The sequence below is a fragment of the Orbicella faveolata genome, unplaced genomic scaffold (assembly GCF_042242905.1).
Source record: "Orbicella faveolata isolate gen_17 unplaced genomic scaffold, um_ofav_v1 contig_12, whole genome shotgun sequence".
NCBI classification, from domain to species: domain Eukaryota; kingdom Metazoa; phylum Cnidaria; class Anthozoa; order Scleractinia; family Merulinidae; genus Orbicella; species Orbicella faveolata.
The window spans coordinates 30,595,778-30,739,956 of record NW_028301539.1 but is presented as its reverse complement, the minus strand read 5'-3'; the positions used below and the strand labels follow the sequence as shown (position 1 = coordinate 30,739,956).

Sequence of the window (144,179 nt, the reverse complement as noted above, 5' to 3'; positions counted from 1 at the left end):
TATGATTTTCTCCTGCCATCGCACGCGCCAAACTGGACGAGCCCGAGCAGTCAAAGTTGTTTTCTCGCCGTAATTTAATCCAGACTTGTTTTAAAAAATAAGACAGTCAAATGGTTAAAAAGACAAAATTGTTTGCTTTGCCAAAATTTGGAAGCCTCCGAGGCAGCACTTCGGCTTCTTTGAAGATTGGCGAAATTTTGGCAATCCGCAAAAACTTGGCAAGTTTTTGAAACTGGGGGTCGCACTTATTTTGCCCTACTTATTGACAAAATTGGTTCTAGTACGACCCGGACCTAAGACTGAAAAAAAATTCTGGAGCCGGTCACTTCGGCAAGTGCTTTATATATATATTACAGTGGATTTCCCTTCTCTTTGCTATGACGTGACACAGAATTAAATATGTTATGACTATTATTTGTTTGTTAATTATATTTTTTAATATAACTATCCCGGAGTAAGCAGTCCTTATTAACAGAAATGGTCATAAGACAGTTATCATGAGCTATTTGTTCACAATGCTTGCGGAGGAACTTGTGCCAGTTATTCAATATTCTTCAGCTAAGTTCAGGAAGCCTAATGCTGAAGAAACAGTAGCACTTTGGAAGTTCCCCTTAAATTTGGTCGACGATCCAGAAAAATGCAGTTTTTGCAACAGTAACGTGATGCTTTTGCGACAAAACTGAAAGTAGGTTACTGATTTTCTGACTAGCCAATATATATAATGACAATAACGTTACACTGAAGCGAATTTTTAAACTAATCTTGTGTCTGCTTCCCCATTAAAATGCTGCAACTTTAAACTCCATTTTCCCGCTAAAATGCTCCGTCTACTCCACCCCACCCCCCACCCCGGCGAAAAAAAAATAATAATAACAATAACAACAACAATAATAATAATAATAATAATAATAATAATAATAATAATAATAATAATGACTAATTATCAACCTTCCGCAGTCATGTGCTATTGCGTTCAACCTGTCTCAATCGCAACCGTTTTTGGCTGATTTTCTTGAAAGGATTTTGAACATTCAATAAATGATTGTGCCTATAATATTCGCCTGAAGTTTTTAACTAATTTCAACAAGGCTAAAATTGTTTTAAAAAGTTAACAAAAAAAAAAAGAAAAGAAACGTTTTCGACGTTATGTCATCGTCAGGACAAGAGTGTCTAGCGACGCCGTAGTTCACCTGCCTTTAAAATCAATTTACCTTCACTGAAAATGACTTGACGTGAACGTAACATAATATTGGTCAGCTCTTCAGCCGGAAGGGAAACTGAGTTCAAAGGTCGGTGAACTATAGCGTCACCAGGCACTAATTTTTTCCTGTGTAAACATTTTCAGGTGGTATCTGATGCAAGAGTTCCTATCATCAAACTCAAAGACAAGGAAAAGTCGTTTGAAACCGATATCAGTGTGGAGAACTGGGCCAACGTGCGTAACGCCTTCCTTTTAAAATGCTACTCCGAGTGTGACCCGAGAGTGAAACCGCTGGTTATAACCATCAAACTGTGGGCTCAAAAGGCTGAGATCACTGACGCAAAATTACATCGGCTTTCTGGTACAGTAATGCTTAAGGGTTTTTTTTTAATTGCATCGAACGGCAAGCATTATTTAGTTTTCTTGAGCAAGAAAATGATTCAATAAGCTACATGTTAGTGACAACTTTGAAAGAGAATGTTCTCAACACTTCAGGGTTCACACATGTAGCTAAGCGTTGGGGTTAGCAAATGAAAATGACGTAAGATTATGAGATTTCGTGAAATCTGTGGGACCTCTTCACAAGTCCACTCTTATTCCGGGGGTTCCCTTTTTTCTTGCAAGGAAGAAACCATGTTCACTTCGCTCCCTCCCCCCACACCTATTTGAGTTTCTCTACTACTGATCACGGGTTAAACGCTCTGAAAGCGGTGTTTTGAACTTCATGCTTGCATAGTTCTTGGCCGTAAACGTCTATGAAAGTAAATTTCTTGTCGCAATCTCACAGATTTGTGATAAAGCGTTCCATTGACCACAAGCATTTAGCAGGGTACTCGTCTGACAACCATAACTAATAAGCCAGCAAAATATCTTAATAAACTTTTTTGGTAGATTTTTAATTTTTGCATCCCTTGCGCCCCACTCCACTTTCTTGTTCTTGAAGTTTGACAATAATTAAGTTTGCTAAGTATGAATGTTTTACCTTTTCATTTTTTTCGAAAGGTTTTGCCTTAGTTTTACTTGTCATTCATTACCTCCAAGCCGGATGTTCCCCAGCGGTTCTGCCCGCGCTACAAAAAAACTTCCCAGAGCTGTTCCGCTCCCCAAAAACCACTGTTGTGACAGAACTCACCGACGACCTACCTCCCCAAGTTCAATCATACAAGTCTAACAACACGCAAAGTCTTGGCGAGCTGTTGATGGGGTTTTTCAAGTACTATACTACTTTCGGCTGGGACAGAACTATTTCTGTTCGCATGGGCGGTACTCAACCAACACGACGCGGAAGGATTTGGAGTGGACCTTACATCAGACTGGCTGACCCGACAGACGAAGGCAATGTAACCAGAGCAGTTTATAGCTTGAACGAGTTTACACGCATAAAGAATGCGTTCAAATCTGCATCAGATCAATTAAGCCAGAGCGCATCTTTGCATAATGTACTTTAGAGAAACTGAAATTCTGAGGAAGTCATACATGAGTTTATAAACTGTTAACTACACTTAGTGAAAGAAATCAGTTAAATCGACGTTTTTCTAGCAGTGCCTTGTCAGGGCGACCCCTAATTGTATCTCCAATTTGGTAGACTGAAGAAACTAAGAGTATTGGTACTACCTGTCAATAGAAATTCACTCCCTGTTCTGACACACTTTACAATAAAATAAGCTAAGGAAGACCATCGGACCTTGTAATAATTACTGTACTTATTGCCTCCTAAACTGAAGAGGAAGGCACTTAGAGAACAAGGACGTGAATTTATCCTTCTTCATGTTCCAGGTCTTGGAGGAAAGAAGATTTCTTTGTAACCGAAGATAAGATAGGATAAGATAAGGTAATCTTTATTTAAACACGGTTAAAAATTCGTCAGCTAACGAAAGCTTCTAATAACTAATAGTAAAAAACAACTGAGGCAATTGGTGTCAGTGGTGGCTCCTAGCATTGGAAGTTGACCTATTTTGTTTTGTTTTGCTTTGTCTCGTGTATCAAAACAATACAAAATGACGAGGCGAGCGGAAGGCTGTGTTGTCAGATTCAGCTAGTTTTCGAACGAGACGTGAAGACCTGTGTGAAGATAAAGCGATCCAACGATAGAAAACGCGCAGAACTTCGACTGATATCAGGTTAGCACACGCGTACTTCCATAGAAGTTATTAGAATCGTTTACAGGGCCTTCGCCATTACAAGTCTTCGCCATTACCATCAACAAAAAGATAAATCCAATAAGTGACGAATGCTATTTAATACGGGACCACTTGGTATAAAACATAGAGTGTGCTACAATCATTAATTTAGAAAAATTTGCAGCTGAAATTCTCTCATCCCTTATCTCCAACGATAAAACTTTTGCGCTTGATTGTGAGAGACTTGTCGTGTCTTCCTCGCAGTGCCATCCTGTTTAGAACTTTCGAGTTTCACTAGCTATTCAGGAGTCCTCACCGGAGCCGATACGCAAAATATCCGCTCCGTAGGGCATAGTGTGCTGGCTGGTATTCTATTGCACTGGCATGAAACTTGCTGGAAAGCTCGCTTCAAAACAATTGCTTGCTTACTGTTTCTTCAATCAGAAGCTTGTCCTAGCTGGAAAATGCTCATTTTCGGGATGAACCTAGCGGGTAAATTTTAATGTGAGGTTGTCCCTGGTAGACCCGGTTACCAGCCGCCGCTCTGGAAAATTAACACCCGGAAACTAGCTTGTACTCGTCAAAGATGGAATTTCTGGCTGCAAATTACAGATGCGAAAGCCAAACTGGCTTGTAGTGTTGAGATGCGGACTTTCTAGATTACAGATATATCATTCGCTGAACTAATTAAAGGTCATAAATATGTCGCGAACGCTGTTATCGTTGGTATTGACACTTGCTTTTGTAATTGTTTCTCGCGCCTTTGGCGCAGGAGATGATTGTTATAGGCTGAGTCGAATTTTATACTCGTTTTACCGTTACTTCTCGTATTGTTAGGCATTGTGAGTGAATTATTTAACATAGAAATCGCATCCAAACAAAATCGACACAAGTTGTTTATGTCTTAGTTATGGTAGCATTACGCTGTTATTGTTGTAGATCGAACTGGTTGAAAAATGGTATTTCTGTTTATGCATGAGTCAATTCCAGCAGTGCCCATCCCCCCCCCCCCCCCGCGGGCTAACCCCCGGGCATTAGCATTTGTTTAAAAAATATGGACAAATTCCCTGGCGTGGGGACACGTTAGCTGTCTAAATGCCCTGGGGTGGGGACGAAGAAAGAGAGCAAATGCCTCGCCCCCGGGATCGTCGCATTCCAACACTTTTGCAGGTTTTTAATTAATCAGTGAATAAAACAGTCAACTGTTCAGTATTTTGTGAAGTATATATGAAATAATTCATATTTGAACTGCGATTGTAGATGAAAGTGAAGAATGATCATCGCAGTAAATTTTCCAATTTAAGCAATTGGAAAGAAGAAGCCTGAAAAAATCAGGGCTTCAACGGGATTCGAACCCGTTAATTACTACGATGATCATTCTTCACTTTCATCAAAACCGCAGTTCAAATATAAGTTATTTCATATACACTTCACGTCATTTCACTCCTCACGGGAAGAGTATGAACTCAATTAATTGACCTCGCTCCCAATGTGTGGCTTCATAGCTCGGTTGGTAGAGCAACGCACCGGTATCGCGGAGGTCACGGGTTCGAATCCCGTTGAAGCCCTGATTTTTTCAGGCTTCTTCTTTATAGTCCGAGCACGCCTTCCGTGCCTATCTTGGTAAACACCTTACACCTTCAGTTTTCAGGGATTGGCTCTGTAAAATGCCAACACGACTGAGAGTAAGACATGTTGCGCATTTAAAACGCGGCGATGAATTTCAAGCTCCCGAAGACACATGTTCAGTCTTTCCTTGGTATTTTTAGTGATATCACAAAGGACTTCAAGAGTCAACTTCTTGAAAATTATTCAACGAATTTCATTTGAAATACCTGTACTTGTTTAGACGAAAATAACTGGCGACTGAGTGCGTGCTTTATTCGATACTTTTTTATTCATATCATTGTATGCACTATTGTTTGACGCACAGAAATCTCAATGAAATATTCTGATGCAGCAAACACTTTTCTAGTAGGTGGAATGAATTTTAATCCTGTATGTAAGGAAGTCTCAAGGGACATCCCGTTCATTTTAGTGTCAGAAACCGTCGTGTGATGTGAAGGTGAACCAGCATCTTCGTCGATGTACGAACTCCCCTTCGCAGATAAGTATACGCTTTCGTTTTCTCTTTTCATGTCCTTGTTAACTCTTCGCTTCGTTTCGCTACGCCTGTGCTTTCTCGCAGTTTAGTGGTTTAGTACAACCGTTTCGTTGAGCACTTTTTTACGTCCACACAGTGAAGAAATTGTTGAATACTAGGAGGGTGTGAAACTTTCGGAATAAAGAATTACTAAGTTCGTTTAGACCAGCACATCGGAATAGCAGGTTTGAAAGTTTCTTACTGAATACCCCATTTCAGAAATAAGTTAATTTACTAGCCCTCTCGTTCGCCGTTTTTGTACCTGTTTTATGTTGTCCACGGCGGGTCTGAACTACAGGTCACATTCCACAGGTCAGAGCACAGGTCACTGTGCTACAGATAAATAAACAGCACCAAGATTCAGTCTCTTAGCCCTAATTAAACCTAGCACTCTGCGAAAATGTTGTTTTAGATCGAGGGGAAACTTTTGGCATAGTTATTCATCAGTAGAGTAGGGATTTCTACTCTTGACCTGTGGAATGTGACCTGTGTTTTAGACCCGGCTTGTTGTCCATTGCTCTGATGCTCTGAGTTGCTAAGGGTATGAAGATCTGACTGACTTAATATCAACAGTGTTAAAGTTACTTCAATAATATTTCCTGAGCATTTGAATTCTTTTCTCATGTAGGAACGGTTTGTTTCAATACAATCACTGAACTAACTGCTCGTGAAGGTTTTAATTGGGGTTAATTTAGTCGGTTGTACCTCGGGAGCGATTTTTTTGAGTTGTTATACAGCCATCCTTGTCCTTTACTTCAGGAGTGATTTCTGATACATTTTCGGGTAAGTCATATCAAAATATTGCGTTAGAATTTCAGACATAAAAGCAGATTTGTGTTATAATTGTCTTTGTGGTTATTGTTCATTTATCTTCATGCTTTCATAATTGTTTACATTTTCGTGAAATCAGAAATTACTTGACGAATAGCACCAATTTTGAACAAACTTGTTTTGAATTCTGGCGAGAACATTAAAACTACCTCACTTCAAATAAAGTAATTCTAGGAGAACATTAAGAAATTTTTTGATGCAGGCGATATTGACCGATGTTACGTTATATGGCCGGTTTCTAACTACCGAACTGATTGACCTACTGAATATATTTTTTGACATTTTTCTCTCTCCTTCTGGCACTAGACGAACAAAGGGGTATCCAAAGGAAATGTAACCATTACGAGCAGCAGTGTTCAATTTTGGAGCTTCGTTCTCTCCATATCAGCCTCTTCATGTTGTGATCAACTCCAATTTCAGGTAAATTCTAGGTTTTGTTGTTTTATCTTGTTGTATCATCTGACCTTGTTGCAAAGTCTGATTTAAAAATTGTGACTAAGATAGCTATCACGATAAATGCATTGTTATGGTTCAGTTTGACCCTTGCTACAATTTTGTAACTTTTTTGTTCTAGTGTATGGTAATTTAAATTAAAATGTAACAGAAATCTTTTTCGATCGATTGCAGGTTGTAGTTCTTGGGCTCTAGCGCAACCTGGAAGTTGACTATAGGAACTGACTGATTTCAGATAAGTACATCGTATTTTTGTTATTTGTTCGTCGTTTTCCTGGTAAACGATTTAATTCAGAGCAAGATTAATCGAAAGAAAATATACCACAAGAATCCCAGATCTGACACGTTTGTACGCAGTAAATTTTCTAAGCGAAAAGAAAGCCAGTCACCACTATAAAGTGCATTTCTCTAGTCTCTTGCAATTGATTTCAGGCTAGCGAACACAATGTAATATGCCTGAAAATAGCAACATTGTACAACTACAAGACTGTTCTATTGAATAAAAGGAGATTTACTTCATTTAATGACATTTCCTCTCTTTTTTCCAAGGTTGAACACAGAGTGCACGTGCATTGAAAGAAAACCAGCCATTTTGGATTGTAGTGTTTTACTATTCGCGTCGATGCAAGCAGACGACATCTGAAAGATCTTATAGTCAGATAAGCTCGTCGTCATTTAATTATAACTTGGCTTCACACTAGAAGCTAAGTTAGTTTCAAGAAAGCAGTTGGCTCAAGTGCACTTGAAAATCTCAAGTCGCACTTTAGAAAACTTGGCTTCACACCTGATGACAAAGTATATTACTTGAGCATTTTCGCAGAAAAATAACTCATATATATTACAAATGCGATTGTCTCGCAGTAAAATCGTGAAGAAATGCATATGGTTGCTTTGTTGCTAAAGAGCAACACAGCAATAGCAGCAAAACAAAGGAACAAACGACATCTTCTGTATTTCTCTAGAGTGGCTCAACAACGCGGTTTTCGGCAGAGATTGCTGTAGGGCTTTAGCTAACCTAGGAAATGTGTTTCCGTGTGACTCGTCCAATGTTCAACAGAGTTGTGCGATTGCAAAGAAATGACCTGGTTGAAACTTGAGACAGCAGCTGGTTTGTATTTTGCAGAAGAGCATTTGCTGTGTCGGATGATATGAAAACCTATGGTTAAGGCTGTCAATGAAAATGAAATTCAAGAAAGTTGTTTACTAGTATCGGTTCGTTCGTCAGAACTGTAGCAACGCTGCACACCGCCCTCAGTTGGCTTCCATTTCCCATTGGTCAAGTGTGCTCTCAAGTGTGGTGTAGACCATACTTGACGGCGTACTTCGGCTTCTTTGAACTACGAACGTTTCCATGGTCACTAAGTTAAGTTCAAGAAAGCACATTTTACCCCTTCACACTCAAAGTAGGTTCCAAGTGCACTTAGATTATACTTACAAGCTCTAGTGTGAAGCCAAGTATTTTCTTAACTATTCTGTCTTATACCATTTACAGTATCAGTCCAAGAAAGAAAATAATTAATTTCTTTTATCATGTTGATTACATCCTGAGGGAAATAACCAAATGAACTGTCTTCATGTAGCAAAAAAATATTAATTTTACACTGCTTTGTGCGCGTTCAAACGCTGTCTGAAAAGCATTTATGCTTTACATGTCTCTGTAAACCGCTGGCTCTGCATTGTCTTTGACCAAATTCCTAAACCTAACGCAATTTAAGTCAGTATATCAAAGCTTCCTCTTTTCTTTTTCATGCAGGTTTTAAAATAGACATGCTGAGAGAAAACAAGTCCATTTTGTACGACAGTGCGTGGCTCTAATGTTCTTTGGTACAAAGTTAGTATTGCAAACATCTTGGTTCAGATAGACCAGATATTATCTTCGCAGTTTTCTATTCATTAACTGAGAAACGTAGTCTAGATGTACCACCAAAAGCTCAGCAGTAATGTTCATAAAATATTTTTTGCCGGTGTTAGAAAAACTTGCCTCACTTGGGTTCTTGCAAATTTATGAAACGAAGGACTGAAAATTTGCCAATGCAAGAAAAGCAACTTCGTTAGCTCTTGAACTCAGTGGTTTCAATCAATAGTTCACTGCTTACTAATGGCTGGAAACGCTTTTTCTCTACAATAAGTCCAGCATCTCCAAATTTCCGTTTTTTTCGCTTTCAGTCCCAAGTTAGTAAAATCTCCTTCCATGTCAATACATTTCAAAGTATCTTGCAGAGAAATTCTTTAACTATTTTAATGTCCTTGGCAGAACCAGGAAGTTTGTTTGAGATTTGCCAGCCAACAAAAATTTAGTGGTTTCTTTAATTATTATACCATACAGTATTGATGCCTGCTTTAAGAAGTCACTGCAGAATTGTCTGTTTTTAAATTTATAAACACGTCTCCAATTTGTTGATGAAAAAATAGTTCGTTTTATGTTTAATCTCCTTTTTTGCCAGGTGAACTCGGATATTGGAGAGAAAGTGTGGCCATTTTGGATTGCAGTGCTGGTGCACTATGATATATTGGAAAAATCTTAATTCAGATAAGTTCACCCTTTCCTCATTTTACTTGAATTTGTCGTCGACCACTGTAATAACTGTGTCATTCCAAGTATTCTGTAGATAAATCTAATCGGGAGTAGTGAAAGATGAAATTTTGATCCTGTGGTGAGCGTGGGACAAAGAATTGTACATCACAGTCCGTGACGGGATTCGAACCCATAAACTCTTAGATACCGGTTGGGCAATGAGGAATTGTTCTGATGTCCGAAAGAATTCTTGAAAGTAACACGATTGCGAGAGATTTGTTCATCAATTTCAATAAAGTAATGCTTTAGAAAAGCACTGTAAATGTGTATTTAGGGGCAAATATTCGAAATTAACACAACTGGAGATCCGATAATCATTGAAAAGTAATTTAATTTGTTGTTTTCTGCTCTTTTTATCACCAGGTTGAATGCAAACATCGTTTCAATAGAAAGTGTAGCCATGCTAGATCAAAGTGTGTAAGCTCTCGAAGCCTGGCTCGAGTTGACAGCCATTGAAAACACCTTTTTCAGGTAAGTCGTTTTCTTCTCTGTTTACCATTGAACGATTTCAGTCCAAAGAGTGATCAAAATATATATCATCGTACCTCGCTGCGTTGTCAAGTATGTTACAAAGGCAATGTTACCAAATTCATAAACTAAGAACAAAAGAAATGTATGACGATCAATTGGGAAAATTGATATTTTGAGTTTGAGACTGAAGTGAAAGGTTGAACATCGCAATTTATTATTTTAAAGGACATCTTGAAACGGCCGAATATTCTCCGCAATGCAAAATTGAAGCGCTTTTTCCTGACATTTTGAATTCAAATTTAACAGAATACAAACCTGCTGGTGGTACTAGTAATTGTTACAAATTTATTTTGATATAAACATTGTGAAAAACAAAGATTCTAAAGTAGCATTTCAGCTTACTCTCGGCTTGGCTTTGCGAACGAAGATTTAAGGAAGTGATCCACTTATGCTGCAGACAGAGAACCATGTACGACAATTTACGAGAACAATTCCAGTTTAATAGCACAATGATAATTTGCAGTGCGAACAATGCTTTCCTTATACGAGGCCGCAAATGAACTTTAAAGGCGATTCATTTAGAGAAGGAATTGTTCAGAATCAAATGTGTTTAAAATAGTATTGTCAGGCATTCAAGAACGAACAGCAACTTAATTTATAACGACTGATAGAGCTCATTACTTTATCGGCATGACAATTCTAATTGCGCTATGGTAAACACGATCAGTTTTTGGTCATCAATGTTCGAAGCTTGACCAAAATCTATATAAACATGCACTACTTTTTCGTCTGTATAACTGATAAAAGTACAAAACATGGAGGTAGTGAATGAAAAAATATCATCACCTAGGGCAAATTAGTGTCTTGCTACACCATTTAATATGGAAATTAACGTTTAGAACAGAGAAAACAGAATTAATTTTTACGAACGTTGTTTGGCTTCAATACGTACTTGCATGTGTCCGGGTACAAGTGCGCTCAAGCCTTGACAGAAATTTCATGTTTTCGATGTAGCGATGTTTCACTGACATGGATTTCAAAGTGTAGTTTGAGTATTTTCTTTTTCTCAAGAAAACAACAGTTTGTTGCATGTGAATAAAGTTTTTGTGTCAGTATTCAAACAAACAACAAACAAATAACATTCCAGCTAGAATAAATATGTGACGCTAGTCTCGCAGGGTAGCTGAAATGATAAATTGAAGTAATGGTCGATACATTTTAAAACAAAGAGCAAAAATAAAAATGGACCCTGAGAAAAATAGATAAATAAAACAAGTACACAGGTCAAAAGGTGTCAAAACTACTGTTTACACATATGGAATGTAACAATGAAATGGAAAATAGATAAAATAGAATCGAAAACTTTAGAAAGCTTTGAATTTACATAGTATGTTAATTGCTGCACGCGCAGTTTCCCGCTTCCTTGGAATGTCGTTTTCCGTAAAAAATAAACAATCTTCAATCTAAGCAGGAGCCATAACCGGGGACAGAGACCGTAAGTCTCGGGATCTGCACGCACCTAATGATATGGGGCACTTTTGCTATTTTTAGAACAACCCTGACGACATACATCCGCGCGGATCCACGCACATGTCGTGGGTTCTCGCGTGGATGTTGTCAAAGAATAAAGTTTATATAAGAGATCTCTCTACTCTGGTATCGAGGTAATTTGTGAATTTCTCAAACAGTGCTTAATGATAAACAAAACCTGTTTTCGATAGTTTCTTATTATTTCTGCTCGTTTGGCAAGTTTGCAAAAGATTTTGGAAGGAAAGTCTGACGCGTACAAGTAGCTCCAGTCCGAGTCGTTGTTTTCAATTGTAGCTAATTGTCAACAAATCTTGACAAAGATTTCTTTCGTTATCTTTTGTGCTGAGATTCTGCAACAATTTTCACCAACGCCAGAAGGCTACTATCATGTGCGTTTGTTCAAAGTAGTGAAATTTTACACAGCTGCGAAAATAAAATAGACAAGGAGTTTTGATAACTCAGCCAACAAAATCGAAATCGTAATTCGAGTTGATTAAAGAAGGCGTCATCGTAACTTTGCTGATTATTCCTGCTGTATTCACATATTTTCAGCTAAGCAGTTTAATATGTTCTCAAACATTTATCAACCTTGAACATATTTAAAAACTAGAGATATTATTGCGGAAGTCCAATTTGTCATGTTTACTGACTGTACAAAACACGCATCGGCGGGTGCTCTTATTCATCGACAACAGACAATTTATTGAATTTTTACACAAACAGAGTCTAGCCGTGTCTACAGACGTAAACTTATTGGGCCTTGATGAGATATCAAGCGTTGCTTACAATTCAGGCGAAGTGCAAACTTGCAATTTTTTACTTCTTTTCGGTGGCCATAGACTCTGGCGAAATCCCCGCAAGCGTTTGGCAAGAGGAGGGAAACTTTGAAGTCCTTAAACGCTGCAATATCCAAATTTTTCCAATCGATTTTTTGCTGTGTTACGGAAAAGCTGTTTATCTTCAGCATATGTGAAATTTAAAGTGGAGTAATGTGGAACTCTTGTAAAAGAAGCAGCGGAACACAACTTGGTCTGAGTGATATAAAACGGGACATACCTAAATTCGACACTGCCTTACTTCAGTCGAATTGGAGCAGCTTACGACGAAAATACTTAAGCAAAACTCCAACAGACATAAACGTATTGAGTTGTGGGCCAAAAGCATGAGACATGTCGGGAATTTCGGATGCCATTTCCCCCGCGCTACAACCGCAAAAATCCTCGCAGCATGTACGCGCGCTTTCCACACACGATGACGCAATTTGTTCTAAAATAGAAAAATTGTCCCATATCATAGGGACAGCCCCACTACTAGAAATGGCGCGTGCTTACGGTCTCCGTCTCCAATTGTGGCTCCTGATCTAAGCTCATTTTAGCAACTCAGTGTACAATTTTCACATCGATTCGACATAGGGAAGATTAGTACAAAGTTATTGCATTGGAAAACGTTATTATCAGAAGTTAGAAACTAGTCTCACTTAGTGCAGGAACCGTGATTTTACAAGAAGTATTTACAAGCAGTATTACTGAGGAAAGGTTTCAAGACATAATTATCATTATGATTTAATTTTTGCTTTGGAACTTTTGAACAAACCTTTTGAATTTTAATCATATTCGTCATCCTTTTCATCTTTTATATGGAGGTCTTAAAAATGAAACAAATTTTAGAACATGCAAAGGGTGAAGGTTAACTGAGAGTGCCTCTTTCCATGTTCATCAAATTATAAATGCAGCATGGATTTCAAAATTTTGCAAATATGTCAAAAAGTTTGAAAATACTAAAAAATATAGCGATTCAAATTTATTTTTTTAATTAAGACTTTGTAAAAACCAAAAAATTCTCTAAAACATAGACTTGAGCTTAGAAAAGTACACCAAAATTCATAAAACACCTTTGAGTGTGCTTATTTGCCACAGGAACGTCAAGAAAAGCAATGAACTAATTGACACAACAAAACGTTCCCTGATTGTTTTAACAAGGAGTTACCAAGTTCAGTTATTTATATTGACCTGCGTCAGTTTCCATTGTTTTCACTTTATCAAGATACTGGAAAGAGCATTGACCTAAATCCTGTTTCGAGACGCATTGGCAATAATTAAAGTGAGATAAGAAAGTACTTAAACACAGTACATTTGAACATAGTTAAAAGAGGGAAATGGTTATGAATCACGGCAAATTTCTTTGTTATATGTTTTTGTTGGCTATTTGTGGGGGGGGGGGGGGGGGGAGGTTGACCCTGCACAAAATCTGGAAAAATACAAAAAGTGGTTATGTGTGCTTATACAACTAACCAATAGAAACATTGCGATTACGTAATTCATGCACAGTATAGGGGCATAAAACAAAAAGATGGACAGGGCCAAAGACCTTCCAGCATAACTCTTAGCCTGTTTGTTTCCTTTTTGATGTTTGTTGGGATTCTTAACCATTCCCTCTATTAACTATGATTTGAACAAATACAACTGTCTTGAGGATATGTTTGAAATTGTATCGATGACCTATAAGAAACTGGAACCGAGAATCAAACACGTAACCGTCAGGAAATTTAGTCGTGGACATGTTAACAGGTCGTTAATAATTTGCAGCAGCAAATTATTTCACATCATTGCTGATAAAGGCTGTATTTTTAGCCCGCATTTGTAAGTCTATTTCTTAGCTGGTCGGTAATAGCAGATCGAGTTTTCATGTTGTTTCCGAAGCAATATTTGTTTTTCAACTCCTTGGCAGGCAAGTGTGCTATGGTTTCTGATAGTTAAATAAGCGACGCTTTGGTAAGCAGTGAAAACACAAGGTCAATTTGCAAGGACCGATGAAACCAAAAAAAAAAAAGAAGTACCGGATCCTGTCCCTGTAAAGGATGTAATTGGACTTGGTGATGTCGGACTACTGACAAAAACGCTAGGCTGATAAAAAGGTTTGAGAACGACATAATCAATTCAGATATTTCGAAAAGCTTAAAAAAAACGCCCAGTGCCTTGAAAAGATTGCAGAAGCATTGTTTTTGATTTTTCGGTTTTACGTTCTTTTATCAATAATATCAATACTTTTGAAGCATGAATCAGTGGTACCCTATTAAAAGTTAAAGGGACACAGTCAGCTGGAGCACATGCCCATTAGATACTATTTGATTTCATAGTTAATTTGCATATCACAGAGACACGATCCATAGTGTTTTTAACCAAATATGATACAAAAACTATCATAGGATGAGCAAAAGCCCACTCAAAAACAGGTTTTTCAGTAAACGATTGAAAATCAAACAAAACACTGCGAAGATTGAAGCGGATTTCTAGATGTACTCGACGAGTATCTTTGATTTCAGGTTGTGGTGAACTTTTTCAAAGTGAGAAAACTAGTGTCCAGGTCAGCGCGGTCCCAGAGCCGACTGTGTCCCTTTAAGGGCCCATTAACCGATCTTTTCGAGCCCTTGCTAAGGAAAATTTATTCTCATATAGCCTCATCATTTTTAGTTAGTTCAGAGATATTTCATGCGTTTTAACTTTTTCATGATCAGTAACACTAGTGATGACGTCAACACGCCACGCCCATAGTCATGTGACTAATACAGAAAAATGCAAAGGCTCCCAGGCAAATTACTTTATCGGGATTTTTTTCATTGATTTAATATTTTAATTTAAATCCTCATTACGATATGCATCGATTTTGTTTCATTTCTAAAAGGTCGGATTTTGAAAGCATTTCAAAATATTGAAAAATTCGTAATTCTCTGAAAAAAGCATGATTTCGAAAAAGGAATGCATAGCTATGTTTCCAACATTGGCTTTAATCGAAATTCGTCGAAAAAGGCTGGATTTAATGAAAAACCGCGTTTCCTTTAGCATTTAAAGAAACCGGAAGTGCGCCCGAAAGATATTGGAAGTTACCCTATCAGCGCGTGCGCAATTTACACTGCCAGCGCACTTCGGTAAGATCAAACAAAGCCACACGGAGTTAGTTTTTCGCTTTCTATTGCTCTTGTTTATCTGTCTTTCTCTTATTTTGTCTTTGCTTGTACTTTCTCTGCTTTGTGTTTTGCGAAACACAAAGAAAAACTTCTAAAATGTAAGAGAATTTGCAAGTTTTTGAGTTGTTATTATTTTCCGCGCTCAGGCTGACGTACGTAACCGGAAGTGAAATTTCACCTCCTTAACAAGAGGTGCTGTTTTCTGTGAGCGATAATCCAACCATGTATTAACACAGCGGAGCAGGGCTTAAGTTTTGTATCACTCGACTTCAGTTTGCAGAGAAATATTGAGCCACGGCCCATCCAAGGATGCGAATAAGACAAGTGGAAATGAATAAGTCAGTTTCTTTCGTGAGATTTGTTAAGTGCAGTTCAGAAAACTACTGGTTCAGATCGAGGCAGAGCGTGTTGTTGATCATAAGTAAGGAAACAAGGTCGTGTCAACATACCAGCAGAAGTAAATAGTTGCTGCAAAGTTAAAGTTTTAACTTTGAAAATTAAATTTACGATTTTAACTATGAAATGTCTAGGTCCAAAAATGTTTTCTAACAAAAGAATTTACAAAATCAATCAGTCTTCATAATGATTCATGAAAACGCTTTATTGTGATCACTCTTGATCATTATGTAAGAATTAATAACCAACAGTTATTGTGCTTGACAACGCTACAGTAATCTGGTTACCATTAGTACAAATCTACCGGATTATACTAATGCAATACTGCATTCTGATTGGCTAAGGTATATCTTGTACGATCACCATTACTATTCAGTGGTTGAAGATTGTCTGCAAAATAGGGACATTTTTTTCGCGTCTCACCGAAGTTTCGGAAAAGGATTTAGAAATATTGAATGGATAATCAAATTCTCCAGAAGGCTGAAACAAGGCCATTTGCTGTCACAGCACTCGAAATTTTAGAAAAAAACTGATAATCGCTCGGACAAAGCTAAAAAAAAGGACTCAAAAGACTTCATTCTGCGCTCGATAACACTATGGTGACGTTTTAAAGTGTAGAGATTTAGTTGCCAATCATTTAGTAGGAGTTCTATATCTAAACAACTAGTTTATTTTGCTTAGTATTTGTTTATTTTATTCTGAAGCCAAAAGCTAGCGTTACCTTGTGAACATTTTATTATATATTTAAGCACCGTAAGTTTTATTTGGAAAGAAAATATAGAACAAGTAGGAGAGTATCGCAGCAGCACCCTCACTCCGACAGTTCATCGCATCACAATACATGTTGATTCTGCGTGACACATTCTGATGAACTGTTAATATTTGATTCGATCAACAGGTAGCCTGAGGAATAGTAAAGAAAGTGAACAATGATGCACCACAGCGAACAACTGGCTAAAAGACAAATACAGAAACACTTTCAAATAAACTCTCTTTGAGCTTGGAAATAAACTTTAAGAAAAGAACCTGTACTCCGTTTATCGTAAATCTGTCGATCCTCATAGTAAGTTGCGATGGAATAGTTGATTAACAAATGAAGCGGACGTGAATATATATAATATCAAGTCTGTGTGGGGGAAGAATAAAAAGATAGAGATTTTCGCAAATAACAAAGTAAACTTAGCTGATGTAAGGAAGGTGCAAAGAGCAAATTAAAGACTAGACTCCAATAAGCTCTTACACCTTCCTGTGATAAAATATTATTTAGGAAATAACTGCAGAAAAAAATATGCCGCAGAACCAGAAAGGTGAATGCGGTTAAACCTGTGTCGTTGTCCTTTACTTTGCATTTAAATTAGTTTAATCCAATGAACATTGCTCATTCCCAAAGCAGAGGGCAATGCCAGAGAAAAATCGTCAGATAATCAAAAAATCGTCAGATACCCCTACACGAGCCACTGTGCACAGTAGTTTATCTTCGACCAAAAATCTCCCACCATCTTACAGGGGAAGATTGTTCGAAGAGTCTTAATTCCTGTAACCCAAAACCCGCACTCCCCTGAATGAAACGAAGGAGGATTAAATCTCGTCCATAATCCGTTACTTTCCTAGAGAGAATAATTGGAGAGAAAGTTTAACTCTCGTCTACAATCCTCCACGCGTCCTTTAAAGTTCAAAAAGGCGTTGTAATATGAGTTAGATTTCCTCCCAAAGTACTTTTCTCTGACAGGGTCAAAGGTTAAGAAGTAGCGGTAAGACTAAACTACACTGTGTCGACACTATGGGCATAAATAAGCAGTCTAGTCTTTCAGCCATTTCCTAAACCTTGACCACCTTAAAGAAACTTACTTTGCGAGGACGTTTTACTCAATGTAACCACTTTTGACTTTTAAGGAAAGATCATGAGATTATGGTTAAAACTTGCACTTCCCTCCAAATCTCCTTCCTAGGAAAGTAGAGGATTATGGAAGAAATTTATTCCTCACGCGCGATTGTTTCATTCGGGGGAGTGGAGGTTTGAGGAGCAGAAATTAATGCTCTTAAAACAACATTTCCCGAGAAGATCGTGAGGAATTTTGACCAAAAGATAAACCGCCGTGCCCAAAACATCGTGTACGGGTATCTCTTACTGACGATTTTCTTGAGGCATTGTACTCCGCTTTGGGAATAGAAAATGTACCTTGGATTCAACTAAATTGAAATGCAAAGTAATTCTCCTTCCAAACAAGGTAGACGATAATCACTGTTAATATTAAAAACATTTGCACATTGTTTATTCCAATTTCTGGAGTCTTTATCTAAATTGAATATATGAATAAATTAACCATGGAAAGAGTCATCTTGCTCCCTACTACCTCCTCTGGGGAGGAGGAAGGAGGGAAAAAAGAGTCATCTTGCTCCCTACTACCTCCTCTGGGGAGGAGGAAGGAGGGAAAAAAGAGTCATCTTGCTCCCTACTACCTCCTCTGGGGAGGAGGAAGGAGGGAAAAAAGAGTCATCTTGCTCCCTACTACCTCCTCTGGGGAGGAGGAAGGAGGGAAAAAAGAGTCATCTTGCTCCCTACTACCTCCTCTGGGGAGGAGGAAGGAGGGAAAAAAGAGTCATCTTGCTCCCTACTACCTCCAACATTTTGTGTGCGTTTGGTCACCCTTCTGCGACATGTTTGGTATGTGAAGAGCTCGGCCAAGCGCATGCAACATGCTTCGCACAACAATGTTGTGATATGTTGGGTTGGCATATTGCGATTATTTGTTGGGGGGGTTTAGATCTTTAGTTATTAACACACTTTGTTTAAGTTTTAAAATAATGGACAAGGACGCAAGATTTGGCCGCAAACTTAGTTTGCGGCTTGTTTATATATCATTTTTGCGTTATTTAATGATCTAATGTTGTAGAAGGTTTCAGAGCTCTTTGTTGTGAGTCTTTTAATTAGCCCTTACACCTTCTTAACACTAGGAAAGGCTTTGCGAAATTTCATTTAAGTATTGTACTTTGATTCACATTGTTTCAGAGAAGAAAATGCTGATGAAAGCTACTTTGCAAGTCTTGTTTATTGATTAAATAGCTTTCAAAAATTCAGTGATGTTTTTTCAAAAAGTCACTTAACTCTTTTCGGAGACTTGCTCAACTCCTTTTTTTAACACTTTATTTTAAGGTGGTTGAATTTAATATTGATAAGTGCTGCAGCCCATTTTCTTAACGGATCCGTCTAATCTCTGTTATCCTGTTGACAACAATCATCATTACTGATCAGTTAGAAGGCAAGTGTAAGTGCTATCTAGACAATTGAAAATACGTGCACTGAGACGTTATATGCTCAGATTCACCAACTGTACTGGTTTAACAAGAATGAGCGCAAAAATTTCAAATCTCGATGTCAAGTTTTTTCTTTCTTTAATTTCTTTTCATATACACAAGCTATTCGTATCTTTTGGGTTTGAAAGGTTGCCATCAATATTTGGGTGCTACTTCAATACAAAATCCGTTAACCAGGATTCTATTATCATTCTATGGAAAGTCAAGTTAACAACGTATTATGCTAAAATGAACAAGAACTGTAGATCTACTTCAGCTACCTTAAAAACAGCAAGGAACACACATGGTATCCATGGATACACTGACTAGATTTATACTAGAAAATTCGGCAATGTTGTCAGATTTGATATTAAGACAATATCCTATACAGTTTCTTTATTTCTCTATTCTCATCACTTGACGTTTTGAGAATGTTTTAAGACAGCTAGGAGAAATTGTATGTTGTTTTCTAGTTCTTGAGAATTGAAAAGTTCATTCAGTTCCACCTCGCCGCTATTTTCTACGTGACGAACACATTGCTCTTCCACTGTCAATTTTAAACCTTTATTATCCGTAAGACAAAGCATTTAACTTGACTCATTTACTATTTTATAAAGTGCCCATGAAATGATCTTTCGAGCTAAATCAAGCCAATCTTTAAGTAAACCTCAAATTACTGTTTATTTGTGTAACTGAAGTGTGAAGAAACATATTTTAAACTAAAAATTGGTAGACGAAAAGCTCTATTTCGTTTTGGAGACTGATGGCAAAATCAAATTTGTACACTATCTCGCTTGTCAGTTTCCCACTGTCAGACATATTAAACAGAGTGCGTTTATTTTCTCACTGAACTTGTCGTGTATAGTAAGTCATTTTATACAGAGAACGGGTTTGTTGGGGAATTTGATGCCTCGCCGACACCTCTCTCAAAACCGTAGCTAGAAACGCTCCAAACATGTATGGAGTTACCACTTTTTATCGGTACTAACTGGAAAATTTAATATCCGTTCATGACAAACAGAAATATTTTATTATTCTAGGCTATATTCCTTCCAGGAATCTTAAAGGTACTGAATAATTTTAAAATGCCTTAAGCTATCCCTCCGCATTTCTTACACAGTGTTGCCAAATTTTTTGTGGTTACAATAAAATAATGGAAAATCGAAAACTAATCATCATTATGGAATAATATAGCTTTACTTTTTGTTTACTTTTGCAACAAAGTGGGCAGCACTATTGAACGTTGGAAATGGATAATTATAACTTAACTGACCTGTCTGCGTATTGAACATCTTACTTTTTAATTGTCATCGTACACAAAGAAATTAGAAAAAAATCAGAAATCGAGAGTGAAATTTGCCTTCCATCGCAAAAGTGGTTTTGCACGAGAACTCGTTTTTAAACAGGAGGAAAAGGTAAACTCGGAAATGGCCTTTTCACTGTTCCATCAAGACAATGATCCAAAGTTGATGACTTCCTTTTTTCTCATCATCTTGTTGAAATTAATATTATTGTAGTTAACTGAAATTCTCATCATCTGCAGAAAGGAGAAATGAGCTGTCGATCACTATTTCTTGGAAATAATAGAGTTCATGTCTATAATCGACATAACACGTTTCAGTGATGAACAACTTTTTAACTTGAATTTGTTATCGCTTTCTAGGAACAATACGTGAAAACTGGAGCGGAACGAATGCTGGAAAATCACATCTTCGTTTGCACCAAATTCGCAAAGATATCTTTCTCTTGAATTTATAAACTGTCCACCTCTGAATTACAGTTCAACATTTCTCACTTTTTCTTCTACAAATCATCAATTAAGAACTTCACAACCTTAACTTTTTTTGTACAGGACGCTTAAAACAAACTACTGTTTTTCCTTATCATCTTTCATGCGACTGTACCATGTAAGGAATTAAATTCGCACTCCTGGTATTACTTTGGAATTTTTTTCCTATTTTGTCTTTAAACATCTTAGTCGTCATTTAGTTTTTTAAAAAAACATGCTAAGTCGAGCTGCCACAAATTGCAGCCGCTTCATTTAATGCTCTAAAAAAACGACTGTATCGAGATGAAATCTACACAATATGCCACAAGAGCAGTTCTTACAACCTGACTGTGGGTAATTTATAAAGCCAGAATTCCTAAATCAAACATAATGGTTATTTTGGGAGCATTGATTTCCCTTCTTGAACATGTAATGCAATTTTGGTATCAAGATTGAACTTAAACAAAGTTTTCAAACACGTAAATCCAATTCTTTTCTCTGACCTTTTCCAATGAGAACGCCGCAAAGAGCTTGTAAATTGTACATTTCTTCTACCTAGCCTCCTCTTTAACTATGCATAGAGTCAGCTTTCGTCACGACACACGACTGAAAACAATCTGCTGCTGGTGTTTTGTGGCGGTATTTCAGCCCACAATGCGAGCGATTTGACAAAATAAATCTTACGTTTGATATTTTTTCCACTTAAAAGTATGAAACATTCAATACTTAGTTGTTACATTCTTTCTCGTATATTTTTCTATGCGAAAAATGCAAATTTGGCAAGAAATATTGTAAATTTTGACATCAAGACAATATCTCATAGTTGATGTATTATTTATTCTTATCACCTGACTCTGGCTATGTCTTAATTCAGTCAAGAGATTTAATTGCTGATCCACTATTATTATCCGTTGGCTCATTTGCAATTTTTAAAGCGGTGCTCTTGAAATGAGCTTTCAAGCTGAGTCAAGTCACTTTTCTGTGCAAGTGATGTACGAAGAGTCAGTTTTTAACTCGAAATTGGCAAGAAAGCCGTCTATTTATTTCCCTTTGGGCTGGTATATACGTAGCCAAACAGTTTTGTAAACTCTCTCGCCTGTCACAATTTCCCTTTGTCAAACATAGCCATAATACATTTATTTTTTAGTCATGTGATGCAGTGAACAACCGGGTTTGGTTTAGAATTGATCTCTTGCTAACATCTGTCTTCAGACCTTGTTAACGCCCAAACATTGAATTCACCACTCATGGGCGGAACACTTATTTTTCGTGTCAGTTCTAGCTGGAAATTATCCACTCACGAAAATCAGAAACACTTATTGTCTGATGTCACCAAAGAAAAAAAAATAATGCAGGAAAATTGCGCTAACTACTCTCGGAATAACGCTAAAAGAGGCGGGGAAACAAATCATTTGCAAGCAGTTATCCCACAAAGGTAATATGATTATAAATTTAAATTTACGGAAATGTCTTACGAAACACCGCCCTACGTTCCCAGTTACCCGTCTGTTCTAACTTTCCGGACATTAGGGAGCTCAAGCAAACCACGACAGCAACGGCAACGAAAACGTTTGGACGGAAGGGCAGTCTTAGTCACGTAGAAATTTATTAATCTAAATATTGTGTTTATAATGATTGCTTTTTTTTTTTTTCCAATCTTCTTAGATAGCGTAGCACAGTAAAGGCAAGCGCTAATGTGACTTTGACTATTGTTTTCCTATAACACAAAAATTGGAAAAGCCAAGTAAATGGGTCAAGCTAAAGAAAGAATTTAGCCTTGATGACAAGCAAGTTTCAGAGGCATTTCTTCTGCTAGTGAGGGCTGCTAATGAACCGTATCTACGCTCCTTTCGGTACAAAGTGTTGAAATTCTGTTCTGTATACTAATGACCGCCTGTGTAAAATAGGATACGTTTTTAATCCCAACTGCACCTGTCATCAGCTAACGGAAACAATATCCTATATTTTGTTCGGTTGCTTTTTTTCATTTTCTTTTTGGCATGAGGTTAATGGAAAAAATTTTGAGTAAAATCAAGAGTTGCAGAAGCCTCTCACTTACATATTGCGATGTTATTGTTGAGTCTTTTGAGGAGGAGATGGATCTACTTAATTATATAGTAATTTTAGGAAAATCGTTCTTGTTGACTTGTCGATGTAGAGAAACATTACCTTCCTTGAGCCACTTCATAAGTATTTAGGCAATTAAATATGAAACTGAAAAACACATATTTCAAATGTGTAAAGAATAATAGAAGATCTTTGAGGAAACAATTTCAACTAATAATTAAAGTAGACAACGCTATTATTAAGGAAAATCGTTAAGTTAAATAGTATGAAGATAAGAAGTGACAAAATCTTTTTTCTTAATTAATTCAATATGGTGTCATTGGTAAGCTCTGTAAACCAAACTTTATTCGTTCTTCTGTAACTTAATTGTTGAAAAAAGAATTGTAATTGATGTAATTGCGGAAATAAAAAAAAATCCCAGATGAAGAAAAAAGAACATAAAACGGCAACGAAAACGTCACCAAACAAAAGATTTATGGAGTAGACTGAATGGCTGTGCACGTGCGTTTTAAATCTTTGTGCATTTTGTAGCCGTGACGTGAAATGAACAGGTTCTGTGCAATTTGAAGAACGTGGGTCGGGATGGCAAATCTTTTGTATTGCTTTTTGGAATTGATCGCTGGCATTACAGATTTAGTTTGAGCAAGTTTTAAGTACTGATTGGCGTACGGAGCAGATATCCAGATTGTTACGAGATTAGAAATACCATTTTTCTTTCCAGGAGTCGTTCCTGGCGTAGGTATCGTCGTTGTTTAAGTTAACTATTTAATTTCTTATCCACAACTCAAAATTCATTCTTTCATGTATGAAAAACACAGGTTTTCGCATGCAGTTTCCAATGAAATTGAAAACAAAGTAATGAGTTTAAAACCAGTTAAGAAGTATGAACTTTTAAGTCGATTTCAATAAACGACAGAAATTCCATTTATTAATTGTATAAACTGCCTTTTTTTTTTCAAGGATTTCCAGTTCCACGTCTAACTGAGCTTTTATCATGTCTTTAATATCGATGTGTTAACACAGTTTTAATTTTCGTTCTATGATCAGTTATAATAATTCATGATGTATTCTTTAAAATTAATATTTTCTGAATATTTTAGCACAAAGTTCCGTGGGATAGGTAATACGGGCTGTCAACAATGCCCGTTTCCCCATTGGAATGTCATTCAAAACGTTTTTTCCCAAGTAAGTACAATTTTGTTTTGTTAAATTTTTAAATGAACTTCAGTTTTTGGTTAACATTGTATCACAGAAATTTGATGGGAGAAACTTTTTTTCTTAGAAAGAGAACTCATCGCCGCAAATTGCGAAAAAACGTTTTCTCCGCGAAATTTAACCTGTAGACGTAAATTAAGTCATGGCAATGTTTTTTTTTTTAAACTTTTCGCTCTTTCTGATCTACCTACGAATCTGTGAAAGATTTAATCCTCCAAAGAAGGCATTGTACAGATTTTGAAGGGCCAATGTCCAAATATATTCTGAAATCCACTATCGACGGTCACTATTTTGGCTGTTTTTCATTCTTTTTGGGGGGTAGAGTGGCGGGAGAGGGTAAGTTGCAGTATTCAAAAAAGTATCCTTACGTGCTTTCATAAGTATGACGTTACGGATAAAAAAATATTTACTCAAGGCTCCATAGATGTAAACATTATGCAAGTAAAAAAACAAGTTGGGAACTAATTTCAAAGGCACTTCAATAAGCTTGTATAATGTGGTATTGGTAGAAGTCATATTGCCAAATCCTGTGTTAAAAAAGTCCAGTGACGGTATGAAAGTTGTCTCATGGTATCCTCTTACAATTGCTCACCAAGTTCATTCAATAATCTCCCTCCAAGTAATTCAGAAGGAATCCACAAGACGTTCGAGTAACAAGTGGAAAAAAACTTTGTACCGAGATTATTCACATCGTATAGCAGACTTCTGTGCGACTGTTTCAAATATCTTCTCGAAGGAAATTATTTCTAACAACACCAAATGTCCAGAACAGATTTTGAAGTTCATATGAAACACTTGAAATTACTGGTGAAATGAAACTGTTGATGACATGTTACCTTTGTTTGCACAACTTCTCTGAACTTTGAAATTTATTTTCTCACGTTTCCATGGGAAATTGTTTCCGGTGTTATTTCAGGCAACTATTTATAGCTCAAGCTTTTAGAAAATGCAAAAAGGAGTATAGGAGTATACTCACAAATATTCTGGAAGAAGGTTTTTGTCCAAGAAAAACTGAAATTGGTCAATTTCCTCTCGGATTTTGTCTCAATTCTTATTGTAGAACTAATTACTGATTAGATCTGAATAAGGAGACTTATTCAGAGACTCAATTCAATGGAACATTTTCATGTGACGTCATCAAGTTTTAAAATCCAAACCTAAAGAGCCACCAGAGTTTCTATCCTCATCAGGCAAAAGAGGTGCGAAAAGTATATATCTTCACAACATTTCAGCGGAACAACGTCTTTCGTTTGGAAACAAATGTATTTTGAATTTTAGAGTTATGGCAGTGCGGGACATAAAGCTACGATCGCGTTTGTCGATATACTTGTCTCATGATTGTTAGCCCTTCGTGAAATAAAAAAAGTAGTAGTAAAGTGTTAATTTATAGGTTTGTGCAATGCAGGCAAACAGTGGCCTAGATAACCTAGTAAGCTTCAGATTATCACACTATTTTCCGGCCGCCATATTGAATTGGCGAATCTTTGCTGACTTTTTTGCTGACATTTTTCCTCATTAACATACCACTTTGCAAGGAGAAGGTATCACGCTAGACAAGAATTGACTACAACAATTTAACTTAGTAACTGGTGAAGCTTTTGGCTCTTTGGGTGTAATATTCGAGAAGAAACTGGCTTTCAAAAACTGCAAAATTTCTCAGTGGCAGAAGCGCAAATGAGCTTCTACATTTTTTGTAAAATTTTGTGTTTTTAAACCCGCGTCGCTCAAAAAGTATTCAATACATCGAGTGACAAAGTTGATCATGCTATGCCCTTTCAATATTCAGAGCTAATGTTTTGGTAGATCCATCAGAAACTGTATCACTTATGGAGCAAATATATACACAAAGATTCGCTTATTGGTGTACCACGGAGGTACACCAATATGGCGGCACCATACTGGGCTCTATAAATTTGTGCAAAACATTTAGGCGAATATCTGAAGTTTGGGATAGCGCGTAGACCTAAAACCTGCAGAGGTGCCTTCTTTATTTATCTTCTATAAGATCGCATTTTCTTGTTTGTTTGTTTGTTTTTTCATTGCAGACAGTAAAAACGATCTATTGTAGTCCGGATATCTGACTGGCTGTGCCCAAGATTTTTTCAAGATTCAAAACCTTCTTTACTCGACAAAAACAAAACAAAACAAAACAGCCTTTCCAAAATTTTTTCAAGATTCAAAATCCTTCTTTACTCGACAGAAACATAAATAAAACAGAAGAAGCCCTTTTTAGAGCAATCTTACTTTAAATTTTAAAAGTAATTTTGATACGGTTGTACTCAAACAGCACTTTTACAAGTAGTTTGCGATGTATGAGAAGGGACGAACTGGAAGATTAAAATCTTTCAATCAAGATACTTCACTTTATATTCTCGAGAATACTGCTCAAATGTAAAGGATGTATACATACAAAACAACAATGCGATGTATCATTCATCTCAGGCTTAATGGGAAAACTAGTGAGCTTTCACGAGTTGATTTTATTGACAAGCCGCGGTCATGTCTTAATTACTACCCCTTCCTCTTCATTTAAGTTTTTCTCGAAAAGAAACCACCATTGTTTTCAATTAAGCAAAATATTGTTTTCTCTTATCTACATTTCCGCAACGTTTGGTTATGGTCTTCATCAACACCTTGAAAAAAATATGAATTACAAGAAATGATATTCGAGAGTTTCAGGTTGACCTTCAGCATCACGAACTGAGTGGTAACTTTTAACACATCCCGTGCTCAAAATGTATATTCTCATTACTGGTTTTCTCATATTGTTTTAAATGTTAACTCTGAGAATTTCGTTTTTCAAAGTGGTAACTCTTAAGTACGTCCCATGCTCAAAATGTGTATTCTCGTTACTAATTTTCTCATATATATTGTTGTTAATATTAATTCTAAGAATTTGATTTTTCATCAAGACAATATCCTCTAGTTAATCAGTTTCTGAGATTTTCATAATCTTACACTGAAACTGTTAAAAGTTAACGAGAGTAGAAATTATGTACTAATCTGAGATTTGATGTTTCCAATAGTCAACTTGTGCCAGAGTCCAACAGTACATTGCGATCCAAGATGGCTGCCCTTTCTGTCAACAATGATATATCAGCCGCCTGGAGCGAGAGAGACAGAGAAAAAAGAATATTGAATCAACACTACCTTGTCAACTAATAAATTTACAGCGGTGTAGGTACAGTTGATAACTATGTAAATTTTCATAAAACAGTATTGTTTTCATGTGTTTTCGAATTTTAGCATTTTCTTCAAAAATGAAATAGAATTCCCATGGAATCCAAGATGGGTTGTATTGTTCGCGCTGCTAAGAATCAGGGATAATGCTTTCTAACTTGGTTATAATATAAGCTAGCTATTAAAATTGGATTTAATGATTATTAAAGAATCTTTTTTTATGACTATTTACGTCGTGGTATTCTCCTCTTCACCTAAACGTTTTCAGACGCTTAATTCCAAGAACGTAAAATGAAAAGTGCAAGATGTTCCTTCACATAATAACTCCAACCCCCACGCGAAAATGATCTGAGCCAACAAAAGTTCGACCCAAAGTCCTTCCAAACAAACGGTAGTCTCATTATAATAATTATTATCGAACATAATACAGTGCACGTGTATTGTACTGTCATAAACTATGGCATTTTGTGGACAACAAGACAGCCGTACGCTTATATGCAGCAATGGTACGAAACTTGAAAATCTATCAATTTTACAATCAGAATCACGATTTTTAACACTCTTGGATTGTAAAGATAGGAAAACCATTGTCTACTTATCTGAGCTGAGATGTTTTTCCAATAGTCATCGATCGTACGCCAGAAGTGAAGCTCTGCACACTGCCATCCAAAATTCAGTTAACGTTGATGAAACTCAAAACTCCAGAAACTCGGGAACTGTCCTTTAACACATCTTTGGTCATCCTGGAGATAGCGGAGCAAACGGCAGCAACTTTAGTTATTTAATCACCTAGGTTTACTTAAGATTATTTCATGGACAGATAACTTGCTCACCTCAAAAGCTTGTTCGCATGTTTTGGTCAGAAAGTTGAACCATAATAAATGGCCGTTACAAATTAAAACAATCGATTTGGAACAACTCTTCATCTTTCATGTATTTCTATTCAACTTGGTAGCGTAAGAATGAGTTGATAATGAAGGAAAGCCGCCATTTAAGATAAAAGACTTGCTGTAAGGTTAATAACGCGATTTACTTACTTTTTTAATTAATCCTCTTCGTTCTCTGTGGGACACAAGGCAGCCAAAATCCATCTACATTTATCTCTATTTTGTACGATATGTTGCTGCTCATTGAGCTCATGGCAGGCGTCAGGTGGTTTTTGGCCAACCAGGTTTGCTGTTGCCAGTTGGTGTCCATCTCTAGGCAACCTTGGGAAGTGGGTGGTCAATCCATCGGATTCATCTGCGTTTAATTTCCATGACAACATTTTGGCAATAAGTTTTTCTGTCAACGGATCAGAGATAAAGAGCAATATTCACTGCTTGCAGACATTGACGTCAATTGTTTTGAATTTAATTTTTGTACAACCAAACAACTCTTTGTTTCAAAAGCCAATTGCTCTCATGTTGGCGAACAGTTAACAATATAGCTAGCCTAACGAGCTTGCAAATCTTTTCCTGCGCTGAGAAGTTTGCTATTTTTTGCTCATTTTCCTCATTGAACTACGCCTATAGGCTCCTCAGTTAGCTTCACCTCAGATAAATTTTTTTTTTTTTAGAATTAATAAACGAATTTGCCAGTGTAGTCAATAAGTTAGAAGTTCTTAGATTCTTGCTATGGATTTCAAAAAAGTTTTTTTTAAACAGAAAAACACGATCGCAGGACGATAAACTGAAGCATTCTACGAATGGATTATGTTAAAAAAAAAAAAAAAAAAAAAAAAAAGACAGTAAAACTTAAGTGCCACCAAATCGTAAGATCTTTGACTCGGTACTCGATTTCCTGTATTTGTAAGATAAATGAAAAATGTTTTAACTTAATAGTACGAAATAAATAATACGGGTCTGTGGGTTAATTTTAAGCAAAAATACATCCAAATACGAGACTCGTCCATTAAAATTACGAAACATTCAGCACCAAGGTACACAAAATTACCAGCGACATGTACTCATTTTGAAATCTCTCACATTCTTTATTAAGTTGCAAACCGGTTCTAATGTTACGTCTAAATGCCTCTAAACTGGATTTAGCTGCAAAACTTCAAAGGATTATATTAAATGAAATCTAGCGACAGCTGTGATTCACTTATCTGAACTTCAACGGAGTTGTCGTCAACATGAAACTTGCCAGGAGTCCATAGCTGGTCGTGCTACACTTCATTTGAATTGGTGAATGACGCCTGTCACTCCAATTCAATTCCTTTGGATACAACTTTGCTGCCTCTGGTCAATTCTTGTGAAAAAAAAAAAACAGGAAAGTCATGGTTAAGTTTTTCGCGTGTTAACTCAAGCAAAACTGACTTGATTGAGTATAAGTATCAGTTAACGGACGCCTATCGGCCTTGCACTTAACAAAACTCCCTCAAAATTAATGTGGAATAACACTTTTAAACGACTACCAACAAAGTGGTGCACTGCAGTGGGAACGAACTGAAGATTAGTTATAGGTTTTGATATAACTACATAACTGTTCTCGTCGTATCAGAGCAAAGGCAAAGGCGGTTGGAATTTTCTGTTTTTACAACAGTTAAAAAGAGTGTACATGGTAGCGCTCCGAGGTGACGAAACAAATTGCAAATGACAAAGTCAAACGGCAAACCAAGCAGATTATCAAGCTGTAAACAAACATTTTATCAAAAATAATCATTCAGTTACTCACAAGAGAAATGCCGTTTGCTATTCGGTTTTTCAACTTCGCCTAAATACAGTCTTCGGTGTCAGGGAAAACCACATGCACCTCGAAGCTTTCACAGCATTGAGGAAAGTTTTATTATACCATTAAATGATCAAACTGAAAGACGAGGGAAACAGCTAGGACACGTAACTAGCTAGAGAAAATGTGGACTTACCTGAAGGAAGCACATCGGCTAAGATGTCTTCGCCCTTGCCTTCAATTCAACGGCGATAAATAAAGAAAATATGGACTTGCCTGAAGTGAGCACAGCGACTAAGATGTCTTCGCCCTTGCCTTCAATGCAACGGCGACTGACGCTAAAATGGGTGTGTCATTCTACACTTCTTTATATATACCCACATTAAAATTCATTACAGCCACGAGAATATGCTTTGAACAAAGGAAATGCATCCCACGTTAAGATTGTGTGCTTTGAATTGTGAAAAATGAGCAACTTGGGAGAAAAACACGCACCTGAAAGGAATTTTGATCCGAATATGCTATGTTTGTAGTTAATAGGCCAATTTTGATATATTAAAATTCTAACTTGGCCCTGCGAGGCTTAACGGAATAATAAAAAAAGAAGTTAATTATTCATCCCTTAGACCCGAGGCGGTCTCTTTTGTTTTAGTCCCCTAAACCTCGGAGCCAAGTAAGACATTTAATAAATCGAAATTGGCCTCTAACTGTCGAAAATCTCACAGACAAGAACACCGCGGTGAAGCGTCGTAAAACGTACTTTTGGTCCAGCTAAGTAATTACAGTTGCATCATAATTCAACTTTAATAATGACGACATTTATGCGCGCGAAAATTATGACGCATACTCAGTTTTCTTACCTCTTTTTCACGTCTTTGGAAAATATCTTTGGTAGAAAAACTTTTCTCTGACAATGAATAAGCTTACGCAATCGCATGAAGATCTAACCGTCGATACAACCAACATTTTAAATTTTGACCGTAAAAATTCCTGCGGACGAAGTTCGCTGAAAAGAACGTGCTGCCCTGCGGTATTTTAATTTAGCGCTTCTATATCTAGAATTCAGTTTCTTTGTAGAATTTAAATCTTGCCATTTGTTCGAACATTTTCTTTAGTTCTCATAATTTCTCGTGATTTTTGTTACGGCCTATAGCCAAATTTAAGCTTATTTAAAGGAGCTCAGTCACGGTTTGCGCATATTGAAAAGTTTAGCCTCAATTTTTCAAATTCGTCCTTTGCAATCCGTGTTAATCTTCTCCATCCTTAACCATCCTTGTTCCTTTATGGTTTATCATTATGTCTTTGGTGTTTTTCTATCTTATTAAACTGTTATTTTTCAGGTTTCCTGTACCCTCCGTATCTGAAGGTTTATCCTGTCCATTTGACGCAGTGAACTAGCTTTTTCACTGCAAAAGTACACAAAGGAAAGGTTAACAAAGTTTGCCAGAGATAAAGTTCGATAGACTGTAAACAAGCACGCGCGGATCCATACCGGTTTCAACCGTTTTACGGAAATCGGTCAGAATTTTCATAATAAAAAAAAATCAATAGATATGTATATATTTTTAATAAAAGTAAACTGCAAGTCGAATCTCGAAAATAGTTTTGACATTTATTTTTTATTTATTCTTTTTTTGCCAATTACCGGAAATAGACAAGCGTCATAGACACGTTCTAGTGGCAAAATTTTACAGCCGGGAAATCACTAGTCTCCCGACGGCGGTCACGCCATCACATCATCGCCGCGGGCGTCTAGACCAAAATTAGATTTCCCCGGGCGATTTGTGCAATTCTGCTACTCGGTTAGCCTGTATGATCATTCAACTTCTTTGGACAACGACTTCAACAAGAGTGTGGAATAGATAACAACGTCAAGATGTCACAAATTACTGACTACTTCAGGAAAAAAGGTTAGTTCGGGTCTTTGTTAATAATGGTTGAGAGTGGGCAAATTAATTTTACTGAAAAGTTATTTTCGTTCGGTATGCACACGCCTTGCTGACGTGATACCCAGACGTGTTTGTCTGGGCTGAAATTTGTCCTCTTGGTAATGCTTGAACAAATGATTTATCTTTGCAGTGGAAACTCGTTCTAGCAATGGCTTTGAGGCGACTGAAAACATATTTACGAAGCACGATCAGTTACAGACGAGATTGACAGGACTTGCCTTGCTGCACATTCATTACAACATGGACATTGACTTTCACGAAATAATTCGCAGATTTGCAAGGCTTCATCCAAGGAGAATGGAACTGGCAAATATATTGTCTGACTGACTCAAAAAGCCAGGAAAGGGTACTTTAGGTAGTTAAAATTGAAAAAATTTCCCGGGGGAACATGCCCCCGGACCCCTCTAGGAGCTTGCGCCTTCGGCGCTCGTTTTGCAGTAAATCGGTCAACATTTTTCTTAGATCCGCGCCTGCTCAATGAAACGTTACGTAAGGTAAATCAAATCCGAGCTTATCTTGGATTAGCTTAATCGTGCTTAAATAGTTTGAGTAACTCTGTCCATGTCTATAAGTTAGCTCAAACAGGGTGTTTTGCATGCTTTCGATACTCCCTTTAAACCTGTTTACCTTTCAAAACAAGAGATGTGAGATTACATTCCGGGCGATGAAAGCAAGTTTTCTTTTCAACTGTAATTATACGTTGGTCATAATAGTAAAGATCGCACATTTTCTGCACAGCAGTGGTCATGAATACAATACGCACCACACTGCAGAGTCGTCATATGTTGGTGCTGAAGACAAACACGACACTAACTACATTATTAAACAGTGTTGAAGTCCATCTTTGAATTAATTTCCAGCTCAGCTTCTACGTGATGAAGAGTGACTTCTGGAAAAAAAAGTGACTTATGAATACGAATAAGAAGCGATTTTTCTAAACATTTAACTATAAAAAATTGCGATAAAATATTTCTAAGCATATTGAGAAATTTAAAAATTTTGTTAAAAAACGAAGACGTTTCGACATTGAGCTAACGTCATTATCAAGTCAAAATGATAGTTGATAAAAAATGTATAAATAGTCAGTAAAACAATAGTTCAATGGATGTGTTAAAATGTTTAAAGCAAGCAAGTGATTATATATCATAGTAATCGTAATGATTGGTTGAAAGTGATGAAAAACGGATTATGCTGAGAGATGATGGTAAATTTCCGGCTCTAAATTGGAATGCAAATACAATGAAAAAGCACAGTCTTTGTCTTCGATCTGCCGGTTTTGCTCACTAAAACGAAGAAAGACCTCTCAACCAAAATACTTTAACATCGTACTGAACGTAGAAGCATGCAGAAAATCTCATTTTCATCCTATACTTTGAAAGCACATTCAACTACAAAGCAATCGCTTTGAACAAGCCGTAACCAAAACTTGACAGAGATAACTAATGAAACGAAATTTGTTTTTAAGACCCGGACGTGTCTTTTAGCAGCTTTTAACAGTTAGTGTTTTTTATCATTGCTATTAAAGCCTTTTTTGAATTTCATTTCCTTGAGGGTGTTGATTCCTAATTTCAAGAGTTCTAAAACAATTGCGACAATTAACGCACAGAAGAAAGGGAATGTAACTGTATGTCTTCTGTGAAATTCTAATCGGTTCGCTTTGGAAGTCTTTTGTAAAATCGAAGCAGCGATCAAAAGACAAATAAAATGAGAAAAGGCTGCGATGCTAAGAAACCTATCTACTGCGCGCCACTAGAACCTGGTAAACATGCTTTCGTGCATAATATGTTACGCTGTGACAGCTGTTTAGTTTCGTTTAAGGTTTCGAAATACTGTTTCAGGAACATGTCATTTGCTCACGAAACGTGAAACATGTTAAAATGTGGCTGTCTTACCAATAAGGTAAATTGACCTTTTATATTTTGATGATGAGAAATAGAAGTTCTCCGGGAACAACAACATTTTTAATGGGTTAAAAAAAAAAACACTTTCCTTTCTTTTACTGTAAAAGACCTGCTTCGTAGTTTTAAGCGTTATCACTAATAGTGATAACAGGGAATCTCATTTACAGCCAGAAAGGGTTTTAATCCCATCTCCGACATGTTTTTATGTAATTGACGTAAATTGCAACGATCCTTTCAGCCTGGATTACTGCAAGATGGTAGGATCATGGGAATAGTCTCAGTGGATGTCCACGTGTTCATCAACGTGAACATCTCTTTACAGTAGCCGTGCAATTTTCGATGTGTGATTATAGTACAATTTTCTAGCACGTTTTCTGGCAGGTCTTCGAAATAACGGAAAGAAGAGCAGTTCTGGCGAATTTCACCGTATATCTCATTAGTTTGTTTCTTCAGAGCGATGTTCTGCTATGATTTGTGACGTAGTTCTTTCCATTCGACTATTTAATTTTTTTTCAGCAGCCTCAGTGTGAAACAAAAAGAGAGAAAGCAGTTTCAAAAGAAACCATTTCTTCTGGTCTGCTGGCCAAATCACAAGCAAATATCATGAAAATACCTAGCTGCTAAAGCATAAAATCAGCAAAATCTACAAACAACAAAACTTACTGCACTAGAGTTTTCCTTTAGAAATCGTCCTTTGTAGTCAGTTTTTCGCGATAAGCGAAACCGTCCTAACAGGCTAGCTCTCTGTTGAGAACTGAATGTTATCTGTAGGAAGTCTTAAACATGAAACAGAAAAATTTGACATTGAAGCCTGTAAATTGTTCATGTCGCAACTTCTAGGACTTGTTTGCACCTGTTAAGCTTGGAAAGAGCGCATGCCCAACTGCATTTGTCTAAGGTGGGCCTCTAAACATTATCTTAATGCCAGCCAACGTACATGTTAATCTGTGCAAGAGAAACTGGTAATTCAATTCAATTTTAAGAGACCTAAGATCTGCCAGAAGGAGTGTCCCAACTAGCAAACGTTCTTGCATTCCCAAAGACACGTTTAAGGTAAACTGTTTATCACGACAATTACAATCAAAAACCACGATTTGAACCAAAAGAAGACAAAAGGCTACGATAGGAAGACGGGTAGACAAGGCAAGTTTGTCATGGGTTTCTAGGGAAATTATCCTTCAGTTTAGAAATTCTCTTCATAAATTTGGGGCGTAAAATGTTACCGAAATTGCGCTAAACTGTCGTCCAGTGTTCAATTAACAATGGACTGATTCCTTGAATAAATTGAAAACGGGCACGAACTGATTGACATGTGAAATCAATGAATCTTGCAATGGTGACAATATACGTCCCGTTTCGAAAGAGCGTACCTTTCACAAAGGTATTTAACTATTATTATTTGCACATGGGATTCTGAGGTACAAAGGACTTAAAATTGAGCTGTGACTTAGTGTGGTCGTTTACTGTCAAGTCATTATTTTCTGCGCGCATATAGCAATAAGGTATCACCAGTGGTTATGTAGGTAACAATGAGGTGTCACTGCTATTTTCCAAATATCAGCGACTTGATTCTTGCCATAACACTAAAACTTGCAGGAAATTGGCCTTTGGAAACAACTACTAGACCTGCAATGTTGACAATAAGTTTTGTGAAGTAACTATTGTTTCCGAAATAACGACTTATCGTCCACCTAGGAAATTAATTATTTTTATTTACAGATTCTGAAGCAAGAAAGACATCAAATTGAGCTGGCTTATCCAGTACTTAGTCATTCCATGTTACGTGTATATAACAATACAATATCACTATTGGTTACCTACATAACTACTTTCCAACTAACAATAGATTGGTTCTTTTGCTATAAAAAACTGGCAAGAAATTGGCCTTTGGAAACACTGAACCACTCTTCGTGTTATGGTGGCAATGAGTCCTGGGAAATAACTATTATTTCGTGAGTAACTACATATCGTCTACCTAGGAATTTGATAGTTATTTTTGTTTACAGATTCTGAAGTTAGAACGACATCAAAATGAGTTTTCGGCTTGCTCTTTGTCATTCCATGAGTGTTAGTGCATGTATCAATACGTTCTCGCCATTGGTTTAATACCTAAAATAAATTTCAAGAAAATTGGAACCGACAAGAAATTGCAATTGGCCGGATTTAGAAATACTACTTTCCTTCCAGTTAAGGCAATTAGCTGTGTAAAATTTTGGGACTGACAACGTGTCGTTTAGCAAAGAATTAAATTATTTTTGTTTGAACAATTGAAAAAGGTGAGCAGTGACTTTTACACTCTGAGACTGGCCTAAATTTGCAACCGTCAAAAATGAGATTGACAGCTGTAAATTGAAAAAAAATTCCATTAAAGCTCAAAAGCAAAATTGCGAGACATTTTTGGTTACAGTGCATGTGCAAACAAGTATTTTAATACCCTTAAGAACAAGAAGTACTTTTTCAGACGTTATCTTAAAAACTGTAACTGCAGTAGCTGCGATGACCCGCATTCATTTCTTTAAATCTTCCTCCGCGGTAGTTCAAATTTAACATGTTTCATATAAGGACTTGCATTCTCCACCATCTACGGGTATATCAAGAACTCATTTGTACGAACTCACAATGTGACCAACTCCCAGCTGGCTTGAGAGCTCACTTGGTGAACACTGCACCGGTATCGCAGTGGTACCGTTCAAGCCGAAATTTTTTCAGGCGTTATTTTCACAACTGACTAAGCCGTTGACCACATAACGTCGGTGATCACTCTTTCCTCGCAGTTCAGATTTAACATATTTCATATAATCATTTGCAAAAGTAATTATCTCAAAATTCGTTTATGTATCGCCATTTTAAACCATCCCCAAGAACTGAATCGATTTGTATTTAAATACTTATGGAAAGGCGTAACGTGTAGACAAAGTCACTCGATTGTCAGCTGTAAACGATTATCAAAAAAGTGGTTTGCAACTGACTGGTCTGGAAACAATGGTTAAACAATTATGACTAGCCTTGCGAAAATGACGGCACATCGAAAATTTCTTTCATCGCCCACTGAAATGTTTTGGTGGCCATTTCTTATTTAGACCCTGGGAACTAGGTTGAGACGTCTGTTAAAAATAGCTTTTTTTTCAGGCCGTTTCACGTACCGTTGGTTTCAGCCGCGAATTCAAAAAAAGCGATCACGTGATGACAAACATCAGTTTGCATCAGGCGTAGTCAATCGATAAAAATCGATATCAGAAATCACTCGATATGATCGCCGATTGCTATGGATTTATATTTGAAATCGATAACAATCGAACTCACAAAAAAATTTCTTTATCGATTGCTATCAAGAGTAAAGATCGATTGGCAAAAATCGATAACCATGGATAATTCTTGTTTTCAGCCTCTAAATCCCTCCCCCTTCCCCTTTCATCGAAGCCAAGGGACACTGCTGCCAAGGATGAATACATAACTGGACATGTAAAAACTTTATTCCATGCCGTCAAAAAGTCTACAAAGGTAAGTAGTAAATAAAAAAGGATCTTAGGACACGGTTTAAGGATGAAATCTTGCAGCATGCCAGGCCGTGATAAATATGAATGAAACAATAAAGATACAGTGCTCAAAACGTCACGAGCGTGAGACAATGAAAATAGCCGAGTCTCCGACAGGATTCGAACCCATGACCTCAAAAACAACAGGCGGGCTTTTTATCGACAAAGCCACAAAAAGACAATGAGCAAGCACATTTACCAAGTAAATATGGCCTTGTTTTGAGTGTCTCCTTAGTTAAGTGGTTGGAGCGTTCGTCCGGTATCTGGGAGGTCATGTTTTCTATTCCATTCCAAGGCTCACAATTTTTTCGTTTTTCCACAATCGTGACGTGTTATCATACTGTTTTTTTTTTTTCCACTTCACTATCGAGCTTAAAATTTGCCATTTTATTTACCATCAAAATGAAATTTGAAATTTTTCTATCAAAGACATCAAAACGAACTGGCAAGTTCGCCATTTCGATAGCGTGGCCAAAGAGTGGAACTTGGGACTACTGAGAACAAATTCATCTCGTGGCAGGATGGAAGATTTGATGACTCCGCGATCCTCAGACGACGAGACCAGCGTCCTAACCACTCGACCACGCCTCCTTCTATTATATTGCTAAAAGATTTCCTCCAAGGAAGCATTCCCCCTTAACTTGGAAGAAGCGGAGCTGAAGGCACTTTTGATGCGCGAGAACTCGTAAGAATCATACACGGATCTCGTGACATTTCCTCCATCGGAGGGATCCTCTAGTCGGATGTAAGGTCCCCGCCATATCTTGTCGTAGGTCGCAGTGGCGCGAGTACTTCCTGTACGTATGGACATGGTTCTGCCCCAGTCGAACGAGGAAAAGTACTGGAAAAAGCCGACTAACAGCTCACCGAGACTTTGTGTGTTGGAAGACTTGAACGAACGAATTTGATCAGGAACGTCAGCGGTGAGCTTCTCCATGACAACACTGTTTGAGGCTTGGAAGATACTGCGAAAGGATTCTTGTAGAGCAGGTGCTACAGGCGGGGAACATCCGGCTTGAAGATAATGAATTACGAGGAGAACTACAGCGAAACCTATAAAATAAAAATAATCAATCAGTTACTCAGAAAAAACCCAGGTTACCAGGAAGTTTTTTAAGATCAAATTTTAAAACACGTTATAATTACCTGTCAGCAAATCAATTCAATTCATTTTGAGTCCATAACCTTAAATATTATTTGGACGCTTATTTTCTTTCTGGACAGTAGTCAGTAGCTTTTTGACGTCGAAAATGGAGACTGTCAAATAGAAATCTAAGGTCGAAAATGTCCGAAATCGGCCGTTTCATCGTTTCTTTCAACAATCGAAGCTTAATCGAGTCAATGGAATGAGAATCTTTTCCACCTCAGTTATAACACAGTTCTGGAGATGTCGGTGGGTTGAACATTTGTCAAGAGGAACCGGTTGAGATGACCTTTAAACAAATGGTAAGAGTTTTTCCGAAATAAAAAAAATCCAGTCGAAAGAAATTATGACTGAGGCAACGTCCATGGTTGAATTCTCTTCCAAGGTATCTAGCAGCTTTTTTCAGTACTTTCCCCTTTAAAAATTAACTTAAGAACTGAGAAACTGAAAAACTACATGACTAAGGCAAGATATTGTTTTCTCTTGATGGGAGACTGAAAACTGGAGAGATCAGCAAATGGTAAGGAATATATCCGATGTTCGTTCAGAACGGAAAAAAACAGGAGTACTTCTGAAGGTAGTACCCAATTTTTAAACGGACGTCCCGGAAACTGTCTGATCCAATTGCCTTTCCACCGAAATTTCCGGTATGTGTTTGGCTTGCATGAACAACTAATTTCTGTTGCTAGGCAACGTGACGTAGCCCTAATGACGTCTTTCTGACGTGGCAACTGTGCAAAGATTGGCCAAACATGTACTCCACTGACCAGACCGAACACCACAGTGTTCATAACTTGTTTAGTTTATTCCCCTAACGTACCTGCGAGCCTCTTGACTCTCGCGTCAGTAATCCCTGCTCTTTGAGCCCACAGTTTGATTACCATGACCAGTGGTTTCACTCTCGGGTCACACTCGGAGAAGCATTTTAAAAGGAAGGCGTTCCGCACACTGGTCCAGTTCTCCACGCTGATGTCGGTTTCAAACGACTTCTCCCTGTCTTTGAGTTTGATGATAGGCACTCTCGCGTTCGGTACCACCTATACAACAGAGGACAGCTTTGAAAAACCTTGCAATTGTCGCTCCATGAACCCGGGTCTACGTAGCCTACGTGAAAAACGGCGAGCGAAAAATTCGGGAATGAGCGCGGAGAGGGAAAGCTTTCTCTCGCCGCACTTCTCCCCTATTTTATCGCACGCCGTTTCTCGCGCTGCGCCTAAACTAACGGAACGCCTGAAAGACGCTAGGGTCCATGAACCAGTTGGTCCTTGAATAGAAACTTGACTAATTTACGTTAGGAGCATAGAGATATTAATGTAATTCTTAAGAATTATTCTAGAGTCCATAGTGCTCTATGGGTGGCTGAGTTTCCGTAAGCAATGTCCAGGCCTTTCCATAGAAATCACGTAAAATCGCCCAAATACCTTTGCGGAAATTCTAAATATCACCAAAAATGTCTAAATACCTCGAAAAACCCTCTAAATATCCGGTATTTTTGTTCTAAAAAATGAACCGATAAAAGGAGGAGAAGAAGAAGTTTCAGGCGCCTCGATGTTGCCAGTATCCACCATTTTCAAAAACTGCGGCCTTAGTACTGCTTGTGGTGATATGAATTTTTTACATTATTTACATTTATCACATTCAGTTTGTCAAGTGGAAAATCGCTGAACTCCGTTGTTTCTGGCATAGAACTGAGTATTTGTTTCAAGAATATAGCGAGGAAAACAGAGGGCTCAGCCAAAAAACTATGAATATTTCAAAATATGCTCTAAATATCTCAGAAACTTCTAAAAAATTTCCGGATATTTGTGGAATCGAAAATGAATCTGGAGTGAGGGTTCTCGCAGTTGTTTGGATCGCTTCGAAGCCAGACGGATCTCAACTAGCCTCAAAGCTTACGCCTAACAGCTTCCCTAAACTACAGATCGATTGAAAAACGCGTTTCTCAGAAATTTCGTATTTAATCAGAAAACAAGAGTTGCATGACAAAGTGACCTAATGAGGTAATGTATCAGAATACCGATTGGCTGTTAGGGGTACTTAACATTTACATCATACTCATTTTCTAGGAAACTCGACAACGTTCCCGGAAAATTTGTGCAGGATGTAAACACTGAATTCCTAGAAAAATGAGGTCATCTTTCGAGAATGTGAAAACTATTAAATCTAAACACGTTTCGCTTAATTAATTTTTAAAAGCACTTCTACTTGATGGAGTGAAAATAAAACGGATTGTAATTTACTGAAATTAATTTCCTTATCTCTTGGTCTCGGAAGGCCTTTGCAATTTCAATTTGTTTCGCTATAAAAGATATAAAATGAAATATAATCTTGGTCCATTTTTGTCATCCGTAAAACGTACACATCCTTGTGACCTGTGTGAATCCACGCAAAGCGTTCATTCCGCGGGCGACCAGAGTATCTCGTGGGCAGTCTCGCGTAAAAGCTCGCATCCCGCGTGTAGATTAGAAGCTCCCATCTTTGCTTGAATTTAGTTTCATTTAACATTTTACTCTAGTCTCTATAACGTTTAATCTATAATTCATAAAACTCTGGCAAATGGATAAAAAGGATCCTCTTCCTCGACGCTCCATCGCGTCAATGACAACTCGTCAATTTCTTGCACTTGTTCCAGGGTGACCTCACTTTCAACGAGTTTCACAATGGAGGAACTGTTGAGCAAATAAAGACACTCACGTCATGTCATGTGGTAATTAGGGAGTTTAAGAAACCCATAACGACAACCACAACAGAGCCAAAGCAATAGCTGTGCACGTGCGTTATAATTCTTGGTACATTTCTTTGCAGTCCTCTGCAAAACGACAACACGAAATGACCAAATTCTGCGTTGTCTGGAGAACGTGAACGACGGATAATTTTTGAAACTATATTTCGAATTTTACGCTGTGTTCCATGTTCAGGTTCGAGATAGTTTTGACAAGGAGAAACAAACAAAATTAGTTTAGAGTATCGCGAGATTCGTAAGTAAAAAATAAAGTCACTTTTAATCAACGTTGTTCCTGAGTGTCAAATCAGAACACCTTGTTGGATCGCAAATTGCCTGAGCCCGCGTTTTTTTGTGCTCACTGTTGTCAAGTAGCATGACGTATCTTGATGACGTCAGGCTGACATGTGCTATTTTTAATTGAACAACAACAATCGGTGAATCTTCAGGTACTTACACGAGAATTTGCGAAAACCGAGGCATAAACCAACCTAAACTAAGTATATGGTGGTTCTTCAAAAGAACTTTTATCAATCTAAACATTTGAAACAAAAGGGGCATTGGTCAAAGCCTTTTCATGTGAGACTCTACATGTGAACTATGAGAAAGAAACTTGTATAAACACGGTCCAAAGTCTGTCGCATTAAGATATCTCCGTTCACGTACTCCTTTTAGGCAGATGTAGGTGCTTCATGTGATTTCTCTTCCCCAGTGCCAGTCGGTTCCTTCGACCGGCAAGGCTTAGGCGTTAGTATCTAGGCCCCGCCGACCAAATGAATCGGTAGGAATGCGAACGAGAATGTGTTCACACGTCTCATCAGCTCACCTCAAAGCTTTCTTAATGGAACCCAGGTCTCCTTTATGTTGATGAAGCTGAATGCCTCTGAATCTCAGCCAGTTAAGCGTTGCTTCTTTGTTTTGATCCAAATTGAAGAGCAGCTTAGTGTGCTTGTAAACTGTTTCAGGATTATCTAGAGAAAACATAAACAAAACGAGCACTAATTAATCGATAGTTTTGTCTCAACACAATCGCAGCAGAAAAAGAGACAAGCGTGTTCTGACAAATAACACCATGACGCATGGATTAGTAAAAGTTGTGATTAACACGACATTAAAAATATATGGAATGGAAATAGCCGGTACATTTATAGATTTGCCTTATTGGGTCTAGCGAAAACGTAAAGCTAATTTAAACTAGACGAAATATAAAATTTCAAAAGTTACGTTTGTACAAAGAAATGTCTAGCGCCACGACAGTGTAGCCATCGGCCATAGATTATTACGAATCTAGAAAACTTCGCTTCGTAAATAAATGTGATATGGCAATTGTATTGTGTAGGAGCTTCTAAATTAAAAGACAGAAAAAAAACTACCATTTGTGAGCCTGCATGGTTTTTCATTCAGTGCAATATTAGCTAATGTTAAAGAATAACACCCTTAACGCAAATTGTGCTATTTCATTCCCAGCTAAAGATCCGTGTTCAGCTTCAAGTCTAGTTTGTGTCAATATCAGAGGCTGTTTCCGTAAACTGTTATAAACACGATATCAGTATATATGATCACACGTTATATCGAGTTGTCTTTTTAGAATCCCATTGTTTGGGTACAGAGCCAAAACTGACGACTTCACGTGACATTTTTTGTAGTTTACATAAGGCACTACCTTGTAAATATTCCAGACTGAGATGCAACTGGTGCAAAGCATCGTGGGTCTGACCCAGGCCTTCTAGGATCGACGCTTTCTGATTATACGCCTGGACCTGCAAGCAATGAAAATACAGAGGAGAAAACTCTAAAACTACATTCGAGCCACAAAAGACCACAGGTTCGACATATCTTTTTCTTTGCCCCATGCTCGTGATCACAGCATTTAAATCTTTCTCAACAATCTCTTATCTATTTAGCTGCAAACGTGGCAAAATATTAAACAAGATGACCTTGCTGAGAATATGACAGCTGCCCTCACCTTAACTTTCACAAGCTTATTTGGTTCACAACTTTGCCTCCGTTCCTCTGTCAAATCGTTGTCTCCTTCTAAAGCAAAACGTAAAATACTTGTAGCAAAATTAAGAGCCATGTTAAAGTTACAAAGACAACACGTTGTAAACAACAAAGTATAGCGGATTTCAAACAGATAGGATTCAAGTTGTTTGTCCATTGCCTTAGACATTCAACACAACAAAGTTTCAGTGCAAATTTCACCTACACTGACTCACCTTTAACTTCTAATAATTCTATCTGGTAAAAATAGAGTCCAACAAATGCGTTTTTTTAGAGAAAATTATCTAGTTGAACACAAGATTTAGAAACTTGCGGTTATTTGTATCAATGAACTTTTTCATGAATATTTTTATTGCACACTGCTTACTGGATTAGCGAGGGGACAGCCGTCAACACAAGCCAACTACTTGTCATTATATTTAGGGATTTTTAGGATATCTTTGCACACCCTCATCACCCAGGTATGTTTCAATCTTAAACGCAGTTCATTTACCAAATCATGAATATGTTACAACTCACCACAATCCACCTTTCTTCTTTTTTTCTGCTGCCCCTCGGTGCCGTGTTCATTTTCTTGGCGTCTTGAACAATAACCTGATGGCTGAACACCTTCGAGCGCTTTCAGCACCCTGCGATGATTTTAAAATTATACGAAGTTTTAGTCTTTACGAGGCTGGTGGCCCACAACTTGTAAAGCTTATTCCGGTTACCACCCAACAACTAGGAATATTGCTACTCCCCCCGCCACCCTGATAAGGATGCTAGTCCATCGCAAGCTTACCCCCCAGTATCCATTTAATAATAATAAAATAATTTATCCTTCTTTGTGGAAAGAGACACCTTTGTGAGAAATGTGTGTTGCCCAAGAACACAGCAAAATGGTCGCGGCCAGGGCTCGAGCCCGGGCCACTCGATCTTAAGTGCAACGCGCTAATCATTCGCCAGCAAATTGAACACGAACTCCAGCTTTAACGAATTCCAGGTTTAATGTCACAATACTGAACAAAACAAAAGCCACGACTTAGCGCCGAATAATATAATAACAGCTGAAGCATGTGTAGAAGAGGGAAACCGCGGAAGGCTACGGGCGCAGCTTAAGAACAATGGGGCGACAGCTATGGTGATTAGCCCACAGCGAATCCCTTGAAATCATAAGAAGCAAGCATGTAACTTTATGTTTATATCATTGCGCAAGAAACAGGGGCCAGCAGCTTTTTCCAACTACGTTACTATGCAACACAACGAAACTGAATGGCGACAGGTTCACGTGATTAGTATTTTCGACAATTAGGCGTTAATTAAACCTTGCAGCTCGCTAAGCTCGCTGAGCTATGCTACCCTGAAACTGATGAAGTCGACTTGCGGTAAGTCTAGACTTTCTTATGATAAAGGTTGGATTATATAATTTACTACATACTCTGTACCTGTTGAGAGATTGTACTGCTTCAAGTGGCTGGTGAAGATGAACTAAAGCCTCGGCTTTCAACATCAACATCTCAACATCATCAGGCACAATGTCTTCATCTTCGCTGTTTATGATTTCTGCCTCGTCATCTGAACGAGGTCGTTTCCTGGAAGCCTTGTCAATTGCACTTGTTTCATCTCCGTCATCTGAGAAAAAAAAAATGAAGTCAAATCTCTGGCTTCAAATCACCGGTAATGTTATTGACGAATCTCTCGTCTTAAACGGACAGAATTAATGTCTTCTCGCAACTAATGGAAAGTATGGTGATCTAATGGTTTCTAGGTTTGACTCTGCAGCGAGAGGTAAGGGTTTTAGCCATCACCTGACCAGGGTTTTGTGATGTTTTGTTTCCACTGGTAGGGCATTTTGCTCTCAGAGTGCCTTTCTTCACCTACGTGTAACATGTTTGCCTGGGACCAAACCTGTGATGGACTAGCATCCCATCCAGGGCTGTGGCAATACTCCAGCTCTCCAGCTCGCTTCATGCTACAGAAATCAAAGTTACGTGCCAAAGACGACGAGCTACCAGGTTTGAAGCAGACTTTTCTTACTTTACCTCAACTAAAACAGTACAACAGCTCTAACTGAAAGTCGTACGGAAATTACCCTCACACAAAATTTCCCCCACAGATGCCACTTCAGTTGATTAGGTAGACATGAAGATAAAGTATTTTTTTCAGCAGTACTTATTATTAACAAACATACAGGAGACCATACCTTTCACACTTCTGAAAACAAACATACCTAACTAACTTTCAAAATTTGTGAGCACTTTATCACAAACCGTCACAGCGTCTTCATATCTTCTAGCTTTAAACAGCGCAAATGCACATTGCTGATACAGCTTTGTGGGACTTGGCAGATTCCTAGTGTTGCGCTGTCAAGAATGAAGGGAATGAATAGTGAATAGTTCCTTGTAATGCTAACTTTCGCAGTAAGTGTTAGACTTCTCTTACATTTCTGGGATTATTTACGTACACACGACGGAACATTTTTCTTAGAATTCACCAATACCGTTTGTCAGGTAACAGTAGAAAGTTCATAATACTAACAATACAAGCCTATAGATACACAACGATAGACCTTTCCCGCATTCCAATAAAACTGATGGCGCCGAGTCGAGGTCAGGGTGGACAAAATTACAGCAAATGTATGAAAATGTCCACCCCAAACCTCGCTCTGGTACTATTGTTCGTTCGCATTGTAGGCCACTTAGTTTTGGAAGAACAACACGGTATAGGAAACAACTGCAGGTAGCCACAAATCTTCGTTCAAACATTCCAGATAAATTTCGATTCTTATCATCTAATCAAAATTAAGTGCCAGCAATCGCGATATTCCAAAAACTGTCCGCCAGCACGGCACAACAAGGCTAGGTCGTGTTGCTTAGCAACTTAAGTGATGAACTGCGGGCTTGGTGACTTTTGCAGACGATTACGCTGACGTTTCCGGGCATCCTAACGTGCTGAGTTAGAGGCCATTCTCCTCCACTTACTGCGATTTGAAAGGTGTTTGATATTATCTTTGATACTTACAAAGCTAACAGTGCGTATGTCTGTAATGTTGGCCAGCAACTCCAGATAGTACTTCGCTGACTCTTCAACCTAAACAAACAAAATGTCACTTGACCAAAAAAGCTGACACACAAACAGGTAGTACGCGGGATAATTGAAAGGCCGTTTCGTAAACGACTTACAATTTCAAGCTGACAGTGAACAATAGTTTGGTTAAACCTTAACCAGCATGAACAGCAAGTCTAGGTAGACGTAATTATTATCATCAAAAAAGTAAAAAACCATGTCCAATCAGTTTCTAAGGAGTTGAAGTGAATTGGCCAATGAACTTTTCCTTTGTTTTTCTTTCACTGTCACTTAAAGTCATAACAATTTAATTTGCTGGACATATTTCACAATCTTAAAAGAGTTAAATCTACTCCTCTATCTGAGTATAGCTTCTTTTGAAAATAACCCAAACCATAGTTAATAGAGGAAAATGGCTAGAATCCCGTCAAACAACAAAGGAGCAAACAAACAAGCTACGATTTATGTTGGAAGGTCCTTGACCTTGTACATCGTTTGTTTTATGCAGTAATTACATAATCGAAATACTTCCATTGGTTAGTTGTATGAGCACACGTAACCACCTTTTGTAATTTACCAGGTTTTGTGCAGGGCCAACCCCCAAAATAGCCAACAAAAACATATAACAAACAACTTTGCCAGGTGTCATAATCTTTCCCTCTATTAACTATACCCAAACCTGTCGAGTTCTGCAGATCTTTTAGCCAATATGAATGTGACAAGTTCTGTTGTTATACCAGAACTTGACATTGCATTGGCCAAGGCAAATCTTGGAGGAACAGTTAGCTCCGCATCTGAAGAAAAATACAAGAAACGTTGTTAGTAACACATTTTTGCTGATGTCTAAAAACCACGTCGCTTTGCAGGAAAAACAAAACTGGCCATGTTCATTTCCAAGAACGCTGCTACGAAGTGAACCCAAAAAATATCACTGATCATGCGCTGCATTTACCCTACTGATATCCCATTCACAGAGGGAGGCGACGTAGCCTAATGGGTTCAAACCCTGGCCGGGGTCACTGCGTTATATTCTTGGACAAGACACTTAACACGTACAGTGCCTCTCGCCACCCATGTACATAAATGGATACTGGAAAATTTAATGCTAGACAAAAACCCTACAACAGACTAGCATCCCATCCAGGGAGGAGTGGAAATACCCCTAGGCGCTTCGAGCTACAGAAACCGGAGATAAACGCCGCCCTGATAACCGTAAGCCACTTGTAGAGAGACTTTATTTTACGTTTATCGCATTCACTAAAATACCATTTCTGCTAAAACAAAGTCTGTGTTGCATTGGCTTTGCTCCTGCCAAACTTTTTCAATGGTTCAGACTTGTAAGAAGCACTGACCATGAGAGGCTTTTCACTCTTGCCCTTTTGCCAATCGTACTTTTATTTCGATGCATTTGTGTGCAAAGTTTGAACTGGCTGTGTAATACCGGTAGCATTATTTATTTGAGAGTACTGCAATGGAAAACAGAACTAAAGGGACTTACCTAGCTTTTTGTTGTGATCACTGGGAATTATTGCCACATCATAGCATCTTTCCTGTTCTCTTTCCCTACTCTGGATGGCCTAAACAGACAAACAAAGAAATTGATAACAAATTTGAATTTTGCACTGTGACTCTAATAAGCACATGGGAAGAGGCCAAACTATGTACTCTTGGAGGTCCCAACATGACAGGAACATCGTGGTCCGCTCTTTTCTACCATCCATCCTAACTACCTAACGGAATTCGAATCATTTGTCAAGCAAGCCCACTTTCAAACCGACAGTCAACCACAAAAAGACGTATACAGTTAAAGCGAAACACATCAATTAAAGACACAAAAACGTACTTTCTTAGACTTTTTAAAAGTCCTAGGATTAAGTAAAGGTCGACTTATGGCAAGTCTAGTACTTCCTTATCTGAATGCACGTACGGTGCGTTCTTCTTAAAGTGACGTTCACCTGATGCGTTACACTAAATACAGGACTTCTAACCTCAGTAAACAAGCGTCCCACCTCTGACGTCAGTGTCTACATACTCGAGGGAGAGCTGGTCACGAGTGAGATGTGACACCAAAACATTCCAAATTGAAGACAAGGCTCTACAGATATGCGAGCAGTGTATGATGGGTTCATTTGAGAATAATTATTTACAGACCTTAACAAGCGCGCAGTAAAGGATTTCAGAAGACTCTCTCCACATTTCATAGGATTTCACCAAAAGAAAGGTGTTGTTTCGACTGCTTCTCAAAAGGTCAGCTTTTGCACAGGCTAATAATACAACTCTTTAATTTCCCTGTGATTAGTCACATCAGCTAAAATGTTCCAACATTACCTGTTTCAACAGCTTAAGAGACTGAATTTCAGCCATGACATTTCCCAGCTTCCGATACTGAAGAGTGATGTTAAACAGAGCTTAAAGTTGTTAAAAATCATGTACCAGGGCCTCCCTGAATTTTGACACTGCAGTGTGATATTTACCCTGAAAAAGTAAAAAAAAAAAAGTCAAACAAAATTTAAGAGAGCCGTAAGAGGAGCGTGGGCTTAAATCTGGCATGAAAGGAGGCGCTGATCATTTAAATCTGTTTTATTTTTTTCAAGTATGTTTAATGGATTTTGTACTAAACAGCAGTAAATGTTATCACGCATTCTAATGTCAGTTCCTCTCGATGTCTGTCGAGGCCACAGTTGAGTCACTAACTGCGATTAAAACATTTGATTGCAACGTCTACGATAGAGCGATTTTCAATTGGGTGTCGTAAAACCAAAACCAAAGTTATCACTCTAGCCAATCACAAAGGACACAGACAATACAGTGAACCAATCAAAACTCAAACTTATTACATGTAGCTGACACAAAGCGCGGGAAAACGTGTGCGAGCGATTGTGCGAGCGAGTCAAGATTGGTTTTGGATTTACTACTGATTGGCTGAAAAATTGGCGCGAGTTTTTTGAGCCAATCGTGTAGCGTGGCTGATGCAAAACCAATTACATTTCGGCACTCAAATGAAAACTGCTCTATTCACTTCCATAAAGAACAGCAAATTACACAGGAGTTGTTCATCACAGGGTTATAACATTTTATTAGTGATCATATTTGAAAGACTATAATGTCGTTTGGCTCTGAATTAAAGAAACATTCACAAGTTCCGTTTTGTACCTTTATTGCACAGCAGCAGCCCAACATGTTTAAACCAGCGGCTTTATCTTGCCCTTCAGAAGCGTTGAGGTATTGCTGGAAGCATGGCAATGCTTCATCCACTTCACCCCGCACATACAAAGTGTATCCTAGGTTTTGATAGACAATTAGTACATCTACCCGAGCTTGCCATGTATTCACTACAAGAGGCACAAAGGGCTGCCAACTGGCATGGAAAAGAAATGATACATGATACTAGAGGGATATAAAATTATTTTTTTCTGATTCCACAACAACACTCAAAGTTATCCACTCATTTCCAGAGCAAATAAAATTTTAGTGCTCAGATTCAGATTCTTGACTTTATTATTAATATTAGTGTACAAAAATTGTCCGGCCCTGGTTCTGCAAAGAGAAGAACAGTTTATACACCATACAAATGATCAATGAATGCTTTTATTGTGACCATGAAAAAATTTTAAAAAGCATATGAAGTGTGCTTTAACATTTAAAGAATGGTTATAAAGTCTGCAAAATCATGAACCTAATTCATCTGTTTAGTACTGAGAAGTAACTGAATGTAAAGAAAAAATAGGATATACTAGAGTTAAAAACAAGATTTGCAACTTAACCTGTGTCTGAATCGTTAAATAAATACTTAATTTATTTTTACTCTGTATGCAAGAGTTTACAACTGTATAAATCACAATCCTAACCTTTAAGATAAAGGTCATTAAAACCAACATCTTGAATTTGAATTTTGCTAGCAAGTGTTTCCAAGACTTTAACATAGTCCTTCTTTGTGAAGTGAGCAAATGCTGACAGACTAGTTACCACTGACACCAAGTTCTGTACCTCTGAATTATCAAAAAGGAAAAGAATAAAGAATGCGTTCAAATCTGCATCAGATCAATTAAGCCAGAGCGAATCTTTGCATAATGTACTTTAGAGAAACTGAAATTCTGCGGAAGTCATACATGAGTTTATAAACTGTTAACTACAATTAGTAAAAGAAATCAGTTAAATCGATGTTTTTCTAGCAGTGCCTTGTCAGGGCGACCCCTAATTGTATCTCCAATTTGGTAGACTGAAGAAACTAAGAGTATTGGTACTACCTGTCAATAGAAATTCACTCCCTGTCCTGACACACTTTACAATAAAATAAGCTAAAGAAGACCATCGAACCTTGTAATAATTACTGTACTTCTTGCCTCCTAAACTGAAGAGGAAGGCACTTAGAGAGCAAGGACGTGAATTTATCCTTCTTCATGTTCCAGGTCTTGGAGGAAAGAAGATTTCTCTGTAACCGAAGATAAGATAGGATAAGATAAGATAATCTTTATTTAAACACGGTTAAAAATTCGTCAGCTAACGAAAGCTTCTAATAACTAATAGTAAAAAACAACTGAGGCAATTGGTGTCAGTGGTGGCTCCTAGCATTGGAGGTTGACCTATTTTGTTTTGTTTTGCTTTGTCTCGTGTATCAAAACAATACAAAATGGCGAGGCGAGCGGAAGGCTGTGTTGTCAGATTCAGCTAGTTTTCGAACGAGACGTGAAGACCTGTGTGAAGATAAAGCGATCCAACGATAGAAAACGCGCAGAACTTCGACTGATATCAGGTTAGCTCACGCGTACTTCCATAGAAGTTATTAGCATCGTTTACAGGGCCTTCGCCATTACAAGTCTTCGCCATTACCATCAACAAAAAGATAAATCCAGTAAGTGACGAATGCTGTTTAATACGGGACCACTTGGTATAAAACATAGAGTGTGCTACGATCATTAATTTAGAAAAATTTGCAGTTGAAATTCTCTCATCCCTCATCTCCAACGATAAAACTTTTGCGCTTGATTGTGAGAGACTTGTCGTGTCTTCCGCGCAGTGCCATCCTGTTTAGAACTTTCGAGTTTCACTAGCTATTCAGGAGTCCTCACCGGAGCCGATACGCAAAATATCCGCTCCGTAGGGCACAGTGTGCTGACTGGTGTTCTATTGCACTGGCATGAAACTTGCTGGAAAGCTCGCTTCAAAACAATTGCTTGCTTACTGTTTCTTCAATCAGAAGCTTATCCTAGCTGGAAAATACTCATTTTCGGGATGAACCTAGCGGGTAAATTTTAATGTGAGGTTGTCCCTGGTAGACCCGGTTACCAGCCGCCGCTCTGGAAAATTAACACCCGGAAACTAGCTTGTACTCGTCAAAGATGGAATTTCTGGCTGCAAATTACAGATGCGAAAGCCAAACTGGCTTGTAGTGTTGGGATGCGGACTTTCTAGATTACAGATATATCATTCGCTGAACTAAAAGGTCATAAATATGTCGCGAACGCTGTTATCGTTGGTATTGACACTTGCTTTTGTAATTGTTTCTCGCGCCTTTGGCGCAGGAGATGATTGTTATAGGCTGAGTCGAATTTTAGACTCGTTTTACCGTTACTTCTCGTATTGTTAGGCATTTTGAGTGAATTATTTAACATAGAAATCGCATCCAAACAAAATCGACACAAGTTGTTTATGTCTTAGTTATGGTAGCATTAAGCTGTTATTGCTGTAGATCGAGCTTGTTGAAAAATGGTATTTCTGTTTATGCATCAGTCAATTCCAGCAATGCCCATCCCCCCCCCCCCCGGGCTAACCCCCGGGCATTAGCATTTGTTTAAAAAATATGGACAAATTCCCTGGGGTGGGGACACGTTAGTTGTCTAAATGCCCCGGGGTGGGGACGAAGAAAGAGGGCAAATGCCTCGCCCCCGGGATCGTCGCATTCCAACACTTTTGCAGGTTTTTAATTAATCAGTGAATAAAACGGTCAACTGTTCAGTATTTTGTGAAGTATATATGAAATAATTCATATTTGAACTGCGATTGTAGATGAAAGTGAAGAATGATCATCGCAGTAAATTTTCCAATTTAAGCAATTGGAAAGAAGAAGCCTGAAAAAATCAGGGCTTCAACGGGATTCGAACCCGTTAATTACTGCGATGATCATTCTTCACTTTCATCTACAACCGCAGTTCAAATATAAATTATTTCATATATACTTCACGTCATTTCACCCCTCACGGGAAGAGTATGAACTCAATTAATTGACCTCGCTCCCAGTGTGTGGCTTCATAGCTCGGTTGGTAGAGCAACGCACCGATATCGCGGAGGTCACGGGTTCGAATCCCGTTGAAGCCCTGATTTTTTCAGGCTTCTTCTTTACAGTCCGAGCACGCCTTCCGTGCCTATCTTGGTAAACACCTTACACCTTCAATTTTCAGGGATTGGCGCTGTAAAATGCCAACACCACTGAGAGTAAGACATGTTGCGCATTTAAAACGCGGCGATGAATTTCAAGCTCCCGAAGACAGATGTTCAGTCTTTCCTTGGTGTTTTTAGTGATATCACAAAGGACTTCAAGAGTCAACTTCCTGAAAATTCTTCAACGAATTTCATTTGAAATACCTGTACTTGTTTAGACGAAAATAACTGGCGACTGAGTGCGTGCTTTGTTCGATACTTTTTTATTGTTATCATTGTATGCACTATTGTTTGACGCACAGAAATCTCAATGAAATATTCTGATGCAGCAAACACTTTCCTAGTAGGTGGAATGAATTTTAATCGTGTATGTAAGGAAGTCTCAAAGGACATCCCGTTCATTTTAGTGTCAGAAACCGTCGTGTGATGTGAAGGTGAACCAGCATCTTCGTCGATGTACGAACTCCCCTTCGCAGATAAGTATACGCTTTCGTTTTCTCTTTTCATGTCCTTGTTAACTCTTCGCTTCGTTTCGCTACGCCTGTGCTTTCTCGCAGTTTAGTGGTTTAGTACAACCATTTCGTTGAGCACTTTTTAACGTCCACACAGTGAAGAAATTGTTGAATACTGGGAGGGTGTGAAACTTTCGGAATAAAGAATTACTAAGTTCGTTTAGACAAGCACATCGGAATAGCAGGTTTGAGAGTTTCTTACTGAATACCCCATTTCAGAAATAAGTTAATTTACTAGCCCTCTCGTTCGCCGTTTTTGTACCTGTTTTATGTTGTCCACGGCGGGTCTGAACTACAGGTCACATTCCACAGGTCAGAGCACAGGTCATTGTGCTACAGATAAATATACAGCACCAAGATTCAGTCTCTTAGCCCTAATTAAACCTAGCACTCTGCGAAAATGTTGTTTTAGATCGAGGGGAAACTTTTGGCATAGTTATTCATCAGTAGAGTAGGAATTTCTACTCTTGACCTGTGGAATGTGACCCGTGTTTTAGACCCGGCTTGTTGTCCATTGCTCTGATGCTCTGAGTTGCTAAGGGTATGAAGATCTGACTGACTTAATATCAACAGTGTTAAAGTTACTTCAATAATATTTCCTGAGCATTTGAATTCTTTTCTCATGTAGGAACAGTTTGTTTCAATACAATCACTGAACTAACTGCTCGTGAAGGTTTTAATTGGGGTTAATTTAGTCGGTTTTACCTCGGGAGCGATTTTTTTGAGTTGTTATACAGCCATCCTTGTCCTTTACTTCAGGAGTGATTTCTGATACATTTTCGGGTAAGTAATATCAAAATATTGCGTTAGAATTTCAGACATAAAAGCAGATTTGTGTTATAATTGTCTTTGTGGTTATTGTTCATTTATCTTCATGTTTTCATAATTGTTTACATTCTCGTGAAATCAGAAATTACTTGACGAATAGCACCAATTTTGAACAAACTTGCTTTGAATTCTGGCGAGAACATTAAAACTACCTCACTTCAAATAAAGTAATTCTAGGAGAACATTAAGAAATTTTTTGATGCAGGCGATATTGACCGATGTTACGTTATATGGCCGGTTTCTAACTACCGAACTGATTGACCTACTGAATATATTTTTTGACATTTTTCTCTCTCCTTCTGGCACTAGACGAACAAAGGGGTATCCAAAGGAAATGTAACCATTATGAGCAGCAGTGTTCAATTTTGGAGCTTCGTTCTCTCCATATCAGCCTCTTCATGTTGTGATCAACTCCAATTTCAGGTAAATTCTAGGTTTTGTTGTTTTATCTTGTTGTATCATCTGACCTTGTTGCAAAGTCTGATTTAAAAATTGTGACTAAGATAGCTATCACGATAAATGCATTGTTACGGTTCAGTTTGACCCTTGCTACCATTTTATAACTTTTTTGTTCTAGTGTATGGTAATTTAAATTAAAATGTAACAGAAATCTTTTTCGATCGATTGCAGGTTGTAGTTCTTGGGCTCTAGCGCAACCTGGAAGTTGACTATAGGAACTGACTGATTTCAGATAAGTACATCGTATTTTTGTTATTTGTTCGTCGTTTTCCTGGTAAACGATTTAATTCAGAGCAAGATTAATCGAAAGACAATATACCACCAGAATCCCAGACCTGACACGTTTGTACGCAGTAAATTTTCTAAGCGAAAAGAAAGCCAGTCACCACTATAAAGTGCATTTCTCTAGTCTCTTGCAATTGATTTCAGGCTAGCGAACACAATGTAATATGCCTGAAAATAGCAACATTGTACAACTACAAGACTGTTCTATTGAATAAAAGGAGATTTACTTCATTTAATGACATTTCCTCTCTTTTTTCCAAGGTTGAACACAGAGTGCACGTGCATTGAAAGAAAACCAGCCATTTTGGATTGTGGTGTTTTACCGTTCGCGTCGATGCAAGCAGACGACATCTGAAAGATCTTATAGTCAGATAAGCTCGTCGTCATTTAATTATAACTTGGCTTCACACTAGAAGCTAAGTTAGTTTCAAGAAAGCAGTTGGCTCAAGTGCACTTGAAAATCTCAAGTCGCACTTTAGAAAACTTGGCTTCACACCTGTTGACAAAGTATATTACTTGAGCATTTTCGCAGAAAAATAACTCATATATATTACAAATGCGATTGTCCGGCGGTAAAATCGTGAAGAAATGCATATGGTTGCTTTGTTGCTAAAGAGCAACACAGCAATAGCAGCAAAACAAAGGAACAAACGACATCTTCTGTATTTCTCTAGAGTAGCTCAACAACGCGGTTTTCGGCAGAGATTGCTGTAGGGCTTTAGCTAACCTAGGAAATGTGTTTCCGTGTGACTCGTCCAATGTTCAACAGAGTTGTGCGATTGCAAAGAAATGACCTGGTTGAAACTTGAGACAGCAGCTGGTTTGTATTTTGCAGAAGAGCATTTGCTGTGTCGGATGATATGAAAACCTATGGTTAAGGCTGTCAATGAAAATGAAATTCAAGCAAGTTGTTTACTAGTATCGGTTCGTTCGTCAGAACTGTAGCAACGCTGCACACCGCCCTCAGTTGGCTTCCATTTCCCATTGGTCAAGTGTGCTCTCAAGTGTGGTGTAGACCATACTTGACGGCGTACTTCGGCTTCTTTGAACTACGAACGTTTCCATGGTCACTAAGTTAAGTTCAAGAAAGCACATTTTACCCCTTCACACTCAAAGTAGGTTCCAAGTGCACTTAGATTATACTTACAAGCTCTAGTGTGAAGCCAAGTATTTTCTTAACTATTCTGTCTTATACCATTTACAGTATCAGTCCAAGAAAGAAAATAATTAATTTCTTTTATCATGTTGATTACATCCTGAGGGAAATAACCAAATGAACTGTCTTCATGTAGCAAAAAAATATTAATTTTACACTGCTTTGTGCGCGTTCAAACGTTGTCTGAAAAGCATTTATGCTTTACATGTCTCTGTAAACCGCTGGCTCTGCATTGTCTTTGACCAAATTCCTAAACCTAACGCAATTTAAGTCAGTATATCAAAGCTTCCTCTTTTCTTTTTCATGCAGGTTTTAAAATAGACATGCTGAGAGAAAACAAGTCCATTTTGTACGACAGTGCGTGGCTCTAATGTTCTTTGGTACAAAGTTAGTATTGCAAACATCTTGGTTCAGATAGACCAGATATTATCTTCGCAGTTTTCTATTCATTAACTGAGAAACGTTGTCTAGATGTACCACCAAAAGTTCAGCAGTAATGTTCATAAAATATTTTTTGCCGGTGTTAGAAATTTATCTGCAACTTGCCTCACTTAGGTTCTTGCAAATTTATGAAACGAAGGGCTGAAAATTTGCCAATGCAAGAAAAGCAACTTCGTTAGCTCTTGAACTCAGTGGTTTCAATCAGTAGTTCACTGCTTACTAATGGCTGGAAACGCTTTTTCTCTACAATAAGTCCAGCATCTCAAATTTTCCGTTTTTTTCGCTTTCAGTCCCAAGTTAGTAAAATCTCCTTCCATGTCAATACATTTCAAAGTATCTTGCAGAGAAATTCTTTAACTATTTTAATGTCCTTGGCAGAACCAGGAAGTTTGTTTGAGATTTGCCAGCCAACAAAAATTTAGTGGTTTCTTTAATTATTATACCATACAGTATTGATGCCTGCTTTAAGAAGTCACTGCAGAATTGTCTGTTTTTAAATTTATAAACACGTCTCCAATTTGTTGATGAAAAAATAGTTCGTTTTTTGTTTAATCTCCTTTTTTGCCAGGTGAACTCGGATATTGGAGAGAAAGTGTGGCCATTTTGGATTGCAGTGCTGGTGCACTATGATATATTGGAAAAATCTTAATTCAGATAAGTTCACCCTTTCCTCATTTTACTTGAATTTGTCGTCGACCACTGTAATAACTGTGTCATTCCAAGTATTCTGTAGATAAATCTAATCGGGAGTAGTGAAAGATGAAATTTTGATCCTGTGGTGAGCGTGGGACAAAGAATTGTACATCACAGTCCGTGACGGGATTCGAACCCATAAACTCTTAGATACCGGTTGGGCAATGAGGAATTGTTCTGATGTCCGAAAGAATTCTTGAAAGTAACATGATTGCGAGAGATTTGTTCATCAATTTCAATAAAGTAATGCTTTAGAAAAGCACTGTAAATGTGTATTTAGGGGCAAATATTCGAAATTAACACAACTGGAGATCCGATAATCATTGAAAAGTAATTTAATTTGTTGTTTTCTGCTCTTTTTATCACCAGGTTGAATGCAAACATCGTTTCAATAGAAAGTGTAGCCATGCTAGATCAAAGTGTGTAAGCTCTCGAAGCCTGGCTCGAGTTGACAGCCACTGAAAACACCTTTTTCAGGTAAGTCGTTTTCTTCTCTGTTTACCATTGAACGATTTCAGTCCAAAGAGTGATCAAAATATATCTCATCGTACCTCGCTGCGTTGTCAAGTATGTTACAAAGGCAATGTTACCAAATTCATAAACTAAGAACAAAAGAAATGTATGACGATCAATTGGAAAAAATTGATATTTTGAGTTTGAGACTGAAGTGAAAGGTTGAACATCGCCATTTATTATATTAAAGGACATCTTGAAATGGCCGAATATTCTCCACAATGCAAAATTGAAGCGCTTTTTCCTGACATTTTGAATTCAAATTGAACAGAATACAAACCTGGTGGTGGTACTAGTAATTGTTACAAATTTATTTTGATATAAACATTGTGAAAAACAAAGATTATAAAGTAGCATTTCAGCTTACTCTCGGCTTGGCTTTGCGAACGAAGTTTTAAGGAAGTGATCCACTTATGCTGCAGACAGAGAACCATGTACGACAATTTACGAGAACAATTCCAGTTTAATAGCACAATGATAATTTGCAGTGCGAACAATGCTTTCCTTATACGAGGCCGCAAATGAACTTTAAAGGCGATTCATTTAGAGAAGGAATTGTTCAGAATCAAATGTGTTTAAAATAGTATTGTCAGGCATTCAAGAACGAACAGCAACTTAATTTATAACGACTGATAGAGCTCATTACTTTATCGGCATGACAATTCTAATTGCGCTATGGTAAACACGATCATTTTTTGGTCATCAATGTTCGAAGCTTGACCAAAATCTATATAAACATGCACTACTTTTTCGTCTGTATAACTGATAAAAGTACAAAACATGGAGGTAGTGAATGAAAAAATATCATCACCTAGGGCAAATTAGTGTCTTGCTACACCATTTATTATGGAAATTAACGTTTAGAACAGAGAAAACAGAATTAATTTTTACGAACGTTGTTTGGCTTCAATACGTACTTGCATGTGTCCGGGTACAAGTGCGCTCAAGCCTTGACAGAAATTTCATGTTTTCGATGTAGCGATGTTTCACTGACATGGATTTCAAAGTGTAGTTTGAGTATTTTCTTTTTCTCAAGAAAACAACAGTTTGTTGCATGTGAATAAAGTTTTTGTGTCAGTATTCAAACAAACAACAAACAAATAACATTCCAGCTAGAATAAATATGTGACGCTAGTCTCGCAGGGTAGCTGAAATGATAAATTGAAGTAATGGTCGATACATTTTAAAACAAAGAGCAAAAATAAAAATGGACCCTGAGAAAAATAGATAAATAAAACAAGTACACAGGTCAAAAGGTGTCAAAACTATTGTTTACACATATGGAATGTAACAATGAAATGGAAAATAGATAAAATAGAATCGAAAACTTTAGAAAGCTTTGAATTTACATAGTATGTTAATTGCTGCACGCGCAGTTTCCCGCTTCCTTGGAATGTCGTTTTCCGTACAAAAATAAACAATCTTCAATCTAAGCAGGAGCCATAACCGGGGACAGAGACCGTAAGTCTCGGGATCTGCACGCACCTAATGATATGGGGCACTTTTGCTATTTTTAGAACAACCCTGACGACATACATCCGCGCGGATCCACGCACATGTCGTGGGTTCTCGCGTGGATGTTGTCAAAGAATAAAGTTTATGTAAGAGATCTCTCTACTCTGGTATCGAGGTAATTTGTGAATTTCTCAAACAGTGCTTAATGATAAACAAAACCTGTTTTCGATAGTTTCTTATTATTTCTGCTCGTTTGGCAAGTTTGCAAAAGTTTTTGGAAGGAAAGTCTGACGCGTACAAGTAGCTCCAGTCCGAGTCGGTGTTTTCAATTGTAGCTAATTGTCAACAAATCTTGACAAAGATTTCTTTCGTTATCTTTTGTGCTGAGATTCTGCAACAATTTTCACCAACGCCAAAAGGCTACTATCATGTGCGTTTGTTCAAAGTAGTGAAATTTTACACAGCTGCGAAAATAAAATAGACAAGGAGTTTTGATAACTCAGCCAACAAAATCGAAACCGTAATTCGAGTTGATTAAAGAAGGCGTCATCGTAACTTTGCTGATTATTCCTGTTGTATTCACATATTTTCAGCTAAGCAGTTTAATATGTTCTCAAACATTTATCAACCTTGAACATATCTAAAAACTAGAGATATTATTGCAAAAGTCCAATTTGTCATGTTTACTGACTGTACAAAACACGCATCGGCGGGCGCTCTTATTCATCGACAACAGACAATTTATTGAATTTTTACACAAACAGAGCCTAGCCGTGTCTACAGACGTAAACTTATTGGGCCTTGATGAGATATCAAGCGTTGCTTACAATTCAGGTGAAGTGCAAACTTGCAATTTTTTACTTCTTTTCGGTGGCCATAGACTCTGGCGAAATCCCCGCAAGCGTTTGGCAAGAGGAGGGAAACTTTGAAGTCCTTAAACGCTGCAATATCCAAATTTTTCCAATTGGTTTTTTGCTGTGTTACGGAAAAGCTGTTAATCTTCAGCATATGTGAAATTTAAAGTGGAGTAATGTGGAACTCCTGTAAAAGAAGCAGCGGAACAAAACTTGGTCTGAGTGATATAAAACGGGACATACCTAAATTCGACACTGCCTTACTTCAGTCGAATTGGAGCAGCTTACGACGAAAATACTTAAGCAAAATTCCAACAGACATAAACGTATTGAGTTGTGGGCCAAAAGCATGAGACATGTCGGGAATTTCGGATGCCATTTCCCCCGCGCTACAACCGCAAAAATCCTCGCAGAATGTACGCGCGCTTTCCGCACACGATGACGCAATTTGTTCTAAAAATAGAAAAATTGTCCCATATCATAGGGACAGCCCCACTACTAGAAATGGCGCGTGCTTACGGTCTCCGTCCCCAATTGTGGCTCCTGATCTAAGCTCATTTTAGCAACTCAGTGTACAATTTTCACATCGATTCGACATAGGGAAGATTAGTACAAAGTTATTGCATTGGAAAGCGTTATTATCAGAAGTTAGAAACTAGTCTCACTTAGTGCAGGAACCGTGATTTTACAAGAAGTATTTACAAGCAGTATTACTGAGGAAAGGTTTCAAGACATAATTATCATTATGATTTAATTTTTGCTTTGGAACTTTTGAACAAACCTTTTGAATTTTAATCATATTCGTCATCCTTTTCATCTTTTATATGGAGGTCTTAAAAATGAAACAAATTTTAGAACATGCAAAGGGTGAAGGTTAACTGAGAGTGCCTCTTTCCATGTTCATCAAATTATAAATGCAGCATGGATTTCAAAATTTTGCAAATATGTCAAAAAGTTTGAAAATACTAAAAAATATAGCGATTCAAATTTATTTTTTTAATTAAGACTTTGTAAAAACCAAAAAATTCTCTAAAACATAGACTTGAGCTTAGAAAAGTACACCAAAATTCATAAAACACCTTTGAGTGTGCTTGTTTGCCACAGGAACGTCAAGAAAAGCAATGAACTAATTGACACAACAAAACGTTCCCTGATTGTTTTAACAAGGAGTTACCAAGTTCAGTTATTTATATTGACCTGCGTCAGTTTCCATTGTTTTCACTTTATCAAGATACTGGAAAGAGCATTGACCTAAATCCTGTTTCGAGACGCATTGGCAATAATTAAAGTGAGATAAGAAAGTACTTAAACACAGTACATTTGAACATAGTTAATAGAGGGAAATGGTTATGAATCACGGCAAATTTCTTTGTTATATGTTTTTGTTGGCTATTTGTGGGGGGGGGGGGGGGGGGGAGGTTGACCCTGCACAAAATCTGGAAAAATACAAAAAGTGGTTATGTGTGCTTATACAACTAACCAATAGAAACATTGCGATTGCGTAATTCATGCACAGTCTAGGAGCATAAAACAAAAAGATGTACAGGGCCAAAGACCTTCCAGCATAACTCTTAGCCTGTTTGTTTCCTTTTTGATGTTTGTTGGGATTCTTAACCATTCCCTCTATTAACTATGATTTGAACAAATACAACTGTCTTGAGGATATGTTTGAAATTGTATCGATGACCTATAAGAAACTGGAACCGAGAATCAAACACGTAACCGTCAGGAAATTTAGTCGTGGACATGTTAACAGGTCGTTAATAATTTGCAGCAGCAAATTATTTCACATCATTGCTGATAAAGGCTGTATTTTTAGCCCGCATTTGTAAGTCTATTTCTTAGCTGGTCGGTAATAGCAGATCGAGTTTTCATGTTGTTTCCGAAGCAATATTTGTTTTTCAACCCCTTGGCAGGCAAGTGTACTATGCTTTCTGATAGTTAAATAAGCGACGCTTTGGTAAGCAGTGAAAACACAAGGTCAATTTGCAAGGACCGATGAAACCAAATAAAAAAAGAAGTACCGGATCCTGTCCCTGTAAAGGATGTAATTGGACTTGGTGATGTCGGACTACTGACAAAAACGCTAGGCTGATAAAAAGGTTTGAGAACGACATAATCAATTCATATATTTCGAAAAGCTTAAAAAAAAACGCCCAGTGCCTTGAAAAGATTGCAGAGGCATTGTTTTTGATTTTTCGGTTTTACGTTCTTTTATCAATAATATTAATACTTTTGAAGCATGAATCAGTGGTACTCTATTAAAAGTTAAAGGGACAAAGTCAGCTGGAGCACATGCGCATTAGATACCATTTGATTTCATAGTTAATTTGCATATCACAGAGACACGATCCATAGTGTTTTTAACCAAATATGATACAAAAACTATCATAGGATGAGCAAAAGCCCACTCAAAAACAGGTTTTTCAGTAAACGATTGAAAATCAAGCAAAACACTGCGAAGATTGAAGCGGATTTCTAGATGTACTCGACGAGTATCTTTCATTTCAGGTTGTGGTGAACTTTTTCAAAGTGAGAAAACTAGTGTCCAGGTCATCGCGGTCCCAAAGCCGACTGTGTCCCTTTAAGGGCCCATTAACCGATCTTTTCGAGCCCTTGCTAAGGAAAATTTATTCTCATATAACCTCATCATTTTTAGTTAGTTCAGAGATATTTCATGCGTTTTAACTTTTTCATGATCAGTAACACTAGTGATGACGTCAACACGCCACGCCCATAGTCATGTGACTAATACAGAAAAAATGCAAAGGCTCCCAGGCAAATTACTTTATCGGGATTTTTTTCATTGATTTAATATTTTAATTTAAATCCTCATTACGATATGCATCGATTTTGTTTCATTTCTAAAAGGTCAGATTTTGAAAGCATTTCAAAATATTGAAAAATTCGTAATTCTCTGAAAAAAGCATGATTTGGAAAAAGGAATGCATAGCTATGTTTCCAACATTGGCTTTAATCGAAATTCATCGAAAAAGGCTGGATTTAATGAAAAACCGCGTTTCCTTTAGCATTTAAAGGAACCGGAAGTGCGCCCGAAAGATATTGGAGGTTACCCTATCAGCGCGTGCGCAATTTACACTACCAGCGCACTTCGGTAAGATCAAACAAAGCCACACGGAGTTAGTTTTTCTCTTTCTATTGCTCTTGTTTATCTGTCTTTCTCTTATTTTGTCTTTGCTTGTACTTTCTCTGCTTTGTATTTTGCGAAACACAAAGAAAGACTTCTTAAATGTAAGGGAATTTGCAAGTTTTTAAGTTGTTATTGTTTTCCGCACTCAGGCTGACGTAAGTAACCGGAAGTAAAATTTCACCTCCTTAACAAGAGGTGCTGTTTTCTGTAAGCGATAATCCAACCCATGTATTAACACAGCGGAGCAGGGCTTAAGTTTTGTATCACTCGACTTCAGTTTGCAGAGAAATATTGAGCCACGGCCCATCCAAGGATGCGAATAAGACAAGTAGAAATGAATAAGTCAGTTTCTTTCGTGAGATTTGTTAAGTGCAGTTCAGAAAACTACTGGTTCAGATCGAGGCAGAGCGTGTTGTTGATCATAAGTAAGGAAACAAGGTCGTGTCAACATACCAGCAGAAGTAAATAGTTGCTGCAAAGTTAAAGTTTTAACTTTGAAAATTAAATTTACGATTTTAACTATGAAATGTCTAGGTCCAAAAATGTTTTCTAACAAAAGAATTAACAAAATCAATCAGTCTTCATAATGATCCATGAAAACGTTTTATTGTGATCACTCTTGATCATTATGTAAGAATTAATAACCAACAGTTATTGTGCTTGACAACGCTACAGTAATCTGGTTACCATTAGTACAAATCTACCGGATTATACTAATGTAATACTGCATTCTGATTGGCTAAGGTATATCTTGTACGATCACCCATTACTATTCAGTGGTTGAAGATTGTCTGCAAAATAGGGACATTTTTTCTCGTGTCACCGAAGTTTCGGAAAAGGATTTAGAAATATTGAATGGACAATCAAATTTTCCAGAAGGCTGAAACAAGGCCATTTGCTGTCACAGCAGTCGAAATTTTAGAGAAAACTGATAATCGCTTGGACAAAGCTGAAAGATGGACTCAAAAGACTTCATTCTGCGCTCGATAACACTATGGTGACGTTTTAAAGAGTATAGATTTAGTTGCCAATCATTTAGTAGGAGTTCTATATCTAAACAACTAGTTTATTTTGCTTAGTATTTGTTTATTTTATTCTGAAGCCAAAAGCTAGCGTTACCTTGTGAACATTTTATTATATATGTAAGCACCGTAAGTTTTATTTGGAAAGAAAATATAGAACAAGTAGGAGAGTATCGCAGCAGCACCCTCACTCCGACAGTTCATCGCATAACAATACATGTTGATTCTGCGTGACACATTCTGATGAACTGTTAATATTTGATTCGATCAACAGATAGCCTGAGGAATAATAAAGAAAGTGAACAATGATGCACCACAGCGAACAACTGGCTAAAAGACAAAGACAGAAACACTTTCAAATAAACTCTCTTTGAGCTTGGAAATAAACTTTAAGAAAAGCACCTGTACTCCGTTTATCGTAAATCTGTCGATCCTCATAGTAAGTTGTGATGGAATAGTTGATTAACAAATGAAGCGGACGTGAATATATATAATATCAAGTCTGTGTGGGGGAAGAAAAAAAAAATGAGATTTTCGCAAATAACAAAGTAAACTTAGCTGATGTAAGGTAGGTGCAAAGAGCAAATTAAAGACTAGACTCCAATAAGCTCTTACACCTTCCTGTGATAAAATATTATTTAGGAAATAACTGTAGAAAAAACTATGCCGCAGAACCAGAAAGGTGAATGCGGTTAAACCTGGGTCGTTGTCCTTTACTTTGCATTTAAATTAGTTTAATCCAATGAACATTGCTCATTCCCAAAGCAGAGGGCAATGCCAGAAAAAAATCGTCAGATAATCAAAAAATCGTGAGATACCCCTACACGAGCCACTGTGCACAGTAGTTTATCTTCGACCAAAAATCTCCCACCATCTTACAGGGGAAGATTTTTCGAAGAGTCTTAATTCCTGTTCCCCAAAACCCCCACTCCCCTGAATGAAACAATCGCGAAGGAGGATTAAATCTCGTCCATAATCCTTTACTTTCCTAGAGAGAATAATTGGAGAGAAAGTTTAACTCTCGTCTAAAATCCTCCACTCGTCCTTTAAAGTTCAAAAAGGGGTTATAATATGAGTTAGATTTCCTCCCAAAGTACTTTTCTCTGACAGGGTTAAAGGTTAAGAAGTAGCGGTAAGACTAAACTACACTGTGTCGACATTATGGGCATAAATAAGCAGTCTAGTCTTTCAGCCATTTCCTAAACCTTGACCACCTTAAAGAAACTTACTTTGCGAGGAAGTTTTACTCAATGTAACCACTTTTGACTTTTAAGGAAAGATCATGAGATTATGGTTAAAACTTGCACTTCCCTCCAAATCTCCTTCCTAGGAAAGTAGAGGATTATGGAAGAAATTTATTCCTCACGCGCGATTGTTTCATTCAGGGGAGTGGAGGTTTGAGGAACAGAAATTAATGCTCTTGAAACAACATTCCCCGAGAAGATCGTGAGGAATTTTGACCAAAAGATAAACCGCCGTGCCCAAAACATCGTGCACGGGTATCTCTTACTCACGATTTTCTTGAGGCATTCCACTCTGCTTTGGGAATAGAAAATGTACCTTGGATTCAACTAAATTTAACTGCAAAGTAATTCTCCTTCCAAACAAGGTAGACGATAATCACTGTTAATATTAAAAACATTTCCACATTCCTTATTACGATTTCTGGAGTCATTATCTAAATTGAATATATGAATAAATTAGCCATGGAAAGAGTCGTCTTGCTCCCTACTACCTCCTCTGGGGAGGAGGAAGGAGGGAAAAAGAGTCGTCTTGCTCCCTACTACCTCCTCTGGGGAGGAGGAAGGAGGGAAAAAGAGTCGTCTTGCTCCCTACTACCTCCTCTGGGGAGGAGGAAGGAGGGAAAAAGAGTCGTCTTGCTCCCTACTACCTCCTCTGGGGAGGAGGAAGGAGGGAAAAAGAGTCGTCTTGCTCCCTACTACCTCCTCTGGGGAGGAGGAAGGAGGGAAAAAGAGTCGTCTTGCTCCCTACTACCTCCTCTGGGGAGGAGGAAGGAGGGAAAAAGAGTCGTCTTGCTCCCTACTACCTCCTCTGGGGAGGAGGAAGGAGGGAAAAAGAGTCGTCTTGCTCCCTACTACCTCCTCTGGGGAGGAGGAAGGAGGGAAAAAGAGTCGTCTTGCTCCCTACTACCTCCTCTGGGGAGGAGGAAGGAGGGAAAAAGAGTCGTCTTGCTCCCTACTACCTCCTCTGGGGAGGAGGAAGGAGGGAAAAAGAGTCGTCTTGCTCCCTACTACCTCCTCTGGGGAGGAGGAAGGAGGGAAAAAGAGTCGTCTTGCTCCCTACTACCTCCTCTGGGGAGGAGGAAGGAGGGAAAAAGAGTCGTCTTGCTCCCTACTACCTCCTCTGGGGAGGAGGAAGGAGGGAAAAAGAGTCGTCTTGCTCCCTACTACCTCCTCTGGGGAGGAGGAAGGAGGGAAAAAGAGTCCTCTTGCTCCCTACTACCTCCTCCTCCTAACATGTTGTGTGCGTTTGGTCACCCTGCTGCGACATGTTTGGTGTGTGAAGAGGTCGGCCAAGCGCATGCAACATGCTTCGCACAACAATGTTGTGATATGTTGGGTTGGCATGTTGCGATTATTTGTTGGGGGGGGGGGGGGTTTAGATCTTTAGTTATTAACACACTTTGTTTAAGTTTTAAAATAATGGACAAGGACACAAGATTTGGCCACAAACTTAGTTTGTGGCTTGTTTATATATCTTTTTTGCGTTATTTAATGATCTAATGTTGTAGAAGGTTTCAGAGCTCTTTGTTGTGAGTCTTTTAATTAGCCCTTACACCTTCTTAACACTAGGAAAGGCTTTGCGAAATTTCACTTAAGTATTGTACTTAGATTCACATTGTTTCAGAGAAGAAAATGCTGATGAAAGCTACTTTGCAAGTCTTGTTTATTGATTAAATAGCTTTCAAAAATTCAGTGATGTTTTTTCAAAAAGTCACTTAACTCTTTTCGGAGACTTGCTCAACTCCTTTTTTTAACACTTTATTTTAAGGTGGTTGAATTTAATATTGATAAGTGCCGCAGCCCATTTTCTTAACGGATCCGTCTAATCTCTGTTATCCTGTTGACAAGAATCATCATTACTGATCAGTTAGAAGGCAAGTGAAAGTGCTATCTAGACAATTGAAAATACGTGCACTGAGACGTTATATGCTCAGATTCACCAACTGTACTGGTTTAACAAGAATGAGCGCAAAAATTTCAAATCTCGATGTCAAGTTTTTTCTTTCTTTAATTTCTTTTCATATACACAAGCTATTCGTATCTTTTGGGTTTGAAAGGTTGCCATCAATATTTGGGTGCTACTTCAATACAAAATCCGTTAACCAGGATTCTATTATCATTCTATGGAAAGTCAAGTTAACAACGTATTATGCTAAAATGAACAAGAACTGTAGATCTACTTCAGCTACCTTAAAAACAGCAAGGAACACACATGGTATCCATGGATACACTGACTAGATTTATACTAGAAAATTCGGCAATGTTGTCAGATTTGATATTAAGACAATATCCTATACAGTTTCTTTATTTCTCTATTCTCATCACTTGACTTTTTGAGAATGTGTTAAGACAGCTAGGAGAAATTGTATGTTGTTTTCTAGTTCTTGAGAATTGAAAAGTTCATTCAGTTCTACCTTGCCGCTATTTTCTACGTGACGAACACATTGCTCTTCCACTGTCAATTTTAAACCTTTATTATCCGTAAGACAAAGCATTTAACTTGACTCATTTACTATTTTATAAAGTGCCCATGAAATGATCTTTCGAGCTAAATCAAGCCAATCTTTAAGTGAACCTCAAATTACTGTTTATTTGTGTAACTGAAGTGTGAAGAAACATATTTTAAACTAAAAATTGGTAGACGAAAAGCTCTATTTCGTTTTGGAGACTGATGGCAAAATCAAATTTGTACACTATCTCGCTTGTCAGTTTCCCACTGTCAGACATATTAAACAGAGTGCGTTTATTTTCTCACTGAACTTGTCGTGTATAGTAAGTCATTTTATACAGAGAACGGGTTTGTTGGGGAATTTGATGCCTCGCCGACACCTCTCTCAAAACCGTAGCTAGAAACGCTCCAAGCATGTATGGAATTACCACTTTTTATCGGTTCTAACTGGAAGATTTAATATCCGTTCATCACAAACAGAAATATTTTATTATTCTAGGCTATATTCCTTCCAGGAATCTTAAAGGTACTGAATAATTTTAAAATGCCTTAAGCTATCCCTCCGCATTTCTTACACAGTGTTGCCAAATTTTTTGTGGTTACAATAAAATAATGGAAAATCGAAAACTAATCATCATTATGGAATAATATAGCTTTACTTTTTGTTTACTTTTGCAACAAAGTGGGCAGCACTATTGAACGTTGGAAATGGATAATTATAACTTAACTGACCTGTCTGCGTATTGAACATCTTACTTTTTAATTGTCATCGTACACAAAGAAATTAGAAAAAAATCAGAAATCGAGAGTGAAATTTGCCTTCCATCGCAAAAGTGGTTTTGCACGAGAACTCGTTTTCAAACAGAAGGAAAAGGTAAACTCGGAAATGGCCTTTTCACTGTTCCATCAAGACAATGATCCAAAGTTGATGACTTCCTTTTTTCTCATCATCTTGTTGAAATTAATATTATTGTAGTTAACTGAAATTCTCATCATCTGCAGAAAGGAGAAATGAGCTGTCGATCACTATTTCTTGGAAATAATAGAGTTCATGTCTATAATCGACATAACACGTTTCAGTGATGAACAACTTTTTAACTTGAATTTGTTATCGCTTTCTAGGAACAATACGTGAAAACTGGAGCGGAACGAATGCTGGAAAATCACATTTTCGTTTGCACCAAATTCGCAAAGATATCTTTCTCTTGAATTTATAAACTGTCCACCTCTGAATTACAGTTCAACATTTCTCACTTTTTCTTCTACAAATCATCAATTAAGAACTTCACAACCTTAACTTTTTTTGTACAGGACGCTTAAAACAAACTACTGTTTTTCCTTATCATCTTTCATGCGACTGTACCATGTAAGGAATTAAATTCGCACACCTGGTATTACTTTGGAATTTTTTTCCTATTTTGTCTTTAAACATCTTAGTCGTCATTTAGTTTTTTAAAAAAACATGCTAAGTCGAGCTGCCACAAATTGCAGCCGCTTCATTTAATGCTCTAAAAAAACGACTGTATCGAGATGAAATCTACACAATATCCCACAAGAGCAGTTCTTACAACCTGACTGTGGGTAATTTATAAAGCCAGAATTCCTAAATCAAACAATGGTTATTTTGGGAGCATTGATTTCCCTTCTTGAACATGTAATGCAATTTTGGTATCAAGATTGAACTTGAACAAAGTTTTCAAACACGTAAATCCAATTCTTTTCTCTGACCTTTTCCAATAAGAACGCCGCAAAGAGCTTGTAAATTGTACATTTCTTCTACCTAGCCTCCTCTTTAACTATGCATAGAGTCAGCTTTCGTCACGACACGCGACTGAAAACAATCTGCTGCTGGTGTTTTGTGGCGCTATTTCAGCCCACAATGCGAGCGATTTGACAAAATAAATCTTACGTTTGATATTTTTTCCACTTAAAAGTATGAAACATTCAATACTTAGTTGTTACATTCTTTCTCGTATATTTTTCTATGCGAAAAATGCAAATTTGGCAAGAAATATTGCAAATTTTGACATCAAGACAATATCTCATAGTTGATGTATTATTTATTCTTATCACCTGACTCTGGCTATGTCTTAGTTCAGTCAAGAGATTTAATTGCTGATCCACTATTATTATCCGTTGGCTCATTTGCAATTTTTAAAGCGGTGCTCTTGAAATGAGCTTTCAAGCTGAGTCAAGTCACTTTTCTGTGCAAGTGATGTACGAAGAGTCAGTTTTTAACTCGAAATTGGCAAGAAAGCCGTTTATTTATTTCCCTTTGGGCTGGTATATACGTAGCCAAACAGTTTTGTAAACTCTCTCGCCTGTCACAATTTCCCTTTGTCAAACATAGCCATAATACATTTATTTTTTAGTCATGTGATGCAGTGAACAACCGGGTTTGGTTTAGAATTGATGTCTTGCTAACATCTGTCTTCAGACCTTGTTAACGCCCAAACATTGAATTCACCACTCATGGGCGGAACACTTATTTTTCGTGTCAGTTCTAGCTGGAAATTATCCACTCACGAAAATCAGAAACTTATTGTCTGATGTCACCAAAGAAAAAAAAATAATGCAGGAAAATTGCGCTAACGGCTCTCGGAATTACGCTAAAAGAGGCGGGGAAACAAATCATTTGCAAGCAGTTATCCCACAAAGGTAATATCATTATAAATTTAAATTTACGGAAATGTCTTACGAAACACCGCCCTACGCTCCCAGTTACCCGTCTGTTCTAACTTTCCGGACATTAGGGAGCTCAAGCAAACCACGACAGCAACGGCAACGAAAACGTTTGGACGGGAGGGCAGTCTTAGTCACGTAGAAATTTATTAATCTAAATATTGTGTTGATAATGATTGCTTATTTTTTTTTCCAATCTTCTTAGATAGCGTAGCACAGTAAAGGCAAGCGCTAATGTGACTTTGACTATTGTTTTCCTATAACACAAAAATTGGAAAAGCCAAGTAAATGGGTCAAGCTAAAGAAAGAATTTAGCCTTGATGACAAGCAAGTTTCAGAGGCATTTCTTCTGCCAGTGAGGGCTGCTAATGGACCGTATCTACGCTCCTTTCGGTACAAAGTGTTGAAATTCTGTTCTGTATACTAATGACCGCCTGTGTAAAATAGGATACGTTTGTAATCCCAACTGCACCTGTCATCAGCTAACGGAAACAATATCCTATATTTTGTTCGGTTGCTCTTTTTCATTTTCTTTTTGGCATGAGGTTAATGAAAAAAATTTTGAGTAAAATCAAGAGTTGCAGAAGCCTCTCACTTACATATTGCGATGTTATTGTTGAGTCTTTTGAGGAGGAGATGGATCTACTTAATTATATAGTAATTTTAGGAAAATCTTTCTTGTGGACTTGTCGATGTAGAGAAACATTACCTTCCTTGAGCCACTTCATAAGTATTTAGGCAATTAAATATGAAACTGAAAAACACACATTTCAAATCGAATAAAACGAGTTTGTGTAAAGAATAATAGAAGATCTTTGAGGAAACAATTTCAACTAATAATTAAAGTAGACAACGCTATTATTAAGGAAAATCGTTAAGTTAAATAGTATGAAGATAAGAAGTGACAAAATCTTTTTTCTTAATGAATTCAATATGGTGTCATTGTTAAGCTCTGTAAACCAAACTTTATTCGTTCTTCTGTAACTTAATTGTTGAAAAAAGAATTGTAATTGATGTAATTGCGGAAATAAAAAAAAAATCCCAGATGAAGAAAAAAAAAACCATAAAACGGCAACGAAAACGTCACCAAACAAAAGATTTATGGAGTAGACTGAATGGCTGTGCACGTGCGTTTTAAATCTTTGTGCATTTTGTAGCCGTGACGTGAAATGAACAGGTTCTGTGCAATTTGAAGAACGTGGGTCGGGATGGCAAATCTTTTGTATTGCTTTTTGGAATTGATCGCTGGCATTACATATTTAGTTTGAGCAAGTTTTAAGTACTGATTGGCGTACGGAGCAGATATCCAGATTGTTACGAGATTAGAAATACCATTTTTCTTTCCATGAGTCGTCCCTGGCGTAGGTATCGTCGTTGTTTAAGCTAACTATTTAATTTGTTATCCACAACTCAAAATTCATTCTTTCATGTATGAAAAACACAGGTTTTCGCATGCAGTTTCCAATGAAATTGAAAACAAAGTAATGAGTTTAAAACCAGTAAAGAAGTATGAACTTTTAAGTCGATTTCAATAAACGACAGAAATTCCATTTATTAATTGTATAAACTGCGTTTTTTTTTCAAGGATTTCCAGTTCCACGTCTAACTGAGCTTTTATCATGTCTTTAATATTGATGTGTTAACACAGTTTTAATTTTCGTTCTATGATCAGTTATAATAATTCATGATGTATTCTTTAAAATTAATATTTTCTGAATATTTTAGCACAAAGTTCCGTGGGATAGGTAATACGGGCTGTCAACAATGGCCCTTTACCCATTGGAATGTCATTCAAAACGTTTTTTCCCAAGTAAGTACAATTTTGTTTTGTTAAATTTTTAAATGAACTTCAGTTTTTGGTTAACATTGTATCACAGAAATTTGATGGGAGAAACTTTTTTTCTTAGAAAGAGAACTCATCGCCGCAAATTGCGAAAAAACGTTTTCTCCGCGAAATTTAACCTGTAGACGTAAATTAAGTCATGGCAATGTTTTTTTTTTTTAAACTTTTCGCTCTTTCTGATCTACCTACGAATCTGTGAAAGATTTAATCCTCCAAAGAAGGCATTGTACAGATTTTGAAGGGCCAATGTCCAAATATATTCTGAAATCCACTATCGACGGTCACTATTTTGGCTGTTTTTCATTCTTTTTTGGGGGTAGAGTGGCGGGAGAGGCTAAGTTGCAGTATTCAAAAAAGTACCCCTACGTGCTTTCATAAGTATGACGTTACGGATAAAAAAATATTTACTCAAGGCTCCATAGATGTAAACATTATGCAAGTAAAAAAACAAGTTGGGAACTAATTTCAAAGGCACTTCAATAAGCTTGTATAATGTGGTATTGGTAGAAGTCATATTGCCAAATCCTGTGTTAAAAAAGTCCAGTGACGGTATGAAAGTTGTTTCATGGTATCCTCTTACAATTGCTCACCAAGTTCATTCAATAATCTCCCTCCAAGTAATTCAGAAGGAATCCACAAGACGTTCGAGTAACAAGTGGAAAAAAACTTTGTACCGAGATTATTCACATCGTATAGCAGACTTCTGTGCGACTGTTTCAAATATCTTCTCGAAGGAAATTATTTGTAACAACACCAAATGTCCAGAACAGATTTTGAAGTTCATATGAAACACTTAAAATTACTGGTGAAATGAAACTGTTGATGACATGTTACCTTTGTTTGCACAACTTCTCTGAACTTTGAAATTTATTTTCTCACGTTTCCATGGGAAATTGTTTCCGGTGTTATTTCAGGCAACTATTTATAGCTCAAGCTTTTAGAAAATGCAAAAAGGACTATAGTATACTCACAAATATTCTGGAAGAAGGGTTTTGTCCAAGAAACACTGAAATTGGTCAATTTCCTCTCGGATTTTGTCTCAATTCTTATTGTAGAACTAATTACTGATTAGATCTGAATAAGGAGACTTATTCAGAGACTCAATTCAATGGAACATTTTCATGTGACGTCATCAAGTTTTAAAATCCAAACCTAAAGAGCCACCAGAGTTTCTATCCTCATCAGGCAAAAGAGGTGCGAAAAGTATATATCTTCACAACATTTCAGCGGAACAACGTCTTTCGTTTGGAAACAAATGTATTTTGAATTTTAGAGTTATGGCAGTGCGGGACATAAAGCTACGATCGCGTTTGTCGATATACTTGTCTCATGATTGTTAGCCCTTCGTGAAATAAAAAAGTAGTAGTAAAGTGTTAATTTATAGGTTTGTGCAATGCAGGCAAACAGTGGCCTAGATAACCTAGTAAGCTTCAGATTATCACACTATTTTCCGGCCGCCATATTGAATTGGCGAATCTTTGCTGACTTTTTTGCTGACATTTTTCCTCATTAACATACCACTTTGCAAGGAGAAGGTATCACGCTAGACAAGAATTGACTACAACAATTTAACTTAGTAACTGGTGAAGCTTTTGGCTCTTTGGGTGTAATATTCGAGAAGAAATTCGCTTTCAAAAACTGCAAAATTTCTCAGTGGCAGAAGCGCAAATGAGCTTCTACATTTTTTGTAGAATTTTGAGTTTTTAAACCCGCGTCGCTCAAAAAGTATTCAATACATCGAGTGACAAAGTTGATTATGCTATGCCCTTTCAATATTCAGAGCTAATGTTTTGGTAGATCCATCAGAAACTGTATTACTTATGGAGCAAATATATACACAAAGATTCGCTTATTGGTGTACCACGGAGGTACACCAATATGGCGGCACCATACTGGGCTCTATAAATTTGTGCAAAACATTTAGGCGAATATCTGAAGTTTGGGATAGCGCGTAGACCTAAAACCTGCAGAGGTGCCTTCTTTATTTATCTTCTATAAGATCGCATTTTCTTGTTTGTTTGTTTGTTTTTTCATTGCAGACAGTAAAAACAATCTATTGTAGTCCGGATATCCGACTGGCTGTGCCCAAGATTTTTTCAAGATTCAAAACCTTCTTTACTCGACAAAAACAAAACAAAACAAAACAGCCTTTCCAAAATTTTTTCAAGATTCAAAATCCTTCTTTACTCGACAGAAACATAAATAAAACAGAAGAAGCCCTCTTTAGAGCAATCTTACTTTAAATTTTAAAAGTAATTTTGATACGGTTGTACTTAAACAGCACTTTTACAAGTAGTTTGCGATGTATGAGAAGGGACGAATTGGAAGATTAAAATCTTTCAATCAAGATACTTCACTTTATATTCTCGAGAATACTGCTCAAATGTAAAGGATGTATACATGCAAAACAACAATGCGATGTATCATTCATCTCAGGCTTAATGGGAAAACTAGTGAGCTTTCAGGAGTTGATTTTATTGACAAGCCGCGGTCATGTCTTAATTACTACCCCTTCCTCTTCATTTAAGTTTTTCTCGAAAAGAAACCACCATTGTTTTCAATTAAGCAAAATATTTTTTTCTCTTATCTACATTTCCGCAACGTTTGGTTATGGTCTTCATCAACACCTTGAAAAAAATATGAATTACAAGAAATGATATTCGAGAGTTTCAGGTTGACCTTCAGCATCACGAACTGAGTGGTAACTTTTAACACATCCCGTGCTCAAAATGTATATTCTCATTACTGGTTTTCTCATATTGTTTTAAATGTTAACTCTGAGAATTTCGTTTTTCAAAGTGGTAACTCTTAAGTACGTCCCATGCTCAAAATGTGTATTCTCGTTACTGATTTTTCATATATATTGTTGTTAATATTAATTCTAAGAATTTGATTCTTCATCAAGACAATATCTTCTAGTTAATCAGTTTCTGAGATTTTCATAATCTTACACTGAAACTGTTAAAAGTTAACGAGAGTAGAAATTATGTACTAATCTGAGATTTGATGCTTCCAATAGTCAACTTGAGCCAGAGTCCAACAGTACATTGCGATCCAAGATGGCTGCCCTTTCTGTCAACAATGATATATCAGCCGCCTGGAGCGAGAGAGACAGAGAAAAAAGAATATTGAATCAACACTACCTTGTCAACTAATAAATTTACAGCAGTGTTAGGTACAGTTGATAACTATGTAAATTTTCATAAAACAGTATTGTTTTGATGTGTTTTCGAATTTTAGCATGTTCTTCAAAAATGAAATAGAATTCCCATGGAATCCAAGATGGGCTGTATTGTTCGCGCTTCTAAGAATCAAGGATAATGCTTTCTAACTTGGTTATAATATAAGCTAGCTATTAAAATTGGATTTAATGATTATTAAAGAATCTTTTTTATGACTATTTATGTCGTGGTATTCTCCTCTTCACCTAAACGTTTTCAGACGCTTAATTCCAAGAACGTAAAATGAAAAGTGCAAGATGTTCCTTCACATAATAACTCCAACCCCCACGCGAAAATGATCTGAGCCAACAAAAGTTCGACCCAAAGTCCTTCCAAACAAACGGCAGTCTCATTATAATAATTATTATCGAACATCATACAGTGCACGTGTATTGTACTGTTATAAATTATGGCATTTTGTGGATAACAAGTCAGCCGTATGCTTATATGAAGCAATGGTACGAAACTTGAAGATCTATCAATTTTACAAGCAGAATCACGATTTTTAACACTCTTGGAGTGTAAAGATAGGAAAACCATTGTCTACTTATCTGAGCTGAGATGTTTTTCCAATAGTCATCGATCGTACGCCAGAAGTGAAGCTCTGCACACTGCCATCCAAAATTCAGTTAACGTTGATGAAATTCAATTAATTAAGGTTGGTGAACAAATCCAGAAACTCGTGAACTGTCCTTTAACACATCTTTGGTCATCCTGGAGATAGCGAAGCAAACGGCAGCAACTTTAGTTATTTAATCACCTAGGTTTACTTATGATTATTTCATGGACAGATAACTTGCTCACCTCAAAAACTTGTTCGCATGTTGTGGTCAGAAAGTTGAACCATAATAAATGGCCGTCACAAATGAAAACAATCGATTTGGAACAACTCTTCATCTTTCATGTATTTCTATTCAACTTGGTAGCGTAAGAATGAGTTGATAATGAAGGAAAGCCGCCATTTAAGATAAAAGACTTGCTGTAAGGTTAATAACGCGATTTACTTACTTTTTTAATTAATCCTCTCCGTTCTCTGTGGGACACAAGGCAGCCAAAATCCATCTACATTTATCTCTATTTTGTACGATATGTTGCTGCTCATTGAGCTCATGGCAGGCGTCAGGTGGTTTTTGGCCAACCAGGTTTGCTGTTGCCAGTTGGTGTCCATCTCTAGGCAACCTTGGGAAGTGGGTGGTCAATCCATCGGATTCATCTGCGTTTGATTTCCATGACAACATTTTGGCAATAAGTTTTTCTGTCAACGGATCACAGATAAAGAGCAACATTCACTGCTTGCAGACATTGACGTCAATTGTTTTGAATTTAATTTTTGTACAACCAAACAACTCTTTGTTTCAAAGGCCAATTGCTCTCATGTTGGCGAACAATTAACAATATAGCTAGCCTAACGAGCTTGCAAATCTTTTCCTGCGCTGAGAAGTTTGCTATTTTTTGCTCATTTTCCTCATTGAACTACGCCTATAGGCTCGTCAGTTAGCTTCAGCTCAGATAAATTTTTTTTTTTTAGAATTCATAAACGAATTTGCCAGTGTAGTCAATAAGTTAGAAGTTCTTAGATTTTTGCTATGGATTTCAAAAAAGTTTTTTTTTAAACAGAAAAACACGATCGCAGGACGATAAACTGAAGCATTCTACGAATGGATTATGTTAAAAAAAAAAAAAAAAAAAAAAAAAAGACAGTAAAACTTTAGTGCCACCAAATCGTAAGATCTTTGACTCGGTACTCGATTTCCTGTATTTGTAAGATAAATGAAAAATGTTTTAACTTAATAGTACGAAATAAATAATACGTGTCACTTTTGTCTGTGGGTTAATTTTAAGCAAAATACGTCCAAATACGAGACTCGTCCATTAAAATTACGAAACATTCAGCACCAAGGCACACAAAATTACCAGCGACATGCGCTCATTTTGAAATCTATCACATTCTTTATTAAGTTGCAAACCGGTTCTAATGTTACGTCTAAATGCCCCTAAACTGGACTTAGCTGCAAAACTTCAAAGGATCATATTAAATGAAATCTAGCGACAACTGTGATTCACTTATCTGAACTTCAACGGAGTTGTCGTCAACATGAAACTTGCCAGGAGTCCATAGCTGGTCGTGCTACACTTCATTTGAATTGGTGAATGACGCCTGTCACTCCAATTCAATTCCTTTGGATTCAATTTTGCTGCCTCTGGTCAATTCTTGTGAAAAAAACAGGAAAGTCATGGTTAAGTTTTTCGCGTGTTAACTCAAGCAAAACTGACTTGATTGAGTATAAGTATCAGTTAACGGACGTCTATCGGCCTTGCACTTAACAAAACTCCCTCAAAATTAATGTGGAATAACACTTTTAAACGACTACCAACAAAGTGGTGCGCTGCAGTGGGAACGAACTGAAGATTAGTTATAGGTTTTGATATAACTACATAACTGTTCTCTTCGTATCAGAGCAAAGGCAAAGGCGGTTGGAATTTTCTGTTTTTATAACAGTTAAAAAGAGTGTACATGGTAACGCTCCGAGGTGACGAAACAAATTGCGAATGACAAAGTCAAACGGCAAACCAAGCAGAATATCAAGCTGTAAACAAACATTTTATCAAAAATAATCATTCAGTTACTCACAAGAGAAATGCCGTTTGCTATTCGGTTTTTCAACTTCGCCTAAATACAGTCTTCGGTGTCAAGGAAAACCACATGCACCTCGAAGCTTTCACAGCATTGAGGAAAGTTTTATTATACCATTAAATGATCGAATTGAAAGACGAGGGAAACAGCTAGGACACGTAACTAGCTAGAGAAAATGTGGACTTACCTGAAGGAAGCACATCGGCTAAGATGTCTTCGCCCTTGCCTTCAATTCAACGACGATAAATAAAGAAAATATGGACTTGCCTGAAGGGAGCACAGCGAGTAAGATGTCTTCGCACTTGCCTTCAATGCAACGGCGACGACGCTAAAATGGGTGTGTCATTCTACACTTCTTTATATATACCCACATTAAAATTCATTACAGCCACGAGAAATATGCTTTGAACAAAAGAAATGCATCCCACGTTAAGATTGTGTGCTTTGAATTGTGAAAAATGAGCAACTTGGGAGAAAAACACGCACCTGAAAGGAATTTTGATCCGAATATGCTATGTTTGTAGTTAATAGGCCAATTTTGATATATTAAAATTCTAACTTGGCTCTGCGAGGCTTAACGGAATAATAAAAAAAGAAGTTAATTATTCATCCCTTAGACCCGAGGCGGTCTCTTTTGTTTTATTCCCCTAAACCTCGGAGCCAAGTAAGACATTTAATAAATCGAAATTGGCCTCTAACTGTCGAAAATCTCACAGACAAGAACACCGCGCTGAAGCGTCGTAAAACGTACTTTTGGTCCAGCTAAGTAATTACAGTTGCGTCATAATTCAACTTTAATAATGACGACATTTATGCGCGCGCAAATTATGACGTATACTCAGTTTTCTTACCTCTTTTTCACGTCTTTGGAAAATATCTTTGGAAGAAAAACTTTTCTCTGACAATGAATAAGCTTACGCAATCGCATGAAGATCTAACCGTCGATACAACCAACATTGTTAATTTTGACCGTAAAAATTCCTGCGGACGAAGTTCGCTGAAAAGAACGTGCTGCACTGCGGTATTTTAATTTAGCGCTTCTATATCTAGAATTCAGTTTCTTTGTAGAATTTAAATCTTGCCATTTGTTCGAACATTTTCTTTAGTTCTCATAATTTCTCGTGATTTTTTTTACGGCCTATAGCCAAATTTAAGCTTATTTAAAGGAGCTCAGTCACGGTTTGCGCATATTGAAAAGTTTAGCCTCAATTTTTCAAATTCGTCGTTTGTAATCCGTGTTAATCTTCTCCATCCTTAACTATCCTTGTTCCTTTATGGTTTATCATTATGTCTTTGGTGTTTTTCTATCTTATTAAACTGTTATTTTTCAGGTTTCCTGTACCCTCCGTATCTGAAGGTTTATCCTGTCCATTTGACGCAGTGAACCAGCTTTTTCACTGCAAAAGTACACAAAGGAAAGGTTAACAAAGTTTGCCAGAGATAAAGTTCGATAGACTGTAAACAAGCACGCGCGGATCCATACCGGTTTCAACCGTTTTACGGAAATCGGTCAGAATTTTCATAATAAAAAAAAATCAATAGATATGTATATATTTTCAATAAAAGTAAACTGCAAGTTGAATCTCGAAAATAGTTTTGACATTTAATTTTTATTTATTCTTTTTTTGCCAATTACCGGAAATAGACAAGGGTCATAGACACGTTCTAGTGGCAAAATTTTACAGCCGGGAAATCACTAGTCTCCCGACGGCGGTCACGCCATCACATCATCGCCGCGGGCGTCTAGACCAAAATTAGATTTCCCCGGGCGATTTGTGCAATTCTGCTACTCGGTTAGCCTGTATGATCATTCAACTTCTTTGGACAACGACTTCAACAAGAGTGTGGAATAGATAACAACGTCAAGATGTCACAAATTACTGACTACTTCAGGAAAAAAGGTTAGTTCGGGTCTTTGTTAATAATGGTTGAGAGTGGACAAATTAATTTTACTGAAAAGTTATTTTCGTTCGGTATGCACACGCCTGGCTGACGTGATACCCAGACGTGTTTGTCTGGGCTGAAATTTGTCCTCTTGGTAATACTTGAACAAATGATTTATCTTTGCAGTGGAAACTCGTTCTAGCAATGGCTTTGAGGCGACTGAAAACATATTTACGAAGCACGATCAGTTACAGACGAGATTGACAGGACTTGTCTTGCTGCACATTCATTACAACATGGACATTGACTTTCACGAAATAATTCGCAGATTTGCAAGGCTTCATCCAAGGAGAATGGAACTGGCAAATATATTGTCTGACTGACTCAAAAAGCCAGGAAAGGGTACTTTAGGTAGTTAAAATTGAAAAAATTTCCCGGGGAAGCATGCCTCCGGACCCCTCTAGGAGCTTGCGCCTTCGGCGCTCGTTTTGCAGTAAATCGGTCAACATTTTTCCTAGATCCGCGCCTGCTCAATGAAACGTTACGTAAGGTAAATCAAATCCGAGCTTATCTTGGATTAGCTTAATCGTGCTTAAATAGTTTGAGTAACTCTGTCCATGTCTATAAGTTAGCTCAAACAGGGTGTTTTGCATGCTTTCGATACTCCCTTTAAACCTGTTTACCTTTCAAAACAAGAGATGTGAGATTACATTTCGGGCGATGAAAGCAAGTTTTCTTTTCAACTGTAATTATACGTTGGTCATAATAGTAAAGATCGCACATTTTCTGCACAGCAGTGGTCATGAATACAATACGCACCACACTGCACAGTCGTCATATGTTGGTGCTGAAGACAAACACGACACTAACTACATTATTAAACAGTGTTGGAGTCCATCTTTGAATTAATTTCCAGCTCAGCTTCTACGTGATGAAGAGTGACTTCTGGGAAAAAAAGTGACTTATGAATACGAATAAGAAGCGATTTTTCTAAACATTTAACTATAAAAAATTGCGATAAAGTATTTCTAAGCATATTGAGAAAGTTAAAAATTTTGTTAAAAAACGAAGACGTTTCGACATTGAGCTAACGTCATTATCAAGTCAAAATCATAGTTGATAAAAAATGTATAAATAGTCAGTAAAACAATAGTTCAATGGATGTGTTAAAATGTTCAAAGTTAAACAAAGAGTTTCGCACGGATGGAGTCAGTTTGCGCGTTCAAGCTTGGATTCCGTTCCTTTATGCAAAGCATCTCATAGACGAGGCAATCAAATTTCCCTTGGCACTTTCGGAGAATTCGAAACTGGCTTTCGTTGAGGAGGCTTATGTCCCCGTGGGCTTCCAAAAGGTGTTTTCCAATCGCCGAGTTTTTATGTTCAGCAATGCGTTAGTGGAGGTGTCGGGCTGTGTAGCTGACATAATCTGCATCGCACAGATCACATGAAAATAAGTAAACCACGCATTGTTGATTTACGATCGGAGGCTTGATTTCTTTGGGCTTGAGATCTTGTTCCAGTTTCTTGCTAATAAATACTGGTTGTAGGGTAGTGCCAATCTTGTGGTTGAGATCGCGCATTTGCCTTCTAACTGCATTAGCTGATGTTTGGTCCTTGAAGGGAAGACTAACTCGCAAGACACGGCCGTCTTCCACTTGTCTTTCACGTACACCGGATGAAAGGTTCAGGATAAATTTGTTAATGGTGGAATTAATGGTCGTTATTGGATAATCAAGTCGAATAAAGATGGAGGGAAGTCTAGTGCACTCTTGATTGAAAGCTTCAGTTGAAGAAGATAGGGCGTATGCACGATGAATCATTGTTTTGAGCAAGCAATGTTTGTAGCGTTTATCCGTGTGGCTTTGGAAATGCAACAGCAAGCCAGTGTTAGTCGGTTTTCTGTACACTTGTGTTTCAATCTTTGTTCCGTTCTTGATTATTTCCATATCGATAAAGGGGATCTTGTTATCAACCGGAAGCTCCATCGTAAACGACAGGCTGGGGTGGAGGCCATTAAGGGTAGTCAGGAAATCAACTGCAGCATCAGTGCTAGGCATCTTGGCCAAGGTATCATCAACATATCTCTTGTATAGCCTAGGCATCAAACCATTACGGGTAAGCTTGTCTTCAAGGTGACACATGAAAACATAAGCCATTAGAGGGCCAAGGGGCGAACCCATTGCCACGCCGTCGACTTGCTCATACAACCGGCCATTAAATTGGAAAAGCTGGTTAGTAGTGGCGATTTCAAGGAGTCTGGCGAGTTGATCCTTTTGCAGGTAAAGGTCATAGGTTTGGTTGAACCAATCGTTGGCAAATGCTTTGTCGACTAAGATGTTGATAGTCTCATTTAAAGGTACGTTTGTGAAAAGGGATGCGACATCGAAAGAAACCAAAATGTCATCATCTCCAATGGGTGAGTTGCGGATTTCTTCAGAGAAACGAATGGCGTCGGTAATGGTGTACTCGTTAATAGAGAGTGGTTTCAGTTTTTCCTCCAACCATTTAGCCAGGTTGTAATTGTAGGTTCCAGCTGCAGATAAAATAGGCCTCATACTAAGATTGGCCTTGTGGGTCTTGGGAAGACCGTAAAGGTGAGCAAGTCTGGAACACCACACCTAGCTTACGCGCTCCCCTCCGCTGATCAAGCCCTTTAAACGGCCTGCTAGACGTTGTATGTTAAGACCAGGTTTCACTAGAGTAATGAGGACAAGCATAAGAAAATTAGGACACTTGAATGAAGCATAAGGAGACAAACAACCGCAGAATTAACGGGATGTGGGATACATAACAAAGAAACACCAGCTCATTCTCATCAAATAAAGCCGTGCTGGGGACGAGAATGGGGGAGCCGCCATTTTAGTTTAGATACTTTCGCAGGAGTCTGGGTCGTAGTGAGCTGTACCTGGTTGACTGCCATGTACTAATGTTTCAGTGTGTTTGATGTCACCGCGTTCTCACCTCAATTTAAGGACATCACGAGAATAAAAAGAAAGAAACATGTTCGTTCAGCATGTGTTTATGTCAGTCTAGTGTTTTCACTTGCTTATGCTTGTATTGCTTATGTTTATGCATATGCCTGTGCTTGTACTTAGGCGTATGCCGTGCCTGTATGTATCTATTTTTTTGCCTATACTTGTTCTTGTGCTTTTGATTACACTAACGCTTGTGCTTTACTGTGCTTCAATTATGCTTATTCATGTACCTGTACTTGTTCTTATGCCTGTTTCATTACTTTTGCTTGTGTTTGCGCATGTTTTGTGCTAATGCCTGTGCTTTCGTCTGTTCTGTGCCTGCTTGGTGCCTGCGCCACTGTCTGTGCTTGAACCTTTGCTTGGGCTTATTCTTTTACTAATGCCTGTTTTTGTGCTTGTGATACTTTATGCTTGTATTAATAATTGTGCCTGTGCCTGTATTATGTTGTTCGCGCCGCCCGCGACTATATATGTAAGGAGGTCTGTGAACAGATTAGTCAAAATTACATTCGACTAGCAGCTACCTTTCGCAGGCTTTCATTGTGGTTATTTTCATATTATGAGAAGAAAGAGGAAAACATTAAGCAAACAAACATAGCAAAATTTACAAACTTCGGAAGCTTGATTGTTTTGCATCATTCGGCTCAGACATACAAAGATATTTTTCCTACAACTTTATTATCATCAGTTATCTCCTTTGAGCACCCATGATAGTGTGTTTTCTTTTCTCAGAGCGGTTTTCAGTTAAGTGTATCATTAGTTTTGCTTCACTTGGTTCAGTGATTGGTTTAAAAAGAAAAAAACTCGCGCTCCTTTCTTAACCAACCAGAAGAAAAATGTCTATCGTGCCCCGCACGCACACGATTTCCCGCGCTTTGCGTAATGTTATTGTTAATGTTATTGGTTCTCTGCACTAGTTGCGTCTTTTGTGACTGGCCAGATTGATAACTTTGATTTTGGTTCTACGACGCTCAGCTGAAAACCGCTCTATTATATTTTCAGTGAATCACAATATGCTCAGTAGCATTCCGGACATTTTTGCTCTTCAGGGGCACCCCCTTCTTCATCCTGCGAGGTTTCCTCGTAAAACTCCTGAGCAGTCTTCCCGTTCCAGTCCCTGAGACGTCTACGGCGGCGTCTGGTCGCCGAGAGTGCATTTCTGTGATATCAAAAATACGAATTTTAGTCACTCATCGTGCCCTACTGCAATTCCGTGAATTTTGCTGGTTTTAGCTTGAATTTCACCCGTCTCGTCGAGTCACACTTAGGAGCGTACGACTCGAAAAGGCGGCTCAAATCAGTTTGTATGGAGATTAGGAACTGAAATTAAAATCAACTAATGTATGATTAATGCACTGAACTAAGTTTATCAACACATTTTTTGTGTCATTACTTTCCATCCTGAGGTGTTTAAACGTTATTTAAGTGAATTTAGGTTATTTACCCTACGGTGTTGAAGCAAGAGTCTGGCGAGATTAACTTCAAAACTTTATTCGGAAACGATTTGAATTTTCACTACAGGTAGCATTTATTCACAATGTTTTGCGCTGAACGCACAATGTAAGGTCTGCAGAGTCAGCTTTTGCTGCAATTCGATAGACATTTCCGAGTTGCCTTTTGCGCGTGTCTAAACGAGTTCTTCGTGCGAAACCATTCAGGCCCGTCCACGTTATGCTGGAGAAATTTCAAAAAAGCGCTTTCACTCTGAAAACGCATCAAATGTTTTCCATCCACACTACGCCGGAGAAATTTGAAAACTCAACAATCACCGGTCATTTTGGATTTGTGTTTGAGGGAAACTCGAGCGGGAAATCACATAATTATCGTGACGTCATCGTTTTCGAAAAGTGACGTTTTCAAAATGTTCTCCGTCCACACTAAAACGCAGAGCCGGCGTTTTCAAATTCCTCCGGTCTGAAGGGCGTTTTCGAAAAGCTCTGTTTTCGTTGCCGACAAGTATAGACGGTGGGCCTCACCGCAGAAATAAAGCTGCGTTTTCAAATTTCTCCGAGGTAGTGTGGACGCCGGGAATCATATACAATGTCTTCCAGGAAGACTCGTTTTGAAACAGAGGCACACTGAAGGCTATTCGGAAATTGCCATGCCCATAAAGCATACACACACTCCGCTTTTACCATGTTAGCGAGCTGGATGAAAAGTTGAAATCTCGGCCGAGACTGGGTACGTGTCGCAGCTGACCTGGTCAGGACACGGAACTTTTGATCCTACCAACACCATATAAATTCAGCTCTGTGGGGTGATAACCTAAATTTGCTCAAATCTCGAAAATGACAAAATGGCTTAAGGCAATGTTTAATTGAAAACTTCATTGAGTGAATTTCTCATACATTGATTCAATTTCATAATTTCATTTCCTGATCTTCATAAAACTCTTACATTATGCCTAAGTCTTCAGTTCTTAAAATCAGGAAAGTGATTTTCTCATCCTTAGCTGTTTGCCTGTGTAAAACCGTATTTATGCCAGTGTCTTGTAGAGTTTGATTTAGGTCAAAGTAAGACTGAAAACGTCAAATTCATGCTAATCTTTGATTAGCCCCCATAAGCAACCGAACCCTGGTTGCTAAGCAAGATATTTTTAAATTGAAGACAGAGTTTTATAAGTTTGAAGCTAGCCTGGTCCAGGCAAGAGGGCGATCGAGAGAAAAAACGAGGGGGACTTAGTCCTCCCTCGTTTTTTCTCTGGCTCACCCTCTTTGTTTTTCGCTCGTCTCCAACTACCGAGAGCCTGGAACAGGCTAGTTTGCAACCTCGTTCCCAGGATCTTTCTCCACTGCCTCCTGTGGTCGTTGGAACACAGTTTGAAGCCTGTGTACTTACCCACTGTCAATCACCAATGATGTCGCCAGGCAAATTAGAATTAGCACAGCAACCAACTTTACTTGGTTCATTTTCATCAAACTGCTCTTTGATAGAAGTTATCTGCAGAATGAATAAACTTATGTTGCGGCATAGTCGGGCTTTTAACTAAGTTGTTTACAAAGGTGGGCCAACTGCTACATGTTGCACATGTTTGGTTTCCGGTCAGTTACAGAGGTGTAACAGGGTGATCAAAAATGTGAAACATGTGAGCAACAATGTTGCGTTGAATTACGATTGCGTGCGTTTGGTCAGGCCTTAAAATGGAATCAGTAACGAAAGTATTTCGCAGCTAGAAATAAGGGGGAAATACAATAAAAACAACAAAAGAAAGGAAAGACGTTTTTGAATTTTGTTTCCGTATTTCTAGCCACTGCATACGTTCTTCAGCGTCCCATACAAATTAGAATATTCACGCAGTTTCACAACATCATATAAGACGATGTTCGTTCTCAAAGTCTCTCTGGTATCCCCACAGAAAATACGCAAATTTCTCACTATGAGTGTAGCCGAGTGTGGCAGAATCGGGAGTACATGTACAGTACAAGGAACACTGCGACGCCTCGCAACCGACTGCCACTCTAGGTAGACTAGAATCCCTTAAAATGACCCATAGTAGTAGATCTCAACAAACAGTCACTCGTGCTTTATATAGCGATCCCGCAAAGTATGTAAATCTAAATTCTGACATGATGACAACATAGCACAACATGCTATCAAACCTTTTATCATTTCCTCTGACCTTTGCTCCAGAATTTGACCCTCGAGCTTCGGTTCAGGCGTGTCGCTTGAAAATGGTATTTTCCCAAATAAACAGTGTGTTATCAGGAAAAAACACTCTTGAAATACCTTTCAAGATCAGATTGCAAGTTATTATATATCGTAATGATTGATGAAAAGTGATGAAAAACGGATTATGCTGAGGGATGATGGTAAATTTCCGGCTCTAAATTGGAATGCAAATACAATGAAAAAACCGCAATCTTTGTCTTCTGTTTTACTCACACGAATTTAGACCTCTCAACCAAAATACATTAGCGTCGTACTGAACATAGAAGCATGCAGAAAATCTCATTTTCATTCTATACTTTGAAAGCGCATTCAACTATAAAGCAATCGCTTTCAATATGTTGCGTTGAAATACAGTTGCGTGCGTTTGGTCAGGCCTTAAAATGGAATCAGTAATGAAAGTATTTCGCAGCTAGAAATAAGGGAAAAATACAATAAAAAGTGCGTTCTTTTGCTTCATTTGTCCATTACTATCTGATATTACTACAAGTTGATGAGGAGTTTTAGGAGTTTGACCGTTTTATTTACAGCGATTTCAGTGAGTTCTTGCTTCACTGTTTTCCTTCCTAAAAGTGGAACTAAAACAAGATTAAATCACTTTAAAACTCAACTACGACATAAGTAATACGCAAAAGAAGAAAGGGAAGACATTTTTTGGATTTGTTGTTTGTATTTCTAGCCACTAATGAAATACGTTCGTTATCGTTCCATACAATTTATAGCATTTACGCTGATAAGAGGTCATACAACGATGTTCGTGCAAGAAATATCGCTGGAATTCCCGGAGAAAATACATAAATCCCTCGCTTGAGTGTAGCTAAGTACTAGTATAGCAGAAGCGGGAATACATGTAGTTACATGTAAGGAATAAAGAACACTGTGACGCCTCGCAACTGACTGCCACTGTATGTGGACTAGAATCCCTTAAAATGACCCATGGCAGTAGATCTCGAGAAACAGTCACTTGTGCTTTACACAGCGATCCCGCAAAGCATGTACATCTGATGTCTGCTGGATGTCTGGCATGCAGACAACACAGCATCATGCAAACAAACCTTTTATCCTTTTCTTTGACCTTTACTCCAGAATTTGACCCTCGAGCTTCGGTTCAGGTGTGTCTTTTGAAAACTGCTTTTTTCCAAAACAAACAGTGTGTTATCAGGAAAGCAAAACTCCTGAAGAGGCCTTCAGGATCAGATAACAAGTGATTATATATCATAGTCATCGTAATGATTGGTTGAAAGTGATGAAAAACGAATTATGCTGAGGGATGATGGTAAATTTCCGGCTCTAAATTGGAATGCAGATACAATGAAAAAGCACAGTCTTTGTCTTCGATCTGCCGGTTTTGCTCACTAAAACCTTATGCGGAGAAAGACCTCTCAACCAAAATACTTTAACATCGTACTGAACGTAGAAGCATGCAGAAAATCTCATTTTCATCCTATACTTTGAAAGCACATTCAACTACAAAGCAATCGCTTTGAACAAGCCGTAACTAAAACTTGACAGAGATAACTGATGAAAAGAAATTTGTTTTTAAGATCCGGACGTGTCTTTTAGCAGCTTTTAACAGTTAGTGTTTTTTATCATTGCTATTAAAGCCTTTTTTGAATTTCATTTCCTTGAGGGTGTTGATTCCTAATTTCAAGAGTTCTAAAACAATTGCGACAGTTAACGCACAGAAGAAAGGGAATGTAACTGTATGTCTTCTGTGAAATTCTAATCGGTTCGCTTTGGTAGTCTTTTGTAAAATCGAAGCAGCGATCAAAAGACAAATAAAATGAGAAAAGGCTGCGATGCGAGGAAACCTATCTACTGCGCGGCACTAGAACCTGGTAAACATGCTTTCGTGCATAATATGTTACGCTGTGACAGCTGTTTAGTTTCGTTTAAGGTTTCGAAATACTGTTTCAGGAACATGTCATTTGCTCACGAAACGGGAAACATGTTAAAATGTGGATGTCTTACCAATAATATAAATTGACCTTGAGATGATGAGAAATAGAAGTTCTCCGGAAACATCAACATTTTTAATGGGTTAAAAAAAAAAACACTTTCCTTTCTTTTACTGTAAAAGACCTGCTTCGTAGTTTTAAGCGTTATCACCAATAGTGATAACAGGGAATCTCATTTACAGCCAGAAAGGGTTTTAATCCCATCTCCGACATGTTTTTGTGTAATTGACGTAAATTGCAACGATCCTTTCAGCCTGGATTACTGCAAGATGGTAGGATCATGGGAATAGTCTCAGTGGATGTCCACGTGTTCATCAACGTGAACATCTCTTTACAGTAGCCGTGCAATTTTCGATGTGTGATTATAGTACAATTTTCTAGCACGTTTTCTGGCAGGTCTTCGAAATAACGGAAAGAAGGGCACTTCTGGCGAATTTCACCGTATATCTCATTACTTTGTTTCTTCAGAGCGATGTTCTGCTATGATTTGTGACGTAGTTCTTTCCATTCGACTATTTAATTTTTTTTCAGCAGCCTCAGTGTGAAACAAAAAGAGAGGAAGCAGTTTCAAAAGAAACCAATTCTTCTGGTTTCCTGGCCAAATCACAAGCAAATATCATGAAAATACCTAGCTGCTAAAGCATAAAATCAGCAAAATCTACAAACAACAAAACTTACTGCACTAGAGTTTTCCTTTAGAAATCGTCCTTTGTAGTCAGTTTTTCGCGATAAGCGAAACCGTCCTAACAGGCTAGCTCTCTGTTGAGAACTGAATGTTATCTGTAGGAAGTCTTAAACATGAGACAGAAAAGTTTGACATTGAAGCCTGTAAATTGTTCATGTCGCAACTTCTAGGACTTGTTTGCACCTGTTAAGCTTGGAAAGAGCGCATGCCCAACTGCATTTGTCTAAGGTGGGCCTCTAAACATTATCTTAATGCCAGCCAATGTACATGTTAATCTGTGCAAGAGAAACTGGTAATTCAATTCAATTTTAAGAGACCTAAGATCTGCCAGGAGTGTCCCAACTAGCAAACGTTCTTGCATTCCCAAAGACACGTTTAAGGTAAACTGTTAATCACGACAATTACAATCAAAAACCACGATTTGAACCAAAAGAAGACAAAAGGCTACGATAGGAAGACGGGTAGACAAGGCAAGTTTGTCATGGGTTACTAGGGAAATTATCCTTCAGTTTAGAAATTCTCTTCATAAATTTGGGGCGTAAAATGTTACCGAAATTGCGCTAAACTGTCGTCCAGTGTTCAATTAACAATCGACTGATTCCTTGAATAAGTTGAAAAAACTGATTGACATGTGAAATCAATGAATCTTGCAATGGTGACAATATACGTCCCGTTTCGAAAGAACGTACCTTTCACAAAGGTATTTAACTATTATTATTTGCACATGGGATTCTGAGGTACAAAGGACTTAAAATTGAGCTGTGACTTAGTGTGGTCGTTTACTGTCAAGTCATTATTTTCTGCGCGCATATAGCAATAAGGTATCACCAGTGGTTATGTAGGTAACAATGAGGTGTCACTACTATTTTCCAAATATCAGCGACTTGATTCTTGTCATAAAACTAAAACTTGCAGGAAATTGGCCTTTGGAAACAACTACTAGACCTGCAATGTTGACAATAAGTTTTGTGAAGTAACTATTGTTTCCGAAATAACGACTTATCGTCTACCTAGGAAATTAATTATTTTTATTTACAGATTCTGAGGCAAGAAAGACATCAAATTGAGCTGGCTTATCCAGTACTTAGTCATTCCATATTACGTGTATATAACAATACAATATCACTATTGGTTACCTACATAACTACTTTCCAACTAACAATAGATTGGTTCTTTTGCTATAAAAAACTGGCAAGAAATTGGCCTTTGGAAACACTGAACCACTCTTCGTGTTATGGTGGCAATGAGTCCTGGGAAATAACTATTATTTCGTGAGTAACTACATATCGTCTACCTAGGAATTTGATAGTTATTTTTGTTTACAGATTCTGAAGTTAGAACGACATCAAAATGAGTTTTCGGCTTGCTCTTTGTCATTCCATGAGTGTTAGTGCATGTATCAGTACGTTCTCGCCATTGGTTTAATACCTAAAATAAATTTCAAGAAAATTGGAACCGACAAGAAATTGCAATTGGCCGGATTTAGAAATACTACTTTCCTTCCAGTTAAGGCAATTAGCTGTGTAAAATTTTGGGACTGACAACGTGTCGTTTAGCAAAGAATTAAATTATTTTTGTTTGAACAATTGAAAAAGGTGAGCAGTGACTTTTACACTCTGAGACTGGCCTAAATTTGCAACCGTCAAAAATGAGATTGACAGCTGTAAATTGCAAAAAAAATTCCATTAAAGCTCAAAAGCAAAATTGCGAGACATTTTTGGTTACAGTGCATGTGCAAACAAGTATTTTAATACCCTTAAGAACAAGAAGTACTTTTTCAGACGTTATCTTAAAATCTGTAACTGCAGTAGCTGCGATGACCCGCACTCATTTCTTTAAATCTTCCTCCGCGGTAGTTCAAATTTAACATGTTTCATATAAGGACTTGCATTCTCCACCATCTACGGGTATATCAAGAACTCATTTGTACGAACTCACAATGTGACCAGCTCCCAGCTGGCTTGAGAGCTCACTTGGTGAACACTGCACCGGTATCGCAGTGGTACCGTTCAAGCCGAAATTTTTTCAGGCGTTATTTTCACAACTGACTAAGCCGTTGACCACATAACGTCGGTGATCACCCTTTCCTCGCAGTTCAGATTTAACATATTTCATATAATCATTTGCAAAAGTGATTATCTCAAAATTCGTTTATGTATCGCCATTTTAAACCATCCCCAAGAACTGAATCGATTTGTATTTAAATACTTATGGAAAGGCGTAACGTGTAGACAAAGTCACTCGATTGTCAGCTGTAAACCATTATCAAAAAAGTGGTTTGCAAATGACTGGTCTGGAAACAATGGTTAAACAATTATGACTAGCCTTGCGAAAATGACGGCACATCGAAAATTTCTTTCATCACCAACTGAAATGTTTTGGTGGCCATTTCTCATTTAGACCCTGGGAACTAGGTTGAGACGTCTGTTAAAAATAGCTTTTTTTTCAGGCCGTTTCACGCACCGTTGGATTCAGCCGCGGATTCAAAAAAAGCGATCACGTGATGACAAACATCAGTTTGCATCAGGCGTAGTCAATCGATAAAAATCGATATCAGAAATCACTCGATATGATCGCCGATTGCTATGGATTTATATTTGAAATCGATAACAATCGAACTCACAAAAAATTTCTTTATCGATTGCTATCAAGAGGAAAGATCGATTGGCAAAAATCGATAACCATGGATAATTCTTGTTTTCAGCCTCTAAATCCCTCCCCCTTCCCCCTTCATCGAAGGCAAGGGACACTGCTGCCAAGGATGAATACATAACTGGACATGTAAAAACTTTATTCCATGCCGTCAAAAAGCCTACAAAGGTAAGTAGTAAATAAAAAAGGATCTTAACACACGGTTTAAGGATGAAATCTTGCAGCATGCCAGGCCGTGATAAATATGAATGAAACAGTAAAGATACAGTGCTCAAAACGTCACGAGCGTGAGACAATGAAAATAGCCGAGTCTCCGACAGGATTCGAACCCATGACCTCAAAAACAACAGGCGGGCTTTTTATCGACAAAGCCACAAAAAGACAATGAGCAAGCACATTTACCAAGTAAATATGGCCTTGTTTTGAGTGTCTCCTTAGTTAAGTGGTTGGAGCGTTCGTCCGGTATCTGGGAGGTCATGTTTTCTATTCCATTCCAAGGCTCAAAATGTTTTCGTTTTTCCACAGTCGTGACGTGTTATCATACTGTTTTTTTTTTTTTTCCACTTCACTATCGAGCTTAAAATTTGCCATTTTATTTACCATCAAAATGAAATTTGAAATTTTTCTATCAAAGACATCAAAACGAACTGGCAAGTTCGCCATTTCGATAGCGTGGCCAAAGAGTGGAACTTGGGACTACTGAGAACAAATTCATCTCGTGGCAGGATGGAAGATTTGATGACTCCGCGATCCTCAGACGACGAGACCAGCGTCCTAACCACTCGACCACGCCTCCTTCTATTATATTGCTAAAAGATTTCCTCCAAGGAAGCATTCCCCCTTAACTTGGAAGAAGCGGAGCTGAAGGCACTTTTGATGCGCGAGAACTTGTAAGAATCATACACGGATCTCGTGACATTTCCTCCATGGGAGGGATCCTCTAGTCGGATGTAAGGTCCCCGCCATATCTTGTCGTAGGTCGCAGTGGCGCGAGTACTTCCTGTACGTATGGACATGGTTCTGCCCCAGTCGAACGAGGAAAAGTACTGGAAAAAGCCGACTAACAGCTCACCGAGACTTTGTGTGTTGGAAGACTTGAACGAACGAATTTGATCAGGAACGTCAGCGGTGAGCTTCTCCATGACAACACTGTTTGAGGCTTGGAAGATACTGCGAAAGGATTCTTGTAGAGCAGGTGCTACAGGCGGGGAACATCCGGCTTGAAGATAATGAATTACGAGGAGAACTACAGCGAAACCTATAAAATAAAAATAATCAATCAGTTACTCAGAAAAAACCCAGGTTACCAGGAAGTTTTTTAAGATCAAATTTTAAAACACGTTATAATTACCTGTCAGCAAATCAATTCAATTCATTTTGAGTCCATAACCTTAAATATTATTTGGACGCTTATTTTCTTTCTGGACAGTAGTCAGTAGCTTTTTGACGTCGAAAATGGAGACTGTCAAATAGAAATCTAAGGTCGAAAATGTCCGCAATCGGCCGTTTCATCGTTTCTTTCAACAATCGAAGCTTAATCGAGTCAATGGAATGAGAATCTTTTCCACCTCAGTTATAACACAGTTCTGGAGATGTCGGTGGGTTGAACATTTGTCAAGAGGAACCGGTTGAGATGACCTTTAAACAAATGGTAAGAGTTTTTCCGAAATAAAAAAAATCCAGTCGAAAGAAATTATGACTGAGGCAATGTCCATGAAAAAACTATAACTGAAGCAACGTCCATGGTTGAATTCTCTTCCAAGGTATCTAGCAGCTTTTTTCAGTACTTTCCCCTTTAAAAATTAACTTAAGAACTGAGAAACTGAAAAACTACATGACTAAGGCAAGATATTGTTTTCTCTTGATGGGAGACTGAAAACTGGAGAGATCAGCAAATGGTAAGGAATATATCCGATGTTCGTTCAGAACGGAAAAAAACAGGAGTACTTCTGAAGGTAGTACCCAATTTTTAAACGGACGTCCCGGAAACTGTCTGATCCAATTGCCTTTCCACCGAAATTTCCGGTATGTGTTTGGCTTGCATGAACAACGAATTTCTGTTGCTAGGCAACGTGACGTAGCCCTAATGACGTCTTTCTGACGTGGCAACTGTGCAAAGATTGGCCAAACATGTACTCCACTGACCAGACCGAACACCACAGTGTTCATAACTTGTTTAGTTTATTCCCCTAACGTACCTGCGAGCCTCTTGACTCTCGCGTCAGTAATCCCTGCTCTTTGAGCCCACAGTTTGATTACCATGACCAGTGGTTTCACTCTCGGGTCACACTCGGAGAAGCATTTTAAAAGGAAGGCGTTCCGCACACTGGTCCAGTTCTCCACGCTGATGTCGGTTTCAAACGACTTCTCCCTGTCTTTGAGTTTGATGATAGGCACTCTCGCGTTCGGTACCACCTATACAACAGAGGACAGCTTTGAAAAACCTTGCAATTGTCGCTCCATGAACCCGGGTCTACGTAGCCTACGTGAAAAACGGCGAGCGAAAAATTCGGGAATGAGCGCGGAGAGGGAAAGCTTTCTCTCGCCGATCCTCTCCCCTATTTTTTCGCACGCCGTTTCTCGCGCTGCGCCTAAACTAACTGAACGCCTGAAAGACGCTAGGGTCCATGAACCAGTTGGTCCTTGAATAGAAACTTGACTAATTTACGTTAGGAGCATAGAGATATTAATGTAATTCTTAAGAATTATTCTAGAGTCCATAGTGCTCTATGGGTGGCTGAGTTTCCGTAAGCAATGTCCAGGCCTTTCCATAGAAATCACGTAAAATCGCCCAAATACCTTTGCGGAAATTCTAAATATCACCAAAAATTTCTAAATACCTCGAAAAACCCTCTAAATATCCGGTATTTTTGTTCTAAAAAATGAACCGATAAAAGGAGGAGAAGAAGAAGTTTCAGGCGCCTCGATGTTGCCAGTATCCACCATTTTCAAAAACTGCGGCCTTAGTACTGCTTGTGGTGATATGAATTTTTTACATTATTTACATTTATCACATTCAGTTTGTCAAGTGGAAAATCGCTGAACTCCGTTGTTTCTGGCATAGAACTGAGTATTTGTTTCAAGAATATAGCGAGGAAAACAGAGGGCTCAGCCAAAAAACTATGAATATTTCAAAATATGCTCTAAATATCTCAGAAACTTCTAAAAAATTTCCGGATATTTGTGGAATCGAAAATGAATCTGGAGTGAGGGTTCTCGCAGTTGTTTGGATCGCTTCGAAGCCAGACGGATCTCAACTAGCCTCAAAGCTTACGCCTAACAGCTTCCCTAAACTACAGATCGATTGAAAAACGCGTTTCTCAGAAATTTCGTATTTAATCAGAAAACAAGAGTTGCATGACAAAGTGACCTAATGAGGTAATGTATCAGAATACCGATTGGCTGTTAGGGGTACTTAACATTTACATCATACTCATTTTCTAGGAAACTCGACAACGTTCCCGGAAAATTTGTGCAGGATGTAAACACTGAATTCCTAGAAAAATGAGGTCATCTTTCGAGAATGTGAAAACTATTAAATCTAAACACGTTTCACTTAATTAATTTTTAAAAGCACTTCTACTTGATGGAGTGAAAATAAAACGGATTGTAATTTACTGAAATTAATTTCCTTATCTCTTGGTCTCGGAAGGCCTTTGCAATTTCAATTTGTTTCGCTATAAAAGATATAAAATGAAATATAATCTTGGTCCATTTTTGTCATCCGTAAAACGTACACATCCTTGTGACCTGTGTGAATCCACGCAAAGCGTTCATTCCGCGGGCGACCAGAGTATCTCGTGGGCAGTCTCGCGTAAAAGCTCGCATCCCGCGTGTAGATTAGAAGCTCCCATCTTTGCTTGAATTTAGTTTCATTTAACATTTTACTCTAGTCTCTATAACGTTTAATCTATAATTCATAAAACTCTGGCAAATGGATAAAAAGGATCCTCTTCCTCGACGCTCCATCGCGTCAATGACAACTCGTCAATTTCTTGCACTTGCTCCAGGGTGACCTCACTTTCAACGAGTTTCACAATGGAGGAACTGTTGAGCAAATAAAGACACTCACGTCATGTCATGTGGTAATTAGGGAGTTTAAGAAACCCATAACGACAACCACAACAGAGCCAAAGCAATAGCTGTGCACGTGCGTTATAATTCTTGGTACATTTCTTTGCAGTCCTCTGCAAAACGACAACACGAAATGACCAAATTCTGCGTTGTCTGGAGAACGTGAACGACGGATAATTTTTGAAACTATATTTCGAATTTTACGCTGTGTTCCATGTTCAGGTTCGAGATAGTTTTGACAAGGAGAAACAAACAAAATTAGTTTAGAGTATCGCGAGATTCGTAAGTAAAAAATAAAGTCACTTTTAATCAACGTTGTTCCTGAGTGTCAAATCAGAACACCTTGTTGGATCGCAAATTGCCTGAGCCCGCGTTTTTTTGTGCTCACTGTTGTCAAGTAGCATGACGTATCTTGATGACGTCAGGCTGACATGTGCTATTTTTAATTGAACAACAACAATCGGTGAATCTTCAGGTACTTACACGAGAATTTGCGAAAACCGAGGCATAAACCAACCTAAACTAAGTATGTGGTGGTTCTTCAAAAGAACTTTTATCAATCTAAACATTTGAAACAAAAGGGGCATTGGTCAAAGCCTTTTCATGTGAGACTCTACATGTGAACTATGAGAAAGAAACTTGTATAAACACGGTCCAAAGTCTGTCGCATTAAGATATCTCCGTTCACGTACTCCTTTTAAGCAGATGTAGGTGCTTCATGTGATTTCTCTTCCCCAGTGCCAGTCGGTTCCTTCGACCGGCAAGGCTTAGGCGTTAGTATCTAGGCCCCGCCGACCAAATGAATCGGTAGGAATGCGAACGAGAATGTGTTCACACGTCTCATCAGCTCACCTCAAAGCTTTCTTAATGGAACCCAGGTCTCCTTTATGTTGATGAAGCTGAATGCCTCTGAATCTCAGCCAGTTAAGCGTTGCTTCTCTGTTTTGATCCAAATTGAAGAGCAGCTTAGTGTGCTTGTAAACTGTTTCAGGATTATCTAGAGAAAACATAAACAAAACGAGCACTAATTAATCGATAGTTTTGTCTCAACACAATCGCAGCAGAAAAAGAGACAAGCGTGTTCTGACAAATAACACCATGACGCATGGATTAGTAAAAGTTGTGATTAACACGACATTAAAAATATATGGAATGGAAATAGCCGGTACATTTATAGATTTGCCTTATTGGGTCTAGCGAAAACGTAAAGCTGATTTAAACTAGACGAAATATAAAATTTCAAAAGTTACGTTTGTACAAAGAAATGTCTAGCGCCACGACAGTGTAGCCATCGGCCATAGATTATTACGAATCTAGAAAACTTCGCTTCGTAAATAAATGTGATATGGCAATTCTATTGTGTAGGAGCTTCTAAATTAAAAGACAGAAAAAAAACTACCATTTGTGAGCCTGCATGGTTTTTCATTCAGTGCAATATTAGCTAATGTTAAAGAATAACACCCTTAACGCAAATTGTGCTATTTCATTCCCAGCTAAAGATCCGTGCTCAGCTTCAAGTCTAGTTTGTGTCAATATCAGAGGCTGTTTCCGTAAACTGTTATAAACACGATATCAGTATATATGATCACACGTTATATCGAGTTGTCTTTTTAGAATCCCATTGTTTGGGTACAGAGCCAAAACTGACGACTTCACGTGACATTTTTTGTAGTTTACATAAGGCACTACCTTGTAAATATTCCAGACTGAGATGCAACTGGTGCAAAGCATCGTGGGTCTGACCCAGGCCTTCTAGGATCGACGCTTTCTGATTATACGCCTGGACCTGCAAGCAATGAAAATACAGAAGAGAAAACTCTAAAACTACATTCGAGCCACAAAAGGCCAGAGATTCGACATATCTTTTTCTTTGCCCCATGCTCGTGATCACAGCATTTAAATCTTTCTCAACAATCTCTTATCTATTTAGCTGCAAACGTGGCAAAATATTAAACAAGATGACCTTGCTGAGAATATGACAGCTGCCCTCACCTTAACTTTCACAAGCTTATTTGGTTCACAACTTTGCCTCCGTTCCTCTGTCAAATCGTTGTCTCCTTGTAAAGCAAAACGTAAAATACTTGTAGCAAAATTAAGAGCCATGTTAAAGTTACAAAGACAACACGTTGTAAACAACAAAGTATAGCGGATTTCAAACAGATAGGATTCAAGTTGTTTGTCCATTGCCTTAGACATTCAACACAACAAAGTTTCAGTGCAAATTTCACCTACACTGACTCACCTTTAACTTCTAATAATTCTATCTGGTAAAAATAGAGTCCAACAAATGCGTTTTTTTAGAGAAAATTATCTAGTTGAACACAAGATTTAGAAACTTGCGGTTATTTGTATCAATGAACTTTTTCATGAATATTTTTATTGCACACTGCTTACTGGATTAGCGAGGGGACAGCCGTCAACACAAGCCAACTACTTGTCATTATATTTAGGGATTTTTAGGATATCTTTGCACACCCTCATCACCCAGGTATGTTTCAATCTTAAACGCAGTTCATTTACCGAATCATGAATATGTTACAACTCACCACAATCCACCTTTCTTCTTTTTTTCTGCTGCCCCTCGGTGCCGTGTTCATTTTCTTGGCGTCTTGAACAATAACCTGATGGCTGAACACCTTCGAGCGCTTTCAGCACCCTGCGATGATTTTAAAATTATACGAAGTTTTAGTCTTTACGAGGCTGGTGGCCCACAACTTGTAAAGCTTATTCCGGTTACCACCCAACAACTAGGAATATTGCTACTCCTCCCGCCACCCTGATAAGGATGCTAGTCCATCGCAAGCTTACCCCCCAGTATCCATTTAATAATAATAAAATAATTTATCCTTCTTTGTGGAAAGAGACACCTTTGTGAGAAATGTGTGTTGCCCAAGAACACAGCAAAATGGTCGCGGCCAGGGCTCGAGCCCGGGCCACTCGATCTTAAGTGCAACGCGCTAATCATTCGCCAGCAAATTGAACACGAACTCCAGCTTTAACGAATTCCAGGTTTAATGTCACAATACTGAACAAAACAAAAGCCACGACTTAGCGCCGAATAATATAATAACAGCTGAAGCATGTGTAGAAGAGGGAAACCGCGGAAGGCTACGGGCGCAGCTTAAGAACAATGGGGCGACAGCTATGGTGATTAGCCCACAGCGAATCCCTTGAAATCATAAGAAGCAAGCATGTAACTTTATGTTTATATCATTGCGCAAGAAACAGGGGCCAGCAGCTTTTTCCAACTACGTTACTATGCAACACAACGAAACTGAATGGCGACAGGTTCACGTGATTAGTATTTTCGACAATTAGGCGTTAATTAAACCTTGCAGCTCGCTAAGCTCGCTGAGCTATGCTACCCTGAAACTGATGAAGTCGACTTGCGGTAAGTCTAGACTTTCTTATGATAAAGGTTGGATTATATAATTTACTACATACTCTGTACCTGTTGAGAGATTGTACTGCTTCAAGTGGCTGGTGAAGATGAACTAAAGCCTCGGCTTTCAACATCAACATCTCAACATCATCAGGCACAATGTCTTCATCTTCGCTGTTTATGATTTCTGCCTCGTCATCTGAACGAGGTCGTTTCCTGGAAGCCTTGTCAATTGCACTTGTTTCATCTCCGTCATCTGAGAAAAAAAAATGAAGTCAAATCTCTGGCTTCAAATCACCGGTAATGTTATTGACGAATCTCTCGTCTTAAACGGACAGAATTAATGTCTTCTCGCAACTAATGGAAAGTATGGTGATCTAATGGTTTCTAGGTTTGACTCTGCAGCGAGAGGTAAGGGTTTTAGCCATCACCTGACCAGGGTTTTGTGATGTTTTGTTTCCACTGGTAGGGCATTTTGCTCTCAGAGTGCCTTTCTTCACCTACGTGTAACATGTTTGCCTGGGACCAAACCTGTGATGGACTAGCATCCCATCCAGGGCTGTGGCAATACTCCAGCTCTCCAGCTCGCTTCATGCTACAGAAATCAAAGTTACGTGCCAAAGACGACGAGCTACCAGGTTTGAAGCAGACTTTTCTTACTTTACCTCAACTAAAACAGTACAACAGCTCTAACTGAAAGTCGTACGGAAATTATCCTCACACAAAATTTCCCCCACAGATGCCACCTCAGTTGATTAGGTAGACATGAAGATAAAGTATTTTTTTCAGCAGTACTTATTATTAACAAACATACAGGAGACCATACCTTTCACACTTCTGAAAACAAACATACCTAACTAACTTTCAAAATTTGTGAGCACTTTATCACAAACCGTCACAGCGTCTTCATATCTTCTAGCTTTAAACAGCGCAAATGCACATTGCTGATACAGCTTTGTGGGACTTGGCAGATTCCTAGTGTTGCGCTGTCAAGAATGAAGGGAATGAATAGTGAATAGTTCCTTGTAATGCTAACTTTCGCAGTAAGTGTTAGACTTCTCTTACATTTCTGGGATTATTTACGTACACACGACGGAACATTTTTCTTAGAATTCACCAATACCGTTTGTCAGGTAACAGTAGAAAGTTCATAATACTAACAATACAAGCCTATAGATACACAACAATAGACCTTTCCCGCATTCCAATAAAACTGATGGCGCCGAGTCGAGGTCAGGGTGGACAAAATTACAGCAAATGTATGAAAATGTCCACCCCAAACCTCGCTCTGGTACTATTGTTCGTTCGCATTGTAGGCCACTTAGTTTTGGAAGAACAACACGGTATAGGAAACAACTGCAGGTAGCCACAAATCTTCGTTCAAACATTCCAGATAAATTTCGATTCTTATCATCTAATCAAAATTAAGTGCCAGCAATCGCCATATTCCAAAAACTGTCCGCCAGCACGGCACAACAAGGCTAGGTCGTGTTGCTTAGCAACTTAAGTGATGAACTGCGGGCTTGGTGACTTTTGCAGACGATTACGCTGACGTTTCCGGGCATCCTAACGTGCTGAGTTAGAGGCCATTCTCCTCCACTTACTGCGATTTGAAAGGTGTTTGATATTATCTTTGATACTTACAAAGCTAACAGTGCGTATGTCTGTAATGTTGGCCAGCAACTCCAGATAGTACTTCGCTGACTCTTCAACCTAAACAAACAAAATGTCACTTGACCAAAAAAGCTGACACACAAACAGGTAGTACGCGGGATAATTGAAAGGCCGTTTCGTAAACGACTTACAATTTCAAGCTGACAGTGAACAATAGTTTGGTTAAACCTTAACCAGCATGAACAGCAAGTCTAGGTAGACGTAATTATTATCATCAAAAAAGTAAAAAACCATGTCCAATCAGTTTCTAAGGAGTTGAAGTGAATTGGCCAATGAACTTTTCCTTTGTTTTTCTTTCACTGTCACTTAAAGTCATAACAATTTAATTTGCTGGACATATTTCACAATCTTAAAAGAGTTAAATCTACTCCTCTATCTGAGTATAGCTTCTTTTGAAAATAACCCAAACCATAGTTAATAGAGGAAAATGGCTAGAATCCCGTCAAACAACAAAGGAGCAAACAAACAAGCTACGATTTATGTTGGAAGGTCCTTGACCTTGTACATCGTTTGTTTTATGCAGTAATTACATAATCGAAATACTTCCATTGGTTAGTTGTATGAGCACACGTAACCACCTTTTGTAATTTACCAGGTTTTGTGCAGGGCCAACCCCCAAAATAGCCAACAAAAACATATAACAAACAACTTTGCCAGGTGTCAAAATCTTTCCCTCTATTAACTATACCCAAACCTGTCGAGTTCTGCAGATCTTTTAGCCAATATGAATGTGACAAGTTCTGTTGTTATACCAGAACTTGACATTGCATTGGCCAAGGCAAATCTTGGAGGAACAGTTAGCTCCGCATCTGAAGAAAAATACAAGAAACGTTGTTAGTAACACATTTTTGCTGATGTCTAAAAACCACGTCGCTTTGCAGGAAAAACAAAACTGGCCATGTTCATTTCCAAGAACGCTGCTACGAAGTGAACCCAAAAAATATCACTGATCATGCGCTGCATTTACCCTACTGATATCCCATTCACAGAGGGAGGCGACGTAGCCTAATGGGTTCAAACCCTGGCCGGGGTCACTGCGTTATATTCTTGGGCAAGACACTTAACACGTACAGTGCCTCTCGCCACCCATGTACATAAATGGATACTGGAAAATTTAATGCTAGACAAAAACCCTACAACAGACTAGCATCCCATCCAGGGAGGAGTACAAATACCCCTAGGCGCTTCGAGCTACAGAAACCGGAGATAAACGCCGCCCTGATAACCGTAAGCCACTTGTAGAGAGACTTTATTTTACGTTTATCGCATTCACTAAAATACCATTTCTGCTAAAACAAAGTCTGTGTTGCATTGGCTTTGCTCCTGCCAAACTTTTTCAATGGTTCAGACTTGTAAGAAGTACTGACCATGAGAGGCTTTTCACTCTTACCCTTTTGCCAATCGTACTTTTATTTCGATGCATTTGTGTGCAAAGTTTGAACTGGCTGTGTAATACCGGTAGCATTATTTATTTGAGAGTACTGCAATGGAAAACAGAACTAAAGGGACTTACCTAGCTTTTTGTTGTGATCACTGGGAATTACTGCCACATCATAGCATCTTTCCTGTTCTCTTTCCCTACTCTGGATGGCCTAAACAGACAAACAAAGAAATTGATAACAAATTTGAATTTTGCACTGTGACTCTAATAAGCACATGGGAAGAGGCCAAACTATGTACTCTTGGAGGTCCCAACATGACAGGAACATCGTGGTCCGCTCTTTTCTACCATCCATCCTAACTACCTAACGGAATTCGAATCATTTGTCAAGCAAGCCCACTTTCAAACCGACAGTCAACCACAAAAAGACGTATACAGTTAAAGCGAAACACATCAATTAAAGACACAAAAACGTACTTTCTTAGACTTTTTAAAAGTCCTAGGATTAAGTAAAGGTCGACTTATGGCAAGTCTAGTACTTCCTTATCTGAATGCACGTACGGTGCGTTCTTCTTAAAGTGACGTTCACCTGATGCGTTACGCTAAATACAGGACTTCTAACCTCAGTAAACAAACGTCCCACCTCTGACGTCAGTGTCTACATACTCGAGGGAGAGCTGGTCACGAGTGAGATGTGACACCAAAACATTCCAAATTGAAGACAAGGCTCTACAGATATGCGAGCAGTGTATGATGGGTTCATTTGAGAATAATTATTTACAGACCTTAACAAGCGCGCAGTAAAGGATTTCAGAAGACTCTCTCCACATTTCATAGGATTTCACCAAAAGAAAGGTGTTGTTTCGACTGCTTCTCAAAAGGTCAGCTTTTGCACAGGCTAATAATACAACTCTTTAATTTCCCTGTGATTAGTCACATCAGCTAAAATGTTCCAACATTACCTGTTTCAACAGCTTAAGAGACTGTATTTCAGCCATGACATTTCCCAGCTTCCGATACTGAAGAGTGATGTTAAACAGAGCTTAAAGTTGTTAAAAGTCATGTACCAGGGCCTCCCTGAATTTTGACACTGCAGTGTGATATTTACCCTGAAAAAGTAAAAAAAAAAAAGTCAAACAAAATTTAAGAGAGCCGTAAGAGGAGCGTGGGCTTAAATCTGGCATGAAAGGAGGCGCTGATCATTTAAATCTGTTTTATTTTTTTCCAGTATGTTTAATGGATTTTGTACTAAACAGCAGTAAATGTTATCACACATTCTAATGTCAGTTCCTCTCGATGTCTGTCGAGGACACAGTTGAGTCACTAACTGCGATTAAAACATTTGATTGCAACGTCTACGATAGAGCGATTTTCAATTGGGTGTCGTAAAACCAAAACCAAAGTTATCACTCTAGCCAATCACAAAGGACACAGACAATACAGTGAACCAATCAAAACTCAAACTTATTACATGTAGCTGACACAAAGCGCGGGAAAACGTGTGCGAGCGATTGTGCGAGCGAGTCAAGATTGGTTTTGGATTTACTACTGATTGGCTGAAAAATTGGCGCGAGTTTTTTGAGCCAATCGTGTAGCGTGGCTGATGCAAAACCAATTACATTTCGGCACTCAAATGAAAACTGCTCTATTCACTTCCATAAAGAACAGCAAATTACACAGGAGTTGTTCATCACAGGGTTATAACATTTTATTAGTGATCATATTTGAAAGACTATACTGTCGTTTGGCTCTGAATTAAAGAAACATTCACAAGTTCCGTTTTGTACCTTTATTGCACAGCAGCAGCCTAACATGTTTAAACCAGCGGCTTTATCTTGCCCTTCAGAAGCGTTGAGGTATTGCTGGAAGCATGGCAATGCTTCATCCACTTCACCCCGCACATACAAAGTGTATCCTAGGTTTTGATAGACAATTAGTACATCTACCCGAGCTTGCCATGTATTCACTACAAGAGGCACAAAGGGCTGCCAACTGGCATGGAAAAGAAATGCACATGATACTAAAGGGATATAAAATTATTTTTTTCTGATTCCACAACAACACTCAAAGTTATCCACTCATTTCCAGAGCAAATAAAATTTTAGTGCTCAGATTCAGATTCTTGACTTTATTATTAATATTAGTGTACAAAAATTGTCCGGCCCTGGTTCTGCAAAGAGAAGAACAGTTTATACACCATACAAATGATCAATGAATGCTTTTATTGTGACCATGAAAAAATTTTAAAAAGCATATGAAGTGTGCTTTAACATTTAAAGAATGGTTATAAAGTCTGCAAAATCATGAACCTAATTCATCTGTTTAGTACTGAGAAGTAACTGAATGTAAAGAAAAAATAGGATATACTAGAGTTAAAAACAAGATTTGCAACTTAACCTGTGTCTGAATCGTTAAATAAATACTTAATTTATTTTTACTCTGTATGCAAGAGTTTACAACTGTATAAATCACAATCCTAACCTTTAAGATAAAGGTCATTAAAACCAACATCTTGAATTTGAATTTTGCTAGCAAGTGTTTCCAAGACTTTAACATAGTCCTTCTTTGTGAAGTGAGCAAATGCTGACAGACTAGTCACCACTGACACCAAGTTCTGTACCTCTGAATTATCAAAAAGGAAAAGAATAAAGAATGCGTTCAAATCTGCATCAGATCAATTAAGCCAGAGCGAATCTTTGCATAATGTACTTTAGAGAAACTGAAATTCTGCGGAAGTCATACATGAGTTTATAAACTGTTAACTACAATTAGTAAAAGAAATCAGTTAAATCGATGTTTTTCTAGCAGTGCCTTGTCAGGGCGACCCCTAATTGTATCTCCAATTTGGTAGACTGAAGAAACTAAGAGTATTGGTACTACCTGTCAATAGAAATTCACTCCCTGTCCTGACACACTTTACAATAAAATAAGCTAAAGAAGACCATCGAACCTTGTAATAATTACTGTACTTCTTGCCTCCTAAACTGAAGAGGAAGGCACTTAGAGAGCAAGGACGTGAATTTATCCTTCTTCATGTTCCAGGTCTTGGAGGAAAGAAGATTTCTCTGTAACCGAAGATAAGATAGGATAAGATAAGATAATCTTTATTTAAACACGGTTAAAAATTCGTCAGCTAACGAAAGCTTCTAATAACTAATAGTAAAAAACAACTGAGGCAATTGGTGTCAGTGGTGGCTCCTAGCATTGGAGGTTGACCTATTTTGTTTTGTTTTGCTTTGTCTCGTGTATCAAAACAATACAAAATGGCGAGGCGAGCGGAAGGCTGTGTTGTCAGATTCAGCTAGTTTTCGAACGAGACGTGAAGACCTGTGTGAAGATAAAGCGATCCAACGATAGAAAACGCGCAGAACTTCGACTGATATCAGGTTAGCTCACGCGTACTTCCATAGAAGTTATTAGCATCGTTTACAGGGCCTTCGCCATTACAAGTCTTCGCCATTACCATCAACAAAAAGATAAATCCAGTAAGTGACGAATGCTGTTTAATACGGGACCACTTGGTATAAAACATAGAGTGTGCTACGATCATTAATTTAGAAAAATTTGCAGTTGAAATTCTCTCATCCCTCATCTCCAACGATAAAACTTTTGCGCTTGATTGTGAGAGACTTGTCGTGTCTTCCGCGCAGTGCCATCCTGTTTAGAACTTTCGAGTTTCACTAGCTATTCAGGAGTCCTCACCGGAGCCGATACGCAAAATATCCGCTCCGTAGGGCACAGTGTGCTGACTGGTGTTCTATTGCACTGGCATGAAACTTGCTGGAAAGCTCGCTTCAAAACAATTGCTTGCTTACTGTTTCTTCAATCAGAAGCTTATCCTAGCTGGAAAATACTCATTTTCGGGATGAACCTAGCGGGTAAATTTTAATGTGAGGTTGTCCCTGGTAGACCCGGTTACCAGCCGCCGCTCTGGAAAATTAACACCCGGAAACTAGCTTGTACTCGTCAAAGATGGAATTTCTGGCTGCAAATTACAGATGCGAAAGCCAAACTGGCTTGTAGTGTTGAGATGCGGACTTTCTAGATTACAGATATATCATTCGCTGAACTAAAAGGTCATAAATATGTCGCGAACGCTGTTATCGTTGGTATTGACACTTGCTTTTGTAATTGTTTCTCGCGCCTTTGGCGCAGGAGATGATTGTTATAGGCTGAGTCGAATTTTAGACTCGTTTTACCGTTACTTCTCGTATTGTTAGGCATTTTGAGTGAATTATTTAACATAGAAATCGCATCCAAACAAAATCGACACAAGTTGTTTATGTCTTAGTTATGGTAGCATTAAGCTGTTATTGTTGTAGATCGAGCTTGTTGAAAAATGGTATTTCTGTTTATGCATCAGTCAATTCCAGCAATGCCCATCCCCCCCCCCCCCCGGGCTAACCCCCGGGCATTAGCATTTGTTTAAAAAATATGGACAAATTCCCTGGGGTGGGGACACGTTAGTTGTCTAAATGCCCCGGGGTGGGGACGAAGAAAGAGGGCAAATGCCTCGCCCCCGGGATCGTCGCATTCCAACACTTTTGCAGGTTTTTAATTAATCAGTGAATAAAACGGTCAACTGTTCAGTATTTTGTGAAGTATATATGAAATAATTCATATTTGAACTGCGATTGTAGATGAAAGTGAAGAATGATCATCGCAGTAAATTTTCCAATTTAAGCAATTGGAAAGAAAAAGCCTGAAAAAATCAGGGCTTCAACGGGATTCGAACCCGTTAATTACTGCGATGATCATTCTTCACTTTCATCTACAACCGCAGTTCAAATATAAATTATTTCATATATACTTCACGTCATTTCACCCCTCACGGGAAGAGTATGAACTCAATTAATTGACCTCGCTCCCAGTGTGTGGCTTCATAGCTCGGTTGGTAGAGCAACGCACCGATATCGCGGAGGTCACGGGTTCGAATCCCGTTGAAGCCCTGATTTTTTCAGGCTTCTTCTTTATAGTCCGAGCACGCCTTCCGTGCCTATCTTGGTAAACACCTTACACCTTCAATTTTCAGGGATTGGCGCTGTAAAATGCCAACACCACTGAGAGTAAGACATGTTGCGCATTTAAAACGCGGCGATGAATTTCAAGCTCCCGAAGACAGATGTTCAGTCTTTCCTTGGTGTTTTTAGTGATACCACAAAGGACTTCAAGAGTCAACTTCTTGAAAATTATTCAACGAATTTCATTTGAAATACCTGTACTTGTTTAGACGAAAATAACTGGCGACTGAGTGCGTGCTTTGTTTGATACTTTTTTATTGTTATCATTGTATGCACTATTGTTTGACGCACAGAAATCTCAATGAAATATTCTGATGCAGCAAACACTTTCCTAGTAGGTGGAATGAATTTTAATCGTGTATGTAAGGAAGTCTCAAAGGACATCCCGTTCATTTTAGTGTCAGAAACCGTCGTGTGATGTGAAGGTGAACCAGCATCTTCGTCGATGTACGAACTCCCCTTCGCAGATAAGTATACGCTTTCGTTTTCTCTTTTCATGTCCTTGTTAACTCTTCGCTTCGTTTCGCTACGCCTGTGCTTTCTCGCAGTTTAGTGGTTTAGTACAACCATTTCGTTGAGCACTTTTTTACGTCCACACAGTGAAGAAATTGTTGAATACTGGGAGGGTGTGAAACTTTCGGAATAAAGAATTACTAAGTTCGTTTAGACAAGCACATCGGAATAGCAGGTTTGAAAGTTTCTTACTGAATACCCCATTTCAGAAATAAGTTAATTTACTAGCCCTCTCGTTCGCCGTTTTTGTACCTGTTTTATGTTGTCCACGGCGGGTCTGAACTACAGGTCACATTCCACAGGTCAGAGCACAGGTCATTGTGCTACAGATAAATATACAGCACCAAGATTCAGTCTCTTAGCCCTAATTAAACCTAGCACTCTGCGAAAATGTTGTTTTAGATCGAGGGGAAACTTTTGGCATAGTTATTCATCAGTAGAGTAGGGATTTCTACTCTTGACCTGTGGAATGTGACCCGTGTTTTAGACCCGGCTTGTTGTCCATTGCTCTGATGCTCTGAGTTGCTAAGGGTATGAAGATCTGACTGACTTAATATCAACAGTGTTAAAGTTACTTCAAAAATATTTCCTGAGCATTTGAATTCTTTTCTCATGTAGGAACAGTTTGTTTCAATACAATCACTGAACTAACTGCTCGTGAAGGTTTTAATTGGGGTTAATTTAGTCGGTTTTACCTCGGGAGCGATTTTTTTGAGTTGTTATACAGCCATCCTTGTCCTTTACTTCAGGAGTGATTTCTGATACATTTTCGGGTAAGTAATATCAAAATATTGCGTTAGAATTTCAGACATAAAAGCAGATTTGTGTTATAATTGTCTTTGTGGTTATTGTTCATTTATCTTCATGTTTTCATAATTGTTTACATTCTCGTGAAATCAGAAATTACTTGACGAATAGCACCAATTTTGAACAAACTTGCTTTGAATTCTGGCGAGAACATTAAAACTACCTCACTTCAAATAAAGTAATTCTAGGAGAACATTAAGAAATTTTTTGATGCAGGCGATATTGACCGATGTTACGTTATATGGCCGGTTTCTAACTACCGAACTGATTGACCTACTGAATATATTTTTTGACATTTTTCTCTCTCCTTCTGGCACTAGACGAACAAAGGGGTATCCAAAAGAAAAAGTAACCATTATGAGCAGCAGTGTTCAATTTTGGAGCTTCGTTCTCTCCATATCAGCCTCTTCATGTTGTGATCAACTCCAATTTCAGGTAAATTCTAGGTTTTGTTGTTTTATCTTGTTGTATCATCTGACCTTGTTGCAAAGTCTGATTTAAAAATTGTGACTAAGATAGCTATCACGATAAATGCATTGTTACGGTTCAGTTTGACCCTTGCTACAATTTTATAACTTTTTTGTTCTAGTGTATGGTAATTTAAATTAAAATGTAACAGAAATCTTTTTCGATCGATTGCAGGTTGTAGTTCTTGGGCTCTAGCGCAACCTGGAAGTTGACTATAGGAACTGACTGATTTCAGATAAGTACATCGTATTTTTGTTATTTGTTCGTCGTTTTCCTGGTAAACGATTTAATTCAGAGCAAGATTAATCGAAAGACAATATACCACCAGAATCCCAGACCTGACACGTTTGTACGCAGTAAATTTTCTAAGCGAAAAGAAAGCCAGTCACCACTATAAAGTGCATTTCTCTAGTCTCTTGCAATTGATTTCAGGCTAGCGAACACAATGTAATATGCCTGAAAATAGCAACATTGTACAACTACAAGACTGTTCTATTGAATAAAAGGAGATTTACTTCATTTAATGACATTTCCTCTCTTTTTTCCAAGGTTGAACACAGAGTGCACGTGCATTGAAAGAAAACCAGCCATTTTGGATTGTGGTGTTTTACCCTTCGCGTCGATGCAAGCAGACGACATCTGAAAGATCTTATAGTCAGATAAGCTCGTCGTCATTTAATTATAACTTGGCTTCACACTAGAAGCTAACTTAGTTTCAAGAAAGCAGTTGGCTCAAGTGCACTTGAAAATCTCAAGTCGCACTTTAGAAAACTTGGCTTCACACCTGTTGACAAAGTATATTACTTGAGCATTTTCGCAGAAAAATAACTCATATATATTACAAATGCGATTGTCCGGCAGTAAAATCGTGAAGAAATGCATATGGTTGCTTTGTTGCTAAAGAGCAACACAGCAATAGCAGCAAAACAAAGGAACAAACGACATCTTCTGTATTTCTCTAGAGTAGCTCAACAACGCGGTTTTCGGCAGAGATTGCTGTAGGGCTTTAGCTAACCTAGGAAATGTGTTTCCGTGTGACTCGTCCAATGTTCAACAGAGTTGTGCGATTGCAAAGAAATGACCTGGTTGAAACTTGAGACAGCAGCTGGTTTGTATTTTGCAGAAGAGCATTTGCTGTGTCGGATGATATGAAAACCTATGGTTAAGGCTGTCAATGAAAATGAAATTCAAGCAAGTTGTTTACTAGTATCGGTTCGTTCGTCAGAACTGTAGCAACGCTGCACACCGCCCTCAGTTGGCTTCCATTTCCCATTGGTCAAGTGTGCTCTCAAGTGTGGTGTAGACCATACTTGACGGCGTACTTCGGCTTCTTTGAACTACGAACGTTTCCATGGTCACTAAGTTAAGTTCAAGAAAGCACATTTTACCCCTTCACACTCAAAGTAGGTTCCAAGTGCACTTAGATTATACTTACAAGCTCTAGTGTGAAGCCAAGTATTTTCTTAACTATTCTGTCTTATACCATTTACAGTATCAGTCCAAGAAAGAAAATAATTAATTTCTTTTATCATGTTGATTATATCCTGAGGGAAATAACCAAATGAACTGTCTTCATGTAGCAAAAAAATATTAATTTTACACTGCTTTGTGCGCGTTCAAACGCTGTCTGAAAAGCATTTATGCTTTACATGTCTCTGTAAACCGCTGGCTCTGCATTGTCTTTGACCAAATTCCTAAACCTAACGCAATTTAAGTCAGTATATCAAAGCTTCCTCTTTTCTTTTTCATGCAGGTTTTAAAATAGACATGCTGAGAGAAAACAAGTCCATTTTGTACGACAGTGCGTGGCTCTAATGTTCTTTGGTACAAAGTTAGTATTGCAAACATCTTGGTTCAGATAGACCAGATATTATCTTCGCAGTTTTCTATTCATTAACTGAGAAACGTAGTCTAGATGTACCACCAAAAGCTCAGCAGTAATGTTCATAAAATATTTTTTGCCGGTGTTAGAAAAACTTGCCTCACTTGGGTTCTTGCAAATTTATGAAACGAAGGACTGAAAATTTGCCAATGCAAGAAAAGCAACTTCGTTAGCTCTTGAACTCAGTGGTTTCAATCAATAGTTCACTGCTTACTAATGGCTGGAAACGCTTTTTCTCTACAATAAGTCCAGCATCTCCAAATTTCCGTTTTTTTCGCTTTCAGTCCCAAGTTAGTAAAATCTCCTTCCATGTCAATACATTTCAAAGTATCTTGCAGAGAAATTCTTTAACTATTTTAATGTCCTTGGCAGAACCAGGAAGTTTGTTTGAGATTTGCCAGCCAACAAAAATTTAGTGGTTTCTTTAATTATTATACCATACAGTATTGATGCCTGCTTTAAGAAGTCACTGCAGAATTGTCTGTTTTTAAATTTATAAACACGTCTCGAATTTGTTGATGAAAAAATAGTTCGTTTTATGTTTAATCTCCTTTTTTGCCAGGTGAACTCGGATATTGGAGAGAAAGTGTGGCCATTTTGGATTGCAGTGCTGGTGCACTATGATATATTGGAAAAATCTTAATTCAGATAAGTTCACCCTTTCCTCATTTTACTTGAATTTGTCGTCGACCACTGTAATAACTGTGTCATTCCAAGTATTCTGTAGATAAATCTAATCGGGAGTAGTGAAAGATGAAATTTTGATCCTGTGGTGAGCGTGGGACAAAGAATTGTACATCACAGTCCGTGACGGGATTCGAACCCATAAACTCTTAGATACCGGTTGGGCAATGAGGAATTGTTCTGATGTCCGAAAGAATTCTTGAAAGTAACACGATTGCGAGAGATTTGTTCATCAATTTCAATAAAGTAATGCTTTAGAAAAGCACTGTAAATGTGTATTTAGGGGCAAATATTCGAAATTAACACAACTGGAGATCCGATAATCATTGAAAAGTAATTTAATTTGTTGTTTTCTGCTCTTTTTATCACCAGGTTGAATGCAAACATCGTTTCAATAGAAAGTGTAGCCATGCTAGATCAAAGTGTGTAAGCTCTCGAAGCCTGGCTCGAGTTGACAGCCACTGAAAACACCTTTTTCAGGTAAGTCGTTTTCTTCTCTGTTTACCATTGAACGATTTCAGTCCAAAGAGTGATCAAAATATATCTCATCGTACCTCGCTGCGTTGTCAAGTATGTTACAAAGGCAATGTTACCAAATTCATAAACTAAGAACAAAAGAAATGTATGACGATCAATTGGAAAAAATTGATATTTTGAGTTTGAGACTGAAGTGAAAGGTTGAACATCGCCATTTATTATTTTAAAGGACATCTTGAAACGGCCGAATATTCTCCACAATGCAAAATTGAAGCGCTTTTTCCTGACATTTTGAATTCAAATTGAACAGAATACAAACCTGGTGGTGGTACTAGTAATTGTTACAAATTTATTTTGATATAAACATTGTGAAAAACAAAGATTCTAAAGTAGCATTTCAGCTTACTCTCGGCTTGGCTTTGCGAACGAAGTTTTAAGGAAGTGATCCACTTATGCTGCAGACAGAGAACCATGTACGACAATTTACGAGAACAATTCCAGTTTAATAGCACAATGATAATTTGCAGTGCGAACAATGCTTTCCTTATACGAGGCCGCAAATGAACTTTAAAGGCGATTCATTTAGAGAAGGAATTGTTCAGAATCAAATGTGTTTAAAATAGTATTGCCAGGCATTCAAGAACGAACAGCAACTTAATTTATAACGACTGATAGAGCTCATTACTTTATCGGCATGACAATTCTAATTGCGCTATGGTAAACACGATCATTTTTTGGTCATCAATGTTCGAAGCTTGACCAAAATCTATATAAACATGCACTACTTTTTCGTCTGTATAACTGATAAAAGTACAAAACATGGAGGTAGTGAATGAAAAAATATCATCACCTAGGGCAAATTAGTGTCTTGCTACACAATTTATTATGGAAATTAACGTTTAGTACAGAGAAAACAGAATTAATTTTTACGAACGTTGTTTGGCTTCAATACGTACTTGCATGTGTCCGGGTACAAGTGCGCTCAAGCCTTGACAGAAATTTCATGTTTTCGATGTAGCGATGTTTCACTGACATGGATTTCAAAGTGTAGTTTGAGTATTTTCTTTTTCTCAAGAAAACAACAGTTTGTTGCATGTGAATAAAGTTTTTGTGTCAGTATTCAAACAAACAACAAACAAATAACATTCCAGCTAGAATAAATATGTGACGCTAGTCTCGCAGGGTAGCTGAAATGATAAATTGAAGTAATGGTCGATACATTTTAAAACAAAGAGCAAAAATAAAAATGGACCCTGAGAAAAATAGATAAATAAAACAAGTACACAGGTCAAAAGGTGTCAAGACTACTGTTTACACATATGGAATGTAACAATGAAATGGAAAATAGATAAAATAGAATCGAAAACCTTAGAAAGCTTTGAATTTACATAGTATGTTAATTGCTGCACGCGCAGTTTCCCGCTTCCTTGGAATGTCGTTTTCCGTAAAAAATAAACAATCTTCAATCTAAGCAGGAGCCATAACCGGGGACAGAGACCGTAAGTCTCGGGATCTGCACGCACCTAATGATATGGGGCACTTTTGCTATTTTTAGAACAACCCTGACGACATACATCCGCGCGGATCCACGCACATGTCGTGGGTTCTCGCGTGGATGTTGTCAAAGAATAAAGTTTATGTAAGAGATCTCTCTACTCTGGTATCGAGGTAATTTGTGAATTTCTCAAACAGTGCTTAATGATAAACAAAACCTGTTTTCGATTGTTTCTTATTATTTCTGCTCGTTTGGCAAGTTTGCAAAAGTTTTTGGAAGGAAAGTCTGACGCGTACAAGTAGCTCCAGTCCGAGTCGGTGTTTTCAATTGTAGCTAATTGTCAACAAATCTTGACAAAGATTTCTTTCGTTATCTTTTGTGCTGAGATTCTGCAACAATTTTCACCAACGCCAAAAGGCTACTATCATGTGCGTTTGTTCAAAGTAGTGAAATTTTACACAGCTGCGAAAATAAAATAGACAAGGAGTTTTGATAACTCAGCCAACAAAATCGAAACCGTAATTCGAGTTGATTAAAGAAGGCGTCATCGTAACTTTGCTGATTATTCCTGCTGTATTCACATATTTTCAGCTAAGCAGTTTAATATGTTCTCAAACATTCATCAACCTTGAACATATCTAAAAACTAGAGATATTATTGCAAAAGTCCAATTTGTCATGTTTACTGACTGTACAAAACACGCATCGGCGGGCGCTCTTATTCATCGACAACAGACAATTTATTGAATTTTTACACAAACAGAGCCTAGCCGTGTCTACAGACGTAAACTTATTGGGCCTTGATGAGATATCAAGCGTTGCTTACAATTCAGGCGAAGTGCAAACTTGCAATTTTTTACTTCTTTTCGGTGGCCATAGACTCTGGCGAAATCCCCGCAAGCGTTTGGCAAGAGGAGGGAAACTTTGAAGTCCTTAAACGCTGCAATATCCAAATTTTTCCAATTGGTTTTTTGCTGTGTTACGGAAAAGCTGTTAATCTTCAGCATATGTGAAATTTAAAGTGGAGTAATGTGGAACTCCTGTAAAAGAAGCAGCGGAACAAAACTTGGTCTGAGTGATATAAAACGGGACATACCTAAATTCGACACTGCCTTACTTCAGTCGAATTGGAGCAGCTTACGACGAAAATACTTAAGCAAAATTCCAACAGACATAAACGTATTGAGTTGTGGGCCAAAAGCATGAGACATGTCGGGAATTTCGGATGCCATTTCCCCCGCGCTACAACCGCAAAAATCCTCGCAGAATGTACGCGCGCTTTCCGCACACGATGACGCAATTTGTTCTAAAAATAGAAAAATTGTCCCATATCATAGGGACAGCCCCACTACTAGAAATGGCGCGTGCTTACGGTCTCCGTCCCCAATTGTGGCTCCTGATCTAAGCTCATTTTAGCAACTCAGTGTACAATTTTCACATCGATTCGACATAGGGAAGATTAGTACAAAGTTATTGCATTGGAAAGCGTTATTATCAGAAGTTAGAAACTAGTCTCACTTAGTGCAGGAACCGTGATTTTACAAGAAGTATTTACAAGCAGTATTACTGAGGAAAGGTTTCAAGACATAATTATCATTATGATTTAATTTTTGCTTTGGAACTTTTGAACAAACCTTTTGAATTTTAATCATATTCGTCATCCTTTTCATCTTTTATATGGAGGTCTTAAAAATGAAACAAATTTTAGAACATGCAAAGGGTGAAGGTTAACTGAGAGTGCCTCTTTCCATGTTCATCAAATTATAAATGCAGCATGGATTTCAAAATTTTGCAAATATGTCAAAAAGTTTGAAAATACTAAAAAATATAGCGATTCAAATTTATTTTTTTAATTAAGACTTTGTAAAAACCAAAAAATTCTCTAAAACATAGACTTGAGCTTAGAAAAGTACACCAAAATTCATAAAACACCTTTGAGTGTGCTTGTTTGCCACAGGAACGTCAAGAAAAGCAATGAACTAATTGACACAACAAAACGTTCCCTGATTGTTTTAACAAGGAGTTACCAAGTTCAGTTATTTATATTGACCTGCGTCAGTTTCCATTGTTTTCACTTTATCAAGATACTGGAAAGAGCATTGACCTAAATCCTGTTTCGAGACGCATTGGCAATAATTAAAGTGAGATAAGAAAGTACTTAAACACAGTACATTTGAACATAGTTAATAGAGGGAAATGGTTATGAATCACGGCAAATTTCTTTGTTATATGTTTTTGTTGGCTATTTGTGGGGGGGGGGGGGGGGGCGGGGGAGGTTGACCCTGCACAAAATCTGGAAAAATACAAAAAGTGGTTATGTGTGCTTATACAACTAACCAATAGAAACATTGCGATTGCGTAATTCATGCACAGTCTAGGAGCATAAAACAAAAAGATGTACAGGGCCAAAGACCTTCCAGCATAACTCTTAGCCTGTTTGTTTCCTTTTTGATGTTTGTTGGGATTCTTAACCATTCCCTCTATTAACTATGATTTGAACAAATACAACTGTCTTGAGGATATGCTTGAAATTGTATCGATGACCTATAAGACACTGGAACCGAGAATCAAACACGTAACCGTCAGGAAATTTAGTCGTGGACATGTTAACAGGTCGTTAATAATTTGCAGCAGGAAATTATTTCGCATCATTGTTGATAAAGGCTGTATTTTTAGCCCGCATTTGTAAGTCTATTTCTTAGCTGGTCGGTAATAGCAGATCGAGTTTTCATGTTGTTTCCGAAGCAATATTTGTTTTTCAACTCCTTGGCAGGCAAGTGTACTATGCTTTCTGATAGTTAAATAAGCGACGCTTTGGTAAGCAGTGAAAACACGAGGTCAATTTGCAAGGACCGATGAAACCAAATAAAAAAAGAAGTACCGGATCCTGTCCCTGTAAAGGATGTAATTGGACTTGGTGATGTCGGACTACTGACAAAAACGCTAGGCTGATAAAAAGGTTTGAGAACGACATAATCAATTCATATATTTCGAAAAGCTTAAAAAAACGCCCAGTGCCTTGAAAAGATTGCAGAGGCTTTGTTTTTGATTTTTCGGTTTTACGTTCTATTATCAATAATATCAATACTTTTGAAGCATGAATCAGTGGTACCCTATTAAAAGTTAAAGGGACACAGTCAGCTGGAGCACATGCGCACTAGATACCATTTGATTTCATAGTTAATTTGCATATCACAGAGACACGATCCATAGTGTTTTTAACCAAATATGATACAAAAACTATCATAGGATGAGCAAAAGCCCACTCAAAAACAGGTTTTTCAGTAAACGATTGAAAATCAAGCAAAACACTGCGAAGATTGAAGCGGATTTCTAGATGTACTCGACGAGTATCTTTGATTTCAGGTTGTGGTGAACTTTTTCAAAGTGAGAAAACTAGTGTCCAGGTCATCGCGGTCCCAAAGCCGACTGTGTCCCTTTAAGGGCCCATTAACCGATCTTTTCGAGCCCTTGCTAAGGAAAATTTATTCTCATATAACCTCATCATTTTTAGTTAGTTCAGAGATATTTCATGCGTTTTAACTTTTTCATGATCAGTAACACTAGTGATGACGTCAACAGGCCACGCCCATAGTCATGTGACTAATACAGAAAAAATGCAAAGGCTCCCAGGCAAATTACTTTATCGGGATTTTTTTCATTGATTTAATATTTTAATTTAAATCCTCATTACGATATGCATCGATTTTGTTTCATTTCTAAAAGGTCAGATTTTGAAAGCATTTCAAAAGATTGAAAAATTCGTAATTCTCTGAAAAAAGCATGATTTGGAAAAAGGAATGCATAGCTATGTTTCCAACATTGGCTTTAATCGAAATTCATCGAAAAAGGCTGGATTTAATGAAAAACCGCGTTTCCTTTAGCATTTAAAGAAACCGGAAGTGCGCCCGAAAGATATTGGAAGTTACCCTATCAGCGCGTGCGCAATTTACACTACCAGCGCACTTCGGTAAGATCAAACAAAGCCACATGGAGTTAGTTTTCCTCTTTCTATTACTCTTGTTTATCTGTCTTTCTCTTATTTTGTCTTTGCTTGTACTTTCTCTGCTTTGTATTTTGCGAAACACAAAGAAAAACTTCTAAAATGTAAGAGAATTTGCAAGTTTTTGAGTTGTTATTGTTTTCCGCGCTCAGGCTGACGTACGTAACCGGAAGTGAAATTTCACTTCCTTAACAAGAGGTGCTGTTTTCTGTAAGCGATAATCCAACCATGTATTAACACAGCGGAGCAGGGCTTAAGTTTTGTATCACCCGACTTCAGTTTGCAGAGAAATATTGAGCCACGGCCCATCCTAGGATGCGAATAAGACAAGTGGAAATGAATAAGTCAGTTTCTTTCGTGAGATTTGTTAAGTGCAGTTCAGAAAACTACTGGTTCAGATCGAGGCAGAGCGTGTTGTTGATCATAAGTAAGGAAACAAGGTCGTGTCAACATACCAGCAGAAGTAAATAGTTGCTGCAAAGTTAAAGCTTTCACTTTGAAAATTAAATTTACGATTTTAACTATGAAATGTCTAGGTCCAAAAATGTTTTCTAACAAAAGAATTTACAAAATCAATCAGTCTTCATAATGATTCATGAAAACGTTTTATTGTGATCACTCTTGATCATTATGTAAGAATTTATAACCAACCGTTATTGTGCTTGACAACGCTACAGTAATCTGGTTACCATTAGCACAAATCTACCGGATTATACTAATGCAATACTGCATTCTGATTGGCTAAGGTATATCTTGTACGATCACCATTACTATTTAGTGGTTGAAGATTGTCTTCAAAATAGGGACATTTTTTTCTCGTCTCACCGAAGTTTCGGAAAAGGATTTAGAAATATTGAATGGATAATCAAATTCTCCAGAAGGCTGAAACAAGGTCATTTGCTGTCACAGCACTCGAAATTTTAGAAAAAAACTGATAATCGCTCGGACAAAGCTGAAAGATGGACTCAAAAGACTTCATTCTGCGCTCGATGACACTATGGTGACGTTTTAAAGTGTAGAGATTTAGTTGCCAATCATTTAGTAGGAGTTCTATATCTAAACAACTAGTTTATTTTGCTTAGTATTTGTGTATTTTATTCTGAAGCCAAAAGCTAGCGTTATCTTGTGAACATTTTATTATATATGTAAGCACCGTAAGTTTTATTTGGAAATAAAATATAGAACAAGTAGGAGAGTATCGCAGCAGCACCCTCACTCCGACAGTTCATCGCATAACAATACATGTTGATTCTGCGTGACACATTCTGATGAACTGTTAATATTTGATTCGATCAACAGGTAGCCTGAGGAATAGTAAAGAAAGTGAACAATGATGCACCACAGTGAACAACTGGCTAAAAGACAAATACAGAAACACTTTCAAATAAACTCTCTTTGAGCTTGGAAATAAACTTTAAGAAAAGAACCTGTACTCCGTTTATCGTAAATCTGTCGATCCTCATAGTAAGTTGCGATGGAATAGTTGATTAACAAATGAAGCGGACGTGAATATATATAATATCAAGTCTGTGTGGGGGAAGAATAAAAAGATAGAGATTTTCGCAAATAACAAAGTAAACTTAGCTGATGTAAGGAAGGTGCAAAGAGCAAATTAAAGACTAGACTCCAATAAGCTCTTACACCTTCCGGTGATAAAATATTATTTAGGAAATAACTGTAGAAAAAATATGCCGCAGAACCAGAAAGGTGAATGCGGTTAAACCTGTGTCATTGTCCTTTAGTTTGCATTTAAATTAGTTTAATCCAATGAACATTGCTCATTCCCAAAACAGAGGGCAATGCCAGAAAAAAATCGTCAGATAATCCAAAAATCGTGAGATACCCCTATATAGCTACACGAGCCACTGTGCACAGTAGTTTATCTTCGACCAAAAATCTCCCACCATCTTACAGGGGAAGATTGTTCGAAGAGTCTTAATTCCTGTCTCCCAAAACCCCCACTCCCCTGAATGAAACAATCGCGAAGGAGGATTAAATCTCGTCCATAATCCGTTACTTTCCTAGAGAGGATAATTGGAGAGAAAGTTTAACTCTCGTCTACAATCCTCCACTCGTCCTTTAAAGTTCAAAAAGGGGTTGTAATATGAGTTAGATTTCCTCCCAAAGTACTTTTTTCTGACAGGGTCAAAGGTTAAGAGGTAGCGGTAAGACTAAACTACACTGTGGCGACACTATGGGCATAACTAAGCAGTCTAGTCTTTCAGCCATTTCCTAAACCTTGACCACCTTAAAGAAACTTACTTTGCGAGGAAGTTTCACTCAATGTAACCACTTTTGCCTTTTAAGGAAAGATCATGAGATTATGGTTAAAACTTGCACTTCCCTCCAAATCTCCTTCCTAGGAAAGTAGAGGATTATGGAAGAAATTTATTCGTCACGCGCGATTGTTTCATTCAGGGGAGTGGAGGTTTGAGGAACAGAAATTAATGCTCTTGAAACAACATTCCCCGAGAAGATCGTGGGGAATTTTGACCAAAAGATAAACCGCCCTGCCCAAAACATCGTGTACGGTTATCTCTTACTGACGATTTTCTTGAGGCATTGCACTCTGCTTTCGGAATAGAATATGTACCTTGGATTCAACTAAATTTAAATGCAAAGTAATTCTCCTTCCAAACAAGGTAGACGATAATCACTGTTAATATTAAAAACATTTGCACATTGTTTATTCCAATTTCTGGTGTCATTATCTAAATTGTATATATGAATAAATTAACCATGGAAAGAGTCATCTTGCTCCCTACTACCTCCTCTGGGGAGGAGGAAGGAGGGAAAAAGAGTCATCTTGCTCCCTACTACCTCCTCTGGGGAGGAGGAAGGAGGGAAAAAGAGTCATCTTGCTCCCTACTACCTCCTCTGGGGAGGAGGAAGGAGGGAAAAAGAGTCATCTTGCTCCCTACTACCTCCTCTGGGGAGGAGGAAGGAGGGAAAAAGAGTCATCTTGCTCCCTACTACCTCCTCTGGGGAGGAGGAAGGAGGGAAAAAGAGTCATCTTGCTCCCTACTACCTCCTCTGGGGAGGAGGAAGGAGGGAAAAAGAGTCATCTTGCTCCCTACTACCTCCTCTGGGGAGGAGGAAGGAGGGAAAAAGAGTCATCTTGCTCCCTACTACCTCCTCTGGGGAGGAGGAAGGAGGGAAAAAGAGTCATCTTGCTCCCTACTACCTCCTCTGGGGAGGAGGAAGGAGGGAAAAAGAGTCATCTTGCTCCCTACTACCTCCTCTGGGGAGGAGGAAGGAGGGAAAAAGAGTCATCTTGCTCCCTACTACCTCCTCTGGGGAGGAGGAAGGAGGGAAAAAGAGTCATCTTGCTCCCTACTACCTCCTCTGGGGAGGAGGAAGGAGGGAAAAAGAGTCATCTTGCTCCCTACTACCTCCTCTGGGGAGGAGGAAGGAGGGAAAAAGAGTCATCTTGCTCCCTACTACCTCCTCTGGGGAGGAGGAAGGAGGGAAAAAGAGTCATCTTGCTCCCTACTACCTCCTCTGGGGAGGAGGAAGGAGGGAAAAAGAGTCATCTTGCTCCCTACTACCTCCTCTGGGGAGGAGGAAGGAGGGAAAAAGAGTCATCTTGCTCCCTACTACCTCCTCTGGGGAGGAGGAAGGAGGGAAAAAGAGTCATCTTGCTCCCTACTACCTCCTCTGGGGAGGAGGAAGGAGGGAAAAAGAGTCATCTTGCTCCCTACTACCTCCTCTGGGGAGGAGGAAGGAGGGAAAAAGAGTCATCTTGCTCCCTACTACCTCCTCTGGGGAGGAGGAAGGAGGGAAAAAGAGTCATCTTGCTCCCTACTACCTCCTCTGGGGAGGAGGAAGGAGGGAAAAAGAGTCATCTTGCTCCCTACTACCTCCTCTGGGGAGGAGGAAGGAGGGAAAAAGAGTCATCTTGCTCCCTACTACCTCCTCTGGGGAGGAGGAAGGAGGGAAAAAGAGTCATCTTGCTCCCTACTACCTCCTCTGGGGAGGAGGAAGGAGGGAAAAAGAGTCATCTTGCTCCCTACTACCTCCTCTGGGGAGGAGGAAGGAGGGAAAAAGAGTCATCTTGCTCCCTACTACCTCCTCTGGGGAGGGTTTAGATCTTTAGTTATTAACACACACTGTTTAAGTTTTTAAATAATGGACAAGGACACAAGATTTGGCCACAAACTTAGTTTGTGGCTTGTTTATATATCTTTTTTGCGTTATTTAATGATCTAATGTTGTAGAAGGTTTCAGAGCTCTTTGTTGTGACTCTTTTAATTAGCCCTTACACCTATTTAACACCAGGAAAGGCTTTGCGAAATTTCACTTAAGTATTGTACTTTGATTCACATTGTTTCAGAGAAGAAAATGCTGATGAAAGCTACTTTGCAAGTCTTGTTTATTGATTAAATAGCTTTCAAAAATTCAGTTATGTTTTCTCAAAAAGTCACTTAACTCTTTTCGGAGACTTGCTCAACTCCTTTTTTTAACACTTTATTTTAAGGTGGTTGAATTTAATATTGATAAGTGCTGCAGCCCATTTTCTTAACGGATCCGTCTAATCTCTGTTATCCTGTTGACAACAATCATCATTACTAATCGGTTAGCAGGCAAGTGTAAGTGCTATCTAGACAATTGAAACTACGTGCACTGAGACGTTATATGCTCAGATTCACCAACTGTACTGGTTTAACAAGAATGAGCGCAAAAATTTCAAATCTCGATGTCAAGTTTTTTCTTTCTTTAATTTCTTTTCATATACACAAGCTATTCGTATCTTTTGGGTTTGAAAGGTTGCCATCAATATTTGGGTGCTACTTCAATACAAAATCCGTTAACCAGGATTCTATTATCATTCTATGGAAAGTCAAGTTAACAACGTATTATGCTAAAATGAACAAGAACTGTAGATCTACTTCAGCTACCTTAAAAACAGCAAGGAACACACATGGTATCCATGGATACACTGACTAGATTTATACTAGAAAATTCGGCAATGTCGTCAGATTTGATATTAAGACAATATCCTATACAGTTTCTTTATTTCTCTATTCTCATCACTTGACTTTTTGAGAATGTTTTAAGACAGCTAGGAGAAATTGTATGTTGTTTTCTAGTTCTTGAGCATTGAAAAGTTCATTCAGTTCTACCTTGCCGCTATTTTCTACGTGACGAACACATTGCTCTTCCACTGTCAATTTTAAACCTTTATTATCCGTAAGGCAAGGCATTTAACTTGACTCATTTACTATTTTATAAAGTGCCCATGAAATGATCTTTCGAGCTAAATCAAGCCAATCTTCAAGTGAACCTCAAATTACTGTTTATTTGTGTAACTGAAGTGTGAAGAAACATATTTTAAACTAAAAATTGGTAGAGGAAAAGCTCTATTTCGTTTTGGAGACTGATGGCAAAATCAGATTTGTAAACTATCTCGCTTGTCAGTTTCTCACTGTCAGACATATTAAACAGAGTGCGTTTATTTTCTCACTGAACTTGTCGTGTATAGTAAGTCATTTTATACAGAGAACGGGTTTGTTGGGGAATTTGATGCCTCGCCGACACCTCTCTCAAAACCGTAGCTAGAAACGCTCCAAACATGTATGGAGTTACTACTTTTTATCGGTACTAACTGGAAAATTTAATATCCGTTCATGACAAACAGAAATATTTTATTATTCTAGGCTATATTCCTTCCAGGAATCTTAAAGGTACTGAATAATTTTAAAATGCCTTAAGCTATCCCTCCGCATTTCTTACACAGTGTTGCCAAATTTTTTGTGGTTACAATAAAATAATGGAAAATCGAAAACTAATCATCATTATGGAATAATATAGCTTTACTTTTTGTTTACTTTTGCAACAAAGTGGGCAGCACTATTGAACGTTGGAAATGGATAATTATAACTTAACTGACCTGTCTGCGTATTGAACATCTTACTTTTTAATTGTCATCGTACACAAAGAAATTAGAAAAAAATCAGAAATCGAGAGTGAAATTTGCCTTCCATCGCAAAAGTGGTTTTGCACGAGAACTCGTTTTCAAACAGAAGGAAAAGGTAAACTCGGAAATGGCCTTTTCACTGTTCCATCAAGACAATGATCCAAAGTTGATGACTTCCTTTTTACTCATCATCTTGTTGAAATTAATATTATTGTAGTAAACTGAAATTAATTGAAATTCTCATCATCTGCAGAAAGGAGAAATGAGCTGTCGATCACTATTTCTTGGAAATAACAGAGTTCATGTCTATAATCGACATAACACGTTTCAGTGATGAACAACTTTTTAACTTGAATTTGTTATCGCTTTCTAGGAACAATACGTGAAAACTGGAGCGGAACGAATGCTGGAAAATCACATCTTCGTTTGCACCAAATTCGCAAAGATATCTTTCTCTTGAATTTATAAACTGTCCACCTCTGAATTACAGTTCAACATTTTCTCACTTTTTCTTCTACAAATCATCAATTAAGAACTTCACAACCTTAACTTTTTTGTACAGGACACTTAAAACAAACTACTGTTTTTCCTTATCATCTTTCATGCGACTGTACAATGTAAGGAATTAAAATCGCACTCCTGGTATTACTTTGGAATTTTTTTCCTATTTTGTCTTTAAACATCTTAGCCGTCATTTAGTTTTTTAAAAAAACATGCTAAGTCGAGCTGCCACAAATTGCAGCCGCTTCATTTAATGCTCTAAAAAAACGACTGTATCGAGATGAAATCTACACAATATGCCACAAGAGCAGTTCTTACAACCTGACTGTGGGTAATTTATAAAGCCAGAATTCCTAAATCAAACATAATGGTTATTTTGGGCGCATTGATTTCCCTTCTTGAACATATAATGCAATTTTGGTATCAAGATTGAACTTAAACAAAGTTTTCAAACACGTAAATCCAATTCTTTTCTCTGACCTTTTCCAATAAGAACGCCGCAAAGAGCTTGTAAATTGTACATTTCTTCTACCTAGCCTCCTCTTTAACTATGCATAGAGTCAGCTTTCGTCACGACACGCGACTGAAAACAATCTGCTGCTGGTGTTTTGTGGCGCTATTTCAGCCCACAATGCGAGCGATTTGACAAAATAAATCTTACGTTTGATATTCTTTCTACTTAAAAGTATGAAACATTCAATACTTAGTTGTTACATTCTTTCTCGTATATTTTTCTATGCGAAAAATGCAAATTTGGCAAGAAATATTGTAAATTTTGACATCAAGACAATATCTCATAGTTGATGTATTATTTATTCTTATCACCTGACTCTGGCTATGTCTTAATTCAGTCAAGAGATTTAATTGCTGATCCCATGTCAATTTTTATAACTATATTATCCGTTGGCTCATTTGCAATTTTTAAAGCGGTGCTCTTGAAATGAGCTTTCAAGCTGAGTCAAGTCACTTTTTTGTGCAAGTGATGTACGAAGAGTCAGTTTTTAACTCGAAATTGGCAAGAAAGCCGTCTATTTATTTCCCTTTGGGCTGGTATATACGTAGCCAAACAGTTTTGTAAACTCTCTCGCCTGTCACAATTTCCCTTTGTCAAACATAGCCATAATACATTTATTTTTTAGTCATGTGATGCAGTGAACAACCGGGTTTGGTTTAGAATTGATCCCTTGGTAACATCTGTCTTCAGACCTTGTTAACGCCCAAACATTGAATTCACCACTCATGGGCGGAACACTTATTTTTCGTGTCAGTTCTAGCTGGAAATTATCCACTCACGAAAATCAGAAACACTTATTGTCTGATGTCACCAAAGAAAAAAAAATAACGCAGGAAAATTGCGCTAAATACTCTCGGAATTACGCTAAAAGAGGCGGGGAAACAAATCATTTGCAAGCAGTTATCCCACAAAGGTAATATGATTATAAATTTAAATTTACGGAAATGTCTTACGAAACACCGCCCTACGCTCCCAGTTACCCGTCTGTTCTAACTTTCCGGAAATTAGGGAGCTCAAGCAAACCACGACAGCAACGGCAACGAAAACGTTTGGACGGGAGGGCAGTCGTAGTCACGTAGAAATTTATTAATCTAAATATTGTGTTGATAATGTTGCTTTTTTTTTTTTCCAATCTTCTTAGATAGCGTAGCACAGTAAAGGCAAGCGCTAATGTGACTTTGACTATTGTTTTCCTATAACACAAAAATTGGAAAAGCCAAGTAAATGGGTCAAGCTAAAGAAAGAATTTAGCCTTGATGACAAGCAAGTTTCAGAGGCATTTCTTCTGCCAGTGAGGGCTGCCAATGAACCGTATCTACGCTCCTTTCGGTACAAAGTGTTGAAATTCTGTTCTGTATACTAATGACCGCCTGTGTAAAATAGGATACGTTTCTAATCCCAACTGCACCTGTCATCAGCTAACGGAAACAATATCCTATATTTTGTTCGGTTGTTCTTTTTCATTTTCTTTTTGGCATGAGGTTAATGAAAAAAATTTTGAGTAAAATCAAGAGTTGCAGAAGCCTCTCACTTACATATTGCGATGTTATTGTTGAGTCTTTTGAGGAGGAGATGGATCTACTTAATTATATAGTAATTTTAGGAAAATCTTTCTTGTGGACTTGTCGATGTAGAGAAACATTACCTTCCTTGAGCCACTTCATAAGTATTTAGGCAATTAAATATGAAACTGAAAAACACATATTTCAAATCGAATAAAATGAGTTCGTGTAAAGAATAATGGAAGATCTTTTAGGAAACAATTTCAACTAATAATTAAAGTAGACAACGCTATTATTAAGGAAAATCGTTAAGTTAAATAGTATGAAGATAAGAAGTGACAAAATCTTTTTTCTTAATGAATTCAATATGGTGTCATTGTTAAGCTCTGTAAACCAAACTTTATTCGTTCTTCTGTAACTTAATTGTTGAAAAAAGAATTGTAATTGATGTAATTGCGGAAATAAAAAAAAATCCCCGATGAAGAAAAAAAAACATAACGGCAACGAAAACGTCACCAAACAAAAGATTTATGGAGTAGAATGAATGGCTGTGCACGTGCGTTTTAAATCTTTGTGCATTTTGTAGCCGTGACGTGAAATGAACAGGTTCTGTGCAATTTGAAGAACGTGGGTCGGGATGGCAAATCTTTTGTATTGCTTTTTGGAATTGATCGCTGGCATTACATATTTAGTTTGAGTAAGTTTTAAGTACTGATTGGCGCACGGAGCAGATATCCAGATTGTTACGAGATTAGAAATACCATTTTTCTTTCCATGAGTCGTCCCTGGCGTAGGTATCGTCGTTGTTTAAGCTAACTATTTCATTTCTTATCGACAACTCAAAATTCATTCTTTCATGTATGAAAAACACAGGTTTTCGCATGCAGTTTCCAATGAAATTGAAAACAAAGTAATGAGTTTAAAACCAGTTAAGAAGTATGATCTTTTAAGTCGATTTCAATAAACGACAGAAATTCCATTTATTAATTATATAAACTGTGTTTTTTTTTCAAGGATTTCCAGTTCCACGTCTAACTGAGCTTCTATCATGTCTTTAATATCGATGTGTTAACACAGTTTTAATTTTCGTTCTATGATCAGTTATAATAATTCATGATGTATTCTTTAAAATTAATATTTTCTGAATATTTTAGCACAAAGTTCCGTGGGATAGGTAATACGGCCTGTCAACAATGCTCCTTTCCCCATTGGAATGTCATTCAAAACGTTTTTTCCCAAGTAAGAACAATTTGGTTTTGTTAAATTTTTAAACGGAAATTTGATGGGAGAAACTTTTTTCTTAGAAAGAGAACTCATCGCCGCAAATTGCGAAAAAACGTTTTCTCCGCGAAATTCAACCTGTAGACCTAAATTAAGTCATGCCAATGTTTTTTTTTTTTTTAACTTTTGCTCTTTCTGATCTACCTACGAATCTGTGAAAGATTTAATCCTCCAAAGAAGGCATTGTACAGATTTTGAAGGGCCAATGTCCAAATATATTCTGAAATCCACTATCGACGGTCACTATTTTGGCTGTTTTTCATTCTTTTTTGGGGGTAGAGTGGCGGGAGAGGGTAAGTTGCAGTATTCAAAAAAGTATCCTTACGTGCTTTCATAAGCATGACGTTACGGATAACAAAAAATTTACTCAAGGCTCCATAGATGTAAACATTATGCAAGTAAAAAAACAAGTTGGGAACTAATTTCAAAGGCACTTCAATAAGCTTGTATAATGTGGTATTGGTAGAAGTCATATTGCCAAATCCTGTGTTAAAAAAGTCTAGTGACGGTATGAAAGTTGTTTCATGGTATCCTCTTACAATTGCTCACCAAGTTCATTCAATAATCTCCCTCCAAGTAATTAAGAAGGAATCCACAAGACGTTCGAGTAACAAGTGGAAAAAAACTTTGTACCGAGATTATTCACATCGTATAGCAGACTTCTGTGCGACTGTTTCAAATATCTTCTCGAAGGAAATTATTTCTAACAACACCAAATGTCCAGAACAGATTTTGAAGTTCATATGAAACACTTGAAATTACTGGTGAAATGAAACTGTTGATGACATGTTACCTTTGTTTGCACAACTTCTCTGAACTTTGAAATTTATTTTCTCACGTTTCCATGGGAAATTGTTTCCGGTGTTACTTCAGGCAACTATTTATACCTCAAGCTTTTAGAAAATGCAAAAAGGACTATAGTATACTCACAAATATTCTGGAAGAAGGTTTTTGTCCAAAAAAAACTGAAATTGGTCAATTTCCTCTCGGATTTTGTCTCAATTATTATTGTAGAACTAATTACTGATTAGATCTGAATAAGGAGACTTATTCAGAGACTCAATTCAATGGAACATTTTCATGTGACGTCATCAAGTTTTAAAATCCAAACCTAAAGAGCCACCAGAGTTTCTATCCTCATCAGGCAAAAGAGGTGCGAAAAGTATATATCTTCACAACATTTCAGCGGAACAACGTCTTTCGTTTGGAAACAAATGTATTTTGAATTTTAGAGTTATGGCAGTGCGGGACGTAAAGCTACGATCGCGTTTGTCGATATACTTGTCTCATGATTGTTAGCCCTTCGTGAAATAAAAAAGTAGTAGTAAAGTGTTAATTTATAGGTTTGTGCAATGCAGGCAAACAGTGGCCTAGATAACCTAGTAAGCTTCAGATTATCACACTATTTTCCGGCCGCCATATTGAATTGGCGAATCTTTGCTGACTTTTTTGCTGACATTTTTCCTCATTAACATACCACTTTGCAAGGAGAAGGTATCACGCTAGACAAGAATTGACTACAACAATTTAACTTAGTAACTGGTGAAGCTTTTGGCTCTTTCGAGAAGAAATTGGCTTTCAAAAACTGCAAAATTTCTCAGTGGCAGAAGCGCAAATGAGCTTCTACATTTTTTGTAGAATTTTGAGTTTTTAAACCCGCGTCGCTCAAAAAGTATTCAATACATCGAGTGACAAAGCTGATCATGCTATGCCCTTTCAATATTCAGAGCTAATGTTTTGGTAGATCCATCAGAAACTGTATCACTTATGGAGCAAATATATACACAAAGATTCGCTTATTGGTGTACCACGGAGGTACACCAATATGGCGGCACCATACTGGGCTCTATAAATTTGTGCAAAACATTTAGGCGAATATCTGAAGTTTGGGATAGCGCGTAGACCTAAAACCTGCAGAGGTGCCTTCTTTATTTATCTTCTATAAGATCGCATTTTCTTGTTTGTTTGTTTGTTTTTTCATTGCAGACAGTAAAAACGATCTATTGTAGTCCGGATATCTGACTGGCTGTGCCCAAGATTTTTTCAAGATTCAAAACCTTCTTTACTCGACAAAAACAAAACAAAACAAAACAGCCTTTCCAAAATTTTTTCAAGATTCAAAATCCTTCTTTACTCGACAGAAACATAAATAAAACAGAAGAAGCCCTTTTTAGAGCAATCTTACTTTAAATTTTAAAAGTAATTTTGATACGGTTGTACTCAAACAGCACTTTTACAAGTAGTTTGCGATGTATGAGAAGGGACGAACTGGAAGATTAAAATCTTTCAGTCAAGATACTTCACTTTATATTCTCGAGAATACTGCTCAAATGTAAAGGATGTATACATGCAAAACAACAATGCGATGTATCATTCATCTCAGGCTTAATGGGAAAACTAGTGAGCTTTCAGGAGTTGATTTTATTGACAAGCCGCGGTCATGTCTTAATTACTACCCCTTCCTCTTCATTTAAGTTTTTCTCGAAAAGAAACCACCATTGTTTTCAATTAAGCAAAATATTTTTTTCTCTTATCTACATTTCCGCAACGTTTGGTTATGGTCTTCATCAACACCTTGAAAAAAATATGAATTACAAGAAATGATATTCGAGAGTTTCAGGTTGACCTTCAGCATCACGAACTGAGTGGTAACTTTTAACACATCCCGTGCTCAAAATGTATATTCTCATTACTGGTTTTCTCATATTGTTTTAAATGTTAACTCTGAGAATTTCGTTTTTCAAAGTGGTAACTCTTAAGTACGTCCCATGCTCAAAATGTGTATTCTCGTTACTGATTTTCTCATATATATTGTTGTTAATATTAATTCTAAGAATTTGATTCTTCATCAAGACAATATCCTCTAGTTAATCAGTTTCTGAGATTTTCATAATCTTACACTGAAACTGTTAAAAGTTAACGAGAGTAGAAATTATGTACTAATCTGAGATTTGATGTTTCCAATAGTCAACTTGTGCCAGAGTCCAACAGTACATTGCGATCCAAGATGGCTGCCCTTTCTGTCAACAATGATATATCAGCCGCCTGGAGCGAGAGAGACAGAGAAAAAAGAATATTGAATCAACACTACCTTGTCAACTAATAAATTTACAGCAGTGTTAGGTACAGTTGATAACTATGTAAATTTTCATAAAACAGTATTGTTTTCATGTGTTTTCGAATTTTAGCATTTTCTTCAAAAACGAAATAGAATTCCCATGGAATCCAAGATGGGTTGTATTGTTCGCGCTTCTAAGAATCAGGGATAATGCTTTCTAACTTGGTTATAATATAAGCTAGCTATTAAAATTGGATTTAATGATTATTAAAGAATCTTTTTTTATGACTATTTACGTCGTGGTATTCTCCTCTTCACCTAAACGTTTTCAGACGCTTAATTCCAAGAACGTAAAATGAAAAGTGCAAGATGTTCCTTCACATAATAACTCCAACCCCCACGCGAAAATGATCTGTGCCAACAAAAGTTCGACCCAAAGTCCTTCCAAACAAACGGTAGTCTCATTATAATAATTATTATCGAACATAATACAATGCACGTGTATTGTACTGTCATAAACTATGGCATTTTGTGGACAACAAGACAGCCGTACGCTTATATGCAGCAATGGTACGAAACTTGAAAATCTATCAATTTTACAATCAGAATCACGATTTTTAACACTCTTGGATTGTAAAGATAGGAAAACCATTGTCTACTTATCTGAGCTGAGATGTTTTTCCAATAGTCATCGATCGCACGCCAGAAGTGAAGCTCTGCACACTGCCATCCAAAATTCAGTTAACGTTGATGAAACTCAATTAAGGTTGATGAATAAATCCAGAAACTCGTGAACTGTCCTTTAACACATCTTTGGTCATCCTGGAGATAGCGAAGCAAACGGCAGCAACTTTAGTTGTTTAATCACCTAGGTTTACTTATGATTATTTCATGGACAGATAACTTGCTCACCTCAAAAGCTTGTTCGAATGTTGTGGTCAGAAAGTTGAACCATAATAAATGGCCGTTACAAATTAAAACAATCGATTTGGAACAGCTCTTCATCTTTCATGTATTTCTATTCAACTTGGTAGCGTAAGAATGAGTTGATAATGAAGGAAAGCCGCCATTTAAGATAAAAGACTTGCTGTAAGGTTAATAACGCGATTTATTTACTTTTTTAATTAATCCTCCTCGTTCTCTGTGGGACACAAGGCAGCCAAAATCCATCTACATTTATCTCTATTTTGAACGATATGTTGCTGCTCATTGAGCTCATGGCAGGCGTCAGGTGGTTTTCGACCAACCAGGTTTGCTGTTGCCAGTTGGTGTCCATCTCTAGGCAACCTTGGGAAGTGGGTGGTCAATCCATCGGATTCATCTGCGTTTGTTTTCCATGACAACATTTTGGCAATAAGTTTTTCTGTCAACGGATCAGAGATAAAGAGCAATATTCACTGCTTGCAGACATTGACGTCAATTGTTTTGAATTTAATTTTTGTACAACCAAACAACTCTTTGTTTCAAAAGCCAATTGCTCTCATGTTGGCGAACAATTAACAATATAGCTAGCCTAACGAGCTTGCAAATCTTTTCCTGCGCTGAGAAGTTTGCTATTTTTTTCTCATTTTCCTCATTGAACTACGCCTATAGGCTCGTCAGTTAGCTTCAGCTCAGATAAATTTTTTTTTTTTAGAATTAATAAACGAATTTGCCAGTGTAGTCAATAAGTTAGAAGTTCTTAGATTCTTGCTATGGATTTCAAAAAAGTTTTTTTTAAAACAGAAAAACCCGATCGCAGGACGATAAACTGAAGCATTCTATGAATGGATTATGTTAAAAAAAAAAAAAAAAAAGTAAAACTTAAGTGCCACCAAATCGTAAGATCTTTGACTCGGTACTCGATTTCCTGTATTTGTAAGATAAATGAAAAATGTTTTAACTTAATAGTACGAAATAAATAATACGGGTATGTGGGTTAATTTTAAGCAAAAATACGTCCAAATACGAGACCCGTCCATTAAAATTACGAAACATTCAGCACCAAGGTACACAAAATTACCAGCGACATGTACTCATTTTGAAATCTCTCACATTCTTTATTAAGTTGCAAACCGGTTCTAATGTTATGTCTAAATGCCCCTAAACTAGACTTAGCTGCAAAACTTCAAAGGATTATATTAAATGAAATCTAGCGACAACTGTGATTCACTTATCTGAACTTCAACGGAGTTGTCGTCAACATGAAACTTGCCAGGAGTCCATAGCTGGTCGTGCTACACTTCATTTGAATTGGTGAATGACGCCTGTCACTCCAATTCAATTCCTTTGGACATAACTTGCTGCCTCTGGTCAATTCTTGTGAAAAAAAAAAACAGGAAAGTCATGGTTAAGTTTTTCGCGTGTTAACTCAAGCAAAACTGACTTGATTGAGTATTAGTATCAGTTAACGGACGTCTATCGGCCTTGCGCTTAACAAAACTCCCTCAAAATTAATGTGGAATAACACTTTTAAACGACTACCAACAAAGTGGTGCACTGCAGTGGGAACGAACTGAAGATTAGTTATAGGTTTTGATATAACTACATAACTGTTCTCTTCGTATCAGAGCAAAGGCAAAGGCGGTTGGAATTTTCTGTTTTTATAACAGTTAAAAAGAGTGTACATGGTAGCGCTCCGAGGTGACGAAACAAATTGCGAATGGCAAAGTCAAACGGCAAACCAAGCAGATTATCAAGCTGTAAACAAACATTTTATCAAAAATAATCATTCAGTTACTCACAAGAGAAATGCCGTTTGTTATTCGGTTTTTCAACTTCGCCTAAATACAGTCTTCGGTGTCAAGGAAAACCACATGCACCTCGAAGCTTTCACAGCATTGAGGAAAGTTTTATTATACCATTAAATGATCAAATTGAAAGACGAGGGAAACAGCTAGGACACGTAACTAGCTAGAGAAAATGTGGACTTACCTGAAGGAAGCACATCGGCTAAGATGTCTTCGCCCTTGCCTTCAATTCAACGGCGATAAATAAAGAAAATATGGACTTGCCTGAAGGGAGCACAGCGACTAAGATGTCTTCGCCCTTGCCTTCAATGCAACGGCGACTGACGCTAAAATGGGTGTGTCATTCTACACTTCTTTATATATACCCACATTAAAATTCATTACAGCCACGAGAATATGCTTTGAACAAAGGAAATGCATCCCACGTTAAGATTGTGTGCTTTGAATTGTGAAAAATGAGCAACTTGGGAGAAAAACACGCACCTGAAAGGAATTTTGATCCGAATATGCTATGTTTGTAGTTAATAGGCCAATTTTGATATATTAAAATTCTAACTTGGCTCTGCGAGGCTTAACGGAATAATAAAAAAAGAAGTTAATTATTCATCCCTTAGACCCGAGGCGGTCTCTTTTGTTTTATTCCCCTAAACCTCGGAGCCAAGTAAGACATTTAATAAATCGAAATTGGCCTCTAACTGTCGAAAATCTCACAGACAAGAACACCGCGCTGAAGCGTCGTAAAACGTACTTTTGGTCCAGCTAAGTAATTACAGTTGCGTCATAATTCAACTTTAATAATGACGACATTTATGCGCGCGCAAATTGTGACGCATACTCAGTTTTCTTACCTCTTTTTCACGTCTTTGGAAAATATCTTTGGAAGAAAAACTTTTCTCTGACAATGAATAAGCTTACGCAATCGCATGAAGATCTAACCGTCGATACAACCAACATTTTTAATTTTGACCGTAAAAATTCCTGCGGACGAAGTTCGCTGAAAAGAACGTGCTGCCCTGCGGTATTTTAATTTAGCGCTTCTATATCTAGAATTCAGTTTCCTTGTAGAATTTAAATCTTGCCATTTGTTCGAACATTTTCTTTAATTCTCATAATTTCTCGTGATTTTTGTTACGGCCTATAGCCAAATTTAAGCTTATTTAAAGGAGCTCAGTCACGGTTTGCGCATATTGAAAAGTTTAGCCTCAATTTTTCAAATTCGTCGTTTGCAATCCGTGTTAATCTTCTCTATCCTTAACCATCCTTGTTCCTTTATGGTTTATCATTATGTCTTTGGTGTTTTTCTATCTTATTAAACTGTTATTTTTCAGGTTTCCTGTACCCTCCGTATCTGAAGGTTTATCCTGTCCATTTGACGCAGTGAACTAGCTTTTTCACTGCAAAAGTACACAAAGGAAAGGTTAACAAAGTTTGCCAGAGATAAAGTTCGATAGACTGTAAACAAGCACGCGCGGATCCATACCGGTTTCAACCGTTTTACGGAAATCGGTCAGAATTTTCATAATAGAAAAAAAATCAATAGATATGTATATATTTTTAATAAAAGTAAACTGCAAGTTGAATCTCGAAAATAGTTTTGACATTTATTTTTTATTTATTCTTTTTTTGCCAATTACCGGAAATAGACAAGGGTCATAGACACGTTCTAGTGGCAAAATTTTACAGCCGGGAAATCACGAGTCTCCCGACGGCGGTCACGCCATCACATCATCGCCGCGGGCGTCTAGACCAAAATTAGATTTCCCCGGGCGATTTGTGCAATTCTGCTACTCGGTTAGCCTGTATGATCATTCAACTTCTTTGGAAAACGACTTCAACAAGAGTGTGGAATAGATAACAACGTCAAGATGTCACAAATTACTGACTACTTCAGGAAAAAAGGTTAGTTCGGGTCTTTGTTAATAATGGTTGAGAGTGGACAAATTAATTTTACTGAAAAGTTATTTTCGTTCGGTATGCACACGCCTGGCTGACGTGATACCCAGACGTGTTTGTCTGGACTGAAATTTGTCCTCTTGGTAATACTTGAACAAATGATTTATCTTTGCAGTGGAAACTCGTTCTAGCAATGGCTTTGAGGCGACTGAAAACATATTTACGAAGCACGATCAGTTACAGACGAGATTGACAGGACTTGCCTTGCTGCACATTCATTACAACATGGACATTGACTTTCACGAAGTAATTCGCAGATTTGCAAGGCTTCATCCAAGGAGAATGGAACTGGCAAATATATTGTCTGACTGACTCAAAAAGCCAGGAAAGGGTACTTTAGGTAGTTAAAATTGAAAAAATTTCCCGGGGGAGCATGCCCCCGGACCGCTCTAGGAGCTTGCGCCTTCGGCGCTCGTTTTGCACTAAATCGGTCAACATTTTTCCTAGATCCGCGCCTGCTCAATGAAACGTTACGTAAGGTAAATCAAATCCGAGCTTATCTTGGATTAGCTTAATCGTGCTTAAATGGTTTGAGTAACTCTGTCCATGTCTATAAGTTAGCTCAAACAGGGTGTTTTGCATGCTTTCGATACTCCCTTTAAACCTGTTTACCTTTCAAAACAAGAGATGTGAGATTACATTTCGGGCGATGAAAGCAAGTTTTCTTTTCAACTGTAATTATACGTTGGTCATAATAGTAAAGATCGCACATTTTCTGCACAGCAGTGGTCATGAATACAATACGCACCACACTGTAGAGTCGTCATATGTTGGTGCTGAAGACAAACACGACACTAACTACATTATTAAACAGTGTTGAAGTCCATCTTTGAATTAATTTCCAGCTCAGCTTCTACGTGATGAAGAGTGACTTCTGGAAAAAAAAGTGACTTATGAATACGAATAAGAAGCGATTTTTCTAAACATTTAACAATAAAAAATTGCGATAAAATATTTCTAAGCGTATTGAGAAAGTTAAAAATTTTGTTAAAAAACGAAGACGTTTCGACATTGAGCTAACGTCATTATCAAGTCAAAATGATAGTTGATAAAAAATGTATAAATAGTCAGTAAAACAATAGTTCAATGGGTGTGTTAAAATGTTTAAAGTTAAACAAAGAGTTTCGCACGGATGGAGTCAGTTTGCGTGTTCAAGCTTGGATTCCGTTTCTTTATGCAAAGCATCTCATAGACGAGGCAATCAAATTTCCCTTGGCACTTTCGGAGAATTCGAAACTGGCTTTCGTTGAGGAGGCTTATGTCCCCGTGGGCTTCCAAAAGGTGTTTTCCAATCGCCGAGTTTTTATGTTCAGCAATGCGTTAGTGGAGGTGTCGGGCTGTGTAGCCGACATAATCTGCATCGCACAGATCACATGAAAATAAGTAAACCACGCATTGTTGATTTACGATCGGAGGCTTGATTTCTTTGGGCTTGAGGTCTTTTTCCAGTTTCTTGCTAATAAATACTGGTTGTAGGGTAGTGCCAATCTTGTGGTTGAGATCGCGCATTTGCCTTCTAACTGCATTAGCTGATGTTTGGTCCTTGAAGGGAAGACTAACTCGTAAGACACGGCCGTCTTCCACTTGTCTTTCACGTACACCGGATGAAAGGTTCAGGATAAATTTGTTAATGGTGGAATTAATGGTCGTTATTGGATAATCAAGTCGAATAAAGATGGAGGGAAGTCTAGTGCATTCTTGATTGAAAGCTTCAGTTGAAGAAGGTAGGGCGTATGCACGATGAATCATTGTTTTGAGCAAGCAATGTTTGTAGCGTTTATCCGTGTGGCTTTGGAAATGCAACAGCAAGCCAGTGTCAGTCGGTTTTCTGTACACTTGTGTTTCAATCTTTGTTCCGTTCTTGATTATTTCCATATCGATAAAGGGGATCTTGTTATCAACCGGAAGCTCCATCGTAAACGACAGGCTGGGGTGGAGGCCATTAAGGGTAGTCAGGAAATCAACTGCAGCATCAGTGCTAAGCATTTTGGCCAAGGTATCATCAACATATCTCTTGTATAGCCTAGGCATCAAACCATTACGGGTAAGCTTGTCTTCAAGGTGACACATGAGAACATTAGCCATTAGAGGGCCAAGGGGCGAACCCATTGCCACGCCGTCGACTTGCTCATACAACCGGCCATTAAATTGGAAAAGCTGGTTAGTAGTGGCGATTTCAAGGAGTCTGGCGAGTTGATCCTTTTGCAGGTTAAGGTCATAGGTTTGGTTGAACCAATCGTTGGCAAATGCTTTGTCGACTAAGATGTTGATAGTCTCATTTAAAGGTACGTTTGTTAAAAGGGATGCGACATCGAAAGAAACCAAAATGTCATCATCTCCAATGGGTGAGTTGCGGATTTCTTCAGAGAAACGAATGGCATCGGTAATGGTGTACTCGTTAATAGAGAGTGGTTTCAGTGTTTCCTCCAACCATTTAGCCAGGTTGTAATTGTAGATTCCAGCTGCAGATAAAATAGGCCTCATACTAAGATTGGCTTTGTGGGTCTTGGAAGACCGCAAAGGTGAGCAAGTCTGGAACACCACACCTAGCTTGCGCGCTCCTCTCCGCTGATCAAGCCCTTTAAACGGCCTGCTAGACGTTGTATGTTAAGACCAGGTTTCACTAGAGTAATGAGGACAAGCATAAGAAAATTAGGACACTTGAATGAAGCATAAGGAGACAAACAACCGCAGAATTAACGGGATGTGGGATACATAACAAAGAAACACCAGCTCATTCTCATCAAATAAAGCCGTGCTGGGGACGAGAATGGGGGAGCCACCATTTTATTTTAGATACTTTCGCAGAAGTCTGGGTCGTAGTGAGCTGTACCTGGTTGACTGCCATGTACTAATGCTTCAGTGTGTTTGATGTCACCGCGTTCTCACCTCAATTTAAGGACAGCATGAGAATAAAAAGAGACAAACATGTTCGTTCAGCATGTGTTTATGTCAGTCTAGTGTTTTCACTTGCTTATGCTTGTATTGCTTATGTTTATGCATATGCCTGTGCTTGTACTTAGGCGTATGCCGTGCCTTTATGTATCTATTTTTTTGCCTATACTTGTTCTTGTGCTTTTGATTACACTAACGCTTGTGCTTTACTGTGCTTCAATTATGCTTATTCATGTACCTGTCCTTGTTCTTATGCCTGTTTTATTACTTTTGCTTGTGTTTGCGCATGTTTTGTGCTAATGCCTGTGCTTTCGTCTGTTCTGTGCCTGCTTGGTGCCTGCGCCACTATCTGTGCTTGAACCTTTGCTTGGGCTTATTCTTTTACTTATGCCTGTTTTTGTGCTTGTGATACTTTATGCTTGTATTAAAAATTGTGCCTGTGCCTGTATCATCTTGTTCGCGCCACCCGCGACTATATATGTTAGGAGGTCTGTGAACAGACTAGTCAATCTTACATTCGACTAGCAGGTACCTTTCGCAAGCTTTCATTGTGGTTATTTTCATATTATGAGAAGAAAGAGGAAAACATTAGGCAAACAAACATAGCAAAATTTACAAACTCCGGAAGCTTGATTGTTTTGCATCATTCGGCTCAGACATACAAAATGTACAAGACATTTTTCCTACAACTTTTATTATCATCAGTTATCTCTTTTGAGCACCCATGATAGTGTTTTTTCTTTTCTCAGAGCGGTTTTCAGTTAAGTGTATCATTAGTTTTGCTTCACTTGGTTCAGTGATTGGTTTAAAAAGAAAAAACTCGCGCTTCTTTCTTAACCAATCAGAAGAAAAATGTCTATCGTGCCCCGCACGTACACGATTTCCCGCGCTTTGCGTCAGCAGCATGTATTTGCTTTGAGTAATGTTATTGGTTCTCTGCACTAGTTTCGTCTTTTGTGACTGGCCAGATTGATAACTTTGATTTTGGTTCTACGACGCTCAGCTGAAAACCGCTCTATTATATTTTCAGTGAATCACAATATGCTCAGTAGCATTCCGGACATTTTTGCTCTTCAGGGCCACCCCTTTCTTCATCCTGCAAGGTTTCCTCGTAAAACTCCTGAGCAGTCTTCCCGTTCCAGTACCTGAGACGTCTACGGCGGCGTCTGACCGCGAAGTATGCATTTCTGTGATATCAAAAATACGAATTTTAGTCACTCACCGTGTCGTATTGCAATTCCGTGAATTTTGCTGGTTTTACCTTGAATTTCACCCATATCGTCGAGTCACACTTAGGAGCGTACGACTCGAAGAGGCGGCTCAAATCAGTTTGTATGGAGATCAGGAACTAAGATTAAAATCAATTAATGTATGATTAATTCACTGAATTAAGTTTATCGACATATTTTTTGTCTTATTTCTTTCCATCCTGAGGTGTTTAAACGTTATTTAAGTGAATTTAGGCTATTTGCCCTAAGGTGTTAAAGCAGGAGTCTGGCGAGATTAACTTCAAAACTTTATTCGGAAACGATTCGAATTTTCGCTGCAATTAACATTTACTCACAATGTTTTGCGTTGAACGCACAATGCAAGGCCTGCAGAGTCATCTTTTGCTGCAAATCAATAGACATTTCCGAAGTCGAATTTTGCGTGTGTCAAAACTAGCCTTCGTGCGAAACCATTCAGGTCCCGTTCACACTATGCTGGAGGAATTTCAAAAAGGCGCTTTTACTCTGAAAACGCATGAAATGTTTTCCATCCACACTGCGCCGGAGAAATTTGAAAACGCAACAATCACTGATCATTTTGGATTTGTGTTTGAGGGAAACTCGAGCAGGAAAATCACATGATTATCGTGACGTCATCGTTTTCGATAAGTTCCATGGTTTTCAAAATGTTTCCCGTCCGCACTAAAACGCAGAGCCGGCGTTTTCAAATTCCTCCGGTCTGAAGGGCGTTTTCGAAAAGCTCCGTTTTCGTTGCGGATAAGTGTGGACGGTAGGCCTCACTGCTGAAATAAAGCTGCATTTTCAAATTTCTCCAAGGTGGTGTGGACGGGGCCGCAGATGAAAATCGTATAAAAGGTGTTCCACGAGGACTGTTTTGAAACAGAGGCACAAGGCTATTCAGAAATCGCCATGCCTATAAAGCGCACACACACTCCTCTTTTACCATGTTAGCGAGCTGGTTGAAAAGTTGAAATCTCGGCCGAGACTGGGTACGTGTCGCAGCTGACCTGGTCAGGACACGGAACTTTTGATCCTACCAACACCATATAATTTCAGCACTGTGGGGTGATAACCTAAATTCGCTCAAATCTCGAAAATGACAAAATGGCTTAAGGCAGTGTTTAATTGAAAACTTCATTGAGTGAATTTCTCATACATTGATTCAATTTCATAATTTCATTTCCTGATCTTCATAAAACTCTTACATTATGCTGAAGTCTTCAGTTCTTAAAATCAAGAAAGTGATTTTCTCATCCTTAGCTATTTGCCTGTGTAAAACCGTATTTATGCCAATGTCTTGTAGAGTTTGATTTAGGTCAAAGTAAGACTGAAAACGTCAAATTCATGCTAATCTTTGATTAGCCCCCATAAGCAACCGAACCCTGGTTGCTAAGCAAGATATTTTTAAATTGAAGACAGAGTTTTATAAGTTTGAAGCTAGCCTGGTCCAGGCAAGAGGGCGAACGAGAGAAAAAACGAGGGGGACTTAGTCCTCCCTCGTTTTTTCTCTGGCTCACCCTCTTTGTTTTTCGCTCGTCTCCAACTACCGAGAGCCTGGAACAGGCTAGTTTGCAACCTCGTTCCCAGGATCTTTCTCCACTGCCTCCCGTGGTCGTTGGAACACAGTTTGAAACCTGTGTACTTACCCACTGTCAATCACCAATGACGTCGCCAGGCAAATTAGAATTAGCACAGCAACCAACTTTACTTGGTTCATTTTCATCAAACTGCTCTTTGATAGAAGTTATCTGCAGAATGAATAAACTTATGTTGCGGCATAGTCGGGCTTTTAACTAAGTTGTTTACAAAGGTGGGCCAACTGCTACATGTTGCACATGTTTGGTTTCCGGTCAGTTATGCATCGGTCAATTCCAGCAGTGCCCACCCCCCCCCCCCCCCCCGGGCTAACCCCCGGGCATTAGCATTTTTTTTTTAAAAATGGGCAAATTCCCCGGGTTGGGGAAACATAAGCTGTCTAAATGCCCCGGGGTGGGGACGAAGAAAGAGGGCAAATGCCCCGCCCCCGGGATCGTCGCCTTCCAACACCTCCGTAGTTTTTAAATTAATCAGTGAATTAACGGTCAACTGTTCAGTATTTTAATGCGACGGTAAGACTTCAAGGACAACAGTAAGTGTTAGTTGATTCTGATTATATTTATTTCTTTATATTTGTTTTTAACAGTTTGCTAGAGGATAGCTGGGATTGCGGCGGGCGTGCCCCCAGCCGTGAGCGATGATAGGCGCCTGTATTCGCAGGCTACTTTTTCTGTTAAGAATCAAGACATTTTAAATGATGATGCATTGCATTTTAAGCTTGCAAGATCTGTCTTCAAGATCGCATCATTTGAATTCGCAAACCTTAAGTATTTTAACTCCAGTTTCATGAATTTAAAAAATGCTAGGCTAGTTTTGAATGCGAAATGCGAAATAGTCGTGTTCACGTCAGTTATTGTTTTGTGATAAACAAAATATAGTTCACCTTGTCGCTTATATTTATATGCTTACAAGTAATGAAGAAATATCTAAAATTGAGAAAACATAACTTTAAGTTTCTCTAGTCCCTGACGGACAAGCCATTGTTCGACAAACGCCTCGTCTTTCCCGATAAACTCATCCATGGCACTTTCCAAAACACGTGTGTCGAATGCCCGGGGGTCGCCCCGGGGTACGCAAATGCCCAGCCCCCGGGCCACGATAAAATTGCAGATGCCCCACCCCCGGGACTGACAACTTGAGCAAATGCCCCGCGGTTGCCCGGGGGGGGATGGGCACTGCTGGAATTGACTGATACATTACAGAGGTGTAACAGGGTGATCAAAAATGTGAAACATGTGAGCAACAATGTTGCGTTGAAATACGGTTGCGTGCGTTTGGCCAGGCCTTAAAGTGGAATCAGTAACGAAAGTATTTCGCAGCTAGAAATAAGGGAAAAATACAATAAAAACAACAAAAGAAAGGAAAGACATGTTTTTGAATTTTGTTTCCGTATTTCTAGCCACTGCATACGTTCTTCAGTGTCCCATACAAATTAGAATATTTACGCGGTTTCACAACATCATATAAGACGATGTTCGTTCTCAAAGTCTCTCTGGTATCACCACAGAAAATACACAAATTTCCCGCTATGAGTGTAGCCGAGTGTGGCAGAATCGGGAATACATGTACAGTGCAGAGAACACAGCGACGCCTCGCAACCGACTGCCACTCTAGGTAGACTAGAATCCCTTAAAATGACCCATAGTAGTACATCTCGACAAACAGTCACTCGTGCTTTATACAGCGATCCCGCAAAGTATGTAAATCTAAATTCTGACATGATGACAACATAGCACAACATGCTATCAAACCTTTTATCATTTTCTCTGACCTTTGCTCCAGAATTTGACCCTCGAGCTTCGGTTCAGGCGTGTCGCTTGAAAATGGTATTTTCCCAAATAAATAGTGTGTTATCAGGAAAAAACACTCTTGAAATACCTTTCAAGATCAGATTGCAAGTTATTATATATCGTAATGATTGATGAAAAGTGATGAAAAACGGATTATGCTGAGGGATGATGGTAAATTTCCGGCTCTAAATTGGAATGCAAATACAATGAAAAAACCGCAATCTTTGTCTTCTGTTTTACTCACACGAATTTAGACCTCTCAACCAAAATACATTAGCGTCGTACTGAACATAGAAGCATGCAGAAAATCTCATTTTCATTCTATACTTTGAAAGCGCATTCAACTATAAAGCAATCGCTTTGAATATGTTGCGTTTAAATACAGCTGCGTGCGTTTGGTCAGGCCTTAAAATGGAATCAGTAATGAAAGTATTTCGCAGCTAGAAATAAGGGAAAAATACAATAAAAGGTGCGTTCTTTTGCTTCATTTGTGTATTACTATCTGATATTACTACAAGTTGATGAGGAGTTTTAGGAGTTTGACCGTTTTATTTACATCGATTTTAGTGAGTTCTTGCTTTTCTGTTTTCCTTCCTAAAAGTGGAACTAAAACTCGATTAAATCACTTCAAAAATTTTTGACATAAGTAATATGCAAAAGAAGAAAGGGAAGACATTTTTTGGATTTGTTGTTCGTATTTCTAGCCACTAAATACGTTCGTTATCGTTCTATGCAATTTATAACGTTTACGCTGATAAGAGGTCATACAACGATGTTCGTGCTAGAAATATCTCTGATATTCCCGGAGAAAATACATAAATCTCTCGCTTGAGTGTAGCTAAGTACTAGTGCAGCAGAAGCGGGAATACATGTAGTTACATGTAAGGAATAAAGAACACTGTGACGCCTCGCAACTGACTGCCACTGTATGTGGACTAGAATCCCTTAAAATGACCCATAGCAGTAGATCTCGACAACCAGTCACTCGTGCTTTACACAGCGATACCGCAAAGCATGTACATCTGATGTCTGCTGGATGTCTGGCATGCAGACAACACAGCATCATGCAAACAAACCTTTTATCCTTTTCTTTGACCTTTACTCCAGAATTTGACCCTCGAGCTTCGGTTCAGGTGTGTCTTTTGAAAATTGCTTTTTTCCAAAACAAACAATGTGTTATCAGGAAAGCAAAACTCTTGAAGAGGCCTTCAGGATCAGATAACAAGTGATTATATATCATAGTCATCGTAATGATTGGTTGAAAGTGATGAAAAACGGATTATGCTGAGGGATGATGGTAAATTTCCGGCTCTAAATTGGAATGCAAATACAATGAAAAAGCACAGTCTTTGTCTTCGATCTGCCGGTTTTGCTCACTAAAACCTTATGCGGAGAAAGACCTCTCAACCAAAATACTTTAACATCGTACTGAACGTAGAAGCATGCAGAAAATCTCATTTTCATCCTATACTTTGAAAGCACATTCAACTACAAAGCAATCGCTTTGAACAAGCCGTAACTAAAACTTGACAGAGATAACTGATGAAAAGAAATT

The 144,179-nt window shown here is 38.1% G+C and overlaps 5 protein-coding genes, 4 long non-coding RNA genes and 3 pseudogenes across 12 annotated transcripts in view; 4 read left to right on the top strand and 8 right to left on the bottom strand.

Moving 5' to 3' along the window:
- LOC110060328 (poly(A) RNA polymerase GLD2-like) overlaps positions 1-4,213 on the top strand; it is a 6,007-nt pseudogene extending 1,794 nt beyond the window's left edge. The window contains exons 2-3 of the transcript XR_016205687.1: positions 1,346-1,562; positions 2,204-4,213. The product of XR_016205687.1 is annotated as a poly(A) RNA polymerase GLD2-like (transcript). The remainder of the gene's footprint in view (positions 1-1,345; positions 1,563-2,203) is intronic.
- Positions 4,214-13,563: 9,350 nt separating this feature from the next.
- LOC149117518 (uncharacterized) lies at positions 13,564-16,709 on the top strand. Its single transcript, XR_016205688.1, has 2 exons — positions 13,564-14,238; positions 16,583-16,709. It is a non-coding gene; the product is annotated as an uncharacterized LOC149117518 (long non-coding RNA).
- Positions 16,710-37,165: 20,456 nt separating this feature from the next.
- Positions 37,166-39,475, bottom strand: LOC149117517 (poly(A) RNA polymerase GLD2-B-like). The gene is made up of 2 exons (XM_089283296.1): positions 39,211-39,475; positions 37,166-38,299 (listed from the first exon to the last, which is right to left on the bottom strand). Exons 1-2 carry the CDS (start codon positions 39,272-39,274, stop codon positions 37,851-37,853), a joined length of 513 nt encoding a protein of 170 aa, XP_089139422.1. The 5' UTR covers positions 39,275-39,475; the 3' UTR covers positions 37,166-37,850.
- A 1,419-nt stretch (positions 39,476-40,894) lies between these two features.
- Positions 40,895-47,841, bottom strand: LOC149117516 (uncharacterized). Its single transcript, XM_089281582.1, has 12 exons — positions 47,824-47,841; positions 47,657-47,735; positions 46,838-46,952; positions 46,275-46,311; positions 46,114-46,182; positions 45,332-45,455; positions 44,538-44,724; positions 43,633-43,742; positions 43,079-43,146; positions 42,776-42,872; positions 41,939-42,083; positions 40,895-41,059 (listed from the first exon to the last, which is right to left on the bottom strand). Exons 1-12 carry the CDS (start codon positions 47,839-47,841, stop codon positions 40,930-40,932), a joined length of 1,179 nt encoding a protein of 392 aa, XP_089137708.1. The 3' UTR covers positions 40,895-40,929.
- A 5,703-nt stretch (positions 47,842-53,544) lies between these two features.
- On the top strand, positions 53,545-75,249 carry LOC149117515 (uncharacterized). Its single transcript, XR_016205686.1, has 6 exons — positions 53,545-53,831; positions 54,186-54,299; positions 54,507-54,986; positions 56,086-56,163; positions 56,786-57,387; positions 75,143-75,249. It is a non-coding gene; the product is annotated as an uncharacterized LOC149117515 (long non-coding RNA).
- A 5,573-nt stretch (positions 75,250-80,822) lies between these two features.
- Positions 80,823-83,399, bottom strand: LOC149117514 (uncharacterized; annotated as a pseudogene).
- Positions 83,400-83,499: 100 nt separating this feature from the next.
- LOC149117508 (uncharacterized) lies at positions 83,500-143,867 on the bottom strand. Of its 2 annotated transcripts, none has more exons than XR_016205690.1 (3): positions 143,701-143,867; positions 140,885-140,986; positions 83,500-83,997 (listed from the first exon to the last, which is right to left on the bottom strand). It is a non-coding gene; the product is annotated as an uncharacterized LOC149117508 (long non-coding RNA). The 2 variants fall into 2 exon arrangements; XR_016205691.1 differs by lacking the exons at positions 140,885-140,986; positions 143,701-143,867 and adding exons at positions 85,677-85,778; positions 87,560-87,704.
- Positions 91,922-94,275, bottom strand: LOC149117513 (poly(A) RNA polymerase GLD2-B-like). The gene is made up of 2 exons (XM_089283295.1): positions 93,998-94,275; positions 91,922-93,057 (listed from the first exon to the last, which is right to left on the bottom strand). Exons 1-2 carry the CDS (start codon positions 94,059-94,061, stop codon positions 92,609-92,611), a joined length of 513 nt encoding a protein of 170 aa, XP_089139421.1. The 5' UTR covers positions 94,062-94,275; the 3' UTR covers positions 91,922-92,608.
- On the bottom strand, positions 95,682-99,849 carry LOC149117512 (uncharacterized). Its single transcript, XM_089283577.1, has 7 exons — positions 99,687-99,849; positions 99,325-99,511; positions 98,420-98,529; positions 97,866-97,930; positions 97,563-97,659; positions 96,726-96,870; positions 95,682-95,846 (listed from the first exon to the last, which is right to left on the bottom strand). Exons 1-7 carry the CDS (start codon positions 99,847-99,849, stop codon positions 95,717-95,719), a joined length of 897 nt encoding a protein of 298 aa, XP_089139703.1. The 3' UTR covers positions 95,682-95,716.
- Positions 100,113-104,866, bottom strand: LOC149117511 (Fanconi anemia group G protein-like). Its single transcript, XM_089283576.1, has 9 exons — positions 104,820-104,866; positions 104,098-104,302; positions 103,378-103,419; positions 103,273-103,329; positions 102,443-102,521; positions 101,624-101,738; positions 101,061-101,097; positions 100,900-100,968; positions 100,113-100,241 (listed from the first exon to the last, which is right to left on the bottom strand). The coding sequence occupies exons 1-9, from the start codon at positions 104,864-104,866 to the stop codon at positions 100,113-100,115; spliced, it is 780 nt and encodes a 259-aa protein (XP_089139702.1).
- On the top strand, positions 109,011-130,723 carry LOC149117510 (uncharacterized). Of its 2 annotated transcripts, none has more exons than XR_016205684.1 (5): positions 109,011-109,086; positions 109,294-109,773; positions 110,873-110,950; positions 111,564-112,165; positions 130,342-130,723. It is a non-coding gene; the product is annotated as an uncharacterized LOC149117510 (long non-coding RNA). The 2 variants fall into 2 exon arrangements; XR_016205685.1 differs by lacking the exon at positions 130,342-130,723 and adding an exon at positions 118,959-119,220.
- LOC149117509 (uncharacterized) lies at positions 135,892-137,841 on the bottom strand (annotated as a pseudogene).
- Positions 143,868-144,179: the final 312 nt, after the last annotated feature.

Excerpts from the sequence above, each read along its gene's own strand:
- LOC149117517 (XM_089283296.1), bottom strand. The coding sequence starts at position 39,274 with ATGGTAATCAAACTGTGGGCTCAAAGAGCAGGGATTACTGACGCGAGA. Across the intron at positions 38,300-39,210 it reads GAGAGTCAAGAGGCTCGCAG|GTTTCGCTGTAGTTCTCCTC; the intron begins GTACGTTAGGGG and ends TTTATTTTATAG.
- LOC149117516 (XM_089281582.1), bottom strand. Across the intron at positions 43,147-43,632 it reads AAGAAGAAAGGTGGATTGTG|AAGGAGACAACGATTTGACA; the intron begins GTGAGTTGTAAC and ends GTTTTGCTTTAG. Across the intron at positions 42,873-43,078 it reads ATAAGCTTGTGAAAGTTAAG|GTCCAGGCGTATAATCAGAA; the intron begins GTGAGGGCAGCT and ends CATTGCTTGCAG.
- LOC149117513 (XM_089283295.1), bottom strand. The coding sequence starts at position 94,061 with ATGGTAATCAAACTGTGGGCTCAAAGAGCAGGGATTACTGACGCGAGA. Across the intron at positions 93,058-93,997 it reads GAGAGTCAAGAGGCTCGCAG|GTTTCGCTGTAGTTCTCCTC; the intron begins GTACGTTAGGGG and ends TTTATTTTATAG.
- LOC149117512 (XM_089283577.1), bottom strand. The coding sequence starts at position 99,849 with ATGAAGCGAGCTGGAGAGCTGGAGTATTGCCACAGCCCTGGATGGGAT. Across the intron at positions 97,660-97,865 it reads ATAAGCTTGTGAAAGTTAAG|GTCCAGGCGTATAATCAGAA; the intron begins GTGAGGGCAGCT and ends CATTGCTTGCAG. Across the intron at positions 95,847-96,725 it reads TCCATTAAGAAAGCTTTGAG|TTCCTCCATTGTGAAACTCG; the intron begins GTGAGCTGATGA and ends TTTGCTCAACAG.
- LOC149117511 (XM_089283576.1), bottom strand. The coding sequence starts at position 104,866 with ATGTTAAAGTCTTGGAAACACTTGCTAGCAAAATTCAAATTCAAGAT. Across the intron at positions 102,522-103,272 it reads CTCTTAAGCTGTTGAAACAG|GCCATCCAGAGTAGGGAAAG; the intron begins GTAATGTTGGAA and ends TTGTCTGTTTAG. Across the intron at positions 100,969-101,060 it reads TTCACTGTCAGCTTGAAATT|GTTGAAGAGTCAGCGAAGTA; the intron begins GTAAGTCGTTTA and ends TTGTTTGTTTAG.